A 116,826-nucleotide genomic window follows, 5' to 3' on the forward strand; every position below is an offset into this window, starting at 1 on the left:
AATTGATACCCGTATTCTGTCCCACAAAGTGTTCTTTGTTTCTTCTTCAACCAATCTTCAATCATACACTAGAGGAACATTATTTGGATCTTTTACTTCAGAAGATATAAACTTGGGATCTTTTGAGAAATACACTTCCCGCTCGGACTAAATTCACAATACTCTTTACCCCTATGATCTTTACCAGCCCACTTAATCTTTTCAGGACCACGTTTTCTCCTTTAGGGCATGCTACATGTTAATCCAAATTAATATACATCAATGACAAAAATATTGTAAATAATAGAATAAATAAAAACTTTATATAAACAAACTATAGCTTACCATCTAGCCTCAACCTGCTCATTGTGGTGCTCGTCCATATGTTCTTCATTATCACTCATCTAAATAAATTATAATTAACCATATATATATATATACACCACCAAATACATACTACATAAATATTAATTAATTAAATAAAACAAATATATAGACACACAAATATATTTTAACTCGGAAAACCCTCAAAAGGTAAAAACCACGGGACCTAGTCCAGCACAAAAAAAATTCACTAATAAAAAAGTATTACATAAGAGATCTTAATTACAAAACAACACAAAAAAAAAAAAATTAATTTAAGCATCCATATCATCATCAAGCTTATCGTCAGCAATTGAATTAACCAGCTCAGTGGACAAAGGTAATGCTTCATCAAAAGGTGTCACTTCTACGCCAACCCTTGTTTGCATATCTTCATTGTCAAGTACCCAATCATGTAGATTTGGTATGACATAATCGTCAATTGTATCTTTATCCTCTAATACATAAAAAAAATCCCTCGGATGCGTTCGGACCACTACATGCCAATCTGTTTCAATCGAATCTGCAACATAAAATACTTGCTTTGCTTGTGAAGCTAGTATGAAAGGGTCATCCCTAAATCCCAATCGATTGAAGTTCACCAAGGTAAAACCATATTGATCTGTCTTCATACCCCTAGGACTTCCACTATCAACCCAATCACACTTAAACAACATCACGCAACGACCCATATCTTCTGCCTCGGTATGACCACAATATCTAACCAGAAACATATATGTGACAACACCATAGCAATTAACTTGCCCAACACCACTCGGAATATTTACAGGTACAAATACACCACAATTCTGATTCTTATGCTTATCATCCACCGATTTTATTCGAAATCTAAAACCATTAATAGCGTGGCTTTTGTATTTCGTCACAAGTGTGCGAGGAGGATTAGCAAGCCAATGCAAGTCATCGGATATCAACGGATCATTAGCATAAAACCTTGCATGAATCTGTGAAAAAAATGATGTAGAAACATTAGGTAAAAATTAATATTACATACATGATGTAGAAACTTAGTAATTGAATTCTTACATGTTTCTTGAACCATTCAGGAAATTCCTTCTTACTTATCTCCATGATTTGTCGCCTAGTGAATCGTTTCCTTCGATGTTTATCTCTCAAAAAGTCCTCATGTTGCCTTCTAAAAGGGATTACTTCATCACAATTATCAAGAATGTATTTGTGGCATCGATTCCTATCATTTAGATCAAGCTCCACATTTTCACCTGAACCTAAATATTGGCCTATGGAGTCAAAAATTGATAACCCACCACATATTCCACGTCCAATACCATATGCATTTCGACCCTTACGATTACGACGGGTATCAACATCTCTAAGGTACATGGAACAGAAAGATAAACCCTCATCAACCAAATACCTTCAGCAATAGAACCTTCAGGACGACTCTTATTTCGCACATACAGCTTCAGTGTTTGCAAATACCTTCAATATTTAACATAAAAAAAAATTAGAGAATCAAAACTAAAATTAATGCAAATTAAGCATAAGGAAATGACCATTACCGTTCAATGGGATACATCCATCTATATTGAACTGGTCCTGCAATAGCAGCTTCATTTGCCAAGTGAATTGGGAGATGCACCATGACATCAAAAAATGAAGAAGGGAAAATCTTCTCCATCTCACATAAGGTCAATGCAATTCTAGAGTTCAGTTGATTGAATGATGCCTCAGTTTCCTTCTTGCTACACAACTGTCTAAAGATTGCACTCAACTCTAGTAAAACCATAGTGACAAATTTGGGTAACACACCACGTATCGCAAGCGGGAGTAATTATTGCATTAAAACATGGCAATCGTGAATTTTCAACCCATTTATTTTCTCTCATTCACATTCACACATCGAGACAAATTTGCTGAATATCCATAAGGAACTCGAATAGTAGACAACACTTTGCAAAATGAGGTTTTTTCTTCTTTGCTCAATGTGAATATTGCCGGGGGAAAAAATGTTGTATCTCCTTCTCTACGAGGGTGTTGACTATGTCTTATATTCAAGACTTCAATATCTACACGTGCAGCCAATCCATCCTTTGTCCTCTTCGCAATATCCAACAATGTTCCAACCACATAATGGGAATATATTAAAAAGTGATCTACTCTCCTTCATTATCTTGAACATCTCGAAGGACCTCAACAATATCTCTGGTCTGTCTATTACCTTGGATAAATATTTGATTTCATTATAATTTATTCCCATTAAGAAAGCTCCTAACTACACCTTGTTATCCTTCATTGACATCTTGCCCTCTCTTGTCCTCATTTTAATAGCTAATAGTACTACTGTAATTCCCCTTCCCCCAACCCAAAAAGATCATTTACTCTATTAAGGTAATAAGTTTCAGTGATCAAATTATTAAGCTTACCTTCTTCCATTGTCAGCGAATGATTCCAGTGGGCAAAATGATTGGAAAGGCGCTTGGTGGCACAGTAGCTTCAATGTTGTCTCTGGTAATTATCAATCTTTTTTATATGGTTTGGTATTCAAATATTACTTTCCAACCTAGATAAATAGTTGGATACTTGGTTTGGACTATGGTTGACCTGTTATTTGGCTCAAAAGGATGTTTGGAACAATATATGTTGGGTTCCACCATTGGAAAGGTTTGTGTATATTAGATGACCATGAATTATCTGCTCAACCCTCCTTCCCCCAAACACGTTTTCTTTCTGTCAATGTTAAATTTTTTTATTGTTGCCTATGACAGGTTTTGTGGAAGAAGACAGTCCTTATGCTGCTGATGGTCAAAAGGGCACATTTAATTTTGAATTCTCTAGGCCTTTGAGAACTATGGATCGTCTCCAACAGGTTCACCTGCTGCATTCAAATGTCTTGCTATTTGGAATTGAGTTATTTATTTATTTATTCATTTTCAATAAAACCCAAATATTGTGGTTTTTCCCTCTAATTTTTGGTACATGTTGTGTAAGTTGTTTGGAGAGTTGATTGCTCTTGTGCTTGTTGAATGAAGAGGATTATGGACCAACACATAGCCTTGTTGCTAATTGAAAGTTCTTGTATATCCCTTAGACAAGATTGCTCCAATCCCTTATCCAACACATGTCCATCTTTTAAAATATTTATATGATGTCAACCAAACTTGCTCTATGAGAAGTCTTTTTGGATTGATTACTGGTCTGTGCTATACTTTTGATCATCCTTTAAAACATTAGCATTGACATTTGGTTGCGGAGTGGATTCTTCTTGTGGTTTCTTGTTGAACTAAGAGGCTTATGGACCAACACTACCTAGCCTTGTTGCTAATTGAAAATTCTGTATCTTCCTTAGACAAAATTCCTCGGAAGTGTTTGTCCAATCTTTATCTAGGACCTTTGATTTCTTACTTATACAAACTTCTTGGCAATCTAACACATGTCTACCTTTTAGAATATTTATATGATGCCAACCAAACTTACTGCACGAAAAGTCTTTTCGGATTGATTATTGGTTTGTGCTATACTGTTGATCCTCCTTTAAAACATTAGCATTGAAATTTATTTCACCCATCTTATGTATCTTGAAATAGACCTGACAGTTGCTATAATGTTTCTTTTATATTATATAGTTCCAAGTATTGACATTGTAACAATTCTCGATTATATGTAGATTCCAAGTAAAATATTGGCATTATAATAAGTCTCTGCTATATATATATATTTATATATATTCAAGTAAAATATCCACATTGTAACAATTTTTTTTTTTTGTCATTCATGACATTATAACAAGTCTAATATGACTACATTACTTGGTTCATGCAGGATGCTCAATTCACAATTGGTGGATCAAGTAAGATGTCGGTAGCATTCTGGCCGGTATCCCGTTGATGGAAAATCATGGCATGGCTCTGGGCACTATTCTGTTAGTTGTGACTGGGTTCCTTTAGATGTCTCTTTGGGAAGTTCTATGCTAACCACAGCGAGACCGAGTGGCTCAGTTAATGCTGCTAGTGTTTTTGCCCTTCTGTTATCAGTGATCTCGTTATGTGCTTCTGTTTTCATCGGGTATTGGGTCGTCAAACCCAAAACTGTCTACACACAAGTACCACAACCAGAAAATAATCTTTAGGCTAAAGTATATTTTTGGTCCATGTACTTTAACGAAGTTTCCACTTTGATCCTTATTTTTCAATTTTGGTAATTTCAGTCCCGTACTTTTATTATATTTGTAATTAGGTCTAAATTGTTAACTCAATTTGTTTTTTAGAGGGAAATATGACGTGACAATTCATATGAATAGATATTCTAGACATTTCATGATTAATACGGTATAATTAAATAAACAATTTAAAAAGTTAAATAAAATATAATTATGAAAAAAACAAAAAGCAAAAACTTAAATAATTAAGAAAAAAATACATGTGTCCAAATGTAATTAGGCAACGTCACTTGGTTAAATGAGTTTCACTTATAAGTTATTTAAAATATTCAAAATATTTCTGTTACGTCATATTTTTGTCAATAATTTAAACTTAATTAATGATTTGAATTCAATTGTAAACATAATGAAAGCATGAGACTTTTTAAAATTGAAAGAACTGTACCAAAATGGAAATTTTGTTAAAGTACAGGTGCCAAAAATGCACTTTGGCCAGATCTTTAAGATAGCAGCTTGGGTGTGGAATGGTACTGGTAATGGGGATTCTACTTAATTTGTACCTAGATACATCCATGTCATTCCATTTTTTATTGAATTAAATTGTAGATAACTTTAACTTTACTACGGCTTCAAGTTGTATACTTTTTGTTGATTGTGGTTGGGTGTTTTTATTTTCTATCAATTTTCTTTCTCTTTTGTTAATTGATAGAGATTTTTTTATTTTTTTTGGTTATATTAGTGGGAAAATTGTCAACATGCTCTTTAGAATTTTTAACCAATTCCCTCCTGATTATTAAGAGTGTTATTATATGCACACCATTTTCCTTCTCACTACACATCTCATACACTTTTTTACTTTATAATTTCTCAATAAACACCCACAATATTATCAAATACCCTCACCTATACAGAATGAAAAAATAAATAATAGTCAACCCCACCCTTGCACACAACCACCGGTCTCGCCGTCGTCGGAGCATGTCCTCCTCCTTTCTTTCTCTCCGTTTCTATTTCTTATCTTTTTCTTTCTCCCTCTTTTTCTTTCTTCTCTTTCTCTTCCTCTTTCGCACCCCCTTGTCAAACGAGAACGCCGACCTCTAGATCGAAGGTCAGCGATGTCCCATCTGGTTGCCAGCCTCCCTTCCCGTCCGACAAGGGGGATGCGAAAGAGAGAGAGAGAAGGAGAGAGAAGAAACAAAGAAAGAGAAAGAGAAACGAGAAGGAGAAAGAAAAGAGAGAGAGAGAGAGAGAGAGAGAGAGAGAGAGAGAGGAGGAGAAAGTGCGCCTACGGCGTGGGGTCCGACCACTGGCAAAGAGAGTGGTGGCGAGTGGCAGTAGGTGGAGAGCTGAAGGGGTTCCAAGTTTTTTGTTTCTTTTTTTTTTTTCATTTAGAATTTTTTTTGTCCTTTATGGTCTTTTGTTATTGGGTTTTGATTGTCATTTCACATATTGGATAACGAGGGTGTGTAGCGAGAAGGAATTGGATGTGTAGCAGCACTTAATATTAATTAGAAATTTTGGGACTCAATTTTGAAAGCGTGTCAATATGAGACCTTTTGTTTTGACCAAGGTAAAAAAAGACCTACCCATCCAATTTGGTGTTAAAAATGTATTAAATAACCGCCCCCAATCTTCTATTGCTACCTACCCCTTTATGGGTAGGTAGCACTAGAAAACCCCCTGCCCTAACTTGAGCCCCAAATTCCCAGCCCATCGTCAAATGGTCCCTTCTCCTCCTCCCCATCTAGATCGGTGCTGGTTGTTGTGCCCCACTCTCCTTCCCTTTCTCTCTCTCTTATCACGGGAAAGATAAGAAAAGCATAATGGTGTCTTTAGATGGAGAAAAAAAAATTGAAATTTAGACAAAGCTCATCATTTAAGAAATTTTATGTTTTAATTTCCTTGGTTTTTTTTTTTATTGCAGGGGAGGGGGGAAGGTTAGAACCCGGGTATGTAGAGGGGGAGCTATTGTCCTCGGCCAACTAGGCCAACCCCATTTCACTTCTAATTTCTAATTTCCTTTTAACTCAGAATTTTGTAAATTCAATGTGGAAAAAAACTTGGGATTTGAGGGCTATAAATTTCAATTTTAAATTGCACTTAAATTGGTGTCATTTTCAAAATTCCAATTTTGACAGAAGATAAATAATTCATATCCACTCATCACATTGCCAATTAATCACAATACCACTAGGTCGCTACTACAACAACTACCACCACCACCACCAGTCTCCGCCACCATTTCTCCCACCACATGTGTGTTGGAAATATGCCTTAAAACCAATGGCAATTGGTTAACCAAAGTAGCTTGGTTAAAGTGACTTGAGAGATATTTCAATTAATGTGTATTACACATTAATAAGGTATAAGTATTATTCACTACACTGAAACTCTAGGATCATCGTATAAGTGAATGAATGTGTCCATAGAAATCTAAGAGAAGAAACATGACAAGCTTGGAGGCCATTGAGACTCGTGTTATCGGATACTTAGATTCCTAAATGTTCCTAGTTAATGAAGGTAACGTTAACTGGGCATTAACATTCCAATAAGTCAAGACTTCCACATACGCTTGCTTACTCTGGGTTGGTGAGTCTCAAGCCACAATGTAGAGACACTGGAGCAGGTATGTGGGTGCGAGCTTGAAGACACGTCCACTGAATTGACTAATGGAGAATCCTAGATGGAGCTTTACCGCATGTCAAATAGGAACTTTGTAGTTATGATAGATACTAATTAGTCATCAGACTAGAGACATCACCGATGTCTTGTGTGTGTGCTTAGTATACTTTGACCGCAAAAAATGAACCAATGGAATCAAGCATGAGTTACATGTGTACGTTGGGTGCGTTGACACACATATGGAGGCATGTGAGTGTAAAACATGGAATCTCTTACATTCCATAACGAAGGAAATGTGCTAGGATAGAAAGACTCACAAAGTTTCTAGCTAGAGCATCAGAATTACATATATGATTATATTAATGGATTTTGACACGAGTTCCATACACAGGATATAACCGGCACATAGTTGAGAGAATGGACCATACTGTATTGTAATCATAATTGAATAGGTTCGAGGCTAAATTCTATTTGGTTTGGGGGCCATGAACTATGGATAGGTGTCAACGTGATCTGTAGAGTCTAAAGAGCAATTAATTAGAAAGTGTTTCTAGATTAATTATGATCCTACTACCAAATCGAATAAGAACCTAAAGGGTCACATACATACAAGTATGTGGGAGACCAAAAGGAAAGGATGATACCGATGATAAATATGTCCAATTATTGATTGCAACTATCGTGATACTTGTTATTGCGTAAGACTGGGAATACACTTCCCAGTGGGTCACCCATCCCAATGTAAGTCACCCATCCCAGTATTGCTCTAGTGTGAGCTCAGTTAACTGTGATATACTGATGAGGACCATTGAGCTCTAGTGATCGACTTAGTTACTAATTAATGAGGACAATCAATAAGCCCATAAGTCAAGTGATTGATTTGGGATGGTCACTTGACATAATCTTTCCTTGGGAATACACTTCCCAGTGGGTCACCCATCCCAGTATTGCTCTAGTGTGAGCTCACTTAACTATGATATACTGATGGAGACCATTGAACTCTAGTGATCGACTTAGTTACTAATTGATGAGGACAATCAATAAGCCCATAAGTCAAGTGATTGATTTGGGATGGTCACTTGACATAATCTTTCCTTAAGTAGGATTAATTAACTAATTAATTTACTTATAGAGTAAGATTGGAAAGTCAAAGCTTGAGCTTGTTGACCCAAGGCTAAGTGATTAATTATTAGGAGAATAATTAATGTTATCTTATTAATTAAGATAAATGTTAATAAACCACTCATTCACTTTGAGCTTATTTTTCCTTTGAAAGCCCCCAGTTTTAAAACCATTTCACAATCCACCTTCGAAATCATCTCAAATTCGTGAATCTTCCTGATGCATAAGAAAACTCATAAAAAAGCAATATTGATAGATCTCAAAAGGATGAAATGCAACATGAACAAATAAATTCTCATATACCGGCCTCTTGTAAATAAATCATTCAGTTGGAAATACAAGCTCTGAAAAATATCATACTCAATGATAGACAAACTGTATAAATATTTTAAACTAAAGTCTTTCATTTAAAAAAAATACTCAATAAACTGAAAAGCAATAAAACTGCTCAAAAATAAATACTGATTAAACTGAAAAGCAATAAAGCTACTCAAACTGAAAAATATCAAATCTTAGCTGAATATTTATATCAACTGAAATTATCAATGTAAACTAATATCTCAAACATTGATACCGAAAACTCACACCACACTAGTACCCAGGGGAAAACTGGCCATACACTCGTGTGGAATACTATATCGTACATGAAGGGCGAGGATAAACTGGTCTTAGGCTTAGTTTGGGATTGCTGTGAGAAAAACAGCCGTGAAGTAAAACAACTGTAAAGTAAAGTCAGCTGTGAAGTAAAACAATTGAGTGTTTGGTAAACTATATTTTCAAAAGTGCTGTGAGTACAAAAAGTAGTATGAAGGTGTTTGGTAAATTGTAATGTAAAACTACTGTGGCTATTTATAATTACTAAAATGGACATGATGCTGAAAATGTGTTTCACTTATTCGTTTAGTAAAAATAAAATGGTTTTTCACATGTTTTTGAAATTTTTGGCTACAAATTTGTGTTAGCATTAATTTTTCAAATAACAACATTATTAAATAAGTATGCCTATTATTTTCTTGGGTATATTATAATTTTAATCGTACAAATAAAATATCATAATTAATGTTCACAATATTAAATATAATTAACAATTGACCTATTTTTTAATTTCAAATAAACAAAAAAAATATAGATGTTTAAATAGTTATATGATATTGATCGAATTGCCTGTTATATAAGTTGAATGATATTTTCACCGTAGTCATTATCAAAGTTGAATGATATTGATCGAACTGCCTATTATATATCAAAATGATTATATACTAACATGGAATTTGAAGTCACCTCTCAAGTTTCAAATATGTCGTTTCTTTCTTATTTGCAACCCCACCTCATTCTTCCACAATAGCGTTGGACCATTTTTTATCATGGGATATACAGTCAAACTTATCAGCCCGCCAACATTGAGGGTCGCCAATATATGAAAAGTATAATCAACCATCACATGCATTACGTACCAAAATGACTAATATATATGCGAAGAAGTCGGTAGAAAAAAAAAGGTCATAAATTACAAACCAAAATGACTAAAATTCTAAAAAATAACCATAAAAAACTATGTAGATGCACTCATTAAACTCATTAAAATAACCACTATAAGGCAGCTCACACGCAAGGGCCTAAGCTCTGTGCACCGCAAGGCCTTGCAAGCACAAGGCAGCCCGCTAGCACATGGTTGGGACGGACGTAACAACTTTTATTACGGGCTTCTGAGTTATTGTGTAATAATATTTATTAACTCTATACATGTCTGCATGTTGTTTGCATGTTTGGTCGTTTCACAAAACTTAATGACTTTATACATGGTTAACAGCTCTGGGCAGTCGACTGTAACCAAAGGAGAACATGTATAGTTAACTGCTTAGGGGAAAATATCCAACATATTGTGTTCATGCTTAAGGGAACACAATATGTTGAACATTTGCCACTAGTAACTAGTAAACTCAGCTGGTAGATGATAATACCACTAGTCACTAGTTAAATCTATCTGGTAAGTGATAGTTGCCACTAGTATATATTCAAAACTTAGCTAGTAGGCAAAACTTTAGCATAGTTAGGGTATAACTAAGGATTAAGGTGGAATCTGAGTACTAGCATGTCAATGGGCACATTTTACTTTTCATGCACTTAGGTTAGGTTCACCTCTCAACCCCCATTCTTTTACTGCTTTCAATAAATGCTAGTTAAGTGAAATAGTGCTTTGCCAATTTTGTTCCTCATGGGATCAACCTCGTACTTATATGCTATCGCTACACTAAACGATTCGTATACTTGCGAGCTACAACTTGGTATTCATTTCAAATTCCAAGTAAAACAAGTTTTACAAAAAGTGGCAACAATCATACACGCACACACAGAAAAGTCCCAACAGATAGGGTGTGAGTTCCCCCTATGTGGAGTCCAATCTTTCAACTTTTTTTTGCTTCTTCACAACACCAATAGTACTTAATCGATCTCCTTCCTTGGTAGTTGGAAATCCAAGTTCGACAATAACTTAGTTTACAAGAAGAACTGCAGCAGTTCCGGTATGACCTTCCTTTCGATCATACATTCATAGAAAGTTCTAGAAACCAGTCTACTAAGACCGTATTTTTGTACTTTCAGAAATACCTAAGGGTTTCTACTTAAATCCAATTTTACCTTAGGTCGAGGTGATTGATCAGTTAGGAACCTACAACGTGACCAAGTTAGTGCATAAGGAAATTGAGGGAGCTCTCGCCCCGTACCAATGCTCGTATGCTCATGGATTAACCTTACTCATCACGTCGTTTGGTTCCCACTAATATGGCCTCAATAGTTTATGTAACGCCCCGAACCTCGGGCCCACTAAAACACTGAAATGTCAAACCTTTTAAATTTGTTTTCTCTTTCCTTTGAGCCATACACATAAATATAAATAAATAAATTTCTTTCATATAAAACATTTATATAAAACCTCTGTACAAAAACGTTTAAACAACACAAAATGGGTCTCACTGCCTCGTCTTCTCCTCACTGCCTCCTCAGCCTCCTTAACTTGCAAAACATCAACCACACTGCACCATATTCATGGTATACCGGGTCATTTAAAAAAACAACCCGGTAAGCTCACTAGAGCTCGTATGAGTGAAATGACGTAAATATTTATCCTTAATAAGAAATCACATGGCCTCAAAATTTTTTTTGTCAATTATCACAATTTACAATCCACAAAATATTCGCAATAAATCCAAGGCATAACTAATTAATCCTCATAAGTCCGTAATTCCTCAATCACATAATATTCCATCAATAATAATAATTACTCTAACAAATCAATTGCCTAATCGTCAACTATTAACCTCAACCTCAAGCATTCACATCCTAATTAATAACCTCAAGGCATAATTACCATCACTTCCTTTCTCAAGATTCAAGCCTAAACCTTACCAAGTTCTAACAAAACCAAGTCCTAACCAGCCCAAGTCCTAGCAAACAAAAACAATACAACACACAGTACAAACAAACATCTATCCAATTTCACTCACGTCGCTCTTTGAAATCCTCCAACTTTAAAACTATTTTCAAAATCTCTTCTTTCAAATCCATTTTTAAATCCCTTCAAACCGTAAATCAAACTCTGAAAAACAAATAATACTCTCAAGCTGTAAAACTATTAAAATGCTTGAAATAAAATGCAATGCCTTACTGAAACTATCATTTAAAATATTTACTGATGTAATATCATTTCTCAAAATACTCCACAATTGAAAACTCACGTCACACTAGTACCCGGAAAACTGCTGGTCATACACTACCGAGTCATCTCTAGGCAAGTGCAGAGCAATATGTGATGCTGGTCATACACCGCTGACTAGGCAAGTGCAGAGCAATATTTTTCATGCTGGTCAGACACCGCCAACTAGGCAAGTGCAGAGCAAGTGCTGGTCATACACCGCCGAGTCATCTCTAGGCGAGTGCAGAGCAAATATATACTTGCTGAAGGGGGGGTACTAATATGGCGGTTTGAAACCTCTTTTGGATATCTCAATCAACCACATCTCAAAAATACTCCTTCAGATAAAAACTGAAATTTAATTCTTCTAATGAATCCGCTTAAATAAATCATTCTCAAATTGTGAAAGCTGCTCGATCAAAATCATTTTCTAAAAGACAGAAATTCAATAATAAATTTTTCCAAAAATAATGCCGAAAACCATTTTCCAGAAATTATTCATACTCAATTAAATCAAGAAAAGAGTTCAATTATAAAATGTGCAAAACATTTCGAAAACCAAAGATCCAATCACAGCCTACCCCGAGCTATTCCGAATCCTTTCCGAAATTGATTTCTACTCACGACCCCTCACTTATTTGTCACTCCTACTCATAGTCTACTGTATAATAATTGTCTAATCCTCATTCATTTACCTCGACAACAAACATTTCTTCTCTAATTCAGCAATTATCGTCATAGCATCTTTATAATTCCCAATTAATCTCTTAGTCTCAAATCCTCGTCACTATATTCTCATGATTCAAATCCTACACTTAGCCTCCTCTAACATAAAGCAACAAATCACACAAAACAGACAATTCATCCAAAGTACTCAATAATATAACCAGATAAGTTTCACTCACAGTGCAACCACGTGAAATGACCGAAGTGCCCTTCACGGCGCCATTGCTCGGATATCAAATTCGGCAGCATAACGACATTGGGGATAAGATTTCCCGAGCCCGTGTACCTGAGAAGACCAGACAACCAACTTAAAACACAATTCAGAAACACAAACGGCCGCTAAGCGACTGAAACGAGCGGTCGCCACCACACACGGCGGCTGCCTGACTTGGAACAGCATACAAATCACACAGAAACTCAACCACGGGCTTCAGGTGACTGGCCAGAGGCCAAACCAACAATTCAAGTCATCGACACGGCCAAACGCGGCAGGACCCGCGATGGTCCGTGGTGGTCCCGATGGTGGCAGCGGCGGCACAAACCTCGAGGATCATTTTTAACAACTGGACCGACGGCCAAATCTCGCCGAAAATGGCCGAAATTGGCCGAAATCGGCGGCGGAAGCCGCCGGCCTTAAGTTGTCGATTCGCCGCTGTATGAGGTCATGGGAGCCAGGGAAGGCCAAGGGTGGACTCACCGTGACGAGAGGAAGACAACCCAAGTGGAGAGAGGTCGCGACGTCGCCGAAAAATCAAGATTGCCGACGAGGAGAGGCTCGGCTGTTTTGTGTCGTTTCTTCGTCTACAGTGGTCGGCCGGCGAAGAGGAGGGCTGCTGGGGGTCGGTGACGGCGAGAGGAAGTCGTCGGTGCCCATCGCTAGTCGTGGGGTGGCCAGACGGCGAAATTGCCGAGAGAGAGGAGCGGCGGAGAGGAGAGAACCGGGGAGAGAGAAAAAGAGAGAGAGAGAGAGAGAGAGAGAGAGAGAGAGAGAGAGAGAGAGAGAGAGAGAGAGAGAGAGAGAGAGAGAGAGGAGAGAGAAAATGGAAATAGAAATCTGATTTTTGGGTTATAAAACCCACTTTCGTAAAAATTACAAGTTTGCCACTCACTTCACATGTCTGTATCTTTCAAACCGTAACTCGAATCGATGCGTGCTACGTGTCTATGAACTCGTGAACTCGAGACCTTCCCAACAAGCCCAAAGTCAAAATCAAAAACCCACTAATTTTAAAAGTCAACTTTGGGTCAAGCCCAATTTAAAACAAAAATTAAAAATTAAAATTAAAATCTTTTTAAATTCCAAATAAATTCTCAAAATCCTTAAAATAAATTCTCAAAAAAAATTTAAAATAAATCTTTGAAAAATACGGGGTCTCACAGTTTACTTAGGTTGATTGATTAACGTGTCTCAATTTGTAGCAATTCTATAATTAAATTAAATTAACCCAACTTAATTTCTTTAACAAATAAGTGTAACCTTAATTATACTATAACCTTAATTAATTAAATAAATTCTTTGAATTAACTGAGTAATTAAACATGCTTAATTAATAATTAAATCTAATTTAATTAATAATTAAAGCCTAGAAATAAGTAAATAGATAAGTTTGAGAAAAATACCTAGTTGTAGACCTTCCTTGCTTAAATCTCCAACCAAATGGATCAACAAACTAACACAAGTTAATACAATTAACACCTAATTAATAATCAAACTTAATACAATTAACTTAACCAAGTTCAAGGTTCTCAGTGTATCTTATCGGTCTTATCTTCGGGATGAGTCAAAATTTCAGCAGCGTCTTCTTACAAATTGCTGAATATTTGATTTTTATGTTTTGAGTGCAAAATCCTTATTGGGAACCCTATGGAACAACCCAATCAAATATTAAATTGGGAACTATTTCAAAAATAAAGCTTGTTCCAAACAAAATTTAGAATTTAGGACTCCCAACTAGTGGTATGTCCAAGAGAGGAAAAATTGGAAAATTCCCAAATAAACGTGTATTTTCACGATTTTTTTTTTTAGAGAGATGCTTTGAACCCTTTCAAAACTCAGCTGAAAAAACGGTGTATGAGAAGGGGTGGCCTCCTATTTATAGGAGTAGAGGGAGGCCATTGATGGTTGTGATTGAGTTTGGAATGGATAGGTAGAGTTTTGGGAGACCAATGGTTGAAAATGGGTGAAAAATGAAGATCTAGGGGCTAAAAACGAGTCGAGTTTGGCAAGATCCTGTGGGTCAGTGTGCGAGTCTGTGAGCGTAACAAGGTAAATGGGTGAGAATTCAACCAACAATGGATAGAAAATTGGGTTGTACACACGGGATAAGGGCAGAGAGAGAACCGGGTTGAGGTGCGGATCCAAGTCGCGCGTACGGGTCCAAGGGTTGGGCGAAATGACACGTTGCACGGATAAACAGTCCAGATTCGCCATCGTTAGTGCCATTTGATATGTTCATCAATTCACATATTTTATTATCTTATTTCCCTTTCTTCCTTGCTAAATTCCATGTTTTTAGTTCATTTTAACTTAGTTTAGTGTTTTTGTAGGTTAAATAAGCAAAGGGAAGCATTTCGAGCTAAAACAGACATTCAAGATGATTTTAGAAGTGAAGCAGCAAAAAACACTGCCCAAAGGATCAATTTTCACTATTCATAGGATCAATCCTATCATGTTAAAGCCCCTGGAGGGTCGATCCTCATTGTTCATAGGATCGATCCTACTACACACGCGCAATTACATCTTTTTTGTAGGATCGAACCGATGGGAGGATCAATCCTTCTGTACCTAGGCCGCATTTTTGGACTTCCAAACATGTTATTCAAGGCCTTTTTGATCCCAAAACGCTAGTCAAACTTGGGAGTCAACTAGGAAAGGGTTGGAGCCTATAAATAAAGGATGTTAGCCTTAAAACAAGGATTCTACACTTTCACAAATCGCTAGAGCAAGGAGCAGTTGTCTTTCTCCCTTCTCTTAATAACTTTTTTGTTTTTCTTTATGTTTCTTTGGGATTTGCTAGCAATAATGTGTAGCTAAACCTTTTAGCTAGAGCTTAGGTTGAAGCCCTAACATGATCGATGATCACTCAATTGTTATGATTAATTTCTTTCTAAGTTTTTGAATTCTTTTGATCCCATGGATGAATTCCTTTTCACTAATTGATTGGATACTTGATATGTGTTTTCTATGCCTGATCACCTTAGAATACATGTTTCTTGTTTTTATTGGGATAATATGCAGACCATCATATCATTATGTTTTCCTTAGCAACTAATGAATAACCTAAGAATTATTCATGTGAATTGGTTTCTTGAATTCCTCTTGCTATACGCCATTCTCTAGGGTTCTTGTGATGGTCATATTCTCTTTGATCTTAATGGGTTCTTAGAGCAACTCCAACAAGCTTACCTATATTCTAGCTAAATTTGTGCAAAAAAAGTTGAAAATCTATTTTAGCTAACTGCTTTTAAAATTTTACCCCAGCAATATTCTCTATTTTAGCTAACATTAATATTTTATTATTTTTAAAATTTTGATATTATGGTTCATGAGAAATAAATTTGTATTGTTGTATTGAATGAATTAAAAAAATTATTCCCATTATGTTGATTTAGCTATAGCTATTTTCTCTTTTTTCACACCCAAATTTAGCTAATCAAAAAGCAAATTCTAAATTAGCTAACTGGATAGCTAATTTATTGGAGAATGAATTTGAGAGGAAACTAGCTAATATAGCTAGGGAGGGGAAGATAGCTAAATTGTTGGAGATACTCTTATATATTAAATCTAAGTACACGCCATGCCTAGATTGCATATAGGGATACAAGTATTGTGTATACGCCATGCATTCTACATATATTAGAGAGAATTAATGCAACATAGTCTATATGTCATGGATATGTTTGTGGACATCTTCATCTATGTTTTAAGAGTTCAGTTACTTGAAAGAGTAGAGCCATTATCAGACCTGACCATGCATGCTATGGTCCCTCATTGCTTTTCAAAATTCTTCCTTAATTACATGGTTTGGGTTTTATCTGTTTGAGAAGATATGTGCTCTAATAATCCTTGTTCTCCCTTCCCCAAAGAAATTGACATGTGGAAATTGAGGACAACTAGATAAAACTTGGTAGGACTCTAAAACCATAACAACAAACAAAAGCGTAGTCTTAGGTGGTTACCTAGCTAATCGCATCCGGATCCAATGTTTGCTTTTTCTCTACTTGTTTATGCTTTAATTATTATCTTAGACTTGGAAAAAAAAAAAGAAAAAAAAACTTAGCCATGAATTTATTGTGTAAGGGTATGAAGAAAAAAAAAAGAATTGAATTTGTTTCACCTTTAAGTGTGAATAGAATTACATAAATACTTAGATTTAAATTCCACGGTTAAGCAAGACAAACAAAAATTCCAAAATCCTAGTTGTTATACTCCATTAGGTATAGTAATTAATGTACAACTCTACTACAATTGTATATTAGTCGGTTTCCTTATAGTAATAGGTTAAGAAGAGGACATGAAAAAAGGTTAATTAAGGCGATTTTAAATGAAAAAAAAAAAAAAACATGTTTATTATTAGTCTTTTTAAAAATAACTTTTAGAAATAAAACTAAACAATGGGGTTTTTTAAAAAACGATAAAACATTGTTTTTATCCTTTTTTTTTTTTATCAGTCTCAACCTAGCCGTTCAATTATCATATTCGACCACAATCACTTTTTTAGACTTATTTGTTCATATATGATTTTGTGTCTTATGCGATGTACATAGAAGGTTAAAGCCGATCCCAATTTTTTTTTTTATTTTTTTTTTAAACCTACGTTAGTATGTTACTAAAAACTAAGCCTGTGATTAAAAAAAAAAAAAAAAACACAATTATTATTATTATTATTTTTTAATTCTTATTAGTTGCATATTGCTGCTTTTCCTCGTACCGTCGAGGAGTTTTTCAGCCCACCCCAGTTTCAAATTCTGGATTCGCCCTGGTCTTATGCTACAATCTGCTCGTTGTCTCTCTCTACTCGGTGATCTTGGTAAGCTTCTTTTCTCTGTTTGTGTCTCTTCCAATTTGAATTTCAAGTTAAATACATTTTGGGTTTTAAAGCTGCACAATAAATTTTGGTCATTGGGTTTTCTTCATTTAGTTTAATGATTTTGTTTTAATTTTTTTCCTTTAGTGGTTTTTTCTGTGCGTTTTTCATAGCAGGTTTTGCTGTGCATTGAGTTTGGCTTGCTTGATTTATTATTTTGGGCTGGTGCAGCTATATACTATTTGGAAAATCTTTTATTTATTCGAAGGTTCCTTCTTCTAGCGTTCAGAGTCAGCTGACTGTTTACATTTCTTGATATGGGTCTCTCTCTTATTCATGTAATATACATTTCTAGAATTTGGGCATTGTTTTTGGTTCCTCAACATTGAGTATCTGCTAATTGAATTATTTGTGTTGATATGAGTTCCAACATATTTAAAGAAGGTGAGATATTCAATTCCTAGATAAAAATTCTTTGTTTTTTTCTTGGTCAGTATTCTGGCAGTGCAGGGTATAGGCTTGACTTGTAAGCTTCCTTCACATTAATCTCTCAAAATTAAAGAGAACAAGTCGTGGATTCAAGCTTAGGCTATGCCCCTTAATTGCTTAGAAAGATATCCTTTAGGGTATGTTAAGAATTGATACATCAATTTGGCTCCAGAAAGCTCTATTTATATTTGAGGGAATAAAGCATACTACAGAGCTTTGTTTCACCACTTGTTATTTCTTTGTTATCTACTTAGAATGACATGCACGTAGATGAATGTGTTTTGATGGGTGCCAATTTTGTATGGTTGAGTTTACTACTATGAATGTTCAGTAGTTACCTAGTCAGTAATTAAACTTCACTAGCAGCTGGGAGTCATAATTGTATTCCTCTCAAAGAAACCTAGTTAGTAGTGTGGCATCTTGCAGTAATCTAAATTTATTTGATGGTATGGAACAGAGAAATGTTATTCTATGGACATCCATGATTGATTCCTATGTTGAAAATGGGTGCCTATATGAGGCACTTGGTGCGATAAGGTTAATGCTTTCAATGCACAAAATATTTTAGATTGCATGTGGTTTCATAGATATGTATAACCTCTTGTGAAAAGAAAAAAAATAAATGTATGATAGTTGTTGCATATATCACTGACTTGATAATAGTATACTTCCAGGTTGTCGAATATTGGGTATTGGGTTCGGGTCTCAGGTATCGAGTATCAAGGCCCGAGACTCGGGACCCAAGTGTGAGTCTAGATCTTGGTATAAACAAGTAATTGAAAAAAAAAATGTTTTCAAGTATATCAACCAAACAAATTTTCAAAATTTAAAAACATTTTTCAAATTTTATACCAAACAAGTTTTCAAATTTTAAAAACTTTTATGTTAAAATTCAAATTCTAAAAAAGAATCCTAATTTTTTAAAATAGTTTTTGAATAGGATACCAAACAAGGCCTCAGCTTCCCAAGTCTAAAATAAGCAGAAAGAGCAAGGAAGATGAAGCTGAACGTGGACGTGTTGAGATACCTCACTAAAGATGATTTTAGGGTTCTAACTGCTGTGGAAATGGGAATGAGAAATGTAAATGTCTCTACTATTCTTTTATTGAAATCTTTTAAATTTCTCACGATAGCTTACCTTAATTATCATTATATATGTATATGTATCTATATTAACTCTTCATATCCTTTTTTCAGCATGAACTCGTACCCTCTGAACTGGTGGAGCGCATAGCTTCGCTCAAGTATGCATTTAGTTTTTTGTTTTCCCCTTCATGTTGAATTTGAAATTGTCCATCTTTATTTTTTATTTTTTTTTAACTCTTGTCTAATCCTTAAATTTATAGGCATGGGGGCACTTATAAAGTTCTCAAGAATCTACTCAAGCATAAGCTCTTGCACCATGACTCTTCTAAATGTACTATAAATAATGTTATTATAACAATCAAGAATAATTGTTTTGAATTCCTCTCACTTTCTTTGTTATTATGTGCATCCAGATGATGGGTTTCGGCTCACCTATCTTGGTTATGATTTTCTTGCAATTAAGACTATGGTCAACCGCGGAGTCTTTGTGTCTGTTGGTCGTCAAATTGGAGTAGGAAAAGAGTCTGGTACCATTTTTTTTTTCCTTTCTAATTCATAGAACACATGCTGGTGCCTGGTTGTGGTACTATATTCCAATATTACTTTGTCACTATTCTCCATAAAATTTATTTTTTTCCAGATATCTTTGAGGTGGCCACGGAAGATGGTACAGTGCTGGCAATGAAGTTGCACAGGCTTGGTAGGGTTTCTTTTAGAGCTGTCAAATCTAAGCGTGATTACTTAAAACATCGTAGCAGTTATAATTGGCTTTACTTGTCCCGCCTTGCTGCACTCAAAGAGTTTGCTTTTATGAAGGTTCTTTTTCTCTATATTTGGCATTTTTATTTCTGTGTATTGTCCCTGTTGTGTGTTTATCACGTTGATTTTTTCTTTACACTGTTGCTCTGCTTGAGCAGGCTTTAGAAGAGCATGGTTTTCCTGTTCCAAATGCTGTGGATTGTAACAGGCATTGTGTGATTATGTCACTTGTACAAGGCTACCCACTGTAAGTTTCTTCTTTTTAAAAATTCCATTTCAAATAATTGAATGAGAAAGGAATAGCATTCTACACAATGGAGTTACCAGATACAGTGTTTTCCTTGTGTGTTTCCTTTGGAACTAGCTTGCTTAAGAAAATAAATATTAATCTATGATCACACTGTTTCATGGACCTATGAAATTTACTCTGTCCAATGCAGTGTGCAGGTGAAGCAATTGCAAAATCCAGAGATGGTTTTTGAAATAATCATTGGACTGGTTGTTCGTCTGGCAGAACATGGTTTAATTCACTGCGACTTCAATGAATTTAACATTATGGTATGCATTTGAGGCTGTCTCTGGAATAGCATCTTTGGAACTTCTAGGTTGCATTATGTTTCATACTCATGTCATTGTGTTTCCTTCTTCTGCTCTCACTCAAAAGAGTTTTTTCTATATGGTTGTATTGGTAATACAGTTAATATATACAGTCCAAATGCCTCATTGGCTTCCTATTTCCATTCATTGTTAAACTTGTAATTATTTTCCAATTTCTCTTCTTTTAGATTGATGATGACGAGAAGGTCACCATGATTGATTTTCCACAAATGGTTTCTGTATCACATCATAATGCACAGATGTAAGAAGCTCTGTTACTTACAAATACCAGTCATCTTTTCATACTGTTTATTGTCAGAAATCAAATGTCATAGTGATATACACCTTTCCAAGTTATCAGATATCATATTTTCATTCTATGAAGTTTCCATGTTTCAGGTACTTTGACCGTGATGTTGAATGCATTTTTAAGTTTTTCAGAAAGAGGTCTGTTTTTTAATTTTGTTAAAACTATTGTGAAATTTTTAAGCCAAATGCAAGTGATTTTAGTTTTCTGGATGTTTATAACATTCAAGGTTGCAAAACCCCTGAAAAGCATTTCAAGTTGGCTTGAAGAAATGCATACAGATGATATTTGTCGCTATTTTAATAGTATACAGCGAACTTAAAAACAATACTGAATATGTGAAATATTTACTTGGTTGCATGAATTTATGGCTGAAAAACTAATATCAGGATCTCTATATATCTATATAATGTGCATTGAAGAACTAACTAGGTTGGTCGGTACACTGATTACCTGGATTGTGGGTTGAGTTGGTACGTGGAATGGGCACATATACGGGATATGAAATTTTTTCCGTACAGGGTGGGGTGCGTAAGGTGTAGGTTCAGTTGGTACGGTATTCTGGGTTGTGGTTCATCTTGTAACTTTATTCTGTATCCATTTCATAATCATATACATAATTACGCATAATTTTTCATTTACAGACAATCAACTAGTATTTATATTTTAATAAAAACCATATAATACATTATTTATAATTAAACTATTTATATTTTATACATTATTTTTCTAATATTAATTTTTTTTCCCTGATTTGTTTGTTTCAATTAATAATAGGCATTTCCAATTTTTTTTCCAATTAATTAATGCTTTACTGTGATATTAATTGGAGTGGGAATGTGGGATAGCAGGAATTAGCTAATTTGACTGCATAACAAAACGTGCAGGCTGGCAGCTAATTGATATTTGAAGCCATAATTAAAAAGGCAACTGTCAGCATAAGAATTAGAAAAACATCCACAGAATGACAGTCTAGGAGACTTGTTTTTGTACCTTTTCTAGTGACTCACAACAACCACTGGTTACCTCCTACACAATTGGTGTCAACCACTGGTTCATAGATCCTCTATAAGCCCATGAGAAAAGAAAGTTTGGGATAAAGGCTTACTCTAGTTTGTTATGATTTTTTCTCTCAGGTTCAATATGTCTTTTCAAGAATGCCCAGATGATACTGATGGCACAGAGGTAGACACAGATGTGAGTGGCAGGCCTTGTTTTTCTTCAATAGCCAAGGATTCTGGTTTTCTGGACAAGGAACTTGCTGCCAGTGGGTTTACTAGGAAGGACCAGGAAGACATTGAGAAGGTATCATGCTGTGAATCATGGTAGATTTAATTGCCACATTCTCTATGTGTATTCGTGGAGCCATATATATACTATACCCGCATTAAATTCCATAGCCTATTGGATATCTGATAGTCTCTTGCTACTTAAAAATATTTTTAGAACTCTTTTATTTTTTACATGGAATATCCCCCATCCTTTAGGCAAAACATTTCATGGGACATTGACTGCAGTATAGTCAAGGCTGTGGTCACAATCTTAATTGTACTTCAGAAGCACTCATGTTTTTTCACCTGCTTTGGGTTCTTTGAGTGACAATTGGTTGATTTTGTGCCTTTTGGATAATTTAACCATTATATCAAAAGTGGTCACTTTGTGTTATCACGTGTATGGTATTCAAAGTCTCAGACTCATGTCATAACATTTGTACTTTCCTTGCTAAATCTGTTTGTGGGTTATGCCTTTTACTTTAACGCTTCTGCTGTCAAATACTAAACATATATGAATGTAATAATGTTCTTCAATACCACATTGTTGCATGCAGTTCATTGAAGGAGGGATTGAAAAGGATTCTAGTTCTGGTGATGAAGATACTGGATATGGCACACACGTGTCTGTGTTACATGAAGCAAATATGAAGGGTGTTGGATTCGCTGCATTTGCTAGATCAGGTACATTTTTTTCACTTGATGTTGATATCACAAATAAATTAAAGTGATCTAAGTCACAAATTGAGGTCTTAAGTAATTACTTTATATCAGAATGAAGATTGGTGAAATCATAAATGATATTGTATTTGCAGAGTAAATGGAGATTTCTTGTGTTTGTTTGTATAATAATAAGAAATTGGGTAGTGGAAAAAGTATCTTTTGATTGTAAAATTTCTCTTATTTGGATAGGCATTCTAGTAAGTTATTCAGAAAAAGAAAAAAAAGGGTTCTTATTTGGGCAGTGCTTCTTATTGTGTGCTTGGTTAATCCAGCTTAGTTATATTGTATCTGTTAATAGTATTTGCATTCTTGAATCATACATTGTGAGTTTGTACGTATACTTTGTTGTAATTCATCGGGATCAGACTTTAGAGCATGATGAGGAAGGTGAAGTAGAGGGCAATATAAGAAACTGTGAAGCAGGTCCAAGTAGTGAACGACAAGGTAGGTCTTGAATTATTCTGTCTTTATACTGTGCTTTCTACAGAGAGTTAAAGTTCTCGTTTGGCTAGGCTTTGGAGTGTGCTGTCAGTTGTGGCCTGGCAGATATTATGGTTTAGAAAGCCCTTACAGTAGTCTTGTTTTCACAGGAGGGAGATGAAGAGGCCGTGAATGACAATGATGCTGAGCTGATAAAGCGCTTGAACAAGGTTAGACGATGTGCCATAACAGCTGCCCGTGGAGGACGAAAAACTCTTGCCTCCACCTCCAGAAATACCTACAAAGACAAGGGTGGTAGATCCTCTCACAATTCCAAAGTCCAGAAACAATTAAGCAGCTGGTAGAATATGCGAAGTCCCACCACAAAATCCAAGATGTCCACTTAATTTGGGTCAAAGATGTCCATTTTGCATACCAAATGGAGGCTGCGGGCATCGCATGAAATTCAGATTTTCAACTATTAGACTTGTACTACAGGAGAGGAAGTAGCTTGGCCTACTGTTTGCAGCATATGTATGGCAATCAATTTTATTCAAAATGAAAGAAATGTTTGATAATTGTTATACTGCTAATTTTCTCATAGTGATTATATTATACCTTGATGGCAATCATTAATTCATTATTATACTGCCAAGTTCCAACCACTGCCCTTATATCTCGGCGGAATTGCATGCCTTTCCTACTCATGATATATGTAAGGTATACTGAATAAGTAAAAATGCTCCTTGGCAGACATGGGAACATAGATGTCAAAAAAGAATATAAGCTTATTTTCTTCTATTAAGCTTAGAAAGAGACTTGAAATGTGAATTGGGGTTGGCTTAGTTGGCCCAGGACAAAAGCTCTCCCCTTTACACATCCGGATTCGAACCTTCTTCCCTCCCCACTGTAATAAATAAGAAAAATTAAAAAAAGAGACTTGAATTTCTGAAATTTTATTGTTTTGATGTGTCTAGCAATGATGATGTGTGAACATTGGGTCAACTTATGATCTAATCATCTACTAGACTTGATTCTAAGTTATTTCTTTTTGTGAAAAGAATTAAGTTGAATGTATAAACTTTGGGATGTCGATGAAATTAATTTACAATAAAAAGTAAATAAAATGTCAAAACTACATAGAACAAATGAGCTTTTGTCTGTCTAGATAAAGTTTAAGCAATGTACATTGCAATGCATCAAATCACTTGACTTCATTCTATTGAATTTTACTTATTATGGTGGGTTTGAGTGAAACCGAGAGAGGCATTTCATTTTGATCTATCAAATATAGCCTTCTTGAATGAACTTCCCATCTTCATTACAAGTAATCATATATAGGAATCTCACAGTCTAGAATCTCTAACAAAAGAATAACAAAAATTGATGCAATTGTAGAAATTCTAAATATTAATCCTGCAACTCACCTGTGTGACAATTGTGTAGAGTGGTAAGGTACTATAGCTGCAAACAAACTGAACAAATGCTCAGAGAATGGATATTGGCATAATGGCATTCACAAAGGAGAAAAAAAAAAAAAAAAAACATTCAAGATTTATGAAACACAGAGATATTAATATATTCCAAAGAATACACACACACACCTTACCCGATGACAAGTCTTGGGATAATATAACTAATGATTCCCATTATGCAGGAATTAAATGAATATTGTACCTCAAAGAGATTGAGGCACCAAATATAATAATAAATCTACCACTTCCACCTTGATTTGCATAAATGTCCAACCAAGTCCCCTTCAATAACAATGTGTTTCTCAGCAACCTCAGGGGCAATTGAGTAAATACATGCTCCAACGGCAACTTAGTGCCAACAGCAAGAAAAAGCTGTAGGACGTACAGAAATCCACATACATATTAAATTCCCTATCCTATGCAGATTTAATCTTTAGATTTGTGGAGTGGAGACAAATGCACAATTTTATGAATTATTGGATATGAATGAAGTTTAAGATTAAACCATACAGATAATCGGATCGGTGGTTTTATCTTTTGGTCATTAATTATGATTTCTATTTGTGAGGTCAAATAAAGGAAAGCAAAAAATCTTATGTTAAAGTGTAATTCATGCTACAATGGCTATTTCTTGTCAAGCAAACATCATATATATAGGCTCCTTCTATTGAGGTATATCTCAACTTATTTATGTTGAGGTATGACCTTTTTGGGGCCCATACGAGTCTTTTGTGTCGATCCAAACCGTTCATTTTTTACATCTTCATTGATAGATTATCATTGTAAAAAATTAGTCAAATCGAAAATCATTTGCCTATCTAATTTTGATAAAACAAATGGACGGTTTTATCGAAAATATTTGGTTCGTCCATTTCTTTGATCAAATTTAGATAGACAAATGATTTCCGATTGGCTAATTTTTTGCAAGAATGATCTATCAATGAAGATGTAAAAAATAAATTGTTCGGATCGACACAAAACGACTCGTCAGGGCCCCAACAAGGTCATACCTCAACATAAATAAGTTGAGGTATATCTCAATAGAAGGAGCCTGCATGTGTGTATATATCAAGAAGATTCCATTGTAGGATCCTACAAATAAAATTATTTGTAGGATAGCTCATGGGGCCCACTTCCATATATTTTCAACAATCTGAACGTTTATTTTTTAGATCTCTATTCATAAATCATTCTTGCAAAAAATTAGTCAAATCAGAAATCATTTGCATATCTAACTTTGATCAAACTAATAGACGAACTAAAATTTTTTGATAAAACTGTCCATTTGTTTGATCAAAGTTACATAGGCAAATGATTTCCGATTTGGCTAATTTTTTGGAAGAATGATTTATGAATAGAGGTCTAAAAAATAGACTGTTCAGATTGTTGAAATACTACATAGAAGTGGGCCCCATGAGGTATCCTACAAATAATTTTATTTGTAGGATCCTACAATGGAGACTTCCTATATATATATATTATATATATGTTACATAAAGCTAGCACATACACACATGATCCACATCTGTTAGCCTCTAATTTCTCTCGGCCACGTGTCGAGAGGGCCGTGTATTTAGGGAAACTATGTCATTCACGTGCGTTACGCGTGCCAATACGTGGTCGGAGGCCAAGCTTATATTTGTTGATGAGTTGTGCGAATCCATTCTTCAGTCAAGAAATTGTGGTCAGGGAAGGAACGCAATCTCGGCCGTAGGTTCTACCTTGGCCGCAAGGACTTAGGGTAGTGCTCTATTGGTTGGGTGTGATGGTGATGCGATTTGTGAATGTGAAAGTGCGAGTAATGGATGCAAAATCAAAGTCTAACAAATAACAGTGGAGTGTGAAAACAAAATCAAAGCAAAGATAACCCTTGAAATATAAGAAACAACGCGAGTGTGAACAGTAAATGCATAATCTAATTAATTAACTAGAGAAAAACAAATACCGGGATTTAATGAAAATGCAAGAAAATGAAGAACGAATAAATTAAAGTGCATATTAGAATTTAAAATTACTAAGGCTGGAAACCGGCAGCTTCCAAAAAAGTATGAACATCCTCCTTTAATTTCCTCTTTTACTCTCTTTGTAAGTCTTTTTTTGTTTGAAAGGTCGGAAAAGGCCTTCTTGAGTTTGCCTGGCTGACCGACATGCTTGTTTTAAGCGAATAGTCTCTGGCTTTGGCACCTCACCTGCTTGCCTACTTATATCGTTGCTTAGGTGAGATTGTGATCAATGGCATGGACGCCCATGTTCTTGGTCCATTATGGGTCTTCCAACTTTGGTTGCTAGTCTATTTGATATTTTACCAATGAACAAAGTCCTTGGCCATGCTTTAGTTACGGCCAAGGTACCCAACCACTCGGCCAAGGAGTGTTTCAGATTCTTCTACGAGCTCTCTGGCCATGAAGAAGACCAGTTTCGTACTTGCACTTTTCGTGCCCTCAGCCTTCCTTATGATCAAAGCTATTTAGATCGCCTCCGGAACCTTTGGGAAAGCTTCCTACTTCCCCATGACTTGCAATTGGGGGGTTTTAAAAAGCAGGGTTCAAAGATTGGGGCTGAAGTTTACAATCCTCAATTCGTTACCCATCAGTTTGGGTTCGTTCAGTATTGCCTGAAACCCCTACATTTGTCCTTTAACCGCTTGAGCTCTTGGCGGTGTCTCTTCCGCCAATACTCACAATGCTCATAACGCTTTGGTTTTGGTTGCTCGACCGCTTTCGACCAAGGCTACCTCACAGTTCACATCATGGTGGGAAGAGTTTGTTAGAGAGAAGTTCATGCAGCCAGTCCTCTTCTTGTTGTAGTTCAATAATCAAAATATCTACTTTTTAAGTCTTCATTCAATAATCATTCTTACAAAATATATATATATTAGATAAATCAGACATCATTTAAACACTTAATTGTGACAATATAAATAACAAAATATATATATATATTAGATAAATCAGACATCATTTAAACACTTAATTGTGACAATATAAATAAACAAGCATATTGTTTTAGATAAACACTAAAATTATCTCCATTTAATCAAATGATTAATTAAATGGTTAAATAATATCTGATAAATACTAAAATAAAGACATAAACATAGACAATTCTGATCATCGATATGCATTTAAGAGATTATTAATGAAAGTTCCCTTTATGTACGTACCATATATATATATTATGTATTAGACTTTATGCAAAATAATTAAATAGAAAATTAAGATTAAATACCAAATATCAAATATAACTAAATTGTTATTCGCTTCTATGGCAAAGTCCTACACTGTAACATAACTAATAATTTTGACAACAAAAATTTAATCCTTAATCGAATATATATGTTAAATTTTTTTATTAAATTAATATATAATTTTGAAATTTACTTCATAATTTTTATGACCATTTATCTCATACATATTTAATATTTATTTCTCAATTTATTATAGTACTTTTTTTTGTATACCCTAAATGCCAATAGTTTGGCTTTTTATTATATTTATTTAATTCTGAATTATTGCTAAATGATTGTTTTTTTTTTTTGGTCTTATCGTTATATTGTTATTTTTCTAAATAATTGCTAATTAATTGCTATTTGTCTTATCCTTATATTTTCTTTTCCTAAATGTTATTGTTTCATCTTTTCCTTAAATTGTCTTTTTCTTACTACTCCCTTGGTAAGTCTGGTTACATATTGGGTAAGTGTGATTACATACACGGTAAGTGTAATTACATATTCGATAACTGTGATTATCTATATACAATTATGTGTCTAAATAGTCTTCGATTTGTCTGAGTTTTTGCATAGGTGATCCTTAAAGAGAGACTTGAATAATAGACGGCTTTGATCATCGAACTCTAATGTGAAGCGGTCCTCACAAAGAATTGTATAATAGACTTATTTAAATGATTAATGAAAGTTTACGGGACTAATGTAAGAGTCTTTATATATGCATGATAATTATAGAGTGCTACTATTCCCACCTCAATGTTCTATTTTTTCACTCACCCTATAATTACACCCCTTTAAATTTTAAGAAATAATAATCATTTTTTTTCACCCGCCAATGTCCTAAAATACCCTTACTAATAAACACTTTTTCCACCAAATTTCTTTCTCCATATTTTCTTTCTTCCATAAACCATAAACTCTATTCACCCACCAAATTTTGAACCAATATACAACCTCATACATACTCCTAGATCAAAAACTTTCTAATGTTCCCAAGAACTTTTATATTAGGGTGTGATTATGAATAAGAGAAGATCAAACAAAACAATTAGAAAAACCAAGGGGAATTTGGGAATATGAATGATTGAGACAAAATCATATATTGGAAACAATATTTTAGGGTCAGATTGTGAATATTACTCTGCAGAAGAAAAAAAAGAAAAAGAAATTATTGTTCATGAATCTAAGGTGGTTTTCCTTGTATATTAAAGTGTGGAATATGAAGAGAAGATAAAATGAGTTTAGGTGGGTGTAGAGAAGTGGATGGGTAAAATATCCCTTTGTTTAGATAAGTCTTTAGAAGTAATTTCACAAAAATTAAACAAGTGATTAATATTTTTATAAAATGGAAGGTGGGAAAATAGGACATAGGGGTGGGAATAGTAACACTCTAATTATATAGTATGTAGTCTTCTTTATGAGATCTCTTGTAAAATCCATTTTGCATTGTAGTTCAATGATAAAAACCTTATATGTAATAGTTCTTTATTCAAGGATCATTCTTACAAAAAATTTGATTAATCGGACATAATCTAAATACTTAATTGTAACAAAATAAATAGACATACATAGTACTTCCAATAAACACTAAAATTATCACCATCTAATCAAATGGTTAAATAGTCTCTTATTTGTCTAATTTTTTTGTATAGGTGATCATTGAATGGAGACTTAAAAATTGAGGACTCCAATCATCAAACTATAAAGTAGAGTTGGTCACACAAAGAATCCTCTTATAAACTTATTAAATGATTAATCAAAGAGTGAAAGCTTCCTCTATTTAAGGGACTCAGGTAACATACCTTACATAAAATAATGAAATTGTATATCCCCTCTAAGGGGTTCCTTGTAGGGCCGACCCACTTCGTATTGTAATTTAACAATCGAAACTTTTCACTTTTTAAATCTTCATTCAATGATCATTCTTACAAAAAATCAAATAAATCAAACACAATTTAGATGCTTAATTATGACAAATAAATAGGACATTGTGTTTTTTATAAACACTAAAATTAACACCATATATCCTACGGTTAAATAGTCTTTGATTTGTCTAATATTTTACAAAATGCATGAAATTAATAAACTAATAATAAATAAAAAGAAAAACAAGAGCCTGGGAGGATTATCGAAAAGAATACAACACCCTTAGGACCAAACAGAGGAATTACAAGCAAATCCCCTCAATAAACAGAAACGACTTCACTTGTATAATGGCCTATTGCCCCCAGCTTGTCGTAGCAAAAGCTCTGGTAACATATGATATAGTTCCCTAAGGATATCTAGATATATTCTGCAGACATACATCTCAATCACAAATTCTTCACCTCAGTCATCATTTCACCAAGCTAGCTAACTGTAACTTCATTGTTAGGGTTGCCCACATTGAAAATGTGACCATTCGCCCTAGCAGGATTTTCCTGAAGAAAATAATATCGCACTACTGGGCAACTTCCTTTGCATACTAAATATTAATTCAATTTATTTTTTATTTTTTTACTTACAAGCATCAACAATTAAGCTTCAATAGCATCCTTTATAAAAACAAAAGTTCTATGAGATTCACCACCATCTACAAGCTTGAGTGGCTCACGACAAAGAAGGTTCTGTAACAGAAGAAAACAGGATTTGATCACACCAAAAATAGCAAATAAATAGGGAAGATTACAACTACTATCACACATACAAGAGGAAACTAGAGACCCAAAATAAGGAATGGAAATGCATGCAATCTTATAGAGCACGTTACTTTTGTTTCCTTCCCCCTTTCCACATCATAAAGCAAGAGGCAAAAGTGGCATTTCTAATCACCAATGACAGATAAGCGGAGCAACCAACCAGAAACACGAAGCATGACATCACAGTTTTTTTAAAGAAAAAAAAAGAGTATATACCTTGAACAAATCTGGAGTTCCCAAGAGAAACCTATATCACTATTTCCCTAACTGCTTTGACACAAGGCCTTATTACTATCATTTCCCACTAAAAACCTCAAATTTCGCAGTCGAATCCAATTGGGTTGATTTCTTTCCCAATAAACCAAGAAAATAAGAAGGGAGGTCAAAAATAAGAAAACAGCGACAGACCTCCGGTTTGTGTGATGGCAAAGAAAGAGAGAAGGAGAGCGGAGGAGGGAGATGAATTGTCACCGACGAGGGAGATGAATTGTCGTGGCCGGAAAGATAGGTCACCAGTGGTGGTCCAGCGACTGGATGGGTTGTTGGTGTTTAATGAAGCTTTCTTAATTAAAAAAAAAAAAAAAAAAGATAAGCGAGTGAGGGTAATAATGGAGATAAATAGCAATTGTTTGTTACTTGACAATAACAAAATAGAAGTATGAAACTTTAATCTGTAAAATAAAGTTGTGCCTTATCCATTAGGCCATGAAGTCCCTACCCTATAACCCGTAACCCAATAACACATGCGACTCCACTGGGGATCGAACCCAGAATCTCTGGTTTCGTAAACCAGCGCCTTATCCATTGGGCCATGGAGTCCCCCCACCCTACCCTACCCTCTTCCCTCTGCCCTCTGCCCTCCGCCCTCCGCCCTCACTCTACCCTCTGCCCTCTACCCTCATCCCACATCCCACATCCCACATCCCACATCCCACATCCCTCTACCCTCATCCATCATCCCTCAACCTGGTCTCAACCCGACCTCAACCCTCAATCCTAAGCCCTTAAGCCCCACCTAAGCCCTGTACGTCCGTAAACGTGAACGCTGATAAACCCTTAAGCCCCTAAACCAAAAGCCTGTAAACATGTAACCCCCTAAACTCCTAAGCCCCTAATCTTCTAAAGCCTAACGAGTCAATCAAACAAAGAAAAAAAAATGATGTCCATCCAAATCATCTATGGTGTCGCAAAATTCAAACTGTCCATCCAAATCCTCAATGTTGTTGCAACATTCCTGTGGTTCACAAAAACAGAAAAAGAAAAAAGCAAGAGCACTATATCAGGGTACTAGAATATTAAAAATAAATATTAAGATCATTAGCAGACTTAAAGGCCCTTTAAAAAATAAAATCTTCAAATTCAGACAATAATCATGACATTAAACATTACAAAGACTACCAAAGATCTTTAATGATCTAAGCTAAAAATGTGTTATTCTCATACTGTGTTATAACATTCAAAAGCTAACACGTTCTACTGCAAAAATGTTGAAGAGAATTGTCTGATTCAGACAAGATCCAAGTTAGAAATTCAAGAAATGACACTATGCACTGTACTCAGAGCAGCTTTTAGAAGCATTTTCTGCATTATGAAATGGCTAACAGACACCCCTTATTTTCTACAATGTTTGACACCTGTTTATAATGCCTAAATATATATTTCGCTTCTGTCTATTGATAGAAAAAGTTCTAAAATTTGAGGACAATTCATATTGTCAAGAAAAATAGATAGGAACTATTGTTATAACATCTTAACAACGAGTAAAACCTTGCAGTGAAAGTAAAACCAGTAGCATCACTCAACATTAAAATTCAGACCCAATAAACATAAATTTATAAGATTGTCAGTTTTAGTATATGAAAGTACCTTATTTAAGTTGCTGCTCATCCTTCGTAAAATTCTCATAAGTCTTTTCAATGAAACCAGGGTACAATAGTCGAATTTCTTCTTCCATACTATCGAAGCAACCATCGTTGAGATGATGCGTGTAAATATTCCTTAGAAAACGCAGCAAATCTGTCAAATTACGCCCATTATATGGCTTTCGTACTAGAGGACTCCAAAAAGGAACTTGAGGCTCTTTAATTCGTGCTTCTATATCCCGGTCCAAGTATTTCTTAAAGACGGAAGAAGTCCTCCAAATGTGTTTTATATCACAAGTCAGTGAAATTGTGTTCTGCTCAAATGCTTGGTACAAGTCAGATGCACATTTCATCCGGTCCTTCGAGAAGCACATTAATGACGGATGGTGGATGAGTTTCTTTACAAACTCCATAGAGCTGAAGAAAAAAGAAAGAAAAAGACTTAATACAGCAACAATTATACTATTAAGAAATTAAAGAAAGAAAATCAATTAAATACAGCAGCAATTAATACTATTAAGAAATTGAAAAAATATAAGAAACTAACTTCGTATTTGTATATTTCAAGAACGAACCAATGTCACCATGGTGAATATTTGACCTGAGGTTCAGCCAACAATATTTTAATAAAATCTTGAAAATCTTCAATGTCATTACACTTCACCCATTCTCAGTATATTACTCTCTCAAATGTCCAATGTGTATAGGTGCCCATTTATCTTCTCTTACCACATAACTTCTTCTGTCTAATAAGCGTCCATGGACTCGCCCACCTTTGTGGAGATATTCCAAGCCTGTAAGGATTATGCTGCACACAAAAAATAGAAAACAAGCAATCATGTCAAAGTAAAAGTGTTGGAGAAAGAGGACAAATATGATACACAAATCAAATTAGAAGGAGTACCTTATATTTTCTAGCATTTGAAATACTTTTTCCATCTTTGTTTTAAACTGATCCATCTTCCAGTCATTTAAAAGTTCAAGATTGATTATTTCAACAACCAAAATACAGTGGTGGAATTTCAAGATGGAAAACAATGATCGGAAAAGTAGTGGAGTATTTTGAAATTCCACCACTGTATTTTGGTTGTTGAAATAATCAATCTTGAACTTTTAAATGACTGGAAGATGATCAGTTTAAAACAAAGATGGAAAAAGTATTTCAAATGCTAGAAAATATAAGGCACTCCCTCTAATTTGATTTGTGTATCATATTTGTCCTCCTTCTCCAACTCTTTTACTTTGACATGATTGATTGTTTTCTATTTTTTGTGTGCAGCATAATCCTTACAGGGCTTGGAATATCTTCACAAAGGTGGGCGAGTCCATGGACGCTTATTAGACAGAAGAAGTTATGTGGTAAGAGAAGATAAATGGGCACTTATAAACATTGGACATTTGAGAGAGTAATATACTGATATGGACTGGGAATCGGTGAAGTGCAATGACATTGAAGATTTTCAAGATTTTATTAAAATATTGTTGGCTGAACCTCAGTTCAAATATTCACCACTCCACTACTTTTCCGATCATTGGTTTTCCATCTTGAAATTCCTTGAAATTCCACCACTGTATTTTGATTGTTGGAATAATCAATCTTGAACTTGCAGATACAAACCCCATACAGCTGCAAAAAAAAAAAAAAAAAAGATACAAACCCCATACTGCGTGGAGGCAGGAAGAAGGAAGACAAGGAGATTGAAGAGAGGCATGAAAATTTCCATAAAAAGCAACAAATCAAAAGTTTCAAAGATTGTAGAAAGAGGGTTCATTTCCTTGATTAGAAGCCAGTTATTACAAAGATAAATAAGGAAAGAAAATTTGGGAAGGAACTGATCTTACATGAAAATAGATAATGCTTGAATTTTCAGAGGGATCCTTCCCAACGTCACTTGATCGACGACGACGATGCTAGGACCTTGTAGATCGGCGTCATCCGCTCATAATGTGACCTGCAGCGACGCAGAAGGGGGTGCTCGACGATCGGATTTTGGGGGATTAAGCCCAAACCAAACCCCATCATCACCTTCATTGTGCAGATTACAGAGAAACTTCTCATGGAGTCCTCACCCAAAAACACCCCATGGTGACCGGCCGGAGTAAAAAGAGAAGTTGCCGGCGTTGGAGGAGGGGATGCCGAAAAGATGGGAGGGGGATGAGGTGGGTTCCTGCGATTGTGGCAGCTGGGCTAGCTGATGGGTTCTTTCATTTTTTTTATGTTTTGGTTTTAAATTATTTTTATCTTTTAACAACAAAATTGAATTACATCTAGATCCCTGTGGAATCGACCTAGATAGTTGCATGCTATACTATTAAGATTCGTGCACTTGTGAGTTTTAGCTTGGTTATAGTTAATCATTTAGGTTAACTTGAATCTTAAAAACAAGTTTTTGGCCGTTCACGTGAGTACGTCCCAAATCGCGTTGGGACTGAGTTTTTGGTGCGCCTTCACTCACACAACCATCGCCTTTTAGCCTGGCTAATTTTCTGATGTCCGATCAACTCTAATCAACGCTCCAGATCGCGCCACATCAGCGATTCGGTTAGGCAATTTCAATTTTCTTATTTTTCTAAATTTCTACAAACTTAAATGATTCAGCAGAATACATCTAAGCTTCGAAACATCAGCCGAAGTATCCTACAAACTCGTATGACTGTGTACTATTTGACTTCCAAAATTTTTAAAATTATTACTTCCTGAGTTCTTTCTTATTTTTGTCAACCTCAATGCCTCTTTGGTAACAAGGAAACCAAGAAAATTATCGGCCAAGACAATATGCTCATTTTTTAGGGTTCATTTTTAGATTATGCTTGCGCATTTTCATGATGGTCTGCCTTAGGTCGTGGATATGATCTCGTCGATGCACAGACTTGACAACCACATCATCAATATAGACTTCTATAGTTTTACCAATCAAGTCATGAAAGATAGCGTTCATAGTTCTCTGATAGGTAGCTCTAGCGTTTTTAAGGCCAAATGGCATCACTAGCCATTTGTACAACTCTCTTGCGCCGGGGCACCTAAATGTTGTTTTGTTCAAATCTTCCTCATTGATGACAATCTGGTTATACCTTGCATGCCAATCCATGAACGAAAGAAGTTCATGTTTAGCCGTACCATCAATCAAGAAGTCGGTCATGGCCGGGCATGAGATATTCATCCTTTGGGGTTGCCAAGTTCAAATTTCTAAAATCAATGCAAACTATAATTTTCCCATTCTTTTTAACTACCGGTACTAGCTATATTAGAAATCCAATCCGCATATTGAACAGGATAAATAAAATTCGCTTTAAGAAATCTTTTGATTTCTTTTGTAACTTTACTTTCAACCTCGGCAGAGAACCGCCAAGGTAATTGTACATACGGCTTAAAACCCTTTTTCATAGGTAATTTATATTCAACATGTTCTCTGTCTAAACCCGACATTTCATGATAATGCAAAGAAAAACAGACCCCATATTCCTTTAAGAGGTTGATCATTTCAGAGCGCTCATCTGATCCTAAAAGCTTGCTCACAAAAATTGGTCGGGGGTCCTCCTCGCTTCCAAGGTTAATTTCTTCTAAAGGATCTTGAACCTCGGCATATCTGTCTTCGAGCTCGGCCAGGGCATAATCAAGATCCTTTAGCTCAATCTCCTTTGGCCATTCTTCTGATAAAAACTCCATCGAAACCTCGGCCAGGATAGAGCTTATAGTCGTTTCTTTTCCATCACTGGGGTTGGTCTTCTTCGAACTGGATTAAATCTGGTAATGTTGTCTTTATCATTGAATCTCTTGATCAAACAAATCTCTTACGGCCGAAGACTCCCCTTCAAACTTAGAGTATACTACACTAGTAGGTTGTCCATGCTCATTGTATCCCTCAAGTCTTAGACATCCAATATCGCCATCGTATGTTCGTGCCAAAGCAAAGCTTGTCGTGGCATGGAAGGGTCTTGGGTCAGCATCTACAACCTCCACTTTGTTTCCCTTCCACATAATCAATTTTTGAATTAGGGTTGATGGAAAACAAAGATTGGAATGTATCCAGTCCCAGCCGATCAAAGCATTGTATAGAGACTAGGAATGTGCAATGTAGAATGCAGCTTTCTAAACCCTATTGCCTACTTGGAGATCCACGGGTAAACATCTGATGGACTTATGAGGCAATCCCATGTAATTGGAGATATACAGGTCTGTCCTAATCAAATCTTTGTTTGGTTTACCCAGCTTTTCCATCATTTTTCTCAGCAGAATGTTCACTGCAACGGCCGCAAATGGCCAGTAGAGTGCAGTGCAGGTTTTTCGATAAACACTCTTCCTTGTTTTGTGATTGAAACCACCCCAGATTGCAGGACCACCTCATCGTTGTCTTCATCTTCCCTAGTAATTTCAATCGTGGAGGATGACTCATCCCTCACATCTCCCTCTAAGAAATTTTGTTGGTCAGGTTTCGCTGCAAATTAGGCTAGCTGGAAGAGCAAAAACCATGTTGCATTCTGCCTCAATGAGAAACCCAAACTAGATGAAGGGTACTGATTTTTTTTTTGCCGAGATTTGCTTCCCCTTCTCGGCCTGCTCCCAAAACATAGCCAGTACAATTTCAGATTCTTCTCTCTCAATAGGCCTAGGACCGGCTCTTGTCAACATCCCTTGGTACCGCCATCTTTTCATCAAGTTGCCCCATTGCCTTAGGACCTCTTGTTCCTTCTCAGCTTGCCTAGCAGCTTGTATTTCCAGTGCTGGCGTCTTTCCTGCATTTTGGTCATAGGTATGATCCCCTCAAATGTTGGTTAATGTTGATACCAACTACCATCTGTTGCGACTTTTGGCTTATACGTCTTCTTCTCTCTATCTTCTCTTTCCGGCTGGGCATCCTCTGCTCTTCTTGGCCAGAAAGCAATCTTATTTTCTTGTTCTCTCTGATGACCCTCATCATCATGCACATTTTTATGTTCCATTTTTCTCCTAATAGGTGCCCTTTGGGGAGACCTCCCCATCCTCTCAAAGACCTTAGCCCTTGCCGGCTCATTAGGTTCTTTTCTAATAATAGATGTCTTTGGTTGGGGTTTGGCTTCCACAACAACTTTTGGTACCCATCGCACCATTCTCCTTGGTTCCTCTCTCTTTATTTTTTCAATCCCACTTGGGTTTGTCTTCTCTCGGCTGTAATCCTCCTTTAGTTTCTCTTGAGCCTCTCTCTTCTTCTCAGGCTTCTTCTAGTCCACCGGTTGAGTCATCTTTGCTCATTTTATAAGTTCTTCCAACTTAATCTCCTCTTGGCATCGCGAACAAATGATGATCATTCCTGCTATTCCTTCGGTGATTGTTTGGGCTCCATTTCCTTCTCTTGGCCTTGCTGGATTGTTAACTGCAAATTCAACGTCAACCATGTTGGCTTCCGCCCCAAAATGTGCCTTTTCCACCGAGGCATGTCCTTTATCTTTTGAAGGGAATTCCAATTCTTTCTTATCAACGAACCTTTGCACATACTCTCTGAAAGTTACACACTGATTGGTGAAATGATTATTCCACCGTTCATGGTAATTGCAGTAGAGCCTATCTTCAATCTCCTCTCTACTTGGGATTCTCATCCCTTGCGATGACTTAATCTTCCCGGCTTTATGAAAATAGTCGAAGATTTGATCAATTTTAGTGATGTCAAAAGAGTAATCCTTGTTTACCACCACATGGGATGACACATTCTTTTCCTTTGACCATGATAGTCTGCTTCTGGCCCAACTGTGTGTATTTGGTTAAAGCGGTACAAGTAAAGGGTTTATCCAAGACGATCTGGACCGCGACTGCTTATGTGCCGGACTCTTCATCAAAGTACTCAGCTTCTTCTCTGAACTTAGCCATATATACTGGAGAGCTCTTGTAGTATTGGCCTTTCACGACCACTCTCTTTTGTTCTTCCTCCTTGAGCATGCTTTCGTACCTTGATACTTTTTCAAACAATTTAAACAAATCCTGAAAATTGGTCTGGTTGAAATGCTCTCTATATTTGAAGTTCAACCCTCGTAGAGCCATATCCACCAATTCTCTCTCAGGTATAATTGTCCGGCATTTGCTTCGAGCTTGTTAAAAATTTCTAATATGCTCAGAAGCTGGCTCGGGTTCGCCTTGCTTCATACTAGCCAGGTCTGTGATGGAGACCTCCTTCTTCGGCCGGTAGAAATACTTGTGGAACATTTCTTCTTGCTCGAACCATCTCCTAATCGAGTTTGGCCGTAAGGCCATGAACCAAGATAAGGCAGGTCCAGTCAAAGAGCTAGCAAACATTTTCAACTTCAGCCATTAATTTATGGCGTATACGCCGCATTGAGTGGTAAAACAGTCAATGTGCTCTATGGTCGAAGCACCGTCGATACCATTAAACAGTGAAAAGTCGAGAGTCCTAAAATCTCTCAGAAAGTCATAGTTTGAGATTTCAAGCGAAAAAGGTGTATGCCGGCATTTGACATCATTCCATGTAACATTTCCTCGATCTCTGCTCTAGTCAAATTTTGTTCTCTTGGCATGAAATCTCTTCCTAACTCATTATGCCTACCATATGATCGTTGCTACTAGTGCTGCTGCCTCTATCCTCCACCACTGTTGTAGTGGTCATGCCTATATGGCCTTGGCTAAACTCGCGGTGCCTGAATTGATTTTGCTGATTGAAAATCTCGGCTTAACCCGTCTCCATCGCTGATTGCTTGAATTCAAGCGAGAGAGAGAGAGAAGCCTTGTCGACTTAACCAGTCTTCGACACGCTCCAACTGCCAACCCGATAGACGCTGGCCTGCTTCGACCGATGGTTGTGCAAGCTGTGGCGGTTTGAGCCCCAACCCACCCCAACCTACCCGAGGCCCAGTCCTAGGCCCCACTAGGTGTGCCAAATTTGTTTCGACTAAAAAATGGGACCTCTAATGCCATGTAAGCGAAGAGGTGTGGTCGTGCCACCGTCCTTAGAGGACGGAATAAAAACAGGGAAAACCTCGGTTGAGATAAATGGCCCGAGGTTTGGATCAGGCGATTATGGGCCGAGATTCTAGTAACGAGTCTCGGCCAAGGCTTTTTTCTTGCCTAGTCTTCTGCTATGACTTCACTCAATCTATGTAAAGTTGGACTCGGTGTGTAAACTCAAAAGCGGTTGATATCAGGATCAATTCAGATTGACTCAAATAAAAGCAAATAATCTTAAAGCGAAAAATAAGAAAAATATGATGTGGGTGAGATTGGTAACCAATGGTAGTTCTTACCACAAATCTGACCATATCCTTTGAAAATAAAAACGATAACCAAAATAAGAACTGGCAGAGAGCAAATTTGGTTAAAAAATGACTTTTACTCACTGGGTAATAACCTAAATGCAAAGAGAATTAACCTCTTAAATGCCACTAAAATCGTAATAGTTTTAGGAGGGTAAGAGACTAGTCAAACGTATGCATAAATAAATGTGCATTCATATCAACATTCAGAGTAAAGGGTAAATTCCTTTCACACTACTCATGGTTAAAAACCTACATAAAAGGAAAATAGGAAATATGGTAAAAGCTATTAAATGACAAGAATAGTTCCACTCTTTCAGTCCAAAAAAGGGACACTGCAAGAGGAAATAAATCACTTGAAAATCAAACACAAAGCAACAAGAATGATAATAATAGATTGACAACTACCTAAACTTTAAGAAAAATCAATTGAGAAGACAATGATCTGAATATTCAAGAAAGGTTTTTTGGGATTCGAGTTTGTTTTTTTGGGGGTTATTAATGATCCTTGAATCTTCTGAAAAGTTCTCTTTTATACTGGGGTTTGTGGCTAGGGTTTGCCAAGGTTCCTCTTTAGATGGGTTCCACGTTAAGGGCACAGAATCCCACTTTTCCCTTTTAGCTCTTCACCTAACTTTGTACTATGCCAGCTACCTTTTGTGCCACGCATGTCCTTTCTCTGTCTGAGATAGTGACATTTGTTGTGCTGCTTTTTAGAGTTTGTCTCTTGGGTGACATCACTTTTTATTCCTTTTGTCTCTTGATCTGCACAACCGGAAGTATTGGATGGTTGATTGTATACGTAGTAACTGAAGCGAGGCCAAGAAAAGTAGTGAGGCCGAGAAATGGTTTTCTCGGCCATGAGTTTGACTACCTTGACTTTTGTGGTCCATTTCCTTTTCCTGTTGCGATTTTTTAGGAAATGACACGTGACATTCCTTTTGGGCCTGATACCAACAGTCACTTTGTATTTTGACTTTTGTCATACCATACAATTGAGATATAGTGGGTGCGTTTATAATGGGAGAGACTAATGAAAAGTCATATTCTCTTTTTGCTCTCGTTTGCTTCTATCATCTCTCTTGGTTTTATTAGTTAGATTTGTATGAGAATATTATTGGGTTATTTTTATTTGAGGTTTACAAACATAGTAGAGCCATTATCAGGCCTGACCGTGCTATGGTCCCTCGTAGCTTTTCAAAATTCTTCCTCAATTACATGGTTTGGGTTCTATCCGTTTGAGAAGATATGTGCTCTAATAATCCTTATTCTCCCTTCCCCAAAGAAATTGACATGTGGAAATTGAGAACAACTAGATAAAACTTGGTAGGACTCTAAAACCATAACAACAAACAAAAGCGTAGTCTTAGGTGGTTACCTAGCTAATCGCATTCGGATCCTATGTTTGCTTTTTCTCTACTTGTTTATGCTTTAACTTTTAATCATAGACTTGGAAAAAAAAAAAAAAAATCTTAGCCATGAATTTATTGTATAAGGGTATGAAGAAGAAAAAAAAAAAAACTGAATTTGTATCACCTTTGGGTGTGAATAGAATTACATAAATACTTAGATTTAAATTCCACAGTTAAGCAAGACAAACAAAAATTCCAAAATCCTAGCTGTTATACTCCATTAGGTATAGTAATTAATGTACAACTCTACTACAATTGTATATTAGTCGGTTTCCTTATAGTATAGGTTAAGAAGAGGACATGAAAAAAGGTTAATTAAGGCGATTTTAAATGAAAAGAAAAACATGTTTATTAGTCTTTTTAAAAATAACTTTTAGAAATAAAACTAAACAATGGGGTTTTTTAAAAAACGATAAAACATTGTTTTTATCCTTTTCTTTTTTTTATTTCTCAATCTCACCTTAGCTGTTAAATTATCATATTCGACCACAGTCACTTTTTTAGACTTATTTGTAAAAACTAAGCCGATGATAAAAAAAAAAAAAAAAAAACAATTATTATTATTATTATTTTTTAATTCTTATTAGTTGCATATTGCTACTTTTCCTCGTACCGTCGAGGAGTTTTTCAGCCCACCCCAGTTTCAAATTCTGGATTCGCCCTGGTCTTATGCTACAATCTGCTCGTTGTCTCTCTCTACTCGGTGATCTTGGTAAGCTTCTTTTCTCTGTTTGTGTCTCTTCCAATTTGAATTTCAAGTTAAATACATTTTGGGTTTTAAAGCTGCACAATAAATTTTGGTCATTGGGTTTTCTTCCTTTAGTTTAATGATTTTGTTTTAATTTTTTTCCTTTAGTGGTTTTTTCTGTGCGTTTTTCATAGCAGGTTTTGCTGTGCATTGAGTTTTGGCTTGCTTGATTTATTATTTTGGGCTGGTGCAGCTATATACTATTTGGAAAATCTTTTATTTATTCGAAGGTTCCTTCTTTTAGCTTTCAGAGTCAGCTGACTGTTTACATTTCTTGATATGGGTCTCTCTCTTATTCATGTAATATACATTTCTAGAATTTGGGCATTGTTTTTGGTTCCTCAACATTGAGTATCTGCTAATTGAATTATTTGTGTTGATATGAGTTCCAACATATTTAAAGAAGGTGAGATATTCAATTCCTAGATAAAAATTCTTTGTTTTTTTCTTGGTCAGTATTCTGGCAGTGCAGGGTATAGGCTTGACTTGTAAGCTTCCTTCACATTAATCTCTCAAAATTAAAGAGAACAAGTCGTGGATTCAAGCTTAGGCTATGCCCCTTAATTGCTTAGAAAGATATCCTTTAGGGTATGTTAAGAATTGATACATCAATTTGGCTCCAGAAAGCTCTATTTATATTTGAGGGAATAAAGCATACTACAGAGCTTTGTTTCACCACTAGTTATTTCTTTGTTATCTACTTAGAATGACATGCACGTAGATGAATGTGTTTTGATGGGTGCCAATTTTGTATGGTTGAGTTTACTACTATGAATGTTCAGTAGTTACCTAGTCAGTAATTAAACTTCACTAGCAGCTGGGAGTCATAATTGTATTCCTCTCAAAGAAACCTAGTTAGTAGTGTGGCATCTTGCAGTAATCTAAATTTATTTGATGGTATGGAACAGAGAAATGTTATTCTATGGACATCCATGATTGATTCCTATGTTGAAAATGGGTGCCTATATGAGGCACTTGGTGCGATAAGGTTAATGCTTTCAATGCACAAAATATTTTAGATTGCATGTGGTTACATAGATATGTATAACCTCTTGTGAAAAGAAAAAAATAAATGTATGATAGTTGTTGCATATATCACTGACTTGATAATAGTATACTTCCAGGTTGTCGAATATTGGGTATTGGGTTCGGGTCTCAGGTATCGAGTATCAAGTCCCGAGACTCGGGACCCAAGTATAAGTCTAGATCTTGGTATAAACAAGTAACTGAAAAAAAAAAAAAATGTTTTCAAGTATATCAACCAAACAAATTTTCAAAATTAAAAAAAAAAAATTCAAATTTTATACCAAACAAGTTTTCAAATTTTAAAAACTTTTATGTTAAAATTCAAATTCTAAAAAAGAATCCTAATTTTTTAAAATAGTTTTTGAATAGGATACCAAACAAGGCCTCAGCTTCCCAAGTCTAAAATAAGCAGAAAGAGCAAGGAAGATGAAGCTGAACGTGGACGTGTTGAGATACCTCACTAAAGATGATTTTAGGGTTCTAACTGCTGTGGAAATGGGAATGAGAAATGTAAATGTCTCTACTATTCTTTTATTGAAATCTTTTAAATTTCTCACGATAGCTTACCTTAATTATCATTATATATGTATATGTATCTATATTAACTCTTCATATCCTTTTTTCAGCATGAACTCGTACCCTCTGAACTGGTGGAGCGCATAGCTTCGCTCAAGTATGCATTTAGTTTTTTGTTTTCCCCTTCATGTTGAATTTGAAATTGTCCATCTTTATTTTTTATTTTTTTTAACTCTTGTCTAATCCTTAAATTTATAGGCATGGGGGTACTTATAAAGTTCTCAAGAATCTGCTCAAGCATAAGCTCTTGCACCATGACTCTTCTAAATGTACTATAAATAATGTTATTATAACAATCAAGAATAATTGTTTTGAATTCCTCTCACTTTCTTTGTTATTATGTGCATCCAGATGATGGGTTTCGGCTCACCTATCTTGGTTATGATTTTCTTGCAATTAAGACTATGGTCAACCGCGGAGTCTTTGTGTCTGTTGGTCGTCAAATTGGAGTAGGAAAAGAGTCTGGTACCATTTTTTTTTTCCTTTCTAATTCATAGAACACATGCTGGTGCCTGGTTGTGGTACTATATTCCAATATTACTTTGTCACTATTCTCCATAAAATTTATTTTTTTCCAGATATCTTTGAGGTGGCCACGGAAGATGGTACAGTGCTGGCAATGAAGTTGCACAGGCTTGGTAGGGTTTCTTTTAGAGCTGTCAAATCTAAGCGTGATTACTTAAAACATCGTAGCAGTTATAATTGGCTTTACTTGTCCCGCCTTGCTGCACTCAAAGAGTTTACTTTTATGAAGGTTCTTTTTCTCTATATTTGGCATTTTTATTTCTGTGTATTGTCCCTGTTGTGTGTTTATCATGTTGATTTTTTCTTTACACTGTTGCTCTGCTTGAGCAGGCTTTAGAAGAGCATGGTTTTCCTGTTCCAAATGCTGTGGATTGTAACAGGCATTGTGTGATTATGTCACTTGTACAAGGCTACCCACTGTAAGTTTCTTCTTTTTAAAAATTCCATTTCAAATAATTGAATGAGAAAGGAATAGCATTCTACACAATGGAGTTACCAGATACAGTGTTTTCCTTGTGTGTTTCCTTTGGAACTAGCTTGCTTAAGAAAATAAATATTAATCTATGATCACACTGTTTCATGGACCTATGAAATTTACTCTGTCCAATGCAGTGTGCAGGTGAAGCAATTGCAAAATCCAGAGATGGTTTTTGAAATAATCATTGGACTCGTTGTTCGTCTGGCAGAACATGGTTTAATTCACTGCGACTTCAATGAATTTAACATTATGGTATGCATTTGAGGCTGTCTCTGGAATAGCATCTTTGGAACTTCTAGGTTGCATTATGTTTCATACTCATGTCATTGTGTTTCCTTCTTCTGCTCTCACTCAAAAGAGTTTTTTCTATATGGTTGTATTGGTAATACAGTTAATATATACAGTCCAAATGCCTCATTGGCTTCCTATTTCCATTCATTGTTAAACTTGTAATTATTTTCCAATTTCTCTTCTTTTAGATTGATGATGACGAGAAGGTCACCATGATTGATTTTCCACAAATGGTTTCTGTATCACATCATAATGCACAGATGTAAGAAGCTCTGTTACTTACAAATACCAGTCATCTTTTCATACTGTTTATTGTCAGAAGTCAATTGCCATAGTGATATACACCTTTCCAAGTTTATCAGATATCATATTTTCATTCTATGAAGTTTCCATGTTTCAGGTACTTTGACCGTGATGTTGAATGCATTTTTAAGTTTTTCAGAAAGAGGTCTGTTTTTTAATTTTGTTAAAACTATTGTGAAATTTTTAAGCCAAATGCAAGTGATTTTAGTTTTGTGGATGTTTATAACATTCAAGGTTGCAAAACCCCCGAAAAGCATTTCAAGTTGGCTTGAAGAAATGCATACAGATGATATTTGTCGCTATTTTAATAGTATACAGCGAACTTAAAAACAGTACTGAATATGTGAAATATTTACTTGGTTGCATGAATTTATGGCTGAAAAACTAATATCAGGATATCTATATATCTATATAATGTGGGTTGAGTTGGTACGTGGAATGGGCACATATACGGGATGTGAAGTTTTTTCCGTACAGGGTGGGGTGCGTAAGGTGTAGGTTCAGTTGGTACGGTATTCTGGGTTGTGGTTCATCTTGTAACTTTATTCTGTATCCATTTCATAATCATATACATAATTACGCATAATTTTTCATTTACAGATAATCAACTAGTATTTATATTTTATTAAAAACCATATAATACATTATTTATAATTAAACTATTTATATTTTATACATTATTTTTCTAATATTAATTTTTTTTCCCTGATTTGTTTGTTTCAATTAATAATAGGCATTTCCAATTTTTTTTTCCAATTAATTAATGCTTTACTGTGATATTAATTGGAGTGGGAATGTGGGATAGCAGGAATTAGCTAATTTGACTGCATAACAAAACGTGCAGGCTGGCAGCTAATTGATATTTGAAGCCATAATTAAAAAGGCTAACTGTCAGCATAAGAATTAGAAAAACATCCACAGAATGACAGTCTAGGAGACTTGTTTTTGTACCTTTTCTAGTGACTCACAACAACCACTGGTTACCTCCTACACAATTGGTGTCAACCACTGGTTCATAGATCCTCTATAAGCCCATGAGAAAAGAAAGTTTGGGATAAAGGCTTACTCTAGTTTGTTATGATTTTTTCTCTCAGGTTCAATATGTCTTTTCAAGAATGCCCAGATGATACTGATGGCACAGAGGTAGACACAGATGTGAGTGGCAGGCCTTGTTTTTCTTCAATAGCCAAGGATTCTGGTTTTCTGGACAAGGAACTTGCTGCCAGTGGGTTTACTAGGAAGGACCAGGAAGACATTGAGAAGGTATCATGCTGTGAATCATGGTAGATTTAATTGCCACATTCTCTATGTGTATTCGTGGAGCCATATATATACTATACCCGCATTAAATTCCATAGCCTATTGGATATTCTGATAGTCTCTTGCTACTTAAAAATATTTTTAGAACTCTTTTATTTTTTACATGGAATATCCCCCATCCTTTAGGCAAAACATTTCATGGGACATTGACTGCAGTATAGTCAAGGCTGTGGTCACAATCTTAATTGTACTTCAGAAGCACTCATGTTTTTTCACCTGCTTTGGGTTCTTTGAGTGACAATTGGTTGATTTTGTGCCTTTTGGATAATTTAACCATTATATCAAAAGTGGTCACTTTGTGTTATCACGTGTATGGTATTCAAAGTCTCAGACTCATGTCATAACATTTGTACTTTCCTTGCTAAATCTGTTTGTGGGTTATGCCTTTTACTTTAACGCTTCTGCTGTCAAATACTAAACATATATGAATGTAATAATGTTCTTCAATACCACATTGTTGCATGCAGTTCATTGAAGGAGGGATTGAAAAGGATTCTAGTTCTGGTGATGAAGATACTGGATATGGCACACACGTCTCTGTGTTACATGAAGCAAATATGAAGGGTGTTGGATTCGCTGCATTTGCTAGATCAGGTACATTTTTTTCACTTGATGTTGATATCACAAATAAATTAAAGTGATCTAAGTCACAAATTGAGGTCTTAAGTAATTACTTTATATCAGAATGAAGATTGGTGAAATCATAAATGATATTGTATTTGCAGAGTAAATGGAGATTTCTTGTGTTTGTTTGTATAATAATAAGAAATTGGGTAGTGGAAAAAGTATCTTTTGATTGTAAAATTTCTCTTATTTGGATAGGCATTCTAGTAAGTTATTCAGAAAAAGAAAAAAAAGGGTTCTTATTTGGGCAGTGCTTCTTATTGTGTGCTTGGTTAATCCAGCTTAGTTATATTGTATCTGTTAATAGTATTTGCATTCTTGAATCATACATTGTGAGTTTGTACTTATGCTTTGTTGTAATTCATCGGGATCAGACTTTAGAGCATGATGAGGAAGGTGAAGTAGAGGGCAATATAAGAAACTGTGAAGCAGGTCCAAGTAGTGAACCTGAATATCAAGATGCGAACGACAAGGTAGGTCTTGAATTATTCTGTCTTTATACTGTGCTTTCTACAGAGAGTAAAAGTTCTCATTTGGCTAGGCTTTGGAGTGTGCTGTCAGTTGTGGCCTGGCAGATATTATTGTTTAGGAAGCCCTTACAGTAGTCTTGTTTTCACAGGAGGGAGATGAAGAGGCCGTGAATGACAATGATGCTGAGCTGATAAAGCGCTTGAACAAGGTTAGACGATGTGCCATAACAGCTGCCCGTGGAGGACGAAAAACTCTTGCCTCCACCTCCAGAAATACCTACAAAGACAAGGGTGGTAGATCCTCTCACAATTCCAAAGTCCAGAAACAATTAAGCAGCTGGTAGAATATGCGAAGTCCCACCACAAAATCCAAGATGTCCACTTAATTTGGGTCAAAGATGTCCATTTTGCATACCAAATGGAGGCTGCGGGCATCGCATGAAATTCAGATTTTCAACTATTAGACTTGTACTACAGGAGAGGAAGTAGCTTGGCCTACTGTTTGCAGCATATGTATGGCAATCAATTTTATTCAAAATGAAAGAAATGTTTGATAATTGTTATACTGCTAATTTTCTCATAGTGATTATATTATACCTTGATGGCAATCATTAATTCATTATTATACTGCCAAGTTCCAACCACTGCCCTTATATCTCGGCGGAATTGCATGCCTTTCCTACTCATGATATATGTAAGGTATACTGAATAAGTAAAAATGCTCCTTGGCAGACATGGGAACATAGATGTCAAAAAAGAATATGAGCTTATTTTCTTCTATTAAGCTTAAAAAGAGACTTGAAATGTGAATTGGGGTTGGCTTAGTTGGCCCAGGACAAAAGCTCTCCCCTTTACACATCCGGATTCGAACCTTCTTCCCTCCTCACTTAAATAAAAAAATTAAAAAAAAAATTAAAAAAAGAGACTTGAATTTCTGAAATTTTATTGTTTTGATGTGTCTAGCAATGATGGATGTGTGAACATTGGGTCAACTTATGATCTAATCATCTACCAAACTTGATTCTAAGTTTTTTCTTTTTGTGAAAAGAATTAAGTTGAATGTATAAACTTTGGGATGTCGATGAAATTAATTTACAATAAAAAGTAAATAAAATGTCAAAACTACATAGAACAAATGAGCTTTTGTCTGTCTAGATAAAGTTTAAGCAATGTACATTGCAATGCATCAAATCACTTGACTTCATTCTATTGCATCAAATCACTTGACTTCAATCTCAAGTTCATTCACTTGAGATTCCTAAGTATCATGGTGGGTTTGAGTGAAACCGAGAGAGGCATTTCATTTTGATCTATCAAAATATAGGCTTCTTGAATGAACTTCCCATCTTCATTACAAGTAATCATATATAGGAATCTCACAGTCCAAAATCTCTAACAAAAGAATAACAAAAATTGATGCAATTGTAGAAATTCTAAATATTAATCCTGCAACTCACCTGTGTGACAATTGCGTAGAGTGGTAAGGTACTATAGCCGCAAACAAACTGAACAAATGCCCAGAGAATGGATATTGGCATAATGGCATTCACAAAAAAAAAAAATAAAATAAAATAAACATTCAGATAATCAGATTTATGAAACACAGATATATTAATATATTCCAAAGAATACACACACACACACATGAACATGACCTTACCCGATAACAAGTCTTGGGATAATATAACTAATTATTCCCATTATGCAGGAATTAAATGAATATTGTACCTCAAAGAGATTGAGGCACCAAATATAATAATAAATCTACCACTTCCACCTTGATTTGCATAAATGTCCAACCAAGTCCCCTTCAATAACAATGTGTTTCTCAGCAACCTCAGGGGCAATTGAGTAAATACATGCTCCAACGGCAACTTAGTGCCAACAGCAAGAAAAAGCTGTAGGACGTACAGAAATCCACATACATATTAAATTCCCTATCCTATGCAGATTTAATCTTTAGATTTGTGGAGTGGAGACAAATGCACAATTTTATGAATCATTGGACATGAATGAAGTTTAAGATTAAACCAAACAGATAATCGGATCGGTGGTTTTATCTTTTGGTCATTAATTATGATTTCTATTTGTGAGGTCAAATAAAGGAAAGCAAAAAATCTTATGTTAAAGTGTAATTCATGCTACAATGGCTATTTCTTGTCAAGCAAACATCATATATATAGGCTCCTTCTATTGAGGTATATCTCAACTTATTTATGTTGAGGTATGACCTTGTTGGAGCCCATACGAGTCTTTTTGTGTCGATCCAAACCGTTCATTTTTTACATCTTCATTGATAGATTATCATTGTAAAAAATTAGTCAAATCGGAAATCATTTGCCTATCTAATTTTGATAAAACAAATGGACGGTTTTATCGAAAATATTTGGTTCGTCCATTTCTTTGATCAAATTTAGATAGACAAATGATTTCCGATTTGGCTAATTTTTTGCAAGGATGATCTATCAATGAATATGTAAAAAATAAATTGTTCGGATTGACACAAAACGACTCGTCAGGACCCCAACAAGGTCATACCTCAACATAAATAAGTTGACGTATACCTCAATAGAAGGAGCCTGTATGTGTGTATATATCAAGAAGACTCCATTGTAGGATCCTACAAATAAAATTATTTGTAGGATACCTCATGGGGCCCACTTCCATATATTTTCAACAATCTGAACGTTTATTTTTTAGATCTCTATTCATAGATCATTCTTGCAAAAAATTAGTCAAATCAGAAATCATTTGCATATTTAACTTTGATCAAACTAATAGACGAACTAAAAATTTTCGATAAAACTGTCCATTTGTTTGATCAAAGTTACATAGGCAAATGATTTCCGATTTGGCTTTTTTTGGAAGAATGATTTATAAATAGAGGTCTAAAAAATAGACTGTTCAGATTGTTGAAATACTACATAGAAGTGGGCCCCATGAGGTATCCTACAAATAATTTTATTTGTAGGATCCTACAATGGAGACTTCCTATATATATATATTATATATATGTTGCATAAAGCTAGCACATACACACATGATCCACATCTGTTAGCCTCTAATTTCTCTCGGCCACGTGTTGAGAGGGCCGTGTGTTTAGGGAAACTATGTCATTCACATGCGTTACGCGTGCCAATACGTGGTCGGAGGCCAAGCGTATATTTGTTGATGAGTTGTGCGAATCCGTTCTTCAGTCAAGAAATTGTGGTCAGGGAAGGAACACAATCTCGGCCGTAGGTTCTACCTTGGCCGCAAGGACTTAGGGTAGTGCTCTATTGGTTGGGTGTGATGGTGATGCGATTTGTGAATGTGAAAGTGCGAGTAATGGATGCAAAATCAAAGTCTAACAAATAACAATGGAGTGTGAAAACAAAATCAAAGCAAAGATAACCCTTGAAATATAAGAAACAACGCGAGTGTGAACAGTAAATGCATAATCTAATTAATTAACTAGAGAAAAACAAATAAAACCGGAATTTAATGAAAATGCAAGAAAATGAAGAACGAATAAATTAAAGTGCATATTAGAATTTAAAATTACTAAGGCTGGAAACCGGCAGCTTCCAAAAAAGTATGAACATCCTCCTTTAATTTCCTCTTTTACTGTCTTTGTAAGTTTTTTTTTGTTTGAAAGGTCGGAAAAGGCCTTCTTGAGTTTGCCTGGCTGACCGACATGCTTGTTTCAAGTGAATAGTCTCTAGCTTTGGCACCTTACCTGCTTGCCTACTTATATCGTTGCTTAGGTGAGATTGTGATCAATGGCATGGACGCCCATGTTCTTGGTCCATTATGGGTCTTCCAACTTTGGGTTTGTTCAGTATTGCCTAAAACCCCTACATTTGTCTTTTAACCGCTTGAGCTCTTGGCGGTGTCTCTTCCGCCAATACTCACAATGCTCATAACGCTTTGGCTTTGGTTTTGGTTGCTCGGCCGCTTTCGACCGAGGCTACCTCACAGTTCACATCATGGTGGGAAGAGTTTGTTAGAGAGAAGTTCATGCAGCCAGTCCTCTTCTTGTTGTAGTTCAATGATCAAAACTATCTACTTTTTAAGTCTTCTTTCGATAATCATTTTTACAAAAAAAATATATATTAGATAAATCAGACATCATTTAGACACTTAATTGTTACAATATAAATAGACAAGCATATTGTTTTAGATAAACACTAAAATTATCTCTATTTAATCAAATAATTGATTAAATCGTTAAATAATATCTGATAAATACTAAAATAAAGACATAAACATGGACAATTTCGATCATCGAACTACATTTAAGAGATTAATGAAAGTTCCCTTTATGTACGTACAATATATATATATATATATATATACATCAGACTTTATGCAAAATAATTAAATAGAAAATTAAGATTAAATATCAAATATCAAATATAATTAAATTGTTATTTGCTTCTAGCTATGGCAAAGTCCTACACATGTAATTTAACTAATAATTTTGACTCTAAAAATTTAATCCTTAATCCAATATATATGTTAAATTTTTTTATTAAATTAATATATAATTTTGAAATTTACTTCATAATTTTTTATGACCACTTATCTCATACATATTTAATATTTATTTCTCAATTTATTATATTACTTTTTTTTGTATACCCTAAATGCCAATTGTTTGGCTTTTTATTATATTTATTTAATTCTGAATTATTGCTAAATGATTGTTTTTTTTTTTGTCTTATCTTTATATTGTTATTTTTCTAAATAATTGCTAATTAATTGCTATTTGTCTTATCCTTATATTTTCTTTTTCTAAATGATTGTTGTTTCATCTTTTCCTTAAATTGTCTTTTTCATACCACTCCTTTGGTAAGTCTGGTTACGTACATATTGGGTAAGTGTGATTACATATACGGTAAGTGTGATTATATATATACAATTACGTGTCTAAGGCCCCGTTTGGGATTGCGGTGGAAGACCCAAAAACTGCTGTGGAAAACAATTCTCAATCACCTACAGCAGTTTTGGTGTTTGGTAAAAAAATTAAAAACTGCTTTTCCCCACAATTCTCAACTCCCCACAACAAAAACAGAAAGCAGGTTTCTAGGTGCTTTTGAAAACTGCAGTGAATCACAGCAACAATGAATATTTTATTTTACCCATAATATCCTCATTGATTTCTATACTTTTAATTTGTTTATTTTAAATTAAAAAATATGTTCATTGTTAGTTATATTTTATGTTGTGATAATTAATTATGATATTTTATTTGCACGATTAAAATTATGATATATCTAAAAAAATAATAGACATAGTTATTTAATAATATTGTTCTTAGAAAAATTAATGCTAATAAAAATTTGTAGCCAACAATTTAAAAAACAAGTAAAACACATTTTATTTTTACCAAACAAATAAGTGAAAGACATTTTTAGCATCATGTCTATTTTAGTTATTATACACAGTCACAGCACTTTTACATTAACATTTACTAAACACTTTGATACTGTTTTTTGCACTCACAGCACTTTTGAAAACATACTTTACCAAACACTCAGCTGCTTTACTTTACAGCTGACTTTACTTCACAGCTGTTTTACCTCACAGCTATTTTTTCACACAGCAATACCAAACTGGCCCTAAATAATTTTTGATTTGTCTAATTTTTTGCATAGGTGATTCTTAAAGGGAGACTTAAATAATAGACGGCTTTGATTATCGAATTCTAATGTGAAGTGGGCCTCACAAAGAATTGTATAATAGCTTTATTTAAATGATTAATGAAAGCTTAAGGGACTAATGTAAGAGTCTTTATATATGCATAATAATTATAGAGTGCTACTATTCCCACCTCCATGTCCTATTTTTCACCCACCCTATAATTACACCCCTTTAAATTTTAAGAAATAATAATCCTCTTTTTTTCATCCGCCAATGTCCCTAAAATACCCTTACTAATAAACACTTTTTCCACCAAATTTCTTTCTCCATATTCTCTTTCTTCCATAAACCATAAACTCTATTCACCCACCAAATTTTGAACCAATATACAACCTCATACATACTCCTAGATCAAATAGGAAAAGAGTGAGAGAGGAGGGGGCAGGTTAAATAAACCCATAAATTATAACTTTGTAATGTTCCTAAGAACTTTTATATTAGGGTGTGATTGTGAATAAGAGAAGAAATCAAACAAAACAATTAGAAAAACAAGGGAAATTTGGGAAAGACAAAATCATATGTTGGAAACAATATTTTAGGGTCAAATTGTGAATTACTCTGCAGAAGACAAAAAGAAAAAGAAATTATTGTTCATGAATCTAAAGTGGTTTTCCTTGTATATTAAAGTGTGGAATACGAAGAGAAAATGAAATTAGTTTATGTGGGTGTAGAGAAGTGGATGGGTAAACTATATTTTTGTTTACATAAGTCTTTAGAGGTCATTTCACAAAAATTAAACAAGTGATTAATATTTTTATAAAATGGTGGGTAGGAAAATAGGACAAAAGGGTAAGAATAGTAGCATTCTAATTATATTGTATGTAGTCTTCTTTATGAGATCTCTTGTAACCCATTTTGCATTGTAGTTCAATGATTCTATGTAATAGTTCTTCATTCAAGGATTATTCTTACAAAAAATTAGATTAATCAAACACAATCTAAATACTTAATTGTAACAAATTAAATAGATAGACATAGTGCTTCTGATAAACACTAAAATTATCAGCATCTAATCAAATGGTTAATTAGTCTCCTATTTGTCTAATTTTTTTTCATAGGTGATCCTTGAATGAAGACTTAAAAATAGAGGACTCCGATCATCAAACTCTAATGTAGAGTTGGTCACACAAAGAATCCTCTTATAAACTTATTTAAATGAATAATCAAAGAGTGAAAGCTTCCTCTATTTAAGGGACTCAGGTAACATACCTTACATAAAATAATTAAATTGTAAATCCCCTCTAAGGGGTTCCTTGTAGGGCCGACCCACTTCGTGTTGTAATTTAACAATCAAAACCTTTCACTTTTTAAATCTTTATTCAATGATCATTCTTACAAAAAATCAAATAAATCAAACACAATTTAGATGCTTAATTATGACAAATAAATAGGACATTGAGTTTTTTATAAACACTAAAATTAACACCATATATCCTTCGGTTAAATAGTCTTTGATTTGTCCAATATTTTGCAAAATGCATGAAATTAATAAATTAATAATAAATAAAAAGAAAAACAAGAGCCTGGGAGGATTATCGAAAAGAATACAACACCCTTAGGACAAAACAGAGGAATTACAAGCAAATCCCCTAAATAAACAGAAACGACTTCACTTGTATAATGGCCTATTGCCCCCAGCATGTCCTAGCAAAAGCTCTGGTGATAAATTACAGTAACATATGATATAGTTCCCTAAGGACATCAAGATATATTCTGCAGACATGCATCTCAATCACAAATTGCTGAGCCCTACCATGAACTATTTCACTAACTGCACCAGTATGACAGAAACAAAAATGACCCAAGCAAGTCCCAGAGCGAAGTCTTTGGATTCCAACCTGTCATGCAAAGCCCATTACACAGTCAGAATGCTGTTCAATCACACAGCTCAATTAGATTACAGATGAGGCAAGGATATATACCAAGCTGCTCATTGAAAATAGTCATGTCAGGAATTTTCTTGTCACTATCATCATTATCCCACTCCAGAGCATTCTTGAGAGCTTACATCAATGGTGGGTTTCTCCAGTTTTGGTTCACCACTTACCTTTGCATAAACCTGCAATGTGCAGAAACATCAATCCTCATATCCACATAAATTTAAAGTAACACTGCTAATGCAACTTAATCAACTAAAGAGAAGAAGTAGTATCAAAGACAATTCTTCACCTGAGTCATCATTTCACCAAGCTACCTAACTGTAACTTCATTGTTAGGGTTGCCCACATTGAAAATGTGACCATTCGCCCTAGCAGGATTTTTCTGAAGAAAACAATATTGCACTACTGGGCAACTTCCTTTGCATACTAAATATTAATTCAATTTTTTTTTTTTTTTTTTTTTTACTTACAAGCATCAACAATTAAGCTTCAATAGCATCCTTTATAAAAACAAAAGTTCTATGAGATTCACCACCATCTACAAGCTTGAGTGGCTCACGACAAAGAAGGTTCTGTAACAGAAGAAAACAGGATTTGATCACACCAAAAATAGCAAATAAATAGGGAAGATTACAACTACTATCACACATACAAGAGGGAAACTAGAGACCCAAAACAAGGAATGGAAATGCATGCAATCTTATAGAGCACGTTACTTTTGTTTCCTTCCCCCTTTCCACATCATAAAGCAAGAGGCAAAAGTGGCATTTCTAATCACCAATGACAGATAAGCGGAGCAACCAACCAGAAACATGAAACATGACATCACAGTTTTTTTAAAGAAAAAAAAAAGAGTATAAACCTTGAACAAATCTGGAGTTCCCAAGAGAAACCTATATCACTATTTCCCTAACTGCTTTGACACAAGGCCTTATTACTATCATTTCTTTTTCTTTTAACACTCCAATTCTGACCCACAGATGCCAGTATTTTACAACCTAAAGTTGCTATTATCATAAACTACCATCAACTTCCTGACCACAAGAAATATTCATTAATATAAAAATTGAATTGGACACAACCATATACAAAGAATGTACAAACCCCAAAAGTTTTACATCCTCATACAAGAATCAAGTAATGTCCAACTCAGAACATATAAGATGATGATGCTATTAGGACCAAAAAAAAAAAAATCCAATACTGTTTGTACCCAAAAAACAATTGTATACTATTAGGAAATAGGAAATTGATAAATTAAGAACTATTCTTATACTAATATATTTATATTCTTAGAAAAAGATGTATAAAGTTATTGACATCAGGCAAGACAAGGACCCAGCTCTTCAACCTCAAGTCCAAGTTAAGTTGGAATCCTAATTTCTTGTTCTACTTGAGACAAACAATCAAGGCTTATTGTTCACAATGCTCTGGATCTACAATTTGCATGCTAGCATTAGTATTATATCACAAAATTCGGCATATGTTTAAGCATTAGAGTATTATGCCACACCATCAACACATATATAGGACATATCCAAATTCAGTACCAGCTGGTATTGATTGATATTTCAAACTGCACTCTATGTCTTCTTAATTAGGATTCAAAATGGTTATCAAAACATTTTCTGGTCTCTAACTTGAGAAAGGAAATTTTTGGTGTGAAACCAAGTTTGGGTGTGAATCACCTGGAGTGAATTCAGTCTCTATCTTTATCTTTTAAGAGGTTCAATCTTCTCGTTGTCTTAATCTGCTTAGCCTACTAAGAAACTGTTTCTTGAGTTCATATCTTCTTATATTCTTGCCCATCTGGCATTTTCAGCAATTCTATTGTCTTCCCTTACTTCTGAAATTTCTAGCAATCCTTCTAAACCTGAGTTTAAATCTTATCTTACACATAACTTATCTTATGTTGAATAACCTCAATTCACTAAAATGGAATTAAGACTTGCATTGGAATTTGAACAAACCGTAAACTAGAGGAGTCTACACAGCCATTGGATCTACTTTGTTTCTGAATTTTAAGGAGAAAGAAAGAGTAAGCAAAAAATGTAAAAACTAATATGTCGAAAAAGAAATAGTAAGAGAAATTTGAAACCAGGGGAGATTTCAATCGATTGGATGTCGATCTGTTGAATATGCATATATGTTTGATCAAAGTAAGGGCTTTTAGATTCGCTGCTGAAAAATGAAATTTACAAGCATAGACTGCAGAATTAGTACCTGACTGAGATGGAATAATTAAAGTGGGACCCAATCATGGACGTCGCACATCGATCATATTCGTTGGCCATCGATGCTTATCTTGGGGATGTGAGCAATCTTGGGCCAATCTTCCCCTGTCTCTCTCTGGCACCGTTGTTCTAGCAAAGGACAACTATCTATTTCTAGTCGAGAAAGAGAAGCGGGTAGCCCTGCATCTGTCAAGCACTGGAGCTTAGGACAATACCAGATTGCTAGTTCAGAAAGAGAAGTGGGTAGCCCTGCATCTGGCAAGCACTGGAGCTTAGGACAACCTACTATTTGTAGATCAGAAAGAGAAGTGGGTAGCCCTGCATCTGGCAAGCACTGGAGCTCAGGGCATCCACTTAGAGTCAACGCGTGAAGAGAGGTGAGGTGTCTCAACTCCTTGCCGTTCACGGTCTTAAGATGGGAGATGGTGAGAGAAGTGAGAGTGGTGGGCAGCAGCCCCTCCTCCGGAAACGAATCTACTTCTTCACATCCTTTGAAGCCGACACCCAAATCCTTGAGACAGGTGAGTCTTTGTAGACCCCACTGCATACGCTTTGCAATCACTTTTTTGCAGGAATAGATATAAAGTGATTGTAATTTTGATGGCAATCCCCCTTCCGGAAATGATTCCAATTCTGGACAATGTTGTATCCTCATAGTCTCAAGAGATGGGAGAAGGGTGTGCATCTCTTCTGGCAGTGACCTCAGTTTCTCACAGAAGCGGATCTTCATCTTGGTCAAGTTGGGCGCTTGTAGCCCTCCATCGGGAAAACACACCAAATTTGGGCAATCTTGTATGTCCAATTTAGTGAGGGATATGAGGAGTTTAGGGCATTGGGAAGTAGCAAGGGATTCTACATTAGCGTACCAGATTCTGAGCTTTTCAAGCTTTGGGAAGTAGTCTAACGGGAATCTCCCGCTTAGCTTGGGACAATCCCTCAACTCAAGCTCACAAAGATTAGGAAAAGCTCCACCCTCTTGATTGCCTCCAACATAAGACCATTCTTGCCACTCCCGCATACTTTTGAATTTCAAAACTTGCAGAGATCTAAATGGCACCCTTATTCCACAAGTATCGTCACCATAAAACTCAGGGCCTATGGACACCACTCCATTTAACTCAATAATTTCAAGCTCTCTGAGGGAGGGTAACTGCCCAAGTGGTGGCAAGAAGAAACAATATTCACATTTCTCAAGTTTTAGAGAAACTAGATTGGAGGAAGAATGATCTCCTAACCAACCAGGAAATCTTGTACCCCCATAAGAAAGGATCGTGAGTATTTTTAGGTTTGTATGAGGTTGGAGGTTGGCAAGCACTTCTCCATCTTTTTTTGAATCCTCAGTATCACCTCCCCATGCCAAAAATAGTTGATTGAGATACTTCTTATCCCTCATATTGGCCTCCAAAGCATCCTCGGCCCTCACAATATTATGAAGCCCAGAAATATAAAGTTGTCCGCGCAAAGACTTAAGCTCCTTCAACTCTGCAATGTTACGCCCAGTGTGTTTGTCTAGGACAAACTCACCTTCTAACGTTTGTAGATCTCTCAATCTCCCCATATGTGGTGGCATTTTTTCCAACTTTCGGTATCTCCTGATATTAAGATGGCGCAAGCTGATTAGTCTTCCAAAGTTAGTTGGCAACTCAGCAAGATCACGGCACCAATCCAACAATAACGTCTGTAAATTATATAAAGTACACATCGTCTCAGGTAACTTTTGGATTCCACTGTAAGATAAATCCAAGTACCTAAGATGCTTCAAGCTACCGATTGAATTTGGCAACTCACCAATATCATATCTTGATAAATTGATCAATCTTAGATATTGCAGCGCGGGCAAGAGATCATGCAGTACACCATATACATTTAATGATGGTAAGGGTAGAAAAGTGTGTAAATGTTTGGCCTCATATAAAGCTTCCAATTTCTCTGAGCCATCAGAATCAAGTCCCTTCATATACGAAAAATGACGAGTTTTGCTCACAATGTTGACAAAGTCATCATTGTTCTCCAACCTAACACAAAATTCTCTGGATAAAAATTTTGCTAAATCATTAACAAGGTCATGCATGATGAAACCACTTGAGAATAGACACTCGGAACGTTGAAAAAATGACCTTGACATTAGATCATTAAAGTATTCCTCCCCAGTTTCTTCCATGGTTATATTCTTGTTTTTAGGTTGTAAGAGATCTTCAGCCATCCACATCAAAATCAATTTTGATTTTTCAAATACATAATCTTTGGGAAATATTGAACAATACATAAAACAACGCTTGAGATGTGGAGGTAGATAATGGTAACTCAACCATAGAGCCGGCAGAATCTCCATATCTGACAACTCCCATATTTCACTCTTCAGTATCTTTTCCCATTCCTCCGGATCTAATTTAGAGCGTAATAAACTCCCAAGTGATTTTGCAGCTAAAGGAAGACCTTTACACTTTGTAACAATTTGTCTTCCGACTACTTCAAGATCTGGATGTGTATTCACTCCTGCATTTTGTAAGGCATGTTTTGCAAATATTAACCAGCAATGGTCCTCAGAAATTTGCTCCAGACGGTGAATTTGACCAAGAGTGCCCATCCTAGATGCAACATCGTCAATACGTGTTGTGACAATGATCTTGCTTCCATGGCTTCCGTTCTCAAAGGGACGAGTTAAGAGATCCAATTGGGAATGATTCACTTTCCAAACATCATCAAGAACAAAGAGAAACTTTTTCCCCGTCAAAGCCTCCTTGAGATTAACTTGAAGCCTATCTAGGTCTGTGATATGATCACACGTTCCTGAAGTGACTGACCCACAAATTGTTTGTGTTATTTTGACAACATCAAATTCTTCCGAAACACAAACCCATGCTCGGAGGTGAAAATGTTGCTGTACTCGATCATTGTTGTATACTAGTTGAGCAAGAGTGGTCTTCCCAATCCCACCCAAGCCCACAATGGGAATCACGCTTATCTTATTGCCAGTCACGTCATCCGCTAGCAATAATTTGATGATGTTGTCCTTCTCCTTCTCCCTTCCAAATACAGAGTCTTCTCCCAAAGGCAAAGAAGTTGTAGGTAACCTTGCATATGCATGTAGGCTATCCTTAACATCTTCTTTCAAACCAAGCACATCTTTTTCACTTACAATAAGTTCTAACCTCTCAAGAATCTCCAATATTCTGGGTTCAAGAGTTTTGTCAAGTTCATGCAAGGAAGGAGAAGTGATATTGTGTACCTGACGAGTGCTGCTGCTCCCAGATTCTTCTTCTTCCACCTTGCGTCGCAGGGCTTCAGTCTTGATCTCATCCAACAGGTCCTCTGCATGATGGAGAGCATCTTTAAGCTCATCAAGCCACTTCCTCACTATCGGGTTTCTGATTTGCTTCTCTTCTGCATCATCCAGCACTGCAGTCACTGACAACAACTTCAACTTCAACTTCTGGAGCAGCCCAGCAGTGACTTTGTGTCCTCGGATGAAGTCAAGGACCGGACGGGATGCCATCCTGTCAAAGAGAACAGAGAGAACAGAAGAAAGAACCGCTGCACCAACTTCAAGAGCCATGACTTGTTTGTTTAGCTGGACAGACAGGGAAATGAAAGATAAAGAGGAAAGCTAGTGATCAGAAACAGTAAGTGAAACAATTGTTCAGTTGTGATGTCTGATTCTCAGAGAACGAGCTTCTTGGTATAATCTCTAGATCTATGTTGGCCTCTCAGAAATTCCCTTCTTGCTGATATCTCCTTCGGAAATTTCACTTAGTGGGATTGTGGGAGTGGGCTGCTTTTACATCCCACAACTGCTAGTCAAACAAGGAGAGTTGTTTAATTTGGGATGGCTAACAACTGCTAGTCAACTGATTGTTGGGATGGCTAACAACTGCTAGTCAACTGCTAGTCAACTGATTGTTCACAACTGCTAGTCAACTGATTGTTGGGATGGCTAACAATCAGGTTAGTTGTTTAATTTGGGGCTAATTTTTATTTTGGATTAATTTTAACAATACCTCTAGTTTAGTGTCTCGCTTTTACTATTTAGATTTTAATTTCGCACTTAAACCTTCCAAATTTAATATCGTATCTTATTTTATCATATTCCATTATTTAAGTTAACCATTCCATCTCCATGAGCTGAGGTGCCTTATCAATAAAAAATATTGAGGATATTTTTGGTCATCACACACATGTTTAACTGATACCTTTGGGGTTTAGGGAATTTGGTTAGGTTGGGTGTTCACTCTATTGGGGAATATTGAATTGGCCGGGTGTTGATTTAATTTTAAAAAATTGGTTTTTTGTTTTTGTTTTACACCATCCTTTGGGCCACCATTCCACAAAAGCAACGGAGCACATGGGTTGTTGTCCTGCGGGGTCATGAACATGGAAAATTGAAATATCAAGGATTTGATACTTATTTGGATGTTTTGTTTGGTATTCCATTTCTTTATTTATATTTGTTGACTTCTCCCATACATTTCGTTGAGTTGCACAATTGCATTAGAGATTTTAATGTTCTAAGTGGGTTCGGGAGAGAGAGAGAGAGAGAGAGAGAGAGAGAGAGAGAGAGAGAGAGAGAGAGAATCCAGTTCTTCTCCAACAAAAATTAAATATCAAGTCTAACATAGCAATGTTGATAAGCATTAAGCAAAGAGTGAAAGCTTCCTCTATTTAAGGGACTCAGGTAACATACCTTACATAAAATAATTAAATTGTATATCCCCTCTAAGGGGTTCCTTGTAGGGCCGACCCACTTCGTGTTGTAATTTAACAATCGAAACCTTTCATTTTTAAATCTTCATTCAATGATCATTCTTACAAAAAATCAAATAAATCAAACACAATTTAGATGCTTAATTATGACAAATAAATAGGACATTGTGTTTTTTATAAACACTAAAATTAACACCATATATCCTTCGGTTAAATAGTCTTTGATTTGTCTAATATTTTGCAAAATGCATGAAATTAATAAACTAATAATAAATAAAAAGAAAAACAAGAGCCTGGGAGGATTATCGAAAAGAATACAACACTCTTAGGACAAAACAGAGGAATTACAAGCAAATCCCCTAAATAAACAGAAACGACTTCACTTGTATAATGGCCTATTGCCCTCAGCATGTCGTAGCAAAAGCTCTGGTGACAAATTACAGTAACATATGATATAGTTCCCTAAGGACATCAAGATATATTCTGCAGACATGCATCTCAATCACAAATTGCTGAGCCCTACCATGAACTATTTCACTAACTGCACCAGTATGACAGAAAAAAAAATGACCCAAGCAAGTCCCAGAGCGAAGTCTTTGGATTCCAACCTGTCATGCAAAGCCCATTACACAGTCAGAATGCTGTTCAATCACACAGCTCAATTAGATTACAGATGAGGCAAGGATATATACCAAGCTGCTCATTGAAAATAGTCATGTCAGGAATTTTCTTGTCACTATCATCATTATCCCACTCCAGAGCATTCTTGAGAGCTTACATCAATGGTGGGTTTCTCCAGTTTTGGTTCACCACTTACCTTTGCATAAACCTGCAATGTGCAGAAACATCAATCCTCATATCCACATAAATTTAAAGTAACACTGCTAATGCAACTTAATCAACTAAAGAGAAGAAGTAGTATCAAAGACAATTCTTCACCTCAGTCATCATTTCACCAAGCTACCTAACTGTAACTTCATTGTTAGGGTTGCCCACATTGAAAATGTGACCATTCGCCCTAGCAGGATTTTCCTGAAGAAAATAATATCGCACTACTGGGCAACTTCCTTTGCATACTAAATATTAATTCAATTTTTTTTTTTTTTACTTACAATCATGAACAATTAAAGTTTCAATAGCATCCTTTATATAAACAAAAGTTCTATAAGATTCACCACCATCTACAAGCTTTAGTGGCTCACGACAAAGAAGATTCTGTAACAGAAGAAAACAGGATTTAATCACACCAAAAATAGCAAATAAATAGGGATGATTACAACTACTATCACACATACATTACTAAAGCGCGCTAGAACTCTTGGAACACCTTCACTTGGGCCGTCAATCCCAGAAATGAAATCCATCCGAGGTCCAATCCAGTTAAAGGGTCCAACAATGGAAAACTCAATACCATTTTCCACACCCTCAGCTATAAACAACAAGAAACTAAATCAGAAACCTACATTGCTAATACCATTTCAGGAACAACCAAGTAAAAGTAAAACAAACAGATGGACGAACCATAGATCAGCCTCTCGATCAAGTGATTTGCACATGCATAGACCATCTCTGCTTCTCAATAGAGCCAAAAATGCAGGGGGATTCATCCTCTTTGAGAACATAATATGCAGGATCCTATGAAAAAATAGCAAACCAGAAATAAATTTTTCAGTACAAAATACAAATCATACAGCATCAACTAACTTCAATGCAATTCATTGCATTGATCTAACAGTGGCTTCATCCAGAAATAACATTACATAATGAAACGTAGACAGCCTCATATAAGAGGGAAACCAGAGAGACAAAACAAGGAATTAAAATGCATACAATCTTATAGAGCACATTACTTTTGTTTCCTTCACCCTTTCCACTTCATAAAGCAAGGAGGCAAAAGTGGCATTTCTACTCACCAATGACAGATACGCAGAGCAACCAACCAGAAACACGAAACATGACATTACAGTTTTTTTAAAGAAAAAAAGAGTATAAACCTTGAACAAATCTGGAGTTCCCAAGAGAAACCTATATCAGTATTTTCCTAACTGCTTTGACACAAGGCCTTATTATTATCATTTCTTCTTCCCTCTCAACACTCCAATTCTGACCCACCGATGCCAGTATTTTACAACCTAAAGTTGCTTTTATCTAAAACTACCATTGACTTCCTGACCACCATAAATATTCATTAATATAAAATTGAATTGGACACAAGCATATGCAAAGAATGTACAAACCCAAAAGTTTTACATCCTCTCATAGAAGATGTCAAGTAATGTCCACCAACTCAGAGCATATATGATAATGAAGCTATTAGGACAAAAAAAATAATAATAATAAAATCCAATAATGTTTGTACCAAAAAAAAAATTGTATATGAGAAGGAAATAGGAAATTGATAATATATTTATATTCTTATACTGATATATTTATATTCATAGAAAAATATATAAAGATATTGACATCAGGCAAGACAAGGACCCACCTCTTCAACCTCAAGTCCAAGTTAACTTGGAATCCTAATTTCTTGTTCTACTTGAGACAAAACCAATCAAGGCTTATTGTTCACAATGCTCTGGATCTACAATTTGCATGCTAGGATTAGTATTACATCACAAAATTCAGCATATGTTTAAGCATTAGAGTATAATTCCACACCATCGACACATATATAGGACATATCAAAACCTGAATTATGCATTCAAACCATTCGAATTATGCAAATGAAGAACTTTCTCAAAAAACAAACGTCAAGAAAAAAAAAAAAAAAACAGATCTGAATGGTATCCCAGGAAACAATAAAAGAAGGATAAAAGTAAAAAAAAAAAGTAAAAAAGAAAAAGGGAGGGGTACCTGACGAAGAGGGCTATATTTAGGAAGAAAACTTCCAATTAGGGATGGCAACGGTGCGGGTTTGCCAATACCATACCCGCCCCGCCGGGTAACCGGGTCTCCATCGGGTATTCGGAGCCTAGGAGGATTATCGAAAAGAATACAACACCCTTAGGACGAAATAGGGGAATTACAAGCAAATCCCCTAAATAAACAGAAACGACTTCACTTGTATAATGGCTTATTGCCCCCAGAATGTCGTAGCAAAAGCTCTGGTGACAAATTACAGTAACATATGATATAGTTCCCTAATGACATCTAGATATATTCTGCAGACATATATCCCAATCACAAATTGCTGAGCCCTACCATGAACTATTTGACCAACGGCACCCGTAAGACAGACAAAAAATGTAGTATATATTCGAATCTGACATTAAAATACATCTTTAGTCTTCCTTAGAAAAAATTTCAACACCTGCCAAACAACAGCACACCTAAGCAAGGATCCGTGATTGGGACCAAAACCCATATTTATTTAGCTTATTGCAGCTGATTGGTAAATGGCTTTCTTGATAGCCTCGGCATATGTCCTGTGCTGATAGGTGAGGGTTGACCCAAGCAAGTCCCAAAGCAAAGTCTTTGGATTCCAACCTGTCATGCAAAGCCCATTACACAGTCAGAATGCTGTTCAAATACACAGCTCAATTAGACTAAAGATGAGGCAAGGATATATACCAAGCTGCTTATTGATAATAGTCATGTCAGGAATTCTCTTGGCACAATCATCATATCCCACTCCATAGCATTCTTGAGAGCTTACATCAATGGTGGGTTTCTCCAGTTTTGGTTCACCACTTAACTTTGCATGACCTGCAATGTGCAGAAACATCAATCCTCATTTCCGCATAAATTTAAAGTAACACTGCTAATGCAACTTAATCAACTAAAGAGAATAAGTAGTATCAAAGAAAATTCTTCACCTCAGTCATCATTTCACCAAGCTACCTAACTGTAACTTCATTGTTAGGGTTGCCCACATTGAAAATGTGACCATTGGCCCTAGCAGGATTTTCCTGAAGAAAAAAATATTGCACTACTGAGCAACTTCCTTTGCATACTAAATATTAATTCATTTTTTTTTTTTAATTTTTAATTTTTTTTTTTACTTACAAGCATCAACAATTAAGCTTCAATAGCATTCTTTATATAAACAAAAGTTCTATGAGATTCACCACCATCTACAAGCTTGAGTGGCTCACGACAAAGAAGATTCTGTAACAGAAGAAAACAGGATTTAATCACACCAAATATAGCAAATAAATAGGGAAGATTACAACTACTATTACACATACATTACTCAAGCATGCCAGAACTCTTGGAACACCCTCACTTGGGCCGTCAATCCCAGGAACGAAATCCATCCGAGGTCCAATCCAGTTAAAGGGGTAAACTCATTTTCCGCACCCTCAGCTGTAACAACAAGAAACTAAATCAGAAACCTACATTACTAATACCATTTCAGGAACAACCAAGTAAAAGTACAACAAACAGATAGACGAACCATAGATCAGCCTCTCGATCAAGTGCTTTGCACATGCATAGACCATCTCTGCTTCTCAATAGAGCCAAAAATGCAGGGGGATTCATCCTCTTTGAGAACATAATATGCAGGATCCTACGAAACAATAGCACACCAGAAATAAATTTTTCAGTACAAAATACAAATCATACAGCATCAACTAACTTCAATGCAATTCATTGCATTGATCTAACAGTGGCTTCATCCAAAGAAATCACATTACATAATGAAAACATAGATAGCCTCATATAAGAGGGAAACTAGAGAGCCAAAACAAGGAATGGAAATGCATGCAATCTTATAGAGCATGTTACTTTTATTTCCTTCACCCTTTCCACTTCATAAAGCAAGAGGCAAAAGTGGCATTTCTAATCACCAATGACAGATAAGCGGAACAACCAACCAGAAACACGAAACATGACATCACACTTTTTTTAAAGAAAAAAAGAGTATAAACCTTGAACAAATCTGGAGTTCCCAAGAGAAACCTATATCACTAGTTCCCTAACTGCTTTGACACAAGGCCTTATTACTATCATTTCTTCTTCTCTCTCAACACTCCAATTCTGACCCACCGATGCTAGTATTTTACAACCTAAAGTTGCTATTATCATAAACTACCATTGACTTCCTGACCACAAGAAATATTCATTAATATAAGATTTTAATTGGACACAAGCATATACAAAGAATGTACAAACCCCAAAAGTTTTACATCCTCTCATACAAGAATCAAGTGATGTCCACCAACTCAGAACATATATGATAACGATGCTATTAGGACAAAAAAAAAAAAAAAAAAAACAAAAGAAATAAAATCCAATACTGTTTGTACCCAAAAAACAATTGTGTATGAGAAGGAAATAGGAAACAAGGACCCAGCTCTTCAACCTCAAGTCCAAGTTAACTTGGAATCCTAATTTCTTGTTCTACTTGAGACAAAAACAATCAAGGCTTATTGTTCACAATGCTCTGGATCTACAATTTGCATGCTAGCATTAGTATTACCTCACAAAATTCAGCATATGTCTAAGCATTAGAGTATAATGCCACACCATCAACACATATATAGGACATTTCCAAAGCTGAATTATGCATTCAAACCATTCGAATTACACAAAGGAAGAACTTTATCATAAAACAAACGTGATGAAAAAAAAAAAAAAAAAAAAAGGGAGGGGGTACCTGACGAAGAGGGCTATCTTTAGGAAGAAAACTTCCAAAGGTTTCCTATACACTTCACAAGTAGAAAAGTGAATCAACTGCTTGTTGTTTTCCGAGCAGTACTTCACCTAAATGAAAATCATTCACCAAAACGAAATGTAAGCAAAACCCACATCAAATCTCACTTCAACTTCAATCAATTCCCACAAAAAACCTCAAATTTCGCAATCAAATCCAATTGGGTTCATTTCTTTCCCAATAAACCAAGAAAATAAGAAGGGAGGTTGAAAATAAGGAAACAGCGACACACCTCCGGTTTGTGTGATGGCAAAGAGAGAAAGAGAATGGAAAGAGAGAGAGAAGGAGAGCGAAGAAGAGCGGAGGAGGGAGATGAATTGTCGCCGACGAGGGAGATGAACTGTCGCGGCCGGAAAGATAGGTCACTGGTGGTGGTCCTGTGACTGGATGGGTTGCTGGTGTTTAATGAAGCTTTCTTAATTAAAAAAAAAAAAAAGATAAACATGTGAGGGTAATAATGGAGATAAATAGCAATTGTTTGTTACTTGACAATAACAAAATAGAAGTATGAAACTTTAATCTGTAAAATAAAGTTGTGCCTTATCCATTGGGCCATGAAGTCCCTAGTCCCTAAACCCTATAACCCGTAACCCAATAACCCGTAACCCAATGGGAATCGAACCCAGAATCTCTGGTTTCGTAAACCAGCGCCTTATCCATTGGGCCATGGAGTCCCCACCTACCCTACCCTCTACCCTCTACCCTCTGCCCTCACTCTACCCTCCGCCCTCACTCTACCCTCTGCCCTCATCCCTCTACCCTCCTAAACCAACCAGCACCTTATCCATTGGGCCATGGAGTTCCCACCTACTCTACCCTCTACCCTCTACCCTCTACCCTCTACCCTCTGCCCTCACTCTGCCCTCACTCTGCCCTCATCCCTCATCTCTCTACCCTCATCCCTCATCCCTCATCCCTCCACCCTCACTCTACCCTCTGGCCTCATCCCTCTATCCTCTAACCTCATCCCTCATCCCTCTACACTCTGCCCTCTGCCCTCATCCCACATCCCTCATCCCTCAACCTGACCTCAACCCTCAATCCTAAGCCCTTAAGCCACCTAAGCCCTATACGCCCGTAAACGTGAACACTGATAAACCCTTAATCCCCTAAACCAAAAGCCTGTAAACACGTAATCCCCTAAACCCCTAAGCCCCTAATCTTCTAAACCCTAACGAGTTGATCAAACAAAGAAAAATATAAAAAACATGCTGTCCATCCAAATCATCAATGTTGTCGCAAAACTCAAACTGTCCATCCAAATCATCAATGCTGTCGCAACATTCCTGTGGTTCACAAAAGAAAAAAAAGAAGTAAGTGCACTATATCAGGGTACTAGAATATTAAAAATAAATATTTAGATCAATAGCAGACTTAAAGGCCCTTTAAAAATAAAATCTTCAATATTCAGACAATAATCATGACATTAAACATTACAAAGACTACCAAAGATCTTTACTGATCTAAGCTAAGAATGTGTTATACTGATACTGTGTTATAACATTCAAAAGCTAACACATTCTACTGCAAAAATGTTGAAGAGAATTGTCTGATTCAGACAAGATCCAAGTTAGAAATTCAAGAAATGGCACTATGCACTGTATTCAGAGCAGCTTTTAGAAGCATTTTCTGCATTATGAAATGGCTAGCAGACAACCCAAGAGACCGCTTATTTTCTACAATGTTTGACACCTGTTTATAATGCCTAAATATATATTTCGCTTCTATCTATTGATAGAAAAAGTTCTAAAATTTTAGGACAATTCATAGTCAGGAAAAATAGATGGAAACTATTGTTATAACACCTTAAAAACGAGTAAAACCTTGCAGTGAAAGTAAAACTAGTAGCATCACTCAACATTAAAATTCAGATCCAATGAACACAAATTTGAAAGTACCTTATCTAATTTGATGCTCATCCTTCATTGTAAAATTCTCATAAGTCTTTGCAATGAAACCAGGGTACAGTAGTCGAATTTCTTCTTCCATAATATCGAAGCAACCATCTTTGAGATGATGCGCGTAAATATTTTTAAGAAAACGCAGCAAATCTTTCAAATTACCCCCATGATATGGCTTTCGTAACAGAGGGCTCCAAAAAGGAACTTGTAAAAGAGGGCTCTTTCGTGCTTCTATATCCCAGTCCAAGTATCTCTTAAAGACAGACGATGTCCTCCATTTGTGTTTTATATCACAAATGGGTGAAATTGTGTTCTGCTCAAATGCTTGGTACATTTCAGATGCACATTTCAACCGGTCCTTCGAGAAGCACATTAATGACGGATGGTGGATGAGTTTCTTTACAAACTCCATAGAGCTGAAGAAAAAAGAAAGAAAAAGACTTAATACAGCAACAATTAATACTATTAAGAAGTTGAAGAAAGAAAAACACTTAAATACAGCAGCAATTAATACTATTGAGAAATTGAAAAAAGATAAGGAATTAACTTTGTATTTGTATATTTCAAGAACGAATTCATGTCACCATGGTGGAAGGGTAAATGTTTCCACTGAGGTTCAGTCAACAGTTTTTTAATAAACTCTTGAAATTCTTGAATGTCATTGCACTTCGCCGATTCCCAGTCCATATCTGTATATTCCTCTCTCAAATGTCCAATGTTTATAAGTGCCCATTTATCTTCTCTTACCACATAACTTCTTCTATCTAATAAGCGTCCGTGGACTCGCCCACCTTTGTGGAGATATTCCAAGCCTGTAAGGATTATGCTGCACACAAAAAATATAAAACAATCAATCATGTCAAAGTAAAAGAGTTGGAGAAGGAGGATAAATATGATACACAAATAAAATTAGAGGGAGTACCTTATACTTTCTAGCATTTGAAATACTTTTTCCACCTTTGTTTTAAACTGATCCATCTTCCATTCAATTAAATGGCAGCTAAAGTCTTGGTACAAGATGTACCATTTGCCGGTTTTTGCATCTTGGTGTATGCCATGCACGTCCAAAAATGCAACGTGGCTGACTTGCTTTGCATTCTGGAAATAACTGCTAGCTTTCTCCTTCTGTGATTCCTTGTACTCCACTATTCTTCCCATCATTGGTTTTCCATCTTGAAATTCCACCATTGTTGTTTGGTTGTTGGAATAATCAATCTTGAACTTGCAGATACTAACCCCATAGAGCTGCAAAAAAATAAATAAAGATAAAGAGAGAGAGTGAGTGAGGTGATTAGCTATTTATTGCATGGAGGCATGAAGAAGGAAGAAGGAAGACAAGGAGCTTGAAGAGAGGCGTGAAAATTTCCATAAGAAGCAACAAATCAGAAGTTTCAAAGATAGTAGAAAGAGGGTTCATTTCCTTGATTGCCATAAGGAAAGAAAATTTGGGGAGGAACTGATCTTACTTGAAAAGCAGAACAAGGCTGAAAGGCATTGGTCCTGTGTGGTTCTTTGTGAAAGACAAGTTGTGCATCAATCTTGGAAGGTGGTTCAAAAAGCTTTTATCAAAGTGATTGGCAGTTAAAATAACTTTGTTTCCTTTCCAAAATAATAGAGGACTGCTAGGGTTAACACTTTAGATACTGATTGTCAGAAGAGAGGACTGCTAGGGTTAACACTTTAGATACTGATGCATTTAATGTGGATCTAAATCAACAAAAGTGTGGATTATCTAGAGGGTCTGGGCCAGTTTAAAGAAACTTGAAATTGAGAAAAATGAAGAAAATAAAAGAAATTGAAAGGGAAAAATAAAGTGTAAAGATAAGTTCTTGGTCCTTAAATACGATACCTGATTCACATCATCGTCTGTTCTTTTCCTTTTTTTGGTGTTTTCTATCATATTCTCTTGCAGCCTATTTGCCATATATCTGCCACGAATGTATTCATAAAATTTATAAATAGAAATGAAAAAAAAGGACATTATTGAACTCACTACAACCCTATTACTAATCCAATCACTAATACATGGGCCAACAATGAAGAACAAGACAAAACTACTGTTGAATAAAAAAAAATCACAATAAATCTGACAATATGGGTGGCCGAAAACAAGAATAAAATAATTAAAATAAAATATAGTCACACTACTTGGCTTTATTAAAAAAGAGACACATTCATGTTCCAAAAAATATATATATATATAATGGGTCTACATTTTATTACACCTTTCTGTTGGCCTTATCTCCTTAAGGAAAGAAACAATAATAACATAAAATTAAGAGGAACAAACTGCACTCCTAAAATTTAGTGCGAATTTCAGAGAACTACCACTGTCCATGCTTAATTTTTTGGCCTATTACAACCACTAAGACATTTTTAGTTTATATACAGAGCACGACTCAAATTATGTAGATTTAAGGCCTCAGACTAAGACTTACTTTGTGTTGGTGTTGCAGCAACTTTGGTGTGACTGCTGAGGAACCAGAAAGAAGCCCACTCTTGTATTTTTAATGAGATGTCAAAAAAACAGATCTGTCACAATAATGCATATGTGTTAGTGACAGCAATTACAAGATAGCAGAGTTTAGCACACAGCATAAAGATATCTAAAATACAGAAAATTACCCCAAGACAGTGGTAGATAGATACTATATGCCAAAGCATGAAGTTTGCTTTAAAATTAAAAGCAATTAATAGAATTTACAGTGGATAATTAAATTGTTACATAAGAAAAATTTCTGATCCTAGTGGTAGGTCTTGACCTCTTAAGTACTCTTTTGTTCGCTTTGCTTGTCAAATAAACTGTAAGACCAAACAAGACTATATTTCATTATCAGAAGGAAAGAAAGGTGCATATACCAGTTAACCAGATATGGACTGAGACTCTATTGTCACAAATTTTAATTATCGTTAAAGGTTAAAATTTACAATTAAGAAATTTAAAAACAACACAAAATTTCTTTTCTTTACCCAAAATTTAAAATCAGCCGGGAAATCCAATCAAGATGCAAGACAAAGAACACAAATTTTATCAAAGCCCAAGCATAAAAGAAAATAAGTGAATATGAATTAAAAATAAAGAATCAAAATTCATGCTCATAAATACAAATTGAACCAAGCCCAGCAAGAATCATGAACAATATTGAAAATTCGGAATTCATGTAAAATAAACGTACCCATGATCAATAAAGACCACCCAATCAAAGGAAAACACAAACAAAGAAAGCCCTACTTAGAAATTTGATTTTAAAACACGAAAATTGAAGAGGACTTGAGAAAATTCGGATATATGAAGGCCTTACTTGAGAGAGCCCTAGAAGGAGAGACCCAGAAAATCTTAGTAGAAATCACCTAGCCGGTGTGCCGAAATTGAGATTGAATAAAGAGAGATTGTGCCAGAGGATTTTGGAGTGATGCTGTGCGTGGGAGAGAAAAAACAAGATTTTCCGAGAAAATAACGCGGGCTGAAAAGAATTAATTTTCTTTTTTTTTTAACACAGACAGAAAAGACATTCTCGAGCTTCAACTAGCCGTTATGATTTTCGCAGTTTGATTGGTTGTCAACATAAAACTACAAAAGTGCATTTCATGGCCAAAAAAAATATAATAGTGCTTCGGCTTTGGGGTCGACAATGCCTAATTTTCTGGGCTCGGACTTGAATTAAAGGAGCCCAATAGGGCTTTCGGGCCGGGCCAGGCTGGGCCTCGGTTTTGATACACAAGTTTGAGGCCCACCTGTCGGGCTCAAAATTTACGGGCTTTGAGGTCGGGCCAGACTAGACCCGAACGGGCAGCCCAGATTGGGTATCATTACCCGGTTCGATAAATCCCTCTTCCTACCAATAGAATACCTTCGGAGTATCATTACTCGATCAATAATAACCTGTCAGAAATCACAAAAACACGAAAGATTGGAACTTTTTTTTTTCTACGAAAAAGATTGAAACTTTTTAAGAATAACCCACTTCTTTGTAAACAGGGGCAGGTTGGTTTGCGACGCGGCTGGACCTCCTCACCACAACCATCTGCTTCTTGACTGTACGAGGCTTCACACGCTTCATCTGAGAAATAAAGAGAGAAAGCAGAGTGAGCCTTTTAATTTGAGAGCTGCTATTTGCACACCTTTTTTTTTCTTTTTGCACACCCTTTTGTAAAAACAAAAAATCAAAAATCAAAGGAAAAGACACATCTATCCTTCTCACACCCAAAAACCAACTCCATTTTTTCTCTTTTGCACACCCCATCAACAAAGCAAAAAAAAACACACATACCCCCCCTTCATCTCCCTCACCCGACCACACCCACCCACGCAGCTCTCCCTCAGCAGCCCTTTCGTCACCCGACCTACCCACCCAGCCCCCTCCCTCCCTCACCCGACCACCACAAGCAGCACCCGACCTCACCCCCAACCTCTTCATCTTCTCTCCTCCCTCCCTCCCTTTCTCTCTCTGCTTTCTCCTTCGTTTGGCACTGGTTTGCCGAAAATTTGAGTTTCCTTCGGCAGCCACCCACCGAACACCCACAAACCATTCGACAGCCACCCACCGAACACCCACAAACTATTCGGCATATATCCGCCGAACCTAGAGGGAGGTGGGCCGGGTGGGTCGAGGCTAGAGGGAAGGTGCGACGGGGTTGGGTGGGAGGGCGTGCGATGGGGTCGGGGCTGGGTGGAGGGGAAGGAGGTGGGCTGGGTCGGGGCTGTAGGGAGGGTGCGACGGGGCTGGGGCTTGGTGGAGGGGAGGGAGGAGGTCGGGTGTGTTTTTTTTTGAGGGGTGTGTTTTTTTTTTTTTTTGTCTGAGAGTAAGGGGTGTGTTGGGTGAGGGGTGAGTGTGTCTTTTCTTTTGATTTTTGATTTTTTTTTTTTTACAAAAGGGTGTGCAAAAAGAAAAAAAAAAGGGTGAGCAAATAGCAGCCCTCTTTAATTTTTACAGAGACAGATAGAGATAGGTGCAGAGAGGGAAGGGGGGTTGGGTGTAGGCTTACAGGGGATGGTTTAGGAGAGGATGATGGGGTCCGAAGAGCCTGAGCAAGCTGAGGCAGATTCAGTGCTTTCATTCTCTTCTTGATTTCCTCTAATCTCTGCTGACGAGATTCCTCGTATGATAACTTTGGCTTAGCCATCACCATTTTTCCCCGGAACCAAACAGAAGATTCCTCTGTTTCTCTCTTATCTTGTAACGAAGTTTGAGCTGAGAAACCGACTTGGGCGAAAAGGAGTGAATGGAAAATGTTGATGTTGAAATTTAAAAGGCCTGGCTAGTCGGTGAATGGTGATGATGGGGTTTCACCGTTTCAGTGATGATGGTGATGATGGAGAGAGGCTGAGACTGAGAGAGTGAGAGGGATTGATGGAGAGAGGCTGAGATTGAGTCACTAAGAGAGGCAAAGGAGGCGGCGAAGCGATTGTAAAATGTAAACTTGTAAAGCTTAGCCGCTTAGGTAGGTTAGGTCATTAGAAATAGAATTTAGACAGTGAGCCGTGCATACATTGCGTCAGGCTAAGCTAAAAAAAGACTATGTCAAAAACTAGTCAATGATGACCTTCCATGGATTCACCTATATAAGCCGCAACTAAAGTTGCAAAAATAAGAGCTTGAATGCCGCTTGTAAATAATCCAAGGAACATGACAGGTATAGGAACTACTAAAGGTACTAAAGAAACAAAAACAACAACTACTAATTCATCAGCTAAAATATTTCCGAAAAGTCGAAAACTAAGCGATAAGGGTTTTGTGAAATCTTCTAAGATGTTAATGGGTAAAAGGATTGGGGTTGGTTGAATGTATTTACTGAAATAACCTAATCCCTTTTTTGTAAGGCCCGCATAGAAATATGCTACTGATGTAAGTAAAGCTAAAGCAACGGTAGTATTTATATCATTTGTAAAAAAAGGTTAGGTCATTAGAGTATTACTGTATTAGACATTAGTTGTTTAATATTTTATTAATTTAGGGTATTTTGGGGTTTGGGCTTGGGGGTTCGGTTTAGGGTTTGGACTTTTTATATAATTTTATTACATATGTTTTATAAACAAACGATGCAATTGTGTTTTCAACGATCCGAACCGTTCAAATTTTAATTCTTCACTCAAAGATAATTCGTGCAAAAAATTAGCTCAATCGGAGATGTAAAAGTGACGTAACGGTGGTCGAATTAATGAACGATCGTGGTTTTTCTAATGATGATCGAATGGGTAGATGAATTTTGATTTGGCCGATTTTTTGTAAGGATGATCTTTGACTATGAACATAGAAAATGAACGGCTCAGATTGTTGAAATCACGTTGGGATCTTCACAATTATGGAAACGACAAGGTTTCAATGAGAAAGTTATTAGAATTATACTCTTCAAGTGTATTGATATGTACAAGCTCACATATTGATCGTGTTTTCAACGATTCGAACCATTCAAACTTTAGTTCCCCACTCAAAAAAAATCCTTGCAAAAAATTAGCTCAATCGGAAATGTAAAAGTGACATAACGGTGGTCGAATTAATGAATGATCGTGGTTTTTCTAATGATAATTGAACATTCGAACCGGTAGATGAATTCCGATTTGGCCGATTTTTTGTAAGGATGATCTTTGACTATCAACATATAAAATGAACGGTTCAGATCGTTGAATTAATAAACAATCGTGATTTAATAACTTTAATTATAGTTGTATATACACATATTCATTTATGTTTTATTATAGTTGTAATGTTGTATATAATTTTAAAAGTTTATTATTTATGGTATTACACAGCTTACATTATTACTATTTTCTAACATTAGGCCACGCTTGTCTCACCTTCTTAACTTGGACTGGCTTAGTTAAGACTTTAAGCCCATATTTGGTGAGCTTGGGATTAAAAAAAATGGGGCTTAGTGAATCCCCTCTAACTTAAATGAGCCTTCTTAGGTGGGCTTAGTGAAACCCATGAAAATGTGGAGTTTTAGCTAAGAACCTCCTTGGCTGGGTCTACCTAAGACGCAAACTTAAAAAACAAAACAAGATGTTTTGTTTGAAGAGGATAAACTGAACGAGAAAGAGAGAGTGAGAAAGAATGGGCAGCGGCGACCAACGAGAAGAACTGGGCAACGGCGACCGGCGAGAAGAACTGGGCAGAAGCGACTAGTAATCTTTCTGGGTGTTTTCTGTGTTTTCTTTTCTCTGAGTCTATGTTCTGTAATTTTTGGGTAATCTTTTGGGTTTTCTTGACATTGATAATATGGGTGTTTGGCTCTTTCATCTTCTACAGCAACCCAACCCATTTCTTCTACCTGCAGCAAGAACACAGAGTGAGTTCTCTTCAAAATTCATCTCCAGATCTAGGGTTTTTTTTTCGTCAAATCTACTTGAATAACAAATTGTATATTACAAATTATGTAGCTATAAAATTGAGAATGTGATGAGTCCTGCACTGACACTGGCACTCACTGCTTCATGTTGTCTTTTCTGATCATGGCATATGTGGCTTTCTTTGGGTTTGGGTTTCTTGTTGCTCTGACATTTTTCTTTTGGTCAAGAGATTTCGGCATTCTCAAAGACAGTGAAAATATTGTGTAGAGGCCAAATTGATCTCTTTTATTAGTCTTTTATTGTGAATTTTGTGGTTTATTCAAGATGACATTGCAGGTCTCCAATTGTTTATATACAAGGGTTATTAAAGTGTTGTATCAGTTGTTTTAAAGTGTCATAAATTTATTGATATAAATTGATAAAACTCATTAATTCCATAATATTAAGTTATCATTACCATTATCATCATGCACAATAATTTTCATGATGACTAGGTGACTTTCTTGAATCTTCCTGATGATGTTGTTGTATCCTAATTGGTTTATTATCTTTTGTTGTACTTGAGTTATCATTACCTCTTTTATTTTGCTTTACCTCTTTTGTTTTGCTTATGTACGGAGCTTGTCAATTTTGACTTAGTAATTAGCTAATATGTTCTCAGGCTTGGGTTCTGTTTGCTCTCATTAACTTTGTTTTGTTATTAGGCTTATGTGCCTACTATTTGTTACTTTGGTCTATTGTACGTTTTATCTGTAGTCCTGAACAATTATTTATTCACCAAAAACAATTTAGTTCTTTCATTACGCTTAACAAAATCCTTTCTTTTTTATCTTAACAAAATGTAGAACTAAATCATCTTTGTTTGTATGTAAATTTTTAGATATGGATCGAAGATTGATTTTGTTGATCTTATTGTTGGAGTTTTGGCATTTAGAGATAATGTGTGCTTGCACGCTTCTTGTGTTGATGATGCTAAAATCAAAATGGAGACGTATTGAAAGACGATCATTGAATAATCATGCATTTGTGAGACATGAGACTCGTTTGCGTTATCTAGATAGCATAATAGGGAATAGTGACATAAAATGTGTGAACGAACTTAGAATGGATAGAAGGACATTTGGTCTATTATGTGAGTTACTTCGCCATGATGGGAGGGTCAAAAATGATGGTGTGGTGTCTATTGAGGAGCAAGTTTGTATGTTCTTACATGTACTTGGACATCATGTCAAGAATCATACCATTGTCGGTAGATTTTTCCAGTTGGGAGAGATTGTTAGTAGGTACTTTAATTCAGTGTTGCAAGGAGTTTTGCGATTGCAAGGTAGACTATTGAAAGTCCCAGATCCCGTACGTGATAATAGTACAGATAATAGGTGGAGAGTTTTTAAGGTATGTTCTCATTTTTTTTGAAATTCCTACAAACTCAGTTATTCTCTTACTTTTGTATGAAGTAATGAAAGTTTACAATTGTATTATCTAGAATTGCTTGGGAGCATTAGATGGAACTTACATAAAAGTGCGGGTAGCGGCAGTTGACAAGCCAAGATATCGAACAAGGAAGGGTGAAATTGAAACAAATGTGTTGGGTGTGTGTTCAAGAGACATGCAATTCGATCATATTTGTGTTACCGGGTTGGGAGGCTTCCGCATCGAACTCTAGAGTTCTCCGTGATGCGATAACTAGGCCCTATGGGTTAAAGGTTCCCACCAGTAAGGCTATTAGTTATTGTCTAATCTATAAAGTAGTTTAGTTTTTGTATGTATACATACACATGCTAATAGGAGTTATCATTTTGGTTATTAGGATATTATTATCTTGTAGATGGAGGTTATACAAACGGTGAAGGATTCCTTGCACCATATAGAGGAACAAGGTATCACTTATCCGAATGGAGAGATGGACATACACCTTCCAATCATGAGGGGTTTTTTAACATGAAGCATTCATCGGCAAGGAATATAATTGAACGTTGTTTTGGATTGATAAAAGCTAGGTGGGCCATACTTAGGAGTCCGTCTTTCTATCCAATAAAGACTCAATGTCGAATAATAACCGCTTGTTGTCTTCTACATAATTTTATTAGAAGGGAGATGTCTAGTGATCCAATGGAACATGCAATAAATGACCTTGAAGATGAAGAAAATGTGATGGAAGGTGAAATGCTTGGTACCGTCGGATCCTCTGATGAATGGATTGCAAAGAGAAATGACATGGCTTTAGAAATGTATAATGAGTGGAGGGAAAGGCATGGGTAGCCATAACCATTTTTATGTATTTTCTTATAGATGGTATCCTATGTTTGTATTTGCTCATGTATTTGATTAACAATGTATTTGTTTGTATTTGTTTTTTTTAGATATTGTTTGTATTTTCTTAACAATGTATTTGTTTGTATTTGCTTTTGTGATATACAAATTGAATTAACTTTGGTGTTGCATTGTCATATAATCTGGTCATGAATGAGAGTTGCTGGTGTTGTAGTGCAGATTATGGGTATTTGTGATTTAATTATTGCATTAACTTTGGGTGCATATTTGGATGTTCACCCATGAGAAGTGAGAGTACTCAAACTTTTGAACAAGTGAAGAAAAACACTAGGAAGAAATGGTTGCCATTTGAAGAAGAAGCTTTGTTAGCGATCCTTGAGGATTTTGTTGCTCGAGGCCACCGATGTGAAACAGGTAGTTTCAAACCTGGTACCTTGAAAGAAATGGAGAAAGCTTTGGAACTTGTATGTCTCACCTCTAATATCAAGGTGAATCCACATATTGAGTCCAAATTGAAGAAATGAAAAAAAAATTATAGTACAATCTATGATCTAACTTGCGACTTTGTGAGGGAGAGTTAAAAGGCTAGTCACTGTTCAGCATCAAACAATCCCAAATAATAATAGAACAAAATAGAGAATTAAGGCTAGTGAATAGACAATGTAGATAGCCTCGAAAGCTTCATGAATAAAAAAAACATGCAACTTGGAACATGCATCATAAAAAATAAAAAAAAAAATTTTTCACCCATTATTTTGATTCCCCGTTTTAACCAAGGTTGGTGGTTCTAGTTTATGTACATTGTTCATTTGTTGCCTACATGAAAACCCATAATTCTTGTACCAAAAAAAAAAACCCATAATTCTAGTTAACAAAACACCTAAACCCATATTTGTAATCTAATGGGCCTGTAATTAAAGTCCAAAAGCCCAAACAGAAATTGGCCTAGCCCAAATAGAAAAGCATAAACCAAGCAAGTGGTCCTGTTACTGCATTGTACTTATGACCAAAGTAGATGGTTTTGATTGGAAGCAGAAAATACCTACTCATAGTCATGGTCATAGGCTGGAGACTCACGGGGGAAAAGAAAGGAAAAAAAAAAGAAGGAAAAAAAAAGAAGGAAAAAAAAAATTAAAAAAATTAAAAGGTTTAGGGTTGATTGAGGTTTGGGGCCTTTGGGCAATTGTAAAGAAAAAAAATGGTTTGGGGTTTCGTTTAGTTGTTTTTAAACCCTAAACCAGTAAACTCTAATATATTTTTATATAAAAAATAATTAAAAATACTCTAAAGGGCCTAAACTATGGCGCCCCGAAACATGGAAACACCATAGCAGCACCCGTCTTAAAGATCCTGAGACTATAATACCCCTTACCCTGAGTATTATATTCCCAAGCTCTCTAAAACGAATTAAGCCCTTTTGTTTAAAGAACCCGGATTGGATCAGAGTAGTAAAAATACAACGGAAGAAATTACTAAATATACCTCATATTATAAATAATAGTAGAGAATACCAACCCGTGAGGGTTATGTTTTTCAAATACACTAACCCTAGTGCTACATAATAAAACAGTAGATAAACAGATATGTCAGGATAGTCCAACCCACGCCAGAGTGATTCAGTCTTCAACAAAGTGGTGCAACAAATTGGACTCATGGATAGCCAATGAGAGATGCCACCTACGAGGATGAAAGAGAAACACTACCACGGATCCAAAGAAATGATCTAAACCAAATAGCAAGGCTGAAACTGACAAGCTGCAAGTGCCACGCCCACGACCTCAATCCTGGTCTCCAACAACTTGATACTGACAAGCTGCAAGTGCCATGCCCACGACCTCAATCCTGGTCTCCAACAACTTGATACTGACAAGCTGCAAGTGCCACGCCCACGACCTCAATCCTGGTCTCCAACAACTTGATTATTTGCACTCACAAAAGTACAGTAGAGGGTAAGCGTCACATACGTTCTTCGCTTCCCCTCGGGGGAAAATCCTGGTTAGGTTTGAAACAATACTCGAAAATATAGGATTTCAAGGGAAACAGTTAAAAGCAATGTACACCCAAAAATATGGTATCAATACCAATAATATTGTAACCAAGTCCAGTAATGATAAAGATAACTATGATAATGATAAAGATAATCAGTGAGTAAAATCTTTGCATACTCATACATCTTTTTCAGTGAAAATCCTTCCTGTCACGTGACATAGTTTAGAAACATACCTGCAACTGATCACATACAGGCCAACCGCCAGTATCGGAAATTCAACCACCACCTCAATACTGTGATGAGAGTATCCATTTACCTGGTAATATCACATTGGTTAGCCTCCCCAGAAGGACATTCGACTAACCAGTCAATACTTACCCCTCTGGAGGTTTAGGGGATCGAAACCCAAGGTCACAACACGTGCCCTTTACTCTTAGGTCGTCCAAGGCATCACAAAGAAAATCACACAAATATGCCATACAAAAACCATGCACATTCTCTGTGAAAGACATTTCCATATACATATAATACAAAAATAGGCAGAAAATCCAATAACTAGGATATAGTACCTTCCCCCTACCTGTTTTACCAAAGTGTATCCCTTGCTTGATTCCTTTCCTGTGTCTGGGTCCCACTTGTACCTGTTGGGAAACTGGAGATCCGAATCCGACAATAGCCATTAGGAACGTACTAAATGTACTTTCAACCTTATCCGTTAAGACCAGGTAAAATCTAGAGGTTTGGCACTAGCGTAACTGTTAGGCTTCTCCAAATTCTTGATTCGGCATGACCCTGCTCCCCGAGGCAGACAGTCATTTCAGACCGTGTGGTTTCTAAGTTTATTTTAATTTATTTTCGAGGAGGTTGATCATATATGAACCTTACAACGTGACCAGGTCAATGCATGGGGAAACTGAGGGAGCTTTGGCTTAGTACCCAACGCCTGTATGCTCATGGACTGACTTTAGTCATCACGTTATTCGGTCACCACTAATATGGCCTCAATATTTATTAAGTTCATTTGATAACAACAGTTAAACGGCGTTCCGTCTATAACAACAACTTAAATAACAATAAATTAAATAAGCTGGGCTAAGGGTATACCTGTTGAAGACTTCCCACGGGCAGAGTCTCAGTACTACTAGACTTGCTAAGTAAAAGAGCCTAATTAACAAGAGATTAATTTAACAAAATTTTAGCAGAAGTTCGACAGGGATCAAGAAATTACCTATGAAGCTCAGAAATGATTTTTTTAAAACTTCATCAAAATCTAGCCTTCACACTACTAGAATCGAAGAGCTCGTCGCCACTATCGCGTAGGTGAAATCAGATCGTTGATCGGAGTTCCAGAACTCAAGATAAACTTAAAACAAGATTGAAGAAGAAAGAGAAAAGAGGAGAGAGGAGAGAGGAGAGAGGAGAGATAAGCTCTCTCTTGGGAAGCGTGCTCTGAGAAGGGATGAAGAACCAGCTGAGGGTGCGCCACTATTTATAGGGGATAGAGAGTGAGTCAACTCGGTTGACTCAGCCGAGTTGACCGGGTTGACTCAAGTCAACCGTCACAACTTGGACCAATGAGGAAATGACACGTGATGCATGCCCTGACACTTGGCTACACATGTAGCCATCAGATCTAGCTGCCATTCAACGATGGACGCTCCAGATCGTGCCACGTGGTGCGATATGGTGATTTCCCTATTTTATTTTCTTTTTCCTATTTTTCTCAACTTCAAAAATTAATTAAAAATAGCTCGGGACTCAGAAAAATACCCCGAAAAATATTACGGACTCGTATCGACTAGTATTAATTAACTATAAGGTCAAATTACCAATTTTCCCTTTAGAAAAAATTTCAACAATTTCAAGCTCCACAAACTAAAATAAAATGCTTTAAAGAAAAAGAAAAATTTGGGAAATTCATAAAATAATCTCCTGGACTCGGAATAATACAAGAGTTGCACCGTTGAGTTTGTAAGTAAAAGTACTACCTTTTAAAGGTCTAACTTGGGTCAAAACCCTAGTCAAAGTTGGTCAAACAATTAAAGCTCAAGGTGAAAAAAATACAATTTTCCGCCAAACAATTTCTAGAAAAATTCTAGAAATTAAAGAAAATTTCCAAAATAAATTTGGAAAATTTTGGCTCTCACATAAACCCTAATATCATATACCATATCCTAAACAATATAGAGTATAGATTATAAAATATATAGAGTTTAGTGTATAGATTATAGAGTATAAATAATACTAATTTCATTTATTCACTAGTATATTATTCAAAGTAAAAGAGTTGGAGGAGGACAAATATGATACACAAATAAAATTAGAGGGAGTACCTTATATTTTCTAGCATTTGAAATACTTTTTCCATCTTCGTTTGAAACTGATCCATCTTCCAATCATTTAAAAGTTCAAGATTGATTACTTCAACAACCAAAATACAGTGGTGAAATTTCAAGATGGAAAACCAATAATCGGAAAAGTAGTGGAGTACGATAAATCACAAAAGGAGAAAGCTAGCAGATATTTCCAAAATGCAAAGCAAGTCAACCACGTGGCATTTCTGGATGTACATGGCATAAACCAAGATGCAAAAACTGGCAAATGGTACATCTTGTACCAAGACTTTAGGTGTCATTTAAATGACTGGAAGATAAATATTTGAACTAAGGTTCAGCCAACAGTATTTTAATAAAATCTTGAAAATCTTCAATGTCATTGCACTTCACCAATTTCTAGTCCATATCAGTATATTCCTCTCTAAAATGTCCAATGTTTATAAGTGCCCATTTATCTTCTCTTACCGCATAACTTCTTATGTCTAATAAGCATCCATGGACTCGCCCACCTTTGTGGAGATATTCCAAGCCTGTAAGGATTATGCTGCACACAAAAAGTAGAAAACAATCAATCATGTCAAAGTAAAAGAGTTGGAGAAGAAGGACAAATATGATACACAAATCAAAATAGAGGGAGTACCTTATATTTTCTAGCATTTGAAATACTTTTTCCTTCTTCGTTTTAAATTGATCCATCTTCCTGTCATTTAAATGACACCTATAGTCTTTGTACAAGATATACCATTTGCCGGTTTTTGCATCTTGGTTTATGCCATGTACATCCAAAAATGCCACGTGGCTGACTTGCTTTGCATTTTGAAAATATCTGCTAGCTTTCTCCTTTTGTGATTCATCGTACTCCACTACTTTTCCGATCATTGGTTTTCCATCTTGAAATTCCACCACTGTATTTTGGTTGTTGGAATAATCAATCTTGAACTTGCATATACAAACCCCATAGAGCTGCAAAAAAAAAAAAAAAAAAAAGATAGAGAGAGAGAGAGAGAGAGGTGATTAGCTATTTACTGCGTGGAGGCAGGAAGAAGGAAGACAAGGAGATTGAAGAGAGGCATGAAATAAAAAGCAAGAAATTAGAAGTTTCAAAGATTGTAGAAAGAGGGTTCATTTCCTTGATTAGAAGCCAGTTATTACAAAGATAAATAAGGAAAGAAAATTTGGGAAGGAACTGATCTTACATGAAAAGCAGAACAAGGCTGAAAGGCATTGGTCCTGTGTGGTGGTTTGTGAAAGACAAGTTGTGCACCAATCTTGGAAGGTGGTTCAAAAAGCTTTATCATAGTGATTGGCAGTTAAAATAACTTTGTTTCCTTTTCAAAATAATAGAGCTTTTTTCACGAGTAATTGTGGTAATGAGGCAAAAGAGATTCTAGGGAGGGCATATTGTCCATTAAGGGACAATCTAATATTCTTCTATTCAGCTGGGAGCAAAGCCTGAAGAACAACCAGGGAAGATAGTGAGTTATGGAGGCTGGATAGCAGCGGATGGGGTACCGTTGCACTTGTGGTCAGAGCATTTGTTCAAGCAAATCGGTGATGCATGTGGAGGATTCATCGAAGTGGACAAAAAAAAAAACAAAGAAGTTTGAGTAATTTTTTGAAGAATCAAAGTCCAATGGAATTAGACTAGTTTTCTGCACGGTGTTCTGCATTTTAAGGAGGGTAACGAGGACTTGCATATTGCAATTCGACCTCTTTCTTTGCCTATCTGTAGAGTCTCTAGTGATCTCTATTCTCATTATGGTTTTGTTAGTGTCAGTCGATCTGGTGTACGATATGACATGTGGCAGCAGCAAGGCTTATCAATACCCATCAGAAGAATTATGAAGGGAGTTGAAGAGGCATGCACATGAAGAGTCACCCTTGAAAAAAAGGTGATAATGGCTGGAGACAGTTTTCTAGAAAGAATTTTGAAAATGGACAAAAGATCCCTGATGCAGAAGAACTTATTGCAGATATAAGGGAAGATATGGAACAACAAGTGTTAGAAACAGAGAAAAAAGAAGTCAGGGCCTTGGTGTCAAAGGAGAAATTACTTTGTTATACAAGAAGAAGTGAAGGCTTATTCCATCAGCAAAAAATTGAGGGTACTAATACGGAAGATAAGATTATAGGAAAGGATGATGCTGAAGAAAAGTATGCCTCTGTGGAAAGAATGGGAGAGTTGCTGGCAAAGATGGATGTCTCAGTTACACAGGTGGAGAGAAAAAAAGGGGCCAACAAACTTGAGCAGAAGCTGCAAAGGGGTTAAAGGGAGGTGGGAGTTGAAAATTTTGAAATGTGAGATTAATTATGACAAGAAGGTAATGAGGAGTGACAAGAAGGTAATGAGGAGTGACAAGGGGAAAGGAAAGAGTATCCATGAAAATTGTTAGCTAGAATATAAGGAGTTTGGGTAGTAGCAATAAAAGAAGAGTGGTGAAAGATCAATTGATTAGAAGTGGGGCTGATATTATTATGTTACAAGAAACAAAGAAGTCCAAATCGATAGGAAATTGTTGTGTAGCATTGGGGGTCCAGGTACACGGATTGGGTTTTTTTGCCGGCGTGGGGTAGAAATGGTGGTGTAGTAGTGATGTGGAATACGAGGATCGTCTCAGTATTGGAATCGGTGATAGGAAATTTCACGGTTTCAATTAAAATACAAGGCGTCCAAGGGCAAAATTGGTGGCTATTTGGAATATACAGGCCTAACAAGGCAAGGGAGAGGAACGCTTTTTGGGAGGAGTTAGCTGGGTTTTTTGGTCTTTACGGACCCCTCTGGTGTTTAGGAGGTGATTTTAATATAGTGAGGTTTCCCTCCAAAAAATCAAATGAGGGAAGGCAAACTAGGAGTATGAGGGAGTTTAATGATTTCATTCGGGAGGCAGAGTTATGTGATTTAGATTTGATGAATGCAAAATTTACCTGGTCTAACATGAGGGAGGAGGCAGTGTGCTGCAGATTAGATCGATTCCTTTTCTCAAAGGAGTGGGGATAGATGTTTCTAAATGCTAGGCAATCTGTTATGCTTGGAGTCATTTCAGATCATTGCCCCATTGTACTAGATACAATTTCTGTGAAAGGAGGTCCAGCTCCTTTTCGATTTGAGAATGTGTGGATGGAGCATCATTGACCAAGAACATAAAGAATTGGTGGGGTGAGCAGTCTTTCAAGGGGGAGAAGGTTATAAATTTATGCAGAAAATGAAATTTTTGAAACAAAAAATGAAAGTGTGGAGCAAGGAGGTGTTTAGGGATGTGGGACTTGAGAAAAGAGAAGCGGAGGAAAAATTAAAGGAGTTGTATCGAGGAAAGAGAAGGCTTAAACTCTGTACAAAGAGAAGAAAGGGTATCTCTCAGAAACAAGTTGGGTCAGCTAACTTTTAGAGAGGAGATTCGTTGGAGGCAAAGGGCAAAAGTGCAATGGGCGAGGGAAGGAGATAGTAATACTAAATTCTTTCATGCAATTGCAAATGGAAGGAGGAAGAGTAACTACATTGAAAAATTAGAAGTAGGAGAAGGAGTGATAGTGGAAGACAGGAAGTTGATTGAGCAAGAAATTATTGAATTTTTTGCAAATCTATATAATAATTCAAAAAGGCGAACTAGTAGAATTCATAGGCTGAATTGGAGTCCAATAGAAGATCAATAAGCAAGGTGGCTCGAAAAACCTTTTGAGGAAGATGAGATAAGAAGAGCTATCATGGATTGCTGTCAGGACAAGTCACCAGGACCAGACGGTTTTACGATGTTAGTATTTCAAAGATGTTGGGATGTGGTGAAAAAGGAGCTGCTCAAGGTGTTTGAAGAATTCTACAGAACTGGAGTGGTTAATGCTATTACAAATGAGACATATATTTGCCTCATTCCGGAAAAAGGTGAAATCTTTAAGAATTGGGGATTATAGACCAATTAGTTTGGTATCGAGTTTCTACAAGATTTTAGCAAAAGTGTTGGCAGCCAGATTACGGGAGGTTTTAAGTGCAACAATATCATCTGCACAAAGTGCTTTTGTGAAGAATAGACAGATTTTGGGCTGTTTTGGTGGCCAATGAGTTAGTTGAGGAGGTGAGAATGAAGAAAACTGAAGGTCTGGTATTTAAAATTGACTTTGAAAAGGCCTATGATCATGTGGATTGGGATTTTTTGGACTTTGTGATGGAAAGGAAGGGCTTTGGGGCCAGATGGAGAAGGTGGATTGCGGGTTGCTTGAGGTTTGCAAATTTTTCTATAATGATAAATGGAAGACCAAGTGGAAAATTTGGGGCTTCTAAAGGTTTGAGACAGGGTGATCCTCTATTGCCATTCCTGTTCATGATTGTGGTAGACGGGCTTAGTCGATTGATCGAAAAAGCAAGGGAGAGACAGTTGATCGAAGGGTTGAAAGTGGGACAGAAAAAAGTGCAAGTGTCTCATCTCCAATTTGCTTATGACACCATCTTTTTTGTCACTGGAGATGAGCAAATGTGGCAAAATCTATTAGATGTTCTTGAATGTTTTTGTGTAGTCTCAGGATTAAAAATTAATCGTTTAAAGTGTGCTATAGCGGGTATTAATTCAGAAGAGAGTAAAGTGCAGATGTTAGCGGCTGATTGGGGTTGTGAGGTGGGTGCTTGGCCTATGAAGTATTTGGGTTTGCCTCTGAGGGGTAATCCGAGAGCAACAAATTTTTGGAATCTGGTAATGGAAATGATAGAGAGAAGACTGGAAAATTGGTAGAAGACGTTCTTATCAAGGCGAGGAAGACTTACTTTGATTCAGGCTGTTTTGGGGAGTATTCCAACTTACTATTTATCACTATTTAAAATTCCAAATGGGGTAGCTAAAAGGGTGGAGAAACTAATGAGAAATTTCCTTTGGGAAGGAGTTGGGGAAGGGAGAAAGTTTAATCTGGTTAGATGGGATATTGTCTCTCAGTCAAAGCAATTAGGGGGATTGGGAATAGGGAACCTGGGGGCAAAAAATATGGCTTTATTGGGGAAATGGCTTTGGAGATATCTTTTGGAGAGAGAATCTTTATGACATGAAGTGATTAGAAGTAAATATGGAAACCAAGAGAGTGGTTGGGATTCAAATGAGGTAAGGAAAGGGTCAAGTCGAAGCCCTTAGAGAGATATATCAAGAGGCTATAATAATTTTATAGTGTGTTGTAAGCTGGCTGTAGGGAATGGCGAAAATGTTAGATTTTGGGAGGATGTTTGGGGAGGAGATGAGGCTTTCAAAATTTGTTTCCCAAGGTTGTATAATTTGTCAGATCATCATGGTTTATCAGTGGCAGAGATGGCAGAGGGAGTTAATTTTCAACCAAATTGGAACCTGGGTTTTCGAAGGAATTTAAATGACTTAGAAGTGGAGGAGTTGTCATCCTTACTCTTAGTACTTGAGAAAGTTCATTTGTCATCCACTAGAGATTCAAGAGTTTGGAAATTGGACTCTAAAGGTTTCTTCTCTTCAAAGTCTTTTGTTACTTTTTTATGTGGGCATGGAGATGGTAGTCTCTTTCTACCGGTAGGCTTGATTTGGAAAGCAAAAGTTCCTCCAAAAGTAAGAGTTTTGGCTTGGTTAGTAGCTCTTGGAAAGATAAATACTTGTGATATTCTACAAAAAAAAAAATGTCAAATGTTTGTTTATCTCCAAGCTGGTGTGTTATCTGTAAGGTTCAAGGGGAGAGTGTTGATCATATTTTTCTTCAGTGCTCTGTAGCAGCAAAGCTGTGGTCAAATTTATTCCAGAATGCAGGGGTAATGTGGATAATGCCAGAAGGGTGCTATTCTTTGGTGGGGTTAAGAAGGCCAAGGTGTTTTGGAATTGCAGAATGATGGCCATTTTTTGGGTTATTTGGATGGAGAGGAATCGAAGAATTTTTGAGGATTTAGAGGAGCAGATGTTGAAGAATTTTGGGATTGAGTAGTTTTTTGGTACTCCCTTTGGACATCTGTTACTAGTGATTTCAGGGGTGTATATTTATCCAATATAATTCTAGATTGGAGGGCAGCACTTAGATAGTTGGATTTTGCTTTATGAGGCCTAACTCTATGTTTTTCTTTTTGATCTTTTCTCTTAAATAATGGACATCTTATTCATTGCGTGTATTGCTTTGAGTTTTGATCAATAAAAAGTCACACTACTTGGCTTTATTAAAAACGAGACACATCCATGTTCCAAAAAACAAAAAAAATAATGGATCTACATTTTATTACACCTTTCTGTTAGCCTTATCTCTTTAAAGAAAAAAACAATAATAGCATAAAATGAAGAGGAAAAAACTGCACTCCTAAAATTTAGTGCAAATTTCAGAGAACTACCACTGTCCATGCTAAATTTTTTGGCCTCTACAACCACTAAGACATTTTTAGTTTATATACAGAGCACTACTCAAATTATGTAGATTAAGGCCTCAGACTAAGACTTATTTTGTGTTGGTACTGCAGAACCTTTGGTGTGACTGCTAAAGAATCAGAAAGAAGTCAAAAAACTGATTTGTCACAATAATGCATATGTGTTAGTGACAGCAATTACACGATAGCAGAGTTTAGCACACAACATAAAGATATCTAAAATACAGAAAATTACCCCAAGACAGTGATAGATAGATACTATATGCCAATGCATCATGAACAAAGGATCTCAAAGAATAAATATTAGAGTAAATATCAAGTTTGCTTTAAAATTCAAGGCAATTAATAGAATTTATAGTGGATAATTAAATTGTTACATAAGAAAAATTTCTAATCCTAGTGGTAGGTCTTGACCTCTTAAGTACTCTTTTGTTCGCTATACTAGTCAAATAAACTATAAGACCAAACAAGACTATATTCCATTATCCATGTGAAGGAAAGAAAGGTGCATATACGAGTTAACCAGATATGGACTAAGACTCTATTGTCACATGTTTTAATTATCCAACCTTAAGGTCTAAAATTTACAATTAAGAAATTTAAAAACAACCCAAAATTTCTTTTATTTACCCAGAATTTAAGATCAACCTGATAAGAATTACAAAAACATGAATTTATTGAAATCCAATCAATATGCAAGGCAAAGAACACGAATTTTATCAAAGCCCAAGCATAAAAGAAAACAAGTAAATATGAAATTCAAAATAAAAAATCAAAATTCATGCCCATTAATAAAAAATTAAAAATTGAACCAAGCCCAGCAAGAATCATGAACAATGTTGAAAAATTCAGAATTCATGTAAAATAAACGTACCCATGATCAATAGAGACCAACCAAGTCAATAATCATCAAAGGAAAACACATACAAAGAAAGCCCTAGTTTGAAACTTGATATTATTAACACACGAAAATTGAAGAGGACTTAAGAAAATTCGTATATATAAAGCCTTACCCTTGAGAGAGCCCTACAAAGAGAGACCTAGAAAATCTTCATCCAAATCACGTGAAAAACAAGTAGAAATCACCTAAGTGTGCCCGAATTGAGATTAGATAAAAAGAGGGTTTTTTTTTTGTCGAAAAAAGTAAAGCATTAATAGAGCCCAAAAGGCACAAAAAATACAAAGCTTGAACAAACAACAAACATAAAGCCCAAACAAATAGGCCTATCCAAGCAAAAGTCCAAACGCTAAAGGAGTGTTCCAGAGAAGCCACGCCACCACCATGGTTCGGAAAAAGAAAACCTTCATGAGGTGGAAAGGAGCAAGGCAGCCCACAAAAATCCCAAGATCTCGTCACATTGTCACCGAGAAGAAACCACCACCACTAAAGTTGCCAGAAAGGCACTGAAAGGCCAAGAGAAGCCAAGGAAGATGAAGGTGCGAACACCCGTGCCGAAACGCACATCTTTGATGATATAGCGACTTATTTGCTTTTGTGACAACCACGATCCAACTATCTTCGCCGAAGATTAAAGAGGAGTCTCGAATCTAACGAAGATGGCAGGGCGAGAAGCGGAGAGTGACGAAAGTAGTGGCCACAGGATACTTGGTGGTAAGAACTTAAGGAGAAGAAAAAAGGGAGGAGTGACCTCCAGATCTGAGTATAGAGGTCAAGCAAATTCACCACAAAAGGGTCAAGCAAACTCTCAAAAAGAGAGAACTAAGAACCAGGGAGTGAGATGAGAGGGAGAAAAGGGTGGAGGCGAGTGAGAGATTGGCAGGAAAGAGGGGAAGATGGGTGGAGGCGAATGAGAGATTGGCAGGAAGGGGGAAGGTCGGAAGGGGGTGTTATTTATTTACCTCAAGTGTAAGGTTGTTAAGTTTTAGTATGAAAATGGAAGTAGGGGGTTGTCGTACCCAAGAGATTGGATTGAGACTTCCATCACAAGCTAGATTGATTTTAAGGTTATAAAACTAACAAACAACCTACCATGTACTATGTAAAGCCAAGACTAAGCATAATGGTATGTGTAAATATATAGTGTTGAGTTGTTATTTGATTGATTGATGATAAGTAATACTAGAATTTGAAATTAACAAATGGAAATGTAAGCAAATTCAAGTATAAGTTAAATTCAATAATGATGAAGGTTTGAGGTTATTAGGAATGCATACTAACCTTCTCATATAACAAACAATGCAATTAGTGATTATGTCAAATTGGATATATTAGATTCCCTTCTAACCCTTAGTCAAAGTGAATTAAGGCATATCCACATTCATGTTATCAACTACCCCAACCAAGGTGATGGCTAACTACCTAAGATTCATGTCATACCAAACCCTAGGTGCATAAAGTTCTAAAGATGAGAAATCCAAGCAATTAAAACAATCAAACCAAGATGCTTTTAAATTGCTACACTCTTATGCAACATGCATTAGAAATTGAAGGTTACCAATCTCTAATTTCTACATGACAACATTTCTCATATGCACAAGTGGTAAATTCACGCATACAAATCATGATCTTTAAACTAGCATAAGAGCATACATATCCAAAAGGACATTTATATCACAAATCATAGAGTCATTACATAGTTGGGTTAGGGCTACATCCCTAGCCCCAAATCAAGAAACTTCTCCCTAGCCATATAAAGTACAAACAACATCACAATATGAAATATAAATGAAATCAAGAGTAAAATGAGAAGACTAGATGATGAAACCAAGCCTCCAAGATGTTTTCACTCCTCCAAGGATGCTCAAAGTGGCTTCATGTCTCAAGTGCCTCCAAACTCCTCTTGCAATGACGGTGATGATGAGTTTTGAAATTTGGTGAAGGGATGGTTTATGGGTTAATTGTGATGGTGTTTGGTCTCTAGGAGAGGAATAAATGACGGACCAAAGATCATTCCTGCTATTCCTTTGGTGATTGTTTGGGCTCCCTTTCCTTCTTTTTGCCTTGCCGGATTGTTAGCTTCAAATTCAACGTCGACCATGTTGGCTTTCGCCCTAAAAATGTGCCTTTTCCACCGAGGCATGTCATTTATCTTTTGAAGGGAATTCCAATTCTTTCTTATCAACCAACCTTTGCATATACTCTCTAAAAGTTACGCACCATTCATGGTAATTGCAGTAGAGCCTATCTCCAATCTCTTCTTTACTTGAGATTCTCATCCCCTGCGATGACTTAATCTTCCTGACTTTATGAAAACAGTCGAAGATTTGGTCAATTTTAGTGATGGCAAAAGAGTAATCCTTGTTTACCACCACATGGGGTGACACATTCTTTCCTTTGACCATGATAGTCTGCTTCTGGCCCAATTATGTGTATTTGGTTAAAGCGGTACAAATAAAGAGTTCATCCAAGACGATCTGGACCGCGACTGCTTCTGCGCCGAACTCTTCATCAAAGTACTCAGCTTCTTATTCGAATTTAGCCATATATACTGGAGAGCTCTTGTAGTATTGGCCTTTCACGACCACTTTCCTTTGTTCTTCCTCCTTGAGCATGCTTTCGTACCTTGATACTTTTTCGAACAATTTAAACAAATCATGAAAATTGGTCTGGTTGAAATGCTCTCTATATTTGAAGTTCAACCCTCGTAGAGCCATATCCACTAATTCTCTCTCAGGTATAATTGTCTAGCATTTGCTTCGAGCTTGTTGAAAATTTCTAATATGCCCAAAAGTTGGCTCGGCTTCGCCTTGGTTCATACCAGCTAGGTCTGTGATGGAGACCTCCCTCTCCGGCCAGTAAAAATACTTGTGGAACATTTCTTCTAGCTCAAACCATCTCCTAATCGAGTTCGGTTGTAAGGCCATGAACCAAGAAAAGGCAGGTCCAGTCAAAGAGCTAGCAAACATTTTCAACTTCAACCATTAATCTTTGGCGTATTCGCCTCATTGAGTGGTAAAACGGTCAATGTGCTCTATGGTCGAAGCACCGTCGATACCATTAAACAGTGAAAAGTCGGGAGTCTTAAAACCTCTCGGAAAGTCATAGTTCGAGATTTCAGGTGAAAAAGGTTGGGTGTATGCTGGCATTTGACACCATTCCATGTAACATTTCCTCGATCTCTGCTCTAGACAAATTCTATTATCCTGGCATGAAATCTCTTCCCGGCTCATCATGCCTGCCATATGACCTTTGCTATTGGCGCTGTTGCCTCTATCCTCCACCATCGTTGTAGTGGTCATGCCTATACAACCTTGGCTCAACTCGTGGTGCTTGAATTGCTTCTGCTGATTGAAAATCTCGGCTTAACCTGTCTCCGTCGCTGATTGCCTGAATTTCGGTGAGAGAGAGAGAGAGAGAGAGAGAGAGAGAGAAGCCTTGTCAGCTTAACCCGTCTCCGACACGCTCCAACTGCCAACCCGATAGGCGTTGGCTTGCTCCGACCGATGGTTGTGCAAGTAGTGGCGGTTTCCCCAACCTACCCAATGCTCAGTCCTAGGTCCCACTGGGCGTGCCAAATCTATTTCGACTAAAAAATGGGACCTCTAATGCCATGTAAGCGAAGAGGTGCAGGCGTGACACCGTCCTTAGAAGACAGAATAAAAACAGGGAAAACCTCGACCGAGATAAATGGCCCGAGGTTTGGATCAGGCGATTATGGGCCGAGATTCTAGTAACGAGTCTCGGCCAAGGCTTTTTTCTTGCCTAGTCTTGTGCTATGACTTCACTCAATCTATGTAAAGTTGGACTCGGTGTGTAAACTCAAAAGTGGTTGATATCGGGATCAATTCAGATTGACTCAAATAAAAGCAAATAACCTTAAAGCGAAAAATAAGAGAAATATGAAGTGGGTGAGATTGGTAACTAATGGTAGTTCTTACCACAAATCTGACCATATCATTTGAAAAAAAAAAACAACAACCAAAATAAGAACTGGCAGAGAACAAATTTGGTTAACAAATGACTTTTACTCACTGGGTAATAACCTAAATGCAAAGAGAATTAACCTCTTAAATGCACTAAAATCCTAATAGTTTAGGAGGGTAAGAGACTAGTCAAACGTATGCATAAATAAATGTGCATTCATATCAACATTCAGAGTAAAGGGTAAATTCCTTTCATACTACTCATGGTTGAAAACCTACATAAAAGAAAAATAGAAAATATGGTAAAAGCTATTAAATGACAAGAACACTTTCACTCTTTCAGTCCAAAAAAGGGACATTGCAAGAGGAAATAAATCACTTGAAAATCAAACACAAAGCAACAAGGATGATAATAATAGATTGACAACTAACTAAAAACCTTAAGAAAAATCGATTGAGAAGACAATGCTCTGATTATTCAGGAAAGGTTTTTTGGGATTTGAGTTTGTTTTTTTGGGAGTTATTGATGATCCTTGAATCTTCTGAAAAGTTCTCTTTTATACTGGGGTTTATGGCTAGGGTTTGCCAAGGTTCCTCTTCAGATGGGTTCCACATTTAGGGTCCATGAAATCCCACTTTTCCCTTTCAGCTCTTCACCTAGCTTTGTACTATGTCAGCTGCCTTTTGTGCCACGCCTATCCTTTCTCTGCCTGAGATAGTGACATTTGTTGTGCTGCTTTTTAGAGTTTGTCTCTTGGGTGACATCACTTTTTATTCCTTTTGTCTCTTGATCTGCACGACCGGGAGTATTGGACGGCTGATTGTATACGTAGTAACTAAAGCGAGGCCGAGAAAAGTAGCATGGTTGAGAAATGGTTTTCTCGGCCATAAGTTTGACTACCTTGACTTTTGTTGTCCTCTTCCTTTTCATGTTGCGATTTTTCAGGAAGTGACACGTGGCAGTCCTTTTGGGTCTGGTACCAACAATCAATTTGTATTTTGACTTTTGTCATGCCATACAACTGAGATATAGTGAATGCATTTACAATGTGAGAGACTAATGAAAAGTCATATTCTCTTTTTGCTCTTGTTTGCTTCTATCATCTCTCTTGGTTTTATTAGTTAGATTTGTGTGAGAATATTGTTGGGTTATTTTTATTTGAGGTTTACAAACAGAGTAGAGCCATTATCAGGCCTGACCGTGCTATAGTTCTTCGTAGCTTTTCAAAATTCTTCCTTAATTACATGGTTTGGGTTTTATCCGTTTGAGAAGATATGTGCTATATAATAATTCTTGTTCTCCCTTCCCCAAAGAACTTGACATGTGGAAATTGAGGACAACTAGATAAAACTTGGTAGGACTCTAAAACCATAACAACAAACAAAAGCGTAGTCTTAGGCGGTTACCTAGCTAATCGCATCCGGATCCTATGTTTGCTTTTTCTCTACTTGTTTATGCTTTAACTTTTAATCTTAGACTTGGAAAAAAAAAAAATCTTAGCCATGAATTTATTGTGTAAGGGTATGAAGAAAAAAAAAAAGAACCAAATTTGTATAACCTTTGGGTGTGAATAGAATTACATAAATACTTAGATTTAAATTCCACAGTTAAGCAAGACAAACAAAAATTCCAAAATCCTAGCTGTTATACTCCATTAGGTATAGTAATTAATGTACAACTCTACTACAATTGTATATTAGTGGGTTTCCTTATAGTAATAGGTTAAGAAGAGGACATGAAAAAAGGTTAATTAAGGCGATTTTAAATGAAAAAAAAAAACCATGTTTATTAGTCTTTTTAAAAATAACTTTTAGAAATAAAACTAAAAAATGGGGTTTTTTAAAAAACGATAAAACATTGTTTTTATCCTTTTCTTCATACCTGTTTTTATTTCTCAGTCTCACCCTAGCCGTTCAATTATCATATTCGACCACAATCACTTTGTTAGACTTATTTGATCATATATGATTTTGTGTCTTATGCGATGTACATAGAAGGTTAGATAGGCTTTAGCCCATCCCAATTTTTTTTTTTTAAACCTACGTTAGTATATTACTAAAAACTAAGCCCAGCCCACCGTGATTAAAAATAAAAAATAAAAAAAAAACCCAATTATTATTATTATTTTTTTTAATTCTCATTAGTTGCATACTTGCATATTGCTGCTTTTCCTCGTACCGTCGAGGAGTTTTTCAGCCCACCCCAGTTTCAAATTCTGGATTCGCCCTGGTCTTTTGCTACAATCTGCTCGTTGTCTCTCTCTACTCGGTGATCTTGGTAAGCTTCTTTTCTCTGTTTGTGTCTCTTCCAATTTGAATTTCAAGTTAAATACATTTTGGGTTTTAAAGCTGCACAATAAATTCTGGTCATTGGGTTTTCTTCATTTAGTTTAATGATTTTGTTTTAATTTTCTTCCTTTAGTGGTTTTTTCTGTGCGTTTTTCATAGCAGGTTTTGCTGTGCATTGAGTTTTGGCTTGCTTGATTTATTATTTTGGGCTGGTGCAGCTATATACTATTTGGAAAATCTTTATTTATTCGAAGGTTCCTTCTTTTAGCGTTCAGAGTCAGCTGACTGTTTACATTTTTGATATGGGTCTCTCTCTTATTCATGTAATATACATTTCTAGAATTTGGGCATTGTTTTTGGTTCCTCAGCATTGAGTATCTGCTAATTGAATTATTTGTGTTGATTTGAGTTCCAACATATTTGAAGAAGGTGAGATATTCAATTCCTAGATAAAAATTCTTTGGTTTTTTCTTGGTCAGTATTCTGGCAGTGCAGGGTATAGGCTTGACTTGTAAGCTTCCTTCACATTAATCTCTCAAAATTAAAGAGAACAAGTTGTGGATTCAAGCTTAGGCTATGCCCCTTAATTGCTTAGAAAGATATCCTTTAGGGTATGTCAAGAATTGATACATCAATTTGGCTCCAGAAAGCTCTATTTATATATTTGAGGGAATAAAGCATACTACAGAGCTTTGTTTCACCACTTGTTATTTCTTTGTTATCTAGTTAGAATGACTTGCACGTAGATGAATGTGTTTTGATAGGTGCCAATTTTGTATGGTTGTTACTACTATGAATGTTCACTGCATCAGTAGTTACCTAATCAGTAATTATACTTCACTAGCAGCTGGGAGTCATAATTGTATTCCTCTCAAAGAAACCTGGTTAGTAGTGTGGCATCTTGCAGCAATCTAAATTTATTTGATGGTATGGAACAGAGAAATGTTATTCTATGGACATCCCTGATTGATTCCTATGTTGAAAATGGGGGCCTAATGAGGCACTTGGTGCAATAAGGTTAATGCTTTCAATGCACAAAAGACTTTAGATTGCATGTGGTTGCAGATATGTATAACCTCTTGTGAAAAGAAAACAATAAATGTATGATAGTTGTTGCATATATCACTGACTAGATTATAGTATACTTCCAGGTTGTCGAATATTGGGTATTGGGTCTCAGGTATCGAGTATCAAGTCCCGAGACTCGGGACCCAAGTGTGAGTCTAGATCTTGGTATAAACAAGTAATTGAAAAAAAAAATGTTTTCATGTATATCAACCAAACAAATTTTCAAAATTTAAAAACATTTTTCAAATTTTATACCAAACAAGTTTTCAAATTTTAAAAACTTTATGTTAAAATTCAAATTCTAAAAAAGAATCCTAATTTTTTAAAATAGTTTTTGAATAGGATACCAAACAAGGCCTCAGCTTCCCAAGTCTAAAATAAGCAGAAAGAACACGTAAGATGAAGCTGAACGTGGACGTGTTGAGATACCTCACTAAAGATGATTTTAGGGTTCTAACTGCTGTGGAAATGGGAATGCGAAATGTAAATGTCTCTACTATTCTTTTATTGAAATCTTTTAAATTTCTCAGCATAGCTTACCCTAATTATCATTATATATGTATATGTATGTATATACTCTTCATATCCTTTTTTCAGCATGAACTCGTACCCTCTGAACTGGTGGAGCGCATAGCTTCGCTCAAGTATGCATTTAATTTTGTTTTTTCCCCTTCATGTTTACTTTGAAATTCTCCATCTTTTTTTTTTTTTTTTTTTTTTAACTCTTATCTAATCCATAAATTTATAGGCATGGGGGCACTTATAAAGTTCTAAAGAATCTACTCAAGCATAAGCTCTTGCACCATGACTCTTCTAAATGTAATATAAATAATGTTGTTATAACAATCAAGAATAATTGTTTTGAATTCCTCTCACTTTCTTTGTTATTATGTGCATCCAGATGATGGGTTTCCGCTCACCTATCTTGGTTATGATTTTCTTGCAATTAAGACTATGGTCAACCGCGGAGTCTTTGTGTCTGTTGGTCGTCAAATTGGAGTAGGAAAAGAGTCTGGTACCATTTTTTTCCCTTTCTATTTCATTAGAACACATGCTGGTGCCTGGTTGTGGTACTTTATTCCATTATTCCAATATTACTTTGTCACTATTCTTCATAAAATTTATTTCTTCCAGATATCTTTGAGGTGGCCACGGAAGATGGTACGGTGCTGGCAATGAAGTTGCACAGGCTTGGTAGGGTTTCTTTTAGAGCTGTCAAATCTAAGCGTGATTACTTAAAACATCGTAGCAGTTATAATTGGCTCTACTTGTCCCGCCTTGCTGCACTCAAAGAGTTTGCTTTTATGAAGGTTCTTTTTCTCTATATTTGGCATTTTTATTTCTGTGTATTGTCCCTGTTGTGTGTTTATCATAACTGTTGCTCTGCTTGAGCAGGCTTTAGAAGAGCATGGTTTTCCTGTTCCAAATGCTGTGGATTGTAACAGGCATTGTTTGATTATGTCACTTGTACAAGGCTACCCACTGTAAGTTTCTTCTTTTTAAAAATTCCATTTCAAATAATTGAATGAGAAAGGATTGTCATTCTACACAATGAAATTACCAGATACAGTGTTTTCTTTGTGTGTCTCCTTTGGAACTAGCTTTCTTAAGAAAAAAAAAAAAAAAATAATCTATGATCACGCTGTTTCATGGAGCTATGAAATTCACTCTGTCCAATGCAGTGTGCAGGTGAAGCAATTGCAAAATCCAGAGATGGTTTTTGAAATAATCATTGGACTCGTTGTTCGTCTGGCAGAACATGGTTTAATTCACTGCGACTTCAATGAATTTAACATTATGGTATGCATTTGAGGCTGTCTCTGGAATAACATCTTTGGAACTTCTCGGTTGCATTATGTTTCATACTCATGTCATTGTGTTACCTTCTTCTGCTCTCACTCGAAACAGTTTTTTCTATATGGTTGTATTGGTAATACAGTTAATATATACAGTCCAAATGCCTCATTGGCTTCCTATATCAATTCATTGTTAAACTTGTAATCATTTTCCAATTTCTCTTCTTTTAGATTGATGATAACGAAGAAGGTCACCATGATTGATTTTCCACAAATGGTTTCTGTATCACATCATAATGCACAGATGTAAGAAGCTCTGTTACTTACAAATACCAGTCAACGTTTCATACTGTTTATTGTAACTTCTGATTGTCAATTGTCATAGTGATCTAACTTGTATACCTTTCCAAGTCATTTTGTTTATCAGATATCATATTTTCATTCTATGAAGTTCCCATGTTTCAGGTACTTTGACCGTGATGTTGAATGCGTTTTTAAGTTTTTCAGAAAGTGGTCTGTTTTTTAATTTTGTTAAAACTATTGTGAAATTTTTAAGCCAAATGCAAGTGATTTAGTGTTCTGGATGTTTATAACATTCAAGGTTGCAAAACCCCTGAAAAGCATTTCAAGTTGGCTTGAAGAAATGCATTCAGATGATATTTGTCGCTTTTTTATAGTGTACAGCGAACTTAAAAACAATACTGCATATGTGAAATATTTACTTGGTTGCATGAATTTATGGCTGAAAAACTAATATCAGGATATCTATATATCTATATAATGTGCATTGAAGAACTAACTAGGTTGGTCGGTTCACGGATTACCTGGATTGTGGATTTAGTTGGTATGTGGAATGGGCACATATACGGGATATGAAGTTTTTTCCGTACAGGGTGGGGTGCGTAAGGTGTAGGTTCAGTTGGTACGGTATTCTGGGTTGTGGTTCATCTTGTAACTTATTCTGGATCCATTCCATAATCATATACATAATTACGCATAATTTTTCATTTACAGACAATCAACTAGTATTTATATTTTTTATTTTTATATTTTAATAAAAACCATATAATACATTATTTATAATTAAACTATTTATATTTTATACATTATTTTGCTAATATTAATTTTTTTCCCTGATTTGTTTGTTTCAATTAATAATAGGCATTTCCAATTTTTTTTTTCCTATTAATCAATGCTTTACTGTGATATTAATTGGAGTGGGAATGTGGGATAGCGGGAATTAGCTAATTTGACTGCATAAGAAAACGTGCAGGCTGGCAGCTAATTGATATTTGAAGCTATAATTAAAGAGGAAACTGTCAGCATAAGAATTAGAAAAACATCCACAGAATGACAGTCTAGGAGACTTGTTTTTGTACCTTTTCTAGTGACTCACAACAACCACTGGTTACCTCCTACACAATTGGTGGCAACCACTGGTTCATAGATCCTCTATAAGCCCTTGGGAAAAGAAAAGTTTGGGATAAAGGCTTACTCTAGAAAACTTTTGAACAAGTGAAGAAAAACACTAGGAAGAAATGGTTGCCATTTGAAGAAGAAGCTTTGTTAGCGATCCTCGAGGATTTTGTTGCTCGTGGCCACCGATGTGAAACAGGTAGTTTCAAACCTGGTACCTTGAAAGAAATGGAGAAAGCTTTGGAACTTGTATGTCCCACCTCTAATATCAAGGTGAATCCACATATTGAGTCCAAATTGAAGAAATGAAAAAAACATTATAGTACAATCTATGACATGTCGAACACAAGTGGATTCGCATGGAATGATGTAAAAAAGTGCATTGAAGTTGACAGTAATGATGCATGGAATACTTATGTGCAAGTACATGTTTTCCATATTTATTTTATTTTGATTATTATTATTGACCTTGAAATTAAACGAATGTTTTTCTTATTTTATCATAGTACCATGATGATGCGAAACCATGGAGAAACAAATCTTATCCATTGTATGATAGATTTGCTAATATATTTGGAAAAGACCGTGCTACTGAAAAAGGAGCCGAAGCTCCTATTGACATGATGGAGGAGGAAGACCAAAATGAGATTGATGACATTGGAGCTGAGAATGTTGCATCTCCTATGACCAAAGATGGCAGCCAATCTGAAATTAGTCAAAGAAAGAGAAAAAAAGCTTCTGGAACCTCAGGTGATGGATCAGAAACCTTAGTTGTTGCATTGCAAAAATTATTTGAAGAATCTGGAAAAAGAATGGAAAGGGTCACTGAGGTCATAGTTCGAGGTAATGAAGATCGTTCTGACATTGCCTTAGAACTCAAGAATATGGGGATGTCACCTAGGGATCAAATAAAGGCATTAACTCTCATTTTGGAAAAACCTCAAACTATCTCAGTGTTCTCATTAGATGATAGTGTCAAAGAAGTGTTTGTCCAAGATTTGCTAGGCAACAATGCTTGAGGATGATGTGCTTATATGGTTTCCATTGTGTTGTGGACTAAGAACTAATTTTATTTTTGTGTTGGATAGACTCGATGATATGAGAATTCTGATTTGGTTTTTGTATTGGATAGGCACTATGATATAGGGATTTATGATTTTGTTTTTGGGTTGGACAACCTCTATGATATAGGAATTGTGCCTATATGAAAATTGTATGTTGAAAACTTTGATAAGGAATGAAGTATGTATCTTTTGGGAATTGTTGTTGTTGCTTGTTTAAGTTTTTTTGTTAAGCTTGTATCTTTTGGGCAATTGACAAGCTAGCTTAAGCTTGTCTGTGTGAACAAGTTTAATTAATGGAATTCTGGAGAACATTGTTACATACTACTTGTGTGTATGCACGTATATATATACATCCACATAACTTGTAAAGATTGGCAATGGCAGAGATGGGTATGTGCGCTTGTCATATATAAAGTTTTGGCTCTTCATCAATTACTCTAATTTCTACAATAGGTGGTGCCAATAATTAATTAAGTTCAAAGTCAAAACCTCAATGAATGTTTTGACACTGATCAACATTTTGGAAGGTTGATTACTTGCAAAGCCGGCCATTGACATAATATGTAAAGATATGTGTGCTTTCTATTAACTTCCAAAGACCAAAGTGATTGACTTGGATATTGAAAATTAATTGGCCGGGGCAAGCTGTAACGACTCGACCCAAATTTCACGAGAAATTTAAATTTTATTCTGATGGCCATGTAGAGGCATAGTGGGAAATGGAATTGAGAGATCTCGTATTTTTTAAGGATTCATTCTAAATATTTTGAGATTCTATTTTGATTATTTTAGGGAATTTATTTAAAAAATAAAAAGGTTTTGGGTTAATTTTTAATTTTCGTTTTAAATTGGGTTTGACTCCAAAGTTGACTTTTCTTATTAGTGGACTTTTGATTTTGACTTTGGGCCCATTGGGTAGGTCTCGAGTCTACGAATTCGTAGACACGAAGCACGCGTAAACCGGAGTTACAGTTTGGGTTTTACGGACGTTCAAAGTGAGGGGCAATTTTGTAAATTTCATGAATGGGTTTTAAAACCCCAAAAGGGTCTAGAAAATTCTGGATTTTTCTCTCCCCTCTCACGACTCACTCACTCTCTCTCTCTCTCCCTGTTTTCTCTCCCCGATGCCCCCCCAGGACTCTCTCCTTCTCTCCGGCCTCCCTCCCTCACCGTCCAGCCAGGAGGCGGCGACGGCACTGCCTCAGCCTTTCCCTTCTCTCTCTCTCTCTCTCTCTCTCTCTCTCTCTCTCTCTCTCTCTCTCTCTCTCTCTCTCTCTCTCTCTCTCTCTCTCTCTCTCTCTCTCCTCCCCCGACCTCTCTCTCTCCCTCGCAGACTCTTATCTCTTTCTTCCCCTCTGTGCGCGTGACACCACAACCAGAGGACAGCCTCCGACCATTTTCCAGGCGGCACGAGACCACCGTCGTGACCCCCGTGAGCCGGCCGTCCTCCTCTGTGCCTCCCCTCGCCGGCCCGCCAACACTGTGAGTAGGAAATCACCGGAGAGGCTAGCCCCGCCATCAGTTTCTCTTGCCGATTCCGGCCACCTTCGAGCTCCGATCGAGAAATTGGTTAGTGGGTTTTCTTCCTCTCTTCATGGGCTTCCAAACCCATATAGTATGGTTTATCAATTTTGAGCATTTGTGATTTTGGAAAATTGAGGGTTTAGGACCCATTTCGGGTTCCCTTGGATTTCAGAATTTAGAGTTGTTTTTGAAGTGTTTTTGGACAAATTCCACCCCCAGAAACCTTTAATTATTGAGTAGAATTGGAAATTTAGAGAAACTTTGAGAATTTATGATTTTTGGTGTTGAAACCGCCACTTTAAGCGGCGACGGCGGTGGTTCGGACCACCCAACCGTCAATTTCTTTGAATAACATGAATTTGAGATTCAAATTAGGTTTGATTATTAATTTTGGTTAGTTAAAAATTATTAGAGTTGACGAAACTTCAATTTAAACGTAAATTGGACACTTTTTCGGAACCAAAACGACATTTGGACGAACCTCGTTCGAGATATACTACACATAAGGTTTATTTGAGTTGAATTGTCGAATTAAAAAGTTTAGGTGTTGTTAGATTTTGAGCCGGGAAGGTTTTATTTTGGATTTGAGTTTACGTGATTTATGAAAATTTAGAAATTTATCTTTGGGAATAGAAAGGTTGAACGAAGTGTCTAGATTCACACACGCACCTTATATTTTTGTTGAGCCGAGCCTAATTCTATATTTATTTGCATACATTATAGGCAGTATCAACGAGGTTCAAGATAATCTGACGGAGGATCGACGTTGATTTCGCACTGTGAGTGGACCCATTGTTTTTAATAAATGATTTATGAATTTCATGATTTTCGTTCTAATTGTTATCTTGAGTTAATTAGATTGTTGCATTGGGGGTTGGACTTGGTGTTCGAAAGAAATTTAATAAATTCTATAATATAAATCCATATTCATATCTTTAGACTTATATGAGCTTTGATGTATTTATTTGATTGAGGAAATTCTCTTTGGTGGAGGGTGGTTGTTTAAATTGGATGTTTATTTATATATGCACCTTGGAAACTTTGACTTTATTCATGAGTGCAACTCCTTGAGTAACTAATAAGTTTTGATTTGGGTTCTGGGGTTATGAATTAAGTATAAATTTCTCACAAACACGTTCTAATGATTTTTGCTTAAGGGAGATGAATTTGAAATTTAAGAGGCATGTATACTGATGAATTAGTTTCGATAATGTTGTGATTGAGATTATGCGAGGATACCTGCCTGCCCGTGCATCGATTCGCTCTGTACAGGAAGTGGCAAGCCTAGTTACCTGTCTGCTCGTGCATTGATTCGCTCTGCACAGGAAGTGGCGAGCATCATGGCCTGCCCGTGCATCGATTCGCTCTGCACGGGAAGTGGCGAGCTTATCTGCCTGCTCGTGCCGATGCACGGGATGTGGCGAGCTTAATTTACCTAAGTGTGTGTCTAGTTGCTTTCCCGGATACTAATATGACGTGATGTTTCATTTTATGGCCTAGAGATGGATAGTTTGCATGAATGCCAATGGAGGATTTGTGCTAGTTACATTATTGTCTATTTTAGCGTGATATCATGTTTAATCGTTTACCTTGCATGTTTTAAGGAAGTTCTTATCAGATCAATTGTGTTTACTTAAATGATGAAAATGTTTTGTGGACTATCGTTGCTTTTTTTTGGAAAGGAATTTCAACAGGGTTTTAAAACTGGGGGATTTCAAAGAGCGACGTGAGGTCTTAGAGTTTAAATTGACCTTTTAGGATTTGTAAAAAGATAAATGACAATTACTTTCCGTACTTATAAATTGTCCACTCATTGAGTTTATCTCACGTTTTTCCCATATATTTTGTTTTAAAGTTTCCCCCAGGTAGGAGCGGTCAAGCCAAGAGGAACGTCGAGGCCTTTACGTCCATATCCTTACTCGGACCCCGTAGGCGCTATTTTAAGTTTGTAAAAATTTCTTGTAATAGATTAGTGGCTCTGATAACCACACTTAAATTTTAAAATGGTTTCTCTTTGAAATTGTGGGGTCTGAGACCCCTTTTGGTTGTGGTAGAGGTGGTTGATGTTTTAAGAGTGATTTTACAGGTTTTGAAATTTTTGGGTTAGTCCACTTTCAGGGGAGGTTCTGCCGAATTTTCGATAGGATTTTTCCTTAATTTTGGATCCCACAGGACCTCTCCGGGTTTCAGGGTGGAATCTGGGGGCGGTTCTGTCACATGCTGATGATCATACATAATTTGAATAAGAAGATTACTTGCCTCTATCTCTTCTTACAAAAATATGTCATTTTTAATCTTTTTATTCTAAATAAATAAATATGGGGATTTATGATTTTGTTACAAAAATTAATTTTCCAACTTGTTAGTCCTGCACTGTACCAAACATAGGACAATACAATTTTCATTATCCAGGTTGTTAGTCCTGCACTGCACCAAACATAAAGGCAGTTTTTAGGTAGCTTAGTCCATGCCAAGCCAGTCCATGCCAAGACAGTCCTATGAAACAAACGAGGCCTTATAATATTATACAATAACTTAATAAGCATATTAATAATTTATTAGTAAAACAAACAAACGAAAAACCTATTAAATATGTTATGATTCACAAATTAGACAAATAAACTAGTCAGCTCAATTGATTGAGAGTTGAAACTTATTTTGTGAGGTCTCATGTTCGATTCATAATATAGCCAAAATCCTATATTTTTTGATTGAAAATATATTTATGTGCAAACGGGCTTTGGACCAGGCTTCGGGCGAGCCGTGGGCTTCAAGGGGATGGCCCAAGCCCAGCCCAAGAAATTTTCGAGCTGGTCCAAATTTCGGGCCAAATCGGGCTTCGAACCCAATGGGCCGAGTGGGCTTCGGGCCTTGGGCTTTTTGGTGAGGCCTAGTTTGGCTGCTTAAAGAAAAAAGTGTTTCAATTATATGTATTAATTTCAATTATATATTTCAACTATACATTATTTATCAACTTGGTATCTCAGGTTCAAAAACTTTCCTTTTGGGTACATCAATTTCTGTATTTAGTCAACTGGGTACCTCCGTTAGTCTGACCGTTAAGAGGTATGTTAACTGTTGACGTGACACTTATAACGCCCTGATCCTCGGGCCCATAAAAACTATGAACATCAAACGTTTAAACCTCTTTCTCTTTCAATGAGTCATGCACATAAACATAAATAAATACATTTCTTTCAATTAAAACATTTATTTAAAACTTATGTATAAAAATGTTTAAACAAATCAAACTGGGTCTCATTACCTCGTCTTCTCCTCACTGCCTCCTCAACCTGCTTAACCTGCAAAACACAAACCATACACCACATCCATGGTGTACCGGGTTATACAACAAACTCGGTAAGCTCGAAAACTCATATGAGTGAAATGACTTAAACACTTATCATCAATAATTCTTCAATTTTCATACTCAATAATAATCCATAATAATATTCATAATTACTCAATCACATAATACTTCATTCACCAATGATTCAAGCATCAAGATAAATCAAATTCCTCAATTTCACATAAAAATCCCACCAATAAAAATGTAATAGTCATTCTAACAATTCAAACTTAATCATCCACCATTAAGCTCAAACATAATTTATATGCCTATACCATATCTCCAACTAATTCACGATAATTCAAACCACACATCATATTCCATAATCTCATGATAAATCATCAACATACTCATCCTCAAGATTCAAGCTTAGACTTTACCAAATTCTAACAAACAAATGCATACACGCAAGCAAAGCAACAAATCAAACTATCTAATTTCACTCACATCGCTCTTTGAAATCCTCCAGTTTTAAAACCCTATCGAAACTCCTTTTCAACAAAATCGACGATTAGTCCACGTAAACATTTTCATCATTCAAGTAAACACAAATGATTCGAAAAGAACTTCCATAAAACATGCAAGGTAAACGATTAAACACGATATCACACCAAAATAGACAATAATGTAATTAACTCAAATCCTCCATTGTCATTTATGCAAACTATCCATCTCTAGGCCATGAAATGAAACATCACATCATATTAGTATCCAGGAAAGCTGATAGTCATACACTTAGGTAATTAAGCTCGCCACATCCCTTAAAGCACATCTCTCAACAGCCAACCATCTAAAATGAGGGGGTCATAAAAGTAATAAAATCAAAATCTTTATAAACTCGAAATGAATTTCTCACTTAAATTCATATTTTAGAAACTCTTGGAAGTAACGATTAAATTTCACCATGCTTATACCCTGAAAACCTGGCCATACAACTGTGCGGAATTCCTGCATCGTACAGGCAGACAATATCCTGGCCATACACACGCGCGAAGTAAAATCCATACACGTGCATGCAAATAAGCTTGCCACTTCCCGTGCAGAGTGATCTCGATGCACTGGCAGGCATGTAAGTTCGTCACCTCCCGTGCAGAGCGAATCAATGCACGGGCAGGCAAAATGCTCGTCACTTCTTGTGCAGAGCGAATCAATGCACAAGCAGACAGGATGCTCGCCACTTCCCTTGTAGGGTGATCTCCTTGCACAGGCAGACAGGTATGGTTATACGTTCATGTTGAGCTCCCCTCAAAACATTTCAACATAGCTTATAGAAATTGATCAATTTTTAACTCATTCAGGTATCCAAAAATAACCTTTTTATTTAGATTATGCTCATGCAACCTTCAAATCAAAATCATGCCAGCAACCATGAATTGAAAACCCCAATTCCTTAACTCAGATCAAAATTATTATTTAATACATGACTACCGAACCCATCTACATTTCTTGAGATCAAACTTGTGTCATGCGTATAAAATTATTAACTGAAAGCAAATACCATAAATTCTTATAAAAACCCAAGTGCCCAACTCTTGCATATTAAATCGATGTTTTCAATGAATTTACGCTACACTCAAGGTAACCAAATAAAATATGATATAGAATGTCATCTAATAAGTCTCACGCACAAATAAAACTCAATTAAATTTCCCAATTATTTTATATAAATTAACTCATAATTTGCGTAAAACGTTTCTAAAATAAAAGTCCACTCACAGTCCGAGATATGCCGAATTCTTTTCGAAATTGATTCATACTCACGACCCCTCACTTTTTTGCCACTAGAATAGCCGAGAGATGAAGCTCTATCGACCTAGTATAAAAACATGCCTAAGTTAATAATTTGGGAAGTTAGATATACGAATTTCAAGTAAAAAGGTAAAATAATCGATATGTCCTCCTAATCAAATGAGGTCTAAGTTTTTATTTTTCCACAAGAATTCCAATCCGAACAACACACTTAAACTGTTGTAAAATTTTATTTATTCGCAAATATACGAGTCTTGTAGTATATTAATGAGGTTGAACCTCAATGAGTGATGCAAAACGATACACTAAGCTTAAACTTAAATTAATTTAAAACTAACCTAGTTTGAAAATTTTGTGGGTTAATGAGGCAACTTAAAAGAAAATGCAACTAAAATAAAAAGCAAATAAAGTAGATGAAAAGAGAATAAAGTAAATAAAGGTGCTAGAATTTAAATATTAAATCTAGAGAGGAAAATAACAACCTTTTGGTTTTGGAAGTTAAACAATGGTATAAAAACCAAGGTTAGGGTTCCACACCACTATGAACATAACAAGTGAGATTTTTAGTAATTTCCCAAAAAGGAGGGCACCCAATTGTCACTTGATGCCCTCTTACAAAGATAAATATGATTTGAGTACAAAAATTGAAGATTTAAATGGTAGACCTTGATTTTGCTTAGAAAATACAAACTTTAAGCAACTCAAGTAAACAAAAAACTCAGGAACAACTAGAGTTCAAAAAGGTTTGTGTTTAGAAGATTAACCATAAAACTAAAATGTGGAAAGAAGATCTACCTACCCATAATATATGACATTATGGGTGAAAGATGGTCTCTTTCTGACAGGACCGCCTCCGGATTCCACTATGAAATCTGGAGTGGTCCTTGTGGGATCCAAAGTCAAGGAAAATCCTACCGAAATTCGGCAGAACCTCCCCTGAAATTGGACTAGCCCAACTTTTTAAAACCTGCAGAAAAACACTTCTATGTCTTTCAGCCACCTCTACCACAGAGCATATAAGAGTCTCTGACCCTTCCAAAGATAAATACAACTAAATTTATAGGTTATCAGAGCCATTTTAAGTTTTTTATAAAAATAAAATAAAATAAACTAAAAAAAAAGGGACTCTAGCCTACAAGGTCCTCAAACGTTTTCAAAATGAATCGACGCTCCTCTTGGCTCGACCGCTCCTATCTGGGGAAAATTTACAACAAAAATAGACGAACCGTGAGAGACAAGTCTCGGTGAGAGGACATAAAAGGTTTTAATAGCGTGAAGTTTGTCGTAAACATCTAAACTCGAATTTTCTTTTAAAATTCTCCAGTTTTAAAACCAATTTTCAAACCTTTCCGAAAACATCATGGAACATTCAAACGCATAGATTTTAATAACTCAAGTAAACAAGAGACTTCAAAGTTTCCCACAAAATAAGTTAGATGGTAATATCATTTAAATCCTCAAATAAAAACACTAATAGTCAAATTATTAAATCTCACAACTTAAAACTTAATCAAAGTAAGATCTCAATGACCGTATAAAATTACATTGTACTAGTACCCGGGGAACTGCTGGTCATACGTGCACGCAGAGTTTATGATGCTGGTCATACATGCATGCAGAGCTTATGATGCTGGTCATACACCACCGAGTTATCCCGAGGCGGGTGCAGAGCAATATGGTATGCTGGTTACACACTGCCGAGTCATCTCTAGGCGAGTGCAGAGCAATATACTATGCTGGTCATATACTGCCGACTAGGCAAGTGCAGGGAGAATATGTAATGCTGGTCATACACCGCCGACTCATCTCTAGGTAAGTGTAGAGCAATTTATACCTGTTAAGAGAGGGTACTACTAGGACGATTTTAACTACTCATTTTAGAATCAAAACGTTTGTGTCCAAACAAGATAGTTCGACAATCCAAGATCACCTCCTTCCAAATGTGCCTCGAGGATAAAACGATCTTATAAATCCATAAAACTTCCATTAGTTGTAATCAACCCGCAAAACATATTGCTCTAGGCCTTTCTTGAAATTTCATTTGAAGACAAGTTGACATAAGTATATATAAATATAAACCATTTTCGTTTAGTTTAAAAAGTCATGCTCAAAATTAAACCCATGTCAAGGAATGTAATTTAAACTATTGAAATTCGCAAAACATGTCAATAAAACAATATCCAACCCGTAATCACTATTTTTAACCAAAATTCGAGATAACCGAACTAAATTAAAAAAAAACATAAATTTTCAAAAAATACTTTCAAACAAGGTCCAACTCATAATTTATTGTTTCTCAATCAAAACTCAAGATACGAAACATGTGTTAATTTATCAATCCATAAAAAAACATATATAAAATAAAGTCCACTCACAGTAAAAATCCTAACTCCAATCCTCCGCTGGATTGTCTCGGGCCACGGTCGTCTCGCCTATAACATAAAACAATAAAATACATTTAGACTCGACACAAGCATTTAAAGTGTGTGTGTGCGTGTGTACGAAGTCTAACGTCCCACTTAACTATCGTTCAACACAACGGTTCGAAACTTCTTCTCTTTAACTTACAATACCTTACTTAGCTCCAAAACTTCCCGGCTCAATTTAACGTTAAATATGCAAAGTAATCCAGCCATAAATCCAAAATCAAATATGTAGAGCCTACCACCAAAACCACAATTATTCTAGAGCTTGTTCGGTCTCGGAAGGTACCCAAACACCATTCCAATTGCAATCCTATCCTTTCCCACTCTTCCACCCTAAATACACTCAACAACTAACTAAGTTAAACGCTCAAAAGGTGCTAGAGATTAGAGTTGGCGGCGGAAAGGCATCGGCTGCCACTGTCCAACTTGGTATTTCCGAACGCAAAACTAACCAAAACTCTAAATTTTCTTAAAACTTCTTATTAGGATCGGAATTTGGTCGTTTCTACGAATGGAAAATGTCCATAACAACCCTCAAAAATACCATCAACCCAGAAATTCTAGGCAACTCGAAATGTGTTGCCAGCCCTTGAATTTTACTCCCCAAGAAACTCAAAAATCCTCCAAGAAGACATCAATAACAACCCTCCCAACTCAGAGATTCAAGGGAACCTAAAAATAGCCTTAGGCCTACAATTTAAAGTTTCAAAGTCTTAATTTTTAACAACCAAGAACAAAGGGGAATGAAAACCCATTAAGAGAGAAGGAAAACCCACAGAAGAGGGAAGAAAACCCACATATTTTCGAGGTGGATAGCCCCGGAGCTTGGCCGGACTCCGACGAGACAGCAAGATGCCTCTGGCGTCGTTACTGTGCCCGCAGGGGCTGGGCTGCCAGGGACGTCGGCTGGTGGTCAACGCCGGTGAGAGAGGGTCGCGCGGTGGCTCAGGTTGGTGGGTGGTGGCCGGTGCTGCTGGCGGCAGGTGGTTGCACACAATGAAGGAGAGAAAAGAGAGTCACATAGAAAGAGAGAGAGAGAGAGAGAGAGAGAGAGAGAGAGAGAGAGAGAGAAGTAGAGAGTCTGGGGGCGTGTCAGCGACGACGAGAGGGACCCCCCGCCGGCCTCTGGTCGTCGGAAAGTTGGCCTCTGGTCGTCGGAAAGTTGGCCGGAGCTGGCCGCGCCGGAGAGAGAAGAAAGTGGGAGAGTGAGCTCGGGAAAGAGAGAAAGCCAGAAAGTGAAGGTGCGGGTGCGGGGAGAGAAAAAAATGAGGGATGGGAGAGAAGGTTGTAGAAAATTCTAGAGAGAGAAAAAATCCTGATTTTTGAGTTTTAAAAATTTTAAAAGTCCCTAAAAATCAAAAAGTCTAAAATGCCCTCTACTTTGGTCGTCCGTAATTCTTAAACTGAAACTTCGTTTGACGCACGGTTCGTGTCTACGTGCTCGTTTAATATTAATTTATGTTGTAAATTGGGCTTGACCCAAAATTAACTTTTAAAATTAGTGGTCTTTTGTCTTTGACTTTGAGCACGTTGGATAGGTCTTGAGTCCACGAGTTCGTAGACACGTAGCACACGTCGATACGAGTTACGGTTTGAAAGTTACGAGCGTTTGCTGTGAGGGGTAATTTTGTAAATTTATAGAGATAGGTTTTAAAAATCCAAAATCACTTTCTCTCTCCTTATTTCTCTCTCTCCTCCCGCACACACTCTCTCTTTCGCACTTCCCTCCGCGCGCACACATCCCCTTCCCAGCCATCACCGGCCACCCCCCCCCCCCCGGCCGACCTCAACCTCCCGTGAACAGCCCCAGTCTCTCTCTCTCTCTCTCTCTCTCTATCTCTCTCTCTCCCTCGCAGGCTCTCTCTTTCTCATTCTCCCTCTACGTGCAGCAGCAGCAGCACCGGGGCGACTCCCCGACGGGTTTTCCGATAACCCAAAGCCACTGGTGTGCACCCCTCGTGCTGGCCATCTCTCCCCCAACTACCATCTTGATGGCCAGCTCGCCTACACGCGCGAATCAGCTCGGAAAGCTAAGCTCCACCGCCATTTTCGGCCGTTTCCGGCAACTTTTGACAGTTGGTCCAGTTTTCAAAAACGATCCTCTAAGTATGGGTAATCTTTCTCCTAATGTGGGCACGTCCAATTTCCAGAAATTGGAAATTCGATTTTAAGGTTTATGCCTATTTTGAATCTTAAAATTGGACTTGAATTCGAGTTGTTTTTGTGCAATTGAAGGTTCCATTGTGCAATTAGGATTATTTGGAGTTGATTTTGGGTATTTCCAGGTTCGTGCCGCCACTACCACCATCGAAACCACCACTTTTGGCGGCAGGTTAATGGTTGTTTGACCTGATTCCGCCCAATTAAAGTCCCATGAACCCTTTTAGTTCCATTTGGTGATTTTTGTGTGTTGTTTGGGGCGGGGCAGCCACCGTGTGTGGTGGCAGCCGCCCGTTTCGGTCGTTTGGCAGTCATTTGTGTTTCTAGTTTGTAATTGTGTTGGTTGCTGGTCGTAACAGGTACACAGGCTCGGGAAATCTCATTCTTAATGCTGTTATGCTGCCGGATTTGATATCCGAGCAATGGCGCCATGAAGGGCATTTCGGTCATTTCACGTGATTGCACTGTGAGTGAAACTTATTAGATTTTAATGTAGAGTACCGTTAGTGAATTGTCTGTTTTGTGTTATATGTTAGGAAGGCTAAGTGTAGGATTTGGATCATGAGAAGGAATTGATGAGGATTTGAGGCTAAGGAATTAATTGGGAATTATAGAGTTGTCCTGAGAATAATTGCAGAATTAGAGAAGAAATGCTTATTATCGAGGATAATGAATGATGATTAGGAAATTATTTTACAGAATAATCAAGTAATTATGGAGGAAGTGTTAGTATGATTTGAGTGGCAAACAAGTGAGGGGTCGTGAGTAGGAATAAATTTCAGAAAGGATTCCGCATAGTTCAGAGTAAATAGTGAGTGGACCTTGTTTTATAAATGTTTAAGAATAAATTTCTCACAGCAAGTATTGATGGTGATGCATATGTAGAGGTGAATCTGAAAAGAAATACAAGGGGCATTAATATATTATTAACAATGAAAGTTATGAGTTAGTTCCGAGAATGCTGCGATTGAGGTTGTGCGAGAATACCTGTCTGCCCGTACATCGATTCGCTCAGTACGGAAAATGGTGAGCCTAGTTACCTGCTTGCTCGTGTATAGATTCACTCTGCACGGGAAGTGGCGAGCATCCTGCCTGCTCGTGCATTGATTCGCTATGCACCAGAAGTGGCGAGCATCCTGCCTGCTCGTGCATTGATTCGCTCTGCACGGGAAGTGGCTAGCCTAATTATCTACCTGCTCGTGCCTATGCACGGGATGTGGAGAGCTTAATTACCTCAGTGTATGACCAGCAGTTTCCCGGGTACTAGTGTGGCGTGAGGTTTCAGTTGTGGAGTATTTTGAGATTATTATTTGTTTTTCAGAGTTTGATTTACGGTAGAAGAGATTTTGAAAATAGTTTTAAAGCTAGAAGATTTCAAAGAGCAACGTGAGGGAAATTAGATAGTTGAATTGTTGCTTTGCTTGCGTGTATGCATTTGTTTGCTAGGAGTTGGTTAAGTCTAGGCTTGAATCTTGAGGATGAGAATGTTGATGATTCGTCATGAGATTGTGGAATATGATGTGTGAATTGGATTATCGTGTATCAGTTGGAGATATGATATAGGCATATAAATTATGTTTGAGGTTAATGGTGGATGACTAAGCTTGAATTGTTGGATTGACTATTACATTTTTATTGGTGGGATTTGATGTGAATTTGAGGAAATTATGATTATCTTGTTACTTGGATGATTTGTTAGTTTCTAGGATTTGATATATTGGCTTTTCCTTGTCAAAAAACTATTGTATTTATGTTTTAATTATCCACTCACAAGCTCTAAGCTAGAATTAAGGGTAAGATCTCTTGTGTTGAAGAAACCAAGAATGAAGTTGAAATGCAAAAAGATCTAAGGTATACTGCACTTCATGCATTTCACGAAAATAACAGTTTTGTGTCTATTTGACTAGTCATTCACTGATCATAAGGACAATATTATTCACGTACAATGGTTAACACTTAAATGACAGTTACTTTAGTGGGCCATTTCGAGATTTGTTTCTTAAAGCCCAATTTCTGTTTTTTTAAACATGCATGTGCATAGCACATGATTTGGTTCCTTCACTGAATCAATCAGATCAGATCTTTTTCTCATCACTTTCACGCCACTCACTCACACACCTCAGCACTATTCATCATCTTCTCCATTTCTATTTTGCAAAATAAAGAAATATCTGATTTTATAGCTCCTCATTCTTATCCTTAGCAGTACTAGGATACCTCTCTAGGACAAAAGAAATATGCCCTTCATTTGTCTCTTGTGGACAACCATTGATTGGCTTCCACGTAGCTTGGGCAGACACGGTGAGGGTGTGTGTGTGGTGTACGGGTATATGGGTGTAATGGTCCATCTTTATCTGAGTGGGTTGATTAGCACATTTTCTGTGGGTACTCTTGTTGTGTTTTAGCTTGGGTAATTTGTGTGAGTGCTCATCCTTTTTCAAATAAGAAATGTTTTTTATTTTCTAAAACTAAAATGATTTTCTTAACTTGTTATCCACCTTCTAAAATCTGAATGGGTTTGAGTGTTGTTCTAAATCTTTTCACATATTCATAAACACTATCATTTATATTTTGAGTTAATTACACTTACACCCCCTGAGGTTTATCGTCTTTTTACATATACCCCTGGGGTTTCAAAAATTACACATACACCCCCTGAGGTTTATCGTCTTTTCACATATACCCCTGGGGTTTCAAAAATTACACATACACCCCCTGAGGTTTCAAAACTGTTGCATATAACCCTCTATAATGAGATGAAAAATGATAAGAAATTATGCAAAAAATGCATGCTAAGGGGTTAAATGGCCTAATAAGATTACTTAAGGTGTAAGATCCAACATCAATACAAATATTTTATTTTTTGTTTATTTATTTTTTTCTCTTGTAGGGCGTTATATGCAATAGTTTTGAAACCTCAGGGGGGTGTATGTGTAATTTTTGAAACCCCAGGGAGTATTTGAAAAGGCAACAAACCTCAAAAGGTGGAAGTGTAATTAACTCTTTAGATTTTAGATTAAGGATTCTCCATTAGCCTTTTCATGTCTTTTGCTTGAGAATGCTAATTTTTAAAGAATCCAAATTTGCATATCATTTCATAGCATTATCATTGGAATCCACTTACTTAGTTGCAATCGGTGCCGTGCGTTGAAGAGCTCAAGGAGGAGCTGCCAATGACATGAATGACTAATTGCTAGCTTCAAGGTGTTTGCACAAGGATGCACAATAGTAAGAAGCTGCCACTTAGTGTTAGGACTAGAGTGATTGAGCTTGTTGTGTGATTGCTTGTATTGAAACCCTTGATATTGGATT

At 36.4% G+C, this 116,826-nt stretch overlaps 3 protein-coding genes, 1 non-coding gene and 7 pseudogenes across 11 annotated transcripts; 5 read left to right on the plus strand and 6 right to left on the minus strand.

Annotated features, from left to right (window-relative positions):
- Positions 1–617: 617 nt before the first annotated feature.
- On the minus strand, positions 618–2,110 carry LOC147280123 (uncharacterized). Its single transcript, XM_086252133.1, has 3 exons — positions 1,884–2,110; positions 1,390–1,803; positions 618–1,307 (listed from the first exon to the last, which is right to left on the minus strand). Exons 2-3 carry the CDS (start codon positions 1,702–1,704, stop codon positions 618–620), a joined length of 1,005 nt encoding a protein of 334 aa, XP_086108259.1. The 5' UTR covers positions 1,705–1,803; positions 1,884–2,110.
- A 15,337-nt stretch (positions 2,111–17,447) lies between these two features.
- LOC147280124 (serine/threonine-protein kinase rio2-like) lies at positions 17,448–23,976 on the plus strand (annotated as a pseudogene). Its single transcript, XR_015123376.1, has 14 exons — positions 17,448–17,671; positions 19,087–19,238; positions 19,355–19,401; positions 19,504–19,574; positions 19,657–19,770; positions 19,884–20,059; positions 20,161–20,249; positions 20,443–20,560; positions 20,788–20,861; positions 20,999–21,046; positions 22,043–22,211; positions 22,735–22,861; positions 23,266–23,344; positions 23,477–23,976. The product of XR_015123376.1 is annotated as a serine/threonine-protein kinase rio2-like (transcript).
- A 7,469-nt stretch (positions 23,977–31,445) lies between these two features.
- TRNAR-ACG (transfer RNA arginine (anticodon ACG)) lies at positions 31,446–31,518 on the minus strand. The gene has a single exon. It is a non-coding gene; the product is annotated as a tRNA-Arg (tRNA).
- A 10,313-nt stretch (positions 31,519–41,831) lies between these two features.
- LOC147280126 (serine/threonine-protein kinase rio2-like) lies at positions 41,832–48,203 on the plus strand (annotated as a pseudogene). The gene is made up of 14 exons (XR_015123380.1): positions 41,832–41,921; positions 43,353–43,493; positions 43,610–43,656; positions 43,758–43,828; positions 43,911–44,024; positions 44,138–44,313; positions 44,415–44,503; positions 44,697–44,814; positions 45,042–45,115; positions 45,254–45,301; positions 46,251–46,419; positions 46,944–47,070; positions 47,475–47,573; positions 47,720–48,203. The product of XR_015123380.1 is annotated as a serine/threonine-protein kinase rio2-like (transcript).
- Positions 48,204–55,175: 6,972 nt separating this feature from the next.
- On the minus strand, positions 55,176–61,172 carry LOC147280127 (putative disease resistance RPP13-like protein 1 pseudogene; annotated as a pseudogene). Of its 3 annotated transcripts, XR_015123655.1 has the most exons (4): positions 57,359–61,172; positions 55,606–55,707; positions 55,425–55,517; positions 55,176–55,314 (listed from the first exon to the last, which is right to left on the minus strand). The product of XR_015123655.1 is annotated as a putative disease resistance RPP13-like protein 1 pseudogene, transcript variant X2 (transcript). The 3 variants fall into 3 exon arrangements; XR_015123654.1 differs by having other exon boundaries at positions 55,425–55,707; XR_015123656.1 differs by lacking the exons at positions 55,425–55,517; positions 55,606–55,707 and having other exon boundaries at positions 55,194–55,314.
- Positions 61,173–62,306: 1,134 nt separating this feature from the next.
- Positions 62,307–68,394, minus strand: LOC147280128 (UDP-D-apiose/UDP-D-xylose synthase 2-like; annotated as a pseudogene). Its single transcript, XR_015123510.1, has 14 exons — positions 68,311–68,394; positions 67,670–67,776; positions 66,467–66,580; positions 66,258–66,375; positions 66,076–66,177; positions 65,884–65,978; positions 65,641–65,774; positions 64,924–65,556; positions 64,556–64,651; positions 63,592–63,705; positions 63,366–63,499; positions 63,010–63,285; positions 62,763–62,899; positions 62,307–62,678 (listed from the first exon to the last, which is right to left on the minus strand). The product of XR_015123510.1 is annotated as a UDP-D-apiose/UDP-D-xylose synthase 2-like (transcript).
- Positions 68,395–68,880: 486 nt separating this feature from the next.
- On the minus strand, positions 68,881–73,039 carry LOC147280129 (uncharacterized). Its single transcript, XM_086252626.1, has 7 exons — positions 72,930–73,039; positions 72,066–72,159; positions 71,477–71,555; positions 70,550–70,872; positions 70,175–70,453; positions 69,625–70,043; positions 68,881–69,012 (listed from the first exon to the last, which is right to left on the minus strand). Exons 3-6 carry the CDS (start codon positions 71,549–71,551, stop codon positions 69,626–69,628), a joined length of 1,095 nt encoding a protein of 364 aa, XP_086108752.1. The 5' UTR covers positions 71,552–71,555; positions 72,066–72,159; positions 72,930–73,039; the 3' UTR covers positions 68,881–69,012; position 69,625.
- A 339-nt stretch (positions 73,040–73,378) lies between these two features.
- LOC147280130 (B3 domain-containing protein At3g19184-like) lies at positions 73,379–74,757 on the minus strand. The gene is made up of 3 exons (XM_086252134.1): positions 74,614–74,757; positions 73,593–73,688; positions 73,379–73,510 (listed from the first exon to the last, which is right to left on the minus strand). The coding sequence occupies exons 1-3, from the start codon at positions 74,755–74,757 to the stop codon at positions 73,379–73,381; spliced, it is 372 nt and encodes a 123-aa protein (XP_086108260.1).
- Positions 74,758–77,794: 3,037 nt separating this feature from the next.
- On the plus strand, positions 77,795–79,174 carry LOC147280131 (uncharacterized; annotated as a pseudogene).
- An 18,139-nt stretch (positions 79,175–97,313) lies between these two features.
- Positions 97,314–101,338, plus strand: LOC147280132 (uncharacterized; annotated as a pseudogene). The gene is made up of 9 exons (XR_015123293.1): positions 97,314–98,513; positions 98,628–98,674; positions 98,779–98,849; positions 98,932–99,045; positions 99,165–99,340; positions 99,426–99,514; positions 99,713–99,830; positions 100,058–100,132; positions 100,292–101,338. The product of XR_015123293.1 is annotated as an uncharacterized LOC147280132 (transcript).
- LOC147280133 (uncharacterized) lies at positions 100,680–102,465 on the plus strand (annotated as a pseudogene).
- Positions 102,466–116,826: the final 14,361 nt, after the last annotated feature.

The sequence above is a fragment of the Dryas octopetala genome, chromosome 7, assembly GCF_963921425.1.
Source record: "Dryas octopetala chromosome 7, drDryOcto1.1, whole genome shotgun sequence".
Classification (NCBI taxonomy): domain Eukaryota; kingdom Viridiplantae; phylum Streptophyta; class Magnoliopsida; order Rosales; family Rosaceae; genus Dryas; species Dryas octopetala.

Bases quoted from the DNA above. Each gene is read 5' to 3' on its own strand.
- LOC147280123 (XM_086252133.1), bottom strand. From the start codon at position 1,704: ATGTACCTTAGAGATGTTGATACCCGTCGTAATCGTAAGGGTCGAAAT. The intron at 1,308-1,389 runs GTAAGAATTCAA...TTTTTTTCACAG, and splicing joins CTGAATGGTTCAAGAAACAT to ATTCATGCAAGGTTTTATGC.
- LOC147280129 (XM_086252626.1), bottom strand. From the start codon at position 71,551: ATGGCAAATAGGCTGCAAGAGAATATGATAGAAAACACCAAAAAAAGG. The intron at 70,454-70,549 runs GTACTCCCTCTA...TTTTGTGTGCAG, and splicing joins CAAATGCTAGAAAGTATAAG to CATAATCCTTACAGGCTTGG. The intron at 70,044-70,174 runs GTTAATTCCTTA...TTTTTTCTTCAG, and splicing joins TTGAAATATACAAATACAAA to CTCTATGGAGTTTGTAAAGA.
- LOC147280130 (XM_086252134.1), bottom strand. From the start codon at position 74,757: ATGGTGATGGCTAAGCCAAAGTTATCATACGAGGAATCTCGTCAGCAG. The intron at 73,689-74,613 runs GTAAGCCTACAC...TTTATTTCTCAG, and splicing joins CCTCTCCTAAACCATCCCCT to ATGAAGCGTGTGAAGCCTCG. The intron at 73,511-73,592 runs GTGGGTTATTCT...GATTTCTGACAG, and splicing joins CTGCCCCTGTTTACAAAGAA to GTTATTATTGATCGAGTAAT.